General features: G+C 40.5%; 7 protein-coding genes across 12 annotated transcripts; 3 read left to right on the forward strand and 4 right to left on the reverse strand.

Moving 5' to 3' along the window:
* Window positions 1-23,341: 23,341 nt before the first annotated feature.
* faxcb (failed axon connections homolog, metaxin like GST domain containing b) lies at window positions 23,342-35,297 on the reverse strand. Its single transcript, XM_062423034.1, has 6 exons — window positions 35,038-35,297; window positions 32,087-32,222; window positions 30,947-31,143; window positions 26,433-26,650; window positions 24,916-25,032; window positions 23,342-23,667 (listed from the first exon to the last, which is right to left on the reverse strand). The coding sequence occupies exons 1-6, from the start codon at window positions 35,295-35,297 to the stop codon at window positions 23,342-23,344; spliced, it is 1,254 nt and encodes a 417-aa protein (XP_062279018.1).
* Window positions 35,298-37,768: 2,471 nt separating this feature from the next.
* Window positions 37,769-46,474, reverse strand: coq3 (coenzyme Q3 methyltransferase). The gene is made up of 6 exons (XM_062422713.1): window positions 46,244-46,474; window positions 44,990-45,127; window positions 42,592-42,691; window positions 39,817-40,089; window positions 38,926-39,085; window positions 37,769-38,393 (listed from the first exon to the last, which is right to left on the reverse strand). Exons 1-6 carry the CDS (start codon window positions 46,420-46,422, stop codon window positions 38,218-38,220), a joined length of 1,026 nt encoding a protein of 341 aa, XP_062278697.1. The 5' UTR covers window positions 46,423-46,474; the 3' UTR covers window positions 37,769-38,217.
* A 563-nt stretch (window positions 46,475-47,037) lies between these two features.
* pnisr (PNN-interacting serine/arginine-rich protein) lies at window positions 47,038-54,411 on the reverse strand. Of its 2 annotated transcripts, XM_062422300.1 has the most exons (12): window positions 54,321-54,411; window positions 53,709-53,817; window positions 53,053-53,229; window positions 52,501-52,745; window positions 51,956-52,118; window positions 50,946-51,136; window positions 50,611-50,754; window positions 50,396-50,495; window positions 49,736-49,789; window positions 49,164-49,358; window positions 47,961-49,071; window positions 47,038-47,402 (listed from the first exon to the last, which is right to left on the reverse strand). In XM_062422300.1, exons 2-12 carry the CDS (start codon window positions 53,794-53,796, stop codon window positions 47,369-47,371), a joined length of 2,502 nt encoding a protein of 833 aa, XP_062278284.1. In that variant the 5' UTR covers window positions 53,797-53,817; window positions 54,321-54,411; the 3' UTR covers window positions 47,038-47,368. The 2 variants fall into 2 exon arrangements, with proteins under 2 accessions (XP_062278284.1, XP_062278285.1); XM_062422301.1 differs by lacking the exons at window positions 47,038-47,402; window positions 47,961-49,071; window positions 49,164-49,358; ... (1 more) ...; window positions 50,396-50,495; window positions 50,611-50,754 and having other exon boundaries at window positions 50,999-51,136; window positions 52,565-52,745.
* Window positions 54,412-58,619: 4,208 nt separating this feature from the next.
* On the reverse strand, window positions 58,620-96,303 carry usp45 (ubiquitin specific peptidase 45). 5 transcript variants are annotated; one of them, XM_062422401.1, is made up of 19 exons: window positions 96,074-96,303; window positions 95,912-95,970; window positions 94,860-94,970; window positions 92,918-93,087; window positions 91,639-91,739; window positions 91,118-91,218; window positions 80,885-81,036; window positions 77,860-77,955; window positions 77,172-77,302; window positions 69,547-69,634; window positions 66,660-66,741; window positions 66,233-66,324; window positions 65,461-65,517; window positions 65,188-65,319; window positions 63,616-64,273; window positions 63,066-63,163; window positions 62,883-62,969; window positions 62,599-62,746; window positions 58,620-60,648 (listed from the first exon to the last, which is right to left on the reverse strand). In XM_062422401.1, the coding sequence occupies exons 3-19, from the start codon at window positions 94,960-94,962 to the stop codon at window positions 60,518-60,520; spliced, it is 2,427 nt and encodes an 808-aa protein (XP_062278385.1). In that variant the 5' UTR covers window positions 94,963-94,970; window positions 95,912-95,970; window positions 96,074-96,303; the 3' UTR covers window positions 58,620-60,517. The 5 variants fall into 5 exon arrangements, with proteins under 5 accessions (XP_062278385.1, XP_062278388.1, XP_062278383.1 ...); XM_062422404.1 differs by lacking the exon at window positions 95,912-95,970 and having other exon boundaries at window positions 80,885-81,033; XM_062422399.1 differs by lacking the exon at window positions 95,912-95,970.
* A 515-nt stretch (window positions 96,304-96,818) lies between these two features.
* tstd3 (thiosulfate sulfurtransferase like domain containing 3) lies at window positions 96,819-99,083 on the forward strand. The gene is made up of 4 exons (XM_062422624.1): window positions 96,819-97,057; window positions 97,199-97,363; window positions 97,851-98,010; window positions 98,473-99,083. The coding sequence occupies exons 1-4, from the start codon at window positions 96,919-96,921 to the stop codon at window positions 98,528-98,530; spliced, it is 522 nt and encodes a 173-aa protein (XP_062278608.1). The 5' UTR covers window positions 96,819-96,918; the 3' UTR covers window positions 98,531-99,083.
* Window positions 99,084-101,455: 2,372 nt separating this feature from the next.
* On the forward strand, window positions 101,456-105,038 carry zgc:172323 (uncharacterized protein LOC564165 homolog). Its single transcript, XM_062422405.1, has 11 exons — window positions 101,456-101,682; window positions 101,952-102,111; window positions 102,286-102,435; window positions 102,880-102,999; window positions 103,090-103,185; window positions 103,266-103,400; window positions 103,487-103,597; window positions 103,687-103,797; window positions 103,950-104,074; window positions 104,172-104,726; window positions 104,945-105,038. The coding sequence occupies exons 1-11, from the start codon at window positions 101,456-101,458 to the stop codon at window positions 105,036-105,038; spliced, it is 1,884 nt and encodes a 627-aa protein (XP_062278389.1).
* A 6,672-nt stretch (window positions 105,039-111,710) lies between these two features.
* prdm13 (PR domain containing 13) lies at window positions 111,711-117,407 on the forward strand. Its single transcript, XM_062423067.1, has 4 exons — window positions 111,711-111,878; window positions 113,345-113,476; window positions 113,613-113,733; window positions 115,918-117,407. Exons 1-4 carry the CDS (start codon window positions 111,711-111,713, stop codon window positions 117,405-117,407), a joined length of 1,911 nt encoding a protein of 636 aa, XP_062279051.1.
* The last annotated feature ends 21,754 nt before the right edge of the window (window positions 117,408-139,161 follow it).

Genomic DNA, 139,161 nt, shown 5'->3' on the forward strand with positions numbered 1-139,161 from the left:
AGTATTGGCGACACTGAGTGAGTAGGTAACATGAACGAACACACACACACACACACACACACACACACACACACACACACACACACACACACACACACACACACACACACACACACACACACACACACACACACACAGAATTCTCTGGCCTTGTTGACTAACATGTTTTACAATGACATGACATTGAATATTGATCATCACTTTCTTGCTGTATAAGTCTATATGTACTTTTTAAAATGCTTTTTTTAGTATGCAAACTGGGTTATTTTAAACTTGTACTTCCCCTGAAGACTGCAATAGCATGTTTTCTGTTGCAACACATTTAGAATATTGTGCTGCAGTGCTAAATACGACTGATGATCTGCATAGTAACCACTTGTTTTGTGCCATATTAATTAAATGTTGTCTACATCCACAATTTTTAGTTAAGTAAGCTTGTGATTGGTTTTTGTATAATGATGTTAATTCTTGGTAATAATGAAAACAATAAATAAACATTTTATGCTTTTAATTGTTGTTGTATGACAAGTGGAAGCATTACAAAAGTGAAAGAATGAAAGTATTATAATTTTTTTAAAGTTGCAATAAAGCAATGAATTACCTAAAGTAATGTGTAATGATTATTATAGCAATAACACAGTATTAAATGCTATAATTGAATGAATTAATAATTAGGATAATGAAATTAACCAAAAATCTTGACAGACTTGGAGCATAACCATGTTGTACTCCCATATGTTTATATAGGGACAGTAAATACAATTAAAAAAACAAAAATCTCATATAATTTTTTCTTCTTCAATATTTCTTTAACAAAAAGCATTTAGTATAAAGCCCAGTACCATCGTGGGTTAACCAATTGTCCATAGGCAGGTGGAGGATAGTGGTGAGTTCATGTCTGTAGTGACTAGACAAAGAAAACTGAACAATGTAGATGCTTTTGACGGCAGAGATTTCAGTTAAAAAATGTCAAAAAAGTAGAAAACTGAGTGTAACAAAGGATTATTGGATACGGGGATAATGTGTGTTGGGGGATTTGGGTGTACGCAGCAATGGACCAAACCACACACGTCTTTGTTTATGTGCTGTTTCCTACCCACCATGCCACCAGGATAATCCAGAGGGTAATATTTATAATTAATTTAATCTAGTTTAATGTATCTGGGAAAACACATTAAAAAATACATTTTAGAAACCTACATTGTCCCTCAGAAGATGTGAGCAGTAATGTCAAATGTACATGAAATGTAGATGATGGAACATAATATGAAAACAGGGGTATTGTCCTTTTTCATACTGTATGTATAAAGAACTGCTCAACAATTAACATCAAGAAGAAATGACATGTTTTAATCAGGGTGAAACATGGTTGCTCGTCTGAAATCATTTTTTTAAATGACTCATTGCTTTTCATTTTAAAAGTAGCTGAATCACATAATAACCATTCACAGTATTTATTAGTATGAGCTTGATATAGACACTGAGTCCATACACAGTCTGGTTATAATATACAACCACTGAACTTTAACTTTCCATTATTAATAAAAAAAAACTGCCCCAGAAATGAGAGGCTTTTTACCTTGATTTTTCTGATTACTAAATTCAAATTAAAATGAGAACAAGATTTAATTGGGTTTCATTTCAGGCCTCAAGGCAGTAACAAATAGACAAAATCAGACAGACTGTGGAGTCTGGACATCAATTTACTGTCAGATCATTTTCAGACAGTTATTTTACATGTATTTTTTAATCTAACCTAGATTTACTTTGACATGCATTCTGATTTCCTATCACTAAATGAATTTATCATACGCAAAATATACAATCATTCTACATTTAGACTTGCTGAGTTACAGCTTTCATTGCTCAGCACATGCTCTCTCTTTCTTTCTCTCTTAACCTTCAGTGAAAGTATTCCCAACGACACTCACAGACACATGCATGCAATCTCATATTCAGATGCTTTTCCCTCTCACATACACACACACACTCTCCCCTGCATCCCCTGATAATTAAGAGCCTAATGGATCTTGTGTACAGCGGTGGTCACGTTTTGGCTGGCATTTGCATAGATGAATGACTTGTCCAGTCACTCTGTCTCTGCAGTGTACCGAGCCTCTATTGTCAAAACCAAAAAGAGCAGAGCGTCTCGACAGACCCGCGGGCAACAAATCACGAGTCCAGCTCTCATTAGCAGACATCCATTGTGGGTGACAAGAGGAGATAATTACCTTTGACTAAAGAGCTCTTGCTCTTTTTCGCCCAATGGCAACAATGCCTGGCCTATCATAGAGACTGCGGACCACTTTAGAGATAAAAATAGACACAGTGTGACTAAATCGCTTTGATAGGGGACAAGTCTTTGCCTGGCAAGGTGCTTTGATTGTAATACTTAATGGTTCTTGAATGTGTTGAATAATCAGCTAGACGTTGGCATTAATGCATTATATCCACTCACTGGACATGTTTCTATAAAAACAGATTAACCCTTGCTGCATGGCATGTTTCATAGCAATCCCCAGCTTGTAACAATTTTCTAGCACTTTGTCTTGATTGATCTCTGTCCAAAACTACCCCACACAGCTTACTTTAGTAACACATAGGCACATCAGAGAAAAGGATGCACCACCCCACAATCCCACTCACACACACACACACACATACACACACAGACACACAGCAAATATATAAACCGTACCAAGCCAGATTTAGAGTTAACAAGATCGGATGATGTGAATAGGGGGCTAGTGGGCATGCCCGGTGATTGACAGGCCGGGCCGCTGTCAGCTCCTGCAGGCAGGCATCAGCGAGCAGCAGTCCTGCTACTGTCAGAGCTCTGTTCTGGTCCACTGTGCCACACATACATATGCACATGGCCGAGCACACACAAATGCAAATGGGGGATGGACACACGCATAAGCGCATGCATAGTTACATTACATGTGTACGCACACACACACACACATATTCACACACTCTTTTTCTTTCTGTGTCTCACACACATACATACACACAAACACACACACACACACACACACACACACACACACACACACACACACACACACACACACACACACACACACACACACACACACACACAAACACACACACACAAACACACACACACACTTTCTGTCCCTCTGCTATGCCCCAGCTGTCAAAAGCCAGTTAAATAACGAGTCTGCTGCTCTCCTTGCTTTTTGCACAGGGGCTGAGAAGCTGGTTATTGCTTGTATGGGGCAGTATACAGTATGTGTTCTTTTCTCCCAGCTGCAGCACGGTCAACCCACATGGGGAAATGTCTCAGGAAACTCTGAGAATATCCAGGCAAACCTGCCCATCCTTGTTTAGATTGAGGCAGTGATAGGCAGCCTTGCACTGTAGATAACCTCCTATTTCAATGCATCTCCAAGGGGTAAAAAAAACACCAGTTATACAGCTATGCATCATATGGTATTGTCCTAGTTTATGCACTGTGGGACTGAGCCTACACTGAGGAGTTGTAGAATCCTGTGATTTATAAATGGATCGTCATATGTTATAGTGCAGCATAATTTACTGCAGAAAGGGCTGTGGTCATTGCCATTATAAACATGACACCCAGGTGGCAGGGCATTTAATATTCACATGCATTTAAATATATCTGACAGTCTAACATGTTTTATGCATTTTGGCATGTCAGCAGTGTAAACCCTGCACAGGCAGTTAAAGGGTGAAGTACCTGGAGTTAAGAGGGCTGCAGAAGATTGACAATAGAGTTTGGCACAGAGGCTGCAGAGTCGAAGCGTTGTTCTCAGGTAAAGATTTACTTTGTTGTTAATCACTCAGTATGGGTGACAGGGTTGAGTGCAAATATAAAACCATAAGGATGAATAATCAAGCTCTGTAAATGAAGATGTATGTTGCAGTTTTGCTGTTAGGGTGTGTCAAAGTCAAAAAGTCACTAAGGAAAATGACTCTAATTTAACTGACTCTGTATAGCATTTAAAAGCAGCATAAATAACTGATACAAAGTTTAAAACACACTATAATGTACCTTAAGTTCAAGTGTAGTAATGTACACTACTGGTCAAAAGTTTTAGAACACCCCAATTTTTCCATACCCTTGTGAGCATTATTTGAACAGTATTGTACTGCAGAAAGTAGTGTGTTGCTATAAAAATGGCAAGAAAAAGGCAATTAACAATGGAAGAGAGACAGACCATCACAACACTTACAAATGTAAGGGTTTCCTACAGAGAAATTGAAAAAAAAAATTAGGTGTCAGTGAGTACAGTTTCCTTCACCATCAAAAAGCACTCAGAAACTGGGGGAAACTCTGAAAGGATGAGGTCCCAAAGCCACAACAGAGTCAGAAGACAAGTTTCTGAGAGTCAACAGCTTGCGTGATAGGCGGCTCACAGGACAACAGCTTCAAGCACAGCTTCATAGTGGTCGTAGTAAGCAAGTCTCAGTTTCAACTGTGAAGAGAAGACTTCGAGTTGCAGGTTTGACAGGTCGAGTTGCAGCAAGAAAGCCATTGCTAAGACGTCACAATAAGAAGAAGAGGCTTGCCTGGGCCATGAAACACCGCCAATGGACTACTGAAGACTGGAAGAAGGTGTTATGGACTGATGAATCAAAATTTGAAATCTTCGGTTCGTCACGCAGGATTTTTGTCGAGTAGGCGAAAGGATGGTTCCTCAGTGTGTAACATCAACTGTCAAACATGGATTAGGAAGCGTGATGGTCTAGGGCTGTCTTTCTGGATCCAGGGTCGGTGACTTGTACAGAGTGAGAGGCACCCTGAACCAAAACGGCTACCACAGCATTCTGCAGCGCCATGCACTACCCTCTGGTATGCGCCTAGTTGGACAGGGATTCATCCTACAGCAAGATAATGACCCAAAACATACATCCATGCTATACCAGAACTACCTCAGGAAAAAAGAACATTTATGGGTGGGAACTTCTGTAACAGAGTTGGGAAGAACTTTCTGCAGAATATTTGATCTCCATTGTAGAAAGAATGCCACGAGTGTGTTCAGCTGTTATATCTGCCAAAGGTGGCTACTTTGATGAGTCAAAAGTTTACAATACATTTTGGTTTATTAATTGATTCCATGATTTCTTTTTTAACCTAAATTGTTTATTTGTTCTATGCTTTCATTTCAGAGTACAATGAGGCATTAAACTGCATCATTTTCAATAAAAAACTTTTGACCGGTAGTGTACATACTATATATATCTATATCTAAGCAGATATGAAGACATTTAAGTGTTTATTATTGTATCTGTCAACAAAGCAAACAAGCATCCCCAGCTGATCTATAAACAGTTAACTGATCATTGATAACACAGTGTAACATAGCTGGCATTATATTTGATGATACATGATAACACATATGAAGTGTTACAGTGTTATAAAGCTTTTATTGACTGTTCATACAGATTGTACAGATCATTTATATGTGGGTTTACATGTAAAACTCTCTATATACTGTAGAATGTGTTGATAGTCTATTGTTCAAGTTGGAAGTATGAGTTTGAAAAAACAACAACTTGAAACTCAAGGTCCACTTATTAGATTTTTTCAGTGCTCTTACAGTGGTTTCATCTTGTGGCCTTTCATGAGAGTCAAGTTAGTTAGTTAGTCAAATATAGTTAGAATGTATATCATCAAAAATATAATGAATAGGCAATATTACATTTTTCTAGAAATATTAATATGTATTTTTTTATTATTACAATTATTAACATTGTGAATTAATTGTTGTGCAATATATTCATTAGGTAACAAATACATTAATTAACTGAAAATTAATATATATTCAATATGTGGTGACACATTAATTGTATAGTGATCATAGTGTGTTAGAAGCCATTCATTATATGTTGATACAGTGCTTAAAGGTGCTAAAATGAGTTGGTAAAATATAGTGTTACAACATTTACTATGCTTGTTATATTTATTAATGAAGTATTTAAGTACTTCCTCTTCACTGTTCATGACAACTTAGTGTTACAGATACCAGTCATTCAGTCTTCTCCACACCAGTTGTAAATGTGTCACAGCAACTATAATTCTGACAAATAAGTTAATAAGCATTTAAAAGTGTGTTATATGTGTGTACAACTACTGTATATCATAGTGTGTTATAAACCATTTATTCATTTTCCATATACTGTTTATAGATGTTAAATTGAAGGAGAGGGTTGAAGTCAAATGCTGCCAAGCTTTCATGAACGTCCACTTGACTGACTTTACATTTCCAATTACATCTATTCATCATTTGAGTCGTCACACAGGTCTGACCTCCAGTCAGAATCTTTGACATCTGACTGTGTTTCCCCAAATTCTGATAACGCCACTTCACAGAGCATTTTGAGTATTTCCAAGTGATTGCAAAACTTCTCCAGCTTTTCAGTGTTAATGACATGAATCTGCAAATATAATTACTGCTGCAAGAAAAACCTAGCCAGAGATAGCGGAGAGAAGCTGTCATCTGCTATTGTTTTCCAGTGCGTGTCCTCCAACTGAACTTCACCGACCGACAGTTTAATTGGTTTCAGGGAATCGGGTGTGAAGAGGAGTCATGACCTTGATCTTTCTCCCTGATAAATGATTTTTTTTTACCAACTATACATGCAAATATGCGGAGTGTGTGTGTATGTGTGTAAGGGAGTTGAGAGGGAGGTAAACAGATACAGATTGTCTCATTTTATTGTGTGTTTAGTGGCTGATTAGAGGCCTAATTAAATACAGTGTTAGTGAGTTCAGAGGCAAACAGAGGAGACACTGACCCCGCGACTTCTAATGCCCCCTGGGGATCATCTGTACAAAGAGAGTAGATGCACACAGTCTGATAGAGAACATGCATTCAGAGACTTCGAACAAACAAGCATCATCAGACCTTTATCACCACAACCTGTCCTTAATTCACTCTTCACCTTGCATGATAAATATTAATAGGTAGGCAGGGGAAAATTAAGCAAACTAAACATTCGCTCATGATGATGTTGACTTCAGTTCAGACCTGCAGGGTAAAACACAGCAAACAATATATAAGCTTAAAAATGTCACAACCTTCCCATATACTCAAAACTAACTGTGCTCAAGGTGCAAGCCACAATTTAAAAGTCACTGGATGTCCATTCATTCATGTAGGTAGTCATTGAATCATTTCAGTAATGGACATTTCTGCATTTATCAACAGCTAATCACACTCATGTTAATCTACAGCCAAGCTAAGGGATTTTGACATATTACAGTACTTGATTCACTACAGTTATAAGATGAAAGTCATATTCTGGAGTCTCCTCTTCATGTTGAAGATTGTAATTTTTGCCTGGCGGTTGAAAAATGGACAATCCAAAAATCATTTGGAAGATGTGCCTTCATTATACTTTAACTCTGATGAGATTTTATTGCTTTTTTCAATGTGACTGTGTGATTACTTACTTTTACTGTTCGCTCATTTGAAAGCCCAAAACTCACGACTCATTATTAATGACTTATTAACATATACTGTATAACTGTTGACTTCATTTTGTTACTTTTTAGCAATGACTTTCTAATAAGCCAACAAATGACCCTTTATTCATTTCTTTATTATTTATGACTCAAAAAGTCCACACAGCCTGCCAACACAAAAGTTGTTCTTACTAATGGCATTAGTAAATCATTTTTAAAGGGGACCTATTACACTCATTTCCAGCTCTATATTTTTATTCTGGGACTCCTCTAGAGTACCTTTGCATGATGCACACTTCAAAAAACTAAAACTACTTATTTATCATATACTGGCCCTTTATGCAGCCCCTCAGTTCAGCCTCTGTCTCTTAATGGGCAGTCTCTGCAATACTTTTCTAAATGAGTTACTCATCACAAAGTGGTACCATTCCATTTACATGTTCCTGATTTGTTCTGCCAGCTAAGTTTTGTCGGAAAGTTTTTTTCGCTGCCTGTAGTGAACATTTCTTTTAGGGAGTGAAGTGCTACAGTCCTGTGCTGCACAGTCCTGCATTTGGTTAAGGCAACAAAGGCACTTTGGTTAAGGTTAGGGAAGGACTGTGGCTTCAGCTAAATGTTAAGAAAGTAAACATATACATACTTCAAGCCACTGCAAACTTTCTTCACAGTCTCAAAGACCACGATCTTTCCTAAAACTTAACCAAGCTTTTTATCATACATCGCCCACAATGAGAGGTTACAGTACTGCAAGGGTAGATACTAAAGGAAAACAAAAGAAAGATGTTGTCAAAGAATGTTGTGTTTCATTCAGTAAGAACATTTTGTCACTTGTCAGATAGGGTGACGAAAAACCTCTCCTCATTATGCTAAAAAAATGTAATTGGGGCATTATGTTTCTCTAAAAACACATTTACTGTTGCAAATTAGCAGTATATGAACATCATTTCTAGGAGGTAGGGTTGACATGATATGACATCATGTAAAAATTTGACCCTGACAGCCACAAGCCAAAACACGTTCATCAAAACAATAAAACAATAAAAAATAAAGTTCTATATACTACAAGTGATGCTGGAGTTTTGACCTCTTTAGACTTTTTCCTGTTCTCCCGGGATCTTGAAAGTAGATGACATCATGCCAGAAAACCCCTACTCTGCATCTAAGCCCTGACAATAGCTTGGTAGTATGCATTTTGGAGTTGATCTTTACTTTTGAAAAAAGTTACCCATACAAAGAAGAAGCAGGCTATTCTGAATGTCTTATGAAATGCACAGGCTTGCCTCTTTTAATAATCTTTCAATGATTAAATCCTCAGTCACCAGAACAAGAGTCATTACATTTTAACTAGACACCTGTGATTAAATGAGCAAATACCAGACAAACAATTAAGATCTAAATCAAATAAATGGACACATAAGAGCTGCTAAGGATGAGAGTTCTTAACCTGCAGTATGCAGTATCTGTCTCAGTCCAAGCAGTTATGAACACTTCCACTGTTTCACAATCACAGCTGCTTATCAGTCACTGACAGACAAAGAGAAAACCTTTCTGATGCAGCTGTCGAGAAACTGGTGAGACATATCAGGTCTGAGGCACCTTTTTCACCCTGTTAGAGTAGGCACACTGCAGGATTATGACAGTCTCAATGGCCAAGCAGTGCACCGCTGACACAGTCACGCACCCTCATCTGAAACAACAACCTTCACAACAAGCTGCTTCCTGTGAAAAGTGCCTTGAAATAACTTCTGTTGTGATTTGGCGCTATATAAATAAAACTGAATTGAAAAATCTGAATTCCCTACAGAGTTGTAAGGTTAAAAAAGTTTTTCTGCTGCTTAAGAAGACAGTAGAACCCCAGGGCTATATGTAGTCAATTACAACAATGCATATGATGCAGCAATAATGAAACAAAAACTTCATAATTATTGTAGAAGCATTAAAGTTTTATTGAATATTCATCAAGATATGGCACCTCTGCAGATTTAAATACATGCAGAAATAGGATACAGTGTGAGAAAAATGGAATTCTAAGCATCAAATACAAGAGCTCAGCATCCCCTGCTGTATGTGTGACCTTCAAATAAACCAAATATATATTATACATGCAGACTACATACAGACATGTTGGAAGCAGATCACATACAATGCATAGAATGTGATATAGATGCTGATGATAGTACACAGGAGCAGTGATACTGTTGTGTGTTGTCAGTGTCATTATCTATAATCTATGTCAAGGGAGGAAATTGTTTGAAATGAGCCAAAATTTCACTGCAGTGGCCAAACCTTTGATTTCCATTTAGCTCGTGCTCCTCCTGAGGCCTGTGGAGGCTATTTCGCATGCAAGCCCCCTCTTCACTACTGCCCCCCAACCCCCCTTTTTATTCCCCAACCCTCTCATCCCCTCTCCACCCCATTGGCGCCAACAATACCCCTCTCACCGCACCGCCCCACTCTCAACAGGCTTCTGTGGAATTTATTCAAATATTTTGACATTTCGACTCCCCTCACTTCCCGAGCAGAAATGATTTGTGACAGCTGGAGATGGGCTCGGTCGGAGGAGCTTCCTCCAACACCCGGCCTTCTTTTTTTCCCCGTCTTTCTTTGTAGAAAGGCCGATTTTTTCTCTTTCGATTCCTGTCTTTTTTTCCCTCCTCCTTTATTCTCCGCTGCTCCTCCTGTCAGTTGGTTGCAGGCCTTGAAAGCTCCTCTCCTCGTCTTTTTTTCCCGTACGACTCCACAGTGTGATAGACAAACTGGGTGATATTCCTCTATTTGTTGACATTTTGTGTTTGCTGTCTTTTTTTGTGCCTTTTTGCTCAGTGCCCACCTACTGTTTGATCCTGTGCTGACACCATGTATTGGCAGCACAGAGGGTAATCCTCCAATGTAACAGCTTTCATCTGACTCCTTTGATCGCTGTTGGATGATCACCTGCAGGATGCTGCAAATACAGGACGGTGAACAAAATCTAAACTTAAAATCAGTTTGAAGGTGCCTTATTTTTTTCCATATGCATTTCAATAGGCGATATAGTGATAGAGCATCAAAATGAGGAAGTGGCGCATCAGACGATGCTGCCTGTGACAGCAGTGTGTGGACTAGAGCGCAGTGTACTGACAACAAAGACTCCATTTGAATAATGCTGCTCATTAGTTGGGGGACAGGGCCTTTTTCTGTTGGCGCCTGTCCCTGGTCACTTTGCACCGCTGCGATAGACAAACACACACACTCAACACCAAGGTTGTCATCCATCACCGCACTGAGAGAAAGGTACGAGCCGCCCAAGACAAATGCGTCTTTCTGTTTTTTATTTCCTCTGCAATGATTAGACATTTTCTCTTGTGGAGTTTCACAGCATCCACACAAAGAGAATAAAGTGATGCCAGCTCTCTCATACTGTACATGGTGCCAACTGAAGAGAACTACTGAAGACAGATCTGAAAATCCAGACGAGACCTGAGCTGGTGGAAAGTACAATATTAACTCCAGTATCAACATACCAGACAATAATGAACCAACTCACCAGACACAAAAATACTCATCATCAGTGCAATTTGGCGTCCAAACAGGATGTTTCTAGAGAGATACTAGACTCTCAAGTAAAGTTTCTTAATAGTTTATCTGTTAGCCTTTCTTTATTTTAATAAATTAATAATTTTACATTTTGAGAAATACACTTATTTGCTTTCTTGATGAGCATTAGATAAGAAGTCATTGATATGAATATAAAGCTACCACAAGAAGCTGCTTACTCAAAACAGCTAGCCTGGCTCTGTCTAAAAACAACCAAAATCCCCCTACCAGCATCTTTAAAGATCACTAATGAACATGTTATATCTTTTCGTTTGAGTAATCTGTGAAAAAGCAGAAAGGTAAAAATGACAACTTTTAGTTTTCGGAGTATTTTCCCGTATTATTTTTGTCACCCAGAGTTTGCCAGGCAACAAGCGGAGACTCTAGTATGGATTAGACACAGATATTAGACATGTTTATTAGTGAGCTAGCTGTTTCCCCCTGTTTCCATTCTTTATGCTAAGCTAAGCTAACCAGCTGCTAGACTTGCTTTATAGTTACTATACAGACTTTTCGGTATTGATCTTCTCGTTTAACTCTCAGCAAGAAAGCAAACTAGTGTATTTCACAAAATATGAAATGTCTATTCTATTTTAAACATTGAACCATTTGGAATGTAAAGGTTTATGAGTACTATAAGCAACAGCTCATAGTATCAGGTGGATCCATATGCAACACTGTATATGAGGAGATCTCTAAAAAAAAATGTAATTAGTGAAGGGATAATCCTTTATGCAAATAAAATTTGTGAAGAATAATTTGATTTTAAAAAGAATACAGGAATACATTGTGATTGTTTGAACAGACCTGAGGAAAATCCAACTCTAGCTCTATAAAAGGAGAGAATCAGTCATTTGCCAAGGACAGCCGGAGCTAATAAGTGTGTAACATGATAGAAAAGAAAATTAGTTCATAGCTGTCATCTTCTTGATGAAGAGGCAATCAAAATCAAAGTGAATCATTCCGTGTGGAGGATTGTGTTTTGGAATTCAAACGGGCAATGCTTCAATATGACAAATCAGCTGGTGTGGTGCATGTTGATTGATTCCATCCATGAAAACCTAATAGATTTAGCCCTCTGTGAATTTGGCTCTCATTAACCTCGCAGCGTTTTCATATGAGAATGTATTGGAGCCATTTTATCCACCACTCAAAGGCAATTCACTGGGTGATAAATCCTTTGGCTTATCTGGCTGCAGGTGACAGCACAGCAGAGCACCGAGGCTGACTGGGGCACACACACACACACACACACACACACACACACACACACACACACACACACACACACACACACACACACACACACACACACACACACACACACACACACACACACACACACACAAATGCTTGCACACATACATATTCACATTCCACATAAACACCTACACACATATTCTGTGTAGAGAAACACACACACTTTCTTGAAGGGGTCGCCATGGTGACCCATGAGCGGAAAAACCTTGTGATCCAACTGGAACCGAAGACATGCTCCTCGACCCGAGCGATCAGCCGCAACAGAAAAATCTTCCTCTCAGCTCCCCGGAAAGAAGAGGAAGAAGAAGAAGAAGGAAAAAAAAAAAAAACAGAATTCAATTACACAGTCGAAACCCACTCCTTGCCCTCCGAGAGTGATATCAGCACCATTTAAAAGTCTGATTACTCACAAAACCAATAACATTTTGACTCCTTGGTAATGGACCAGTAGATTAGAAAATTTAGATTACATTTAGCTGCCTGTAGATTCTCATTAAAACGCCACCAACTAGTTAGAAACAATAGGTAATTAAGAGTGTAATGAAGCGCAGTTGCGTTAGCGCACGTCGGCTGTATGCTACTCTTGTGGGACCCAGCCTTACTTTGCACTTATCCTGCAGCAAAGCCATACCAGCGTCTCATTTGGGCAATACGACATATTTAATTAGATTAATGAATTTCGGTGGTGTCTCCGTGGGGTTGGTTGTGCTCCTTGCGGTGACAGTATAACAACAGATTATATATTAGGGGAGGCCTGCTAGCTGCAGGCAGGCCAATGCAGGCTGGTCCCTCGACAGAGGCACGACGTGTGACAGTTTGGGTGGAACCTGTGTCAGGTTTACTCCTGCTAAATTGTCAAATGCTAATAATCATAAAAAGGTGCTGCACGACTAAACACAAACTCTTATCCAAAACTCCAGATTTGATTTAGCAAAGTGAGGCCTGCTATTGAATTAAACATGATTGATTGTAACACAGGGAGAACACAAACAGAGGCAAGAGAGCCCCAGTTGATAAATGGGTTAGTGCCCGTGTTTGGCTTTAAGCTGGTCTCTGTGGGACTAGCCGACCACAACAAAATGCTTCCCATAAAGTAAAGACTAAAGGAAATAAAGTGGGCATGGGTCTCTGAGCCTGACACAAACTGGTCTTCAGCTGCCTGCAACTGTCATATGAACACTGTCTCATTAAATATAGTCAAAGGAGGATGATTATTACTAAAACTACATGAATATAGTGAAGATTTCACTTGAACCTAAAATAATTCCAAGTTTAGGGCATGAACATGAAATATTGATATGTTTCATATAGGAACAGCTTTAATCCAGTTCATCAGATAAGAACAATGTTGGGTTGTGACTTGTTAGGTTAGACAACTAAAACAGTTTTCAGTAAGGATGAAGTGAAGAACATTAAGAAAAGTTCATCACAAGCTAACATGCAAAATAAGTGGCTGTTGAGTTGAACTGTATTCACCTCTCCTCCACCTCTCTGATACTTTTTGCTTACCTCAGCATTTCAGTGTCACATGGCTGCCTGTTTGCAGAAAGTAAACTCAGTGCCTACGTGTGGTTGAGACAGACAGTCTTTTTCTTTCAGTTTTCACAGGTGGAGCACAAGACAACTCTTCTTTTTGTTTTTTATTACCTGTGATTTTTTTGACCTGTGGTTTATGCTTTCTGTTAAACATTTTCACTTTGCCTTTATTGTTATCACTTTTAGCTTTAGCTTCAGCATCAGGCTATGGTTTAATCTTTAGCTGTAAGTTATGTTTGAAGTTTAGCTTAGTTATATTGTAGCATGAATCAGCATGAATTTTAGATTTAACTCAAGTTAAAGTTCAGGTTTAGTGTTGGGAGTTTAGATGAAGCTAGATTTTAGCTTTTAGATTTTGTCATAGGTTAAACTGTTTAAGATTTAAGATCAAATTTACACCACACACCTTTGACTTTGACTTTAGCTTTGACTTGACAGTATTTGCTTTGTTTAGCTTTTTGAAATTGGAACATCACTTCATGTTTCAGATTTTGCTCTGGCTATATGCTCAAAAATTAAATAATAATAAAAAACTGTACATAAATACTTTTAAAAAAGAGTTTGCAACCCAAAATGTGACAAATTTCAACTTGAATCTGCTCATTGTAACCTCGTTATACTTTATACTCCTTTAATTTACCACAAGATTACTTTAAAGCTGAAAACAAACAACACTGTAGAAATATTAATATACCTTCAATATTACTACTGAACACTGTTAGTTACACCTGTCTATAGCTCAGGTGCTCAGTGTTAACCATGAAACCATGAAGTCCAGTATCAGTTTTATTTTGTAGTATAACACTGCCCTCTATAGAGCTGGCTCCTAACAGCACCAGATCCATCCTCAGCACAGACTGAGATGTGTATTTCAGTCATACACCCTCTCCAGCTGTTTTCACAGCACTCTACAGATCTACATTTCACAAAGAGAGAATTACATTTGCCTGGAAGCTTTTTAGCAACATTTTCCTCAGCTGAGCTTTATTCAGTGTAAACTGTAAAAGGGTTGCTGTCTATAACCTATGCACTGATTCTGGTGATGGGCACAGATGTTGCTCTCTATGTGTATATATACACAGACTGTATGTGAATCACAAGGGGAATATGTCTAGAAAACACACACACACACACACACACACACACACACACACACACACACACACACACACACACACACACACACACAAACACACACACACACACACACACACACACACACACACACACACACACACACACACACACACACACACACACACACACACACACACCACACACACCTCCAACCTGGCAGAGTGTTTGTGCTTGTAAACACTTGAATAATTGAGCCTGATTCAAACACACCTTCTTTCCAAAAAGGAGTCATGGAGAAGGAGGAGGAGGATGAGGAGGAGGAGGAGGAGGAGGAAGAGGAGGAATAGGAGGAAAGAGGGAGAGCAGATGGCCCAGTGCAGATAGACTCAGAGGCTGCGAGCGAGGAGTGTTCTCTGAAGGACGAGGTCTTGTATTGTTGTGGCTGCGAGGGCCGCTCTGTCACACGGCGTACCAGGGGTCCCCAAAGAGCCAGGGTCTTATGGTGTCAGTGTCCCTCCAGTCCTCATCCCCAACCCTGGCCTATTGTCATTCCTGTTTTTTAATTTCTCAAACGCAATCAAGTGTGACACAAACTGTTTACCTAGCGTGTCTGCCACAACCAGGAAGAGAAAGGGTGGTGGTGGTGGTGAGGGGGGGTTGAACAGACACACAAGCCAGGATCTCGGCACAAAATAATCCTCCATAATACCAGAGAGTTTAAAGAGGCTTTGCCAACACCTCCCTAAACCCCCCCTTCACCTCTCTTTGCTCTTATGAAAAAAGGCGGGGGAGATAAAGAGAAGAAGAAAAAAAACGGTGGAAAAACACATCAGAAGAAAGCTGTTAAATTTGCCCCTCAGTCTCGTTTGGGATTGCTAATTATTGTTTTTAGAGCACAACAATTGGGGTATTAGGGCATAAGCGGCTGGAGATAACATCCAGAGGAAGGCGAGGGGAGGGAACAGGGAGAAAAGGGAAGAGGAGCACTGGGAGAGAGATAATGGGTCGACAGAAGGGGAGCTATGATAGGGTCTGGTCCATGGCGGTGTCTCTGTCGCTCTGCTACAACACACCGCAGTATCAGGAGACTCACTGACTCACTCTGTCTCCAAGGAGCTTGAAAAGTAAAGGACACTAAGGAGAAGTTTTCGAAGTTTTAACAGTTTACGAATGGACAGAAAGCAGAGAAAGTGAAGGAGAGCACACGTTTCTACATCCCCAACAGAATCCTTCCACTTCTGTTTATTAACAGTGCAAATCACCTTAAAAAAGGTTTAAACTGTTCAAAAGTGTAGAAATGACAATTTGTTAGATATGGAAATCTCAACTGAGTCTGCCTCCCATCTTGAGTTTACTCCAAAGGAGAGATTAATGAGTAAAGGCTCTATCCCCATATATACCCGTGATCTATGGTACATAAATGATGTGATGGAGCATATGGAGTAATACGACTATAGACGTAGAAGCAATCCAATTAAAGCTTTGTAAGCCAGATGCATTTGGAAATCAGCTCTGGCTTAAAGTAGTAGCCAATGTAAAGACATCAGGACAGGTGTTCAAATGATCAAACTTCCAAGATCTTGTATGAACATTTGGACCAAATGAAGACATTCTGTTGCTGTCATAGACCAGAACAAACTACATGGCAGTAATCAGTTCGGGTTGTTTTAAAAGCATGTAAAAGGACTTTGGTGACTGAATTAGATCAAATGGGACGTATCTTGGCTAAAGCATGAATGAAACAAGGCAGCTTTTGTGACATCCATGATATACGCAAGGGATCAAACTATTCCTAAATTCTTGACTGTTTAGTCATTTTTCAGCCATCAAGATTAATACAAACATGCATGAACACAGATCTCTTTTCTTGCTGGACCATTTCCACATCAACATTTCATTCCTGTAATGATTCAAATGCAGAAGGTTGTGACACATCCAGTGATGGACTTCTGACAGGCAGTTCTACTTTAATATGCTGGGAAGGGTCATTGGGTGTTATAAGGATATATATTTGTGTGTCATTGGAATAGCAGTGATAATTTATGTTGTAGTTTTTTAAAGATGTGACCAAGTTGTAGCAAAGCAGAACAAAAGTGTTCCAAGTAGTAGTGTAGTGCCCATGAGCTACATGAGCATTGTGTTGGTATTGTGGGCATTGGTAGACAAAGTTATGGATAACATAATATCTCATCTAACACATTTAATTTAGTTTTAATCACTGTCAGAATGTATCAAAAGACAAAAATACTGCAAAGTAAAAGAGTGCTAAAAGGCAGGTGATGGCTTCTGTCCCAAAGGAGAAAAGAAACCACCCTGGAAAACACACTCATTCACACACACACACACACACACACACACACACACACACACACACACACACACACACACACACACACACACACACACACACACACACACACACACTGGCTCCTGTCCTGCCAATGAGCAGGGCAGCCAAAGTCATCTGGAAGCTTCTACATGCCAATGAATAAATAAAGCTGTAATTAGTAAAGAAAACAGCGCCACCTGTTGGTGTCCCACCCCTGTGAACTCAGACCATTATAGAGAACTGTGGGAAACACCTGAGCCTGCAAAGGCTTCCTGTTAAAGGTTTGGCAAACACGCATGATGTGTATGTATGAGAGGAAGTTTTTTCATGCGGGTCACCCATGTAACCATGTGTGTTGCAGGGTTTCCATTTGTAAAGAGGCTTACTGAGCATATGTGTTGGTATTGTGAATGTTCGAGTGTGTGTTTGTGTGCTCCTTCGTGTAACTGCGTGTCCTGGGGCCCACCTGGCAGCGCCGTGCAGATTTGGGGGTCTGAGCAGCTGGCCTGGGGGCTGGTGAGGGTGTTCGGTGGGGAGGTTTGAGAGAGGTGCGGGGGGTCTTCCATGGCCCCTTTCCCACCAGACCCAGACAGTGGGAGGCAGATGGACAGGCCACAGCTACTGCCAGAGGGCCAGAGGGGCCACAGGGCTGAGGGAGAGGGCCAGCCAAGACCAACTGAGCTCACACACACACACACACACAGAAAAACAGAAAATAATAGACAAACACAGTAACATATGAAAGACATGTGAAATACAAAATGTCTATCATGTATGATAACTTTGTATTCACTAAAGAAACTGCTGAGAAGTGAGAAAGCAACACCATTACCAAAAAGTTTGACTTCTTTTTGGCAAGAAACACAATTCAGAGTTTAGACACTTCAGATTCAGGTTAGTCAGACTTAGTTTGAGGAAACAGGCGAACAATAAAACTTTTACCCAAACTGCAGTTTTAAACATCCTCCACAGTTTACAGACCAACTTTCTGGTTAACCTTGGCCCACTCTGCTTACTATTGTAGAAATTATGCAGAAGGTGAGTTCACTTTCCTCCATTTAAAGTAGTTTAGAATCTGGCTAAAGTATTGGCTTGTTTACAACTTGTCTGATCATCATTATGCTCATGTTTCTAGACTTCTTTTAAGAACTGTTGAATACACTGTTAGCATAACTAATGCCACTATCCTTATCCTGTTTATATTTATAACAAGGCTTTTTGAAAGTGTCCAGAGAATTGCTGCATGGGAACATGAGGCATCCATGCTGCAAGATATTTGTGTGGGATGAGATAATAGAAAAGAAGAAGAAGTTAGTTGAACTTTGACAAAACTACCAAAATCTACCAGTAGACAAGAAGGTGCTGGTTAAAAAAAACGTAAATGCAAAAATATCCAAATATCTGAACATTTGTGAAAATATTCAACGGGAAGAAAAATGTACCACTGGACACCAATATGGTTCCTCAAATGCAGAATACCTAACCAACAGCTTTAAAGTGGATTTTCCTTTTAAAAAATGAACAAATGATTTAGCACCAAATAACAACAAAGAGAAGGGTTCTTTATGTATGCATGAAACACACTGATGCACATAAATGAAACACATGTAAACCATGCAAATTAAAAAATGTGTAGGACTGTTTTAAATAAAAGACAGTCACAGTGATTTGAAGGGAATATGTTTTAACATGTGGGATTGACACAGAGTTTATTGTGCACATGTACTATAGGTGGTGGTGGTGGTGGTGGTGTGGGAGGTAGCCACCGGCTCCAGTAGTCCAGAGAGCCACAGATGCTCCACTGTTTGTGTGTTGACTCTCTGTAATTTGTTTGCTCTAATTTGTTTTGCCGTGCCAGGGGAGTTCCGATTTTAATTTTGCTCTGTGTGTGTTTACCCCTCTTTGTGGATCGCTGATCTGTTAAGCATAGAGAGAGAGAGAGAGAGAGAGAGAAAGAGAGAGAGAGAGAGAGAGAGAGAGACAGAGAGAGAGGGAGAGAGAGATGCAGTCAGTGTGGAGGGTGGGCTGTTCAAAGAGCCAAATTAAAAAAGGAGCAGTGCAGATTGTTTTAAGCTCTGGCAGCCCCTTCAGGCCCAAAGGCCTCGCTCGCAGCCTGCACCTGCTCCTTCCCCCGGGAACCTGGTTCCTGATCCGTGGCCCTCGCTTCTCCTCCCAGGGCCCCCAGCTCAGCCGCCTCCTCTCCTCTCATTCCTCCTCCTGCTTGTCTCCTCTGATTTTTCTCCTCCCCACCGACTTCCTTCCTTTTACTTTTGCTTCCACAGCCTCCTTCCTCTCCCTGTACACTTCACCTCCTCTTACAGTGAACACTTCCATATCTCCCCTCCAAAAACTCCTGATGCTCCTTTTATCTCTCCTCCTCCCCAGTGCCTTCCCTCTATCCCTTCACTCCTCAGTCCTGGCCCCTTCACCTTTCCTCTCCTCGCCACCACCTGCTCCTCTCCTCCTCATCCCTCTTTCTCCTCTTCCTCTAGGTTACCTCCACCTTTTGTTCTCCCCCTTCACCTCTGGCTCAACTTTCCTCTCAACCCCCCCTTTTCCAACTTTACTTCTTCCAGCTCCTGCTCCTCTTTTCTCTCCTCCGGTCTCGCCTCAGGCGGCTGGCAGAGTCTTAATCAGCCCCCCTCCACACCTGATTGATTCTGACTGGTATCCTGATTGAAAACACACACCCTCACACATACAATAGTCAGACATATCTGCTGGCCATTATGATTAGTAAAATACAGTGTGCAGCCCAATAAAGCAGCATCATGACATCAACACTCTTTTATTAACCCAGAGACACATGATAAGGGTGTAAATTAAACTCATAACGACAGCGTGTTTAAAATTGTCACAGCTATTCTTTATTGAAATCACCCAGTCGCTCCAGTTTATGACTGCACATCCATAGGTAGTTTGATCAGTCAGTCTGCTCTACATACATTATGGTACAATTTGTCACACATACAATATTTACATTACCCCAGCAGTAATGCTATGACATGGTTCCATTAACAAGACATCTAGTTTTAATATGGCTTGATTAAAATCAGTCCAACTGTATATGATGATGTCCAGACTGGATGAGGTGACTGAAAAGCACACAACCCAGGCCAAGCAGGGGGGTTCAAAGTGCAAACCACTGGACGACATGATGGAAGAAGGTTGTTTCTAGAGTCCCAGAGACCGGATCAAAGTCTGGCCTTCTGTCACCAAGCCACCCATCCAGGTTTCAGTCATTAAAGGGTCCATTCACCCATATTACAAACAGATCAAATCTTCTCATTTACCTCATGTGGTATGTGGTCATGAAGATCATTTTGGTTGTATGTGTCCAGTTTTGAAGTATCTGTCTCTGAGATTTCTATCTCCACCTTCATGTAATGAGGGTGAACACAATGTTGTTTGTGGTGCTCACAGCATTAAAAATTACATTTAAAATGACTTTAAATCATTTTTTTCTGGAAAGCAATGGAAACAAGCTGTAAACACAACACTGACACTTTTAAAGTTGATATGACGAATGTTAGCAAATAGTTGTTTATTTACACATCCAGCAGTTACACAGCAGCATTAGCATACATTTTGGTGATGTTTCTGACCACCTGGTGAAGGTTACTCCATAATTCACTCTCATTTTAATTCTGTTTTGGTCTCCATTGAGATTTGTAGCTGCTAAATGCTGCACTATCTTCACCAGTGAGTTACCTAAGTAGCTAGTTAACTTTGTTGGTGCTGAGCAAGGACAGTTTTTAAAAAAAGTTTTTTGTCCTCTATGAAGTTGCCTGCTGCATGTGGAGATTATGTTATGGCAGTGGTGATACTGAACCAAATCATTTGTTAAACAAGAAATTAGAAGATGCTAAAACACTCCGTTGAGCTGGGAAACTGAGTTGGGTGCTAATTCTCTGTGGGTTCATGACTACAAACATGTAAAATAACATGTAGCCATCTCATCCATTGCTAATATAAAAATACTGATTATGACAGCTTTAAATAATTCAACAGATTCATCTCTTTCCACAACCTGTGTCCTTGTTAGTCTGAATAAATCCACAGAGCTGGCTGGGAAATAGGGATGTCACTTTTTATTTGAAATTCAAACCACTGTTCAAACGAGTGAAAAAATTTAATATTTAATCTGGAACAATCTGTTCAAATTCAAAAACTTGCTAGTTTTCTGGAACTTTTTTACCACGTCATACTCAAAATGTATAATGTATAAGTGCAACAACAGACCTTGCGTTGTGCTTGATCACAGGAAAACTGTTGTTGGAAACTGATGTTGAACTTTTCAGTGCTGTGAGCGCCATGAACTGGATTCCAAATTACAGAGACAGACCTTTCAAGGTCTGGGCAAATAAAACTGAAACTATCCCCAGTGGGTCCACACCACAAGAGATAAAAGAGAAAATATGTGTATGTGTAATTTAGGCAAACTGACCCTTTAACTTACATTACATCTAATCTATATTTACCACAATCTTTTTACAGCCATCATATTATAAGCACTTCCACCAAGCTGAATGTGACGAACAAATGTGAACATTTCCTCTGACATTTTGGTCCACTTTTTTAAAACCGGCGATGTTCAGTCCTGTTTTATTTGGTATTCTGACCATCTCTGCACAGACTTTTTCATCAACTGCTTCATTGATGACATTCACACCCAATAACATTCACATATACGCAGCCAGCATAAGCAGCACAGTACCCTCAGCACAATCATTGTCAAAGCACTCAGCGTCCTGCACTACACATTTCCCATTAGTTTGGCCTGTTCTCCACATAAATACCTCTACAGCAGACTGCTCACACTGAAATAAGGTGAAAATTAATTTCCACTAGTGCAAAATAATGTCTCTCTTTGAGAGCAATAAGAAAAGAAAGACTAACAAAAAATATATATATTTGACACATGAGATCATATAGAAAGAAAAATAAAGTGGCACTGATATTAAATTATGTTAAAAACTAAAACTGTTGCTGGGTAAAAGCAAACTGTGTTCACTTTCACCCTTGTCTTTAGTCTAAGCACTAAGGCTGATCTGTAGATGAGCTCAGTCGCACTATGCAAGTACGCATACACACGTCATACACTAAACACTTTTTTGTTCCTAATTGTGCACAACATGTGTCACCTATGAATGGGAACCAGAATATTGAAGTTTAGGGCTGAAGAAGAAATAATCTGCTGAGTTAAAGCAACTGCGGCTCCTCAGAGTGGAATGACCTTGATGTTAGAAAATGAAGAAAGTTGTCTGCTAACTCCATCTAGTGGTCAAATACCATAATGACCAAAGGCTCCAACTTCCCAGATAACAAAATAAAAGCAAACATCTACTTAATGGAGAAAAATAAGGAAGATACTAATAAATGAAACAGGCACAAATCTGCTCATCCTTCCTCCTGACCTCTTATTCAACAGGCCTACAGGTGATGTTATCATTGAGGTTGTGGTCTGATGGAGACATCATTTATATATTTTTTGGATACAGATTCCCACATACAGTAGCATAAAGGAAATGACATGAGGATCAATCTAGGGCATGGACTGGCACTCAATGTCAGCTGTATTTCCTCTTCAGCACACAGACGGTTAACAGCTGAGACATAGCAGCTGTTCCTTTTAGCCACATGATCGATCTCCTCCTGTTTGAACAGGGTTTGTGCGTTAAGAAACGTAGCAGAGTGGTGATTAGTTGCATCGTTTCATGGCAAGTGAAGTGCCACCTGTCTTGTCTACAACGCTCTTCTGTAATCTCCGCACCTTCATGAGATGTTTCCTCTCTGCTAACCCCTCACACTGTCTTCTGTATCTTAGGACGAGACAAATAAGGCAAAGAGAAACTGCCACAGGGACAGTTCTGAAGTTACGGGAGGGGACAAACCGTACAGTAGCATGTGAACTATGAGATTCAGTTTTTATGCCCTGCATATCAATACCCACTCTGTCCATTAGGAAGTTGTAATGTTTGGAGTATTGGAGGCGGAGGAGCTGGATTAGTTTCTTCAGCTGTGAGAGCTGTTGTCTGGACAGGCTGTTCCACACACAGCAGCTGTTCCAGTCTCTCGTCAGTTTCAATCTGTCAGCCAGTCTCAGGTCAAACTTCCAGGTCCGGCATTATCTCCTCCTTGAGCTGAATGTCATTGTCAGAGCCCGTGCCCACGTCTGAGTCAAAGAGCGAGGGCTCGGAGTCAGGTGTGTTTGAGTGTGTGTGTCCGGCCGAGTGGCTGCTGGCCTCGCTGTCTTCCAGAGTGTCAGTCCTGGAGAAGAGGCCAAAGTCCAGCTGGGCTGTAGGGGAGCCGCCACCGCCGCTGCTGCTCTCACTATCTCCGTCGTAATAAACATCATCCACCTCCACAAACCACTCAGGCCAGAACTTCCTCCGCATCCGCTCGCAGAACATGGCCAGGTTAATCAGTTCACCTGTAAGGACAGGAGCACGATCACATGCATGAGGTTTTACAAATACTGAGTCTGTCACAGAGTCAGACAATACATGTGGGAGATGTAAAAAGACATTTTTTGTGTTATGCTTTCACTACAAGCAGTTTCATCATAAATTATGTATCAAAACGACAACAGCGCTGTCTCCATTTGTAACGTTTACAAGCTCTGATTTTGCTCTCTAAAAACATAAGAGATTCAAGTGTTCTCCACTGCCTCAGTGCTGTGAGAGATGTGAAAGCAACAATCAAAGCTTCTGTCAGCGACTCTGCACTGCAGCAGAGTATCACTGCCATCTAATGGCAGGAGCAGAGACACACATCTATGACAAAGCAGTAAGGGAAACAACAAAAACAGGGTGATGACAAAGCTCAAAATAAAACAGCAGCATAAACATTCAATGATATGGTGTTCACTAATTAAATATTATGCAGCACTTCACTCATATTCTACAGAAGCCAAGAACGGCTGTGCTTGCAATTGTTTTTTTTTAATGCCGTTATCTCAAAATCACGAGTTATGATTTTATTATCTCAAGATAGCAAAGCTCTTTTTCCCATGATAATGGATTAATTTATCTCATTATCTCAAGAAAACAAAAGGTCGATTTCTCAAAATAGAAATCAGCCTTTTGTTTCCTTGAGATAACAGAAGGTAAGAGAAATGCGATGGTTATCAGAACAGTTGCAATAATCAATAATCTCTACAGCAGGACAGACAAGGTTATTTAGTAAAAAAAAACTCATTTTCTTTTCATTATCACCACTTATTCAGCTAAACTGTCCAACATGTATTTGTGCACTTTCAAAGATGTTGACAAACCAAACAAGATGATGTTGTCAGAATAAACCAAATTATTAACAATGTCCACCAATCCATATTTTATTCAGCAAGTGGGTCTAACAGCACAATGATAAGTAAGGCTGTGAGAGATGAGAAATAAAACTGACACTGCACCATCTGGCAGAGCATAGCATATGCAAGGACAAAAAGTTCTAATTGTATCAAAAGCCTTAAATGTAAAACCAACTTTGAATTCTCTTAAATAATCTCTCTTATAATTTTGTGATTCTTAGGAGATTTTGGCTCATATATCTTTGAAGTCAGGATAATGTTAAGACCTTATGATATGGTTAAGAAAACAAGCTTTGTGATCTCAGGATTTTTTTTAAAAATTGCAAGCATGGCTGTTCTTGACTTCCATACATATGTTAGTATTTCACAAACCTTTAATGAGTTGCTCTGGTCGTGTCCCAGGTAGAGTCCACATGGCCTGAGCCAGATGCCCAAACACTGTGGCGTCTAATGTCGACATCTTAGAACCCATAAAGTACTTCTTATCTCCTGCAGGACACAAACAAAACACAATTTAGAAGTTTTACCACAGAGAAATCTTCACTGCTTTTTACAAGGAAATAAGATTGTAATGGTTTATTGATTTATTAGTTACCAGAAAAAGCAACCTGAATACTTTTAAATAAAAACATGCAATAAAAACACAATCCAGACTAATGAATGAAAGGAAAGCAAGGCCCTACAGAAGTCAAATGATTGATATTTAAACTTTTTCTAGCGTCAAAAAAGACTAAAATCAATAAATTTCCTTTACAGCGTGTACTTCATTATATAAACTCATTTCATTTTGAGGCTGGGAGATCTACTCTCCTGGCAACAACGGCTGATTTTAGATTCAAACTTCTTTGGCTTGAGTCTGGAACAGCAAAACATAAGAGAAGCCGTATGTTTGCAGAGTTATCCGATGCTTTCACTCTGGGAATAACTTTCCATTTTTCAGCGAGCGGGTTTTCCGTTGAAATGGCACAAACAGATCGATGCAAATCACTTTGCAGCATATGCCTGTTTGTTTCCATTTGAACACACTGATAATGTATCCCAGTGTCTGACACCCAGCACAAAACTCCCTGTTTCCAATCATTTCTGTCTATATCTCATTTAAACAAACAAGCACACAAGGAGGCGGTGATAGATATGTTTTATATTAGTCTTTGGTATGTTGTCTTAATTCGAGGAAAGAAGTTGTAGTTTATTGATTGATATTTTATATTATGCGTAAGGACATGAATACTTCCTGTGCTCAAATGGACAAACTAAGCTCTCTTAAGGCTGATATTTACATCAGCTTTTCTGGTAAAAAGAAACCCATTTGTTGTTCTAGAAAAGATCAAATTTCTCCATAACTGTCACCAACAAGAGTTTAAATATGATAAATTAAAGAAATCTGAGACCGTATAGTGTTTTTAGAAACAAAAACTCTTTCTGCTAATGGCTGCAATTTTTCAGTGATAAATGGAGGCAGTTAAAAATAAATGCTAATATGGCAACTATGTGATGAGATTATATAATGGAGTTTGGGTAATCCCTAATGGACATACACACACAAACACACACACACAAGTTTGCACAGCTATCCTTGTTAGGACATTGATTGACTTCCATTTATTGTGAACAGCCTGACCCAAACCCTAACCTAACCTCAGCTCACACCTGCCACTAACCTTAACCAAGACATCAGAAATTACATTTTGCCTCTTTGGGTTTAGGTTCCCATGAGGACTTCTGATCCTGAAGAAGTCAGTGTTTATACCGAAAACAGTCCCAATGAGGTAAAAAAACACACACACACACACACACACACACACACACACACACACACACACACACACACACACACACACACACACACACACACACACACACACACACACACACACAGTCCCTCTTACCCAGCAGGGTGGCCAGTGTCCTCATGTCCTTCTCCATCAGGGCGTAGACCTCCTCCTTCGAGAAGCGTCCGATGCCGTGGCCGTACATCTCCCTGCGCACCATGCTGCCGTTAAGGTGGCTCAGCAGCCACTTCAGCGTGTCGCTCAGAGGGCCGCTCATCGCCAGAAGCTTCTGGGTTTCCTCCAGGTTGTCCACCCACTGACAGTAAGCTATTGTCCTGGAAGAACACACAAAGGAGTCATGCATCTCAACTTCTGGCTTTTCAAAAGTCTATGATGGCTGGCTCAAAACAAACAAAATATATATAAGGCTTCTATTGGATTTTTAAAAAATAATTAAGATCTTTTTATTTATGCCTTTATTAGATAGAGAGAGTAGAGAGATGACAGGAAATGAGGGGGAGAGATGGGGATTGACATGCACGTACAGTATATAATACTTTTGCACATTTAGGAACCCAAAATAAATCCACATTTATAGGTAAAAATAAATACTGCTAGAAGTCATTTCTGTGTAAACAAACAAACAGAACGCTACAGCTGTTCTATTACCCCTCTAATCCTCCAGATGTTACAGTATCTATATACAAACAGTGGGTTGTTTGCCTTTTATTAGGATGTGGTCATTTTTGGCAATAACGAATGATGTATAAACACGACAACAGAAAATAAGTCTTCATTTGTAATATCAAAGAGTCTGGTGTTGCTCTCATGTGGAAGCAACAATCACAGCAGCTGGTAATGAGTGGCTAAACACACTGCAGAGTATTGCAAACTAACATTATGTGAACCAAAGTCTCTAGTCTAACCAGATGGTATCAAACTTGTAATGCTATACAGGCTCTAAGTATTATGTTCATCAAGCAGGTTTATTTGAATATCCAACTGTAATTCTAATGGAACTTTAAAGTCTCCCACCACTCAAAAATGTGTTTTTCTTCTTAAATCTGAGTTTAAGGCTTATTCCAATCACTAGAAGTTTAGAAGCCATCATGGTGCAGTATGTAGCTTACATCAGTGTGATGTTGAGACTTGAAGCCTTCAGGGCAACAACACTGTGATCTTTTACAGTGAAGTATACGTCTTGTGTCCTGCAGTCAAACTTTTGAAATGAAAAATATTTGCATATTCATAGATTCCTCTGAGGGAGAAGGAGAAGATGTCATCTAAAGGATTTTAACTTTTTCTTGTGGAAAAAACATATTAGAAATTATTATTCAGAGTACTTTTTAGAGTATTCAGGGTCTATAAATATAAAATATAATAATAATATAATAACTTTTATAATAAATATAAAAGCAGTTCCTCATATCAACAGTTCCAGCTCTGATGGAGGAAGTGAACTAACCACACTTGTCATGAATCCAACATGTAATGATATACAGTTGAGACAAAAATAAGACTATTTAATCAGAGGTTTCGGCCTGTGTCCAATTACCAACAAAGCTTTCTGTCTATAGACAATTGCCCTCATCCTTATCAATAAAAGTGCACCGCCATTTCCAACCCCCCCTGCCCATTCATCAGCTATACTGCTTCCAGCTCGCTGCCAGGAGACAAAGTCATATATTCAGCCCGTCAAACTGTCAGCTTGTAGTTACATACATGAGGAAATGCTCTGAGTCTGTCCCCGCCACTCATGCAGAAATAGGTTAGAGGAGAAAAGGTGACTGTGCACAAGTCAAAGAAATTCTATTACAGCTTTGGATTAAAAAAGCTGGTGAACTAAAACATCCACTTACTGCCAGAAGGTGGGGAGAATAGCAGCATTCAGATTAACTTGCTTGGGTGGAATTAAAAAAAAGAAAAAAAAAGAAAAGCAGGGCACCTGAGCTGCTTAAAATAGAAATCCTGACATGGAGTAGAGAGATAGAGAGTTGTCTCTCAGCAGGAGACCAACAGATCCTGCGTGTCTGTGTGTGTAAACAACTCCAACTCACAGCCTCAAAATCTCTCTCTATCTGCTGCTATTTATTTGTATCTGCCCCTTTGTGACTGGTATAGATTTCATAAAAGAAACCGATTCACCTCAGTAATGCACTTAATGAAACGGGTGCCTGTCTCTAATGCTCGGTTCAGTAAGTGTCGCCTCTGAGCTGTTGTTTTTTTTTATTCCAGCCAATCTGCTTGTGCCTGTACACACTAACAAGATTAAGCCGCTATATCCTTGCACATGTGCAAGTCCTGTGAGGCTTGGCAGTACAGTCTGAGCTCCCTCTCCTTCTATTCTGCTGCTAGTGAACCACGAGCCGCCATATGACTGTGAAGAAGCGTCTGCTTCCTGCCTGCAGTCTTGTGGATCTCGCTATATGACCAGGCGCTCGATGGAAATTGGATAAAAGCATCTGGCCTATATTACATCTGGGAGTGGTGACTGTCCATGGGGGCCACATGCCACTTCCTGTTAGATCATGTGCTGTCAAAGGATCAACTGTCCTTTGTTTCAAATTTGCTGTTTGTGTGCAATTAAGCTGACCAAAATATCAAATAAGATTTAGCCAGAGGGGTCACTTCAAGGTGAATGAGAGCGGGTGCCATTAAGACATTCTCTTTTGTTTTTTTTATTGATTTTTTTTTTTTATCCTTTCCATCTAAGATTTTCCCACTCATGGTTATGACTCATGAGTATGTGGAAGGATTACAATCTGACTGCAGCTGATTTAATATCCTGAAGTAAAGCCGAAAGTAGTTAAAAGCACAAAACAAATTAAAAAATGAAAAATGAATATATTTTTGGGGAAAGGGTACATTTTTTTAAGAGGACTGGAACGAATCAGCATATGACTTATTCTTTTGTGGGGAAGCTAATAAATGACGGTCAACAACTGAAATGCTCCAGTAATGGATGTTGGGGTCTACATCAAAGCTATTAAACTATCAAGTAAAGTGATTAAATAAATACAATCTTTTTTTTGGAAGAACTAATTCAACCTTTATGCAATGATGATGATAATGAGTAATAGCAGTAATGGGTGATATGTAAGACTTACTATAACAACTGTTTTGGGGGCAGTTTAGAGGGTGAGATTATTATAATATAAAACTGTTAACATATTATTGAGGCCTATTAAAAGATTAGATGCAGCAATGGTGTTTTTAGTCAATTTTAAAAGCAGATGTAGTAACCAAAAAAGTGATTTTATTACATTTAAAGCTACATTAATTGATACAGCAGAATCTGACATATTATCACCTTTTAAGAGTTTAATATAAAACAAACTGCTGCCTATTTACACATATTCAGACAGTAAAATATGATCAATTAGTGAAAAATAATATTTTTTTTTTCCTAAGGCTGTTTGTTGGCCATCATCTTTAAAAAGTAAGAATTTAACAAACTCCTGACAAAAGAAACGGTGGATGAAGCTGAAAACACACTTCTTCAGATTCTTGTTATCTGTTTTTTTTTTAATAGCGGCATCAGTCGGGAGGTGTCGGAGGGGGCTCCAGTTAGCCTGCAAGCGGCTACACAAAGAGCAACAATCCAGCCACACTGCCCTTCCTCAACATCAATAATTCAGTCGGCGGGTCTAAACATGGCACATGGTGGATGGAAGAGCAGAGGAAGGAGAGCAAGGAGGTGACACAAGCAAGAAGAGGGGGGGGGGGTTATTACATGTCTGACCTCTATAGCTTTGAAGAAATGTTATGGAATTTCCTGTTTTCTATAGACAAATGGTACAATGTCACTATTACCCCCCTCCGAATTTCAAATTGTGGTTATATCCTCATTTACTACTTCATATTCTCTGTTCTTCAATGGGTGAATACCCTTGAAAATATCTCAATTCAATCTTCTCATTTAATAGCGAAGAATAGACCCCATTAAACTAGATCAAAGAGTGTTAGATCAGTGTGTGTGTGTGTGTGTGTGTGTGTGTGTGTGTGTGTTTGTGTGTGTGTGTGTGTGTGTGTGTGTGTGTGTGTGTGTGTGTGTGTGTGTGTGTGTGTGTGTGTGTGTGTGTGTGTGTGTGTGTGTGTGTGTGTGTGTGTGTGTGTATAGGGGTAGTGAAAGATGATAGAGCTTCTTAGGAAATGGTCTCTCTGGGTGTGGGAGGAGTGGTAAACAATTTCCAAGCAGCAGCAGCAGCAGCAGTGGCGGAAGTGTGTTTCTCACCCAGAGGTACTGAGGAGACTCAGACGATGACATAATACTGATGCTGGTGAGAATGGGAGTCAATCTGAGCTGGAAGGCTGAGTATCTTTGCTTAAATAACACTTACACTAAAAAAATAAGAACTTTTTTTTAGCTGTTAGAATAAATGTGGGATTGTTTTTTCAATGAGATCTGTTATCTGAGATCTGCGGTTATTCAAGATGTTAAAATATCTATTTAAATGAGAATATGTAAATGTAAGCTTAAATATTCAAGTCAATAAAAGCAACATTTTGCCCTCAAACACAACAGTTACATCAAATAACAGATGAATGAGTGAATTTTCCTTTAAAATCACGAGTGGCTTCAGGGTTTGAAGCAGAAACACAGTTGCAGCATGTCAATAAGCGTCTCTTACCAGTACAGGTGTTCTTCGACCATTTTGGTGACAGCTCTGGACACGGCTCTCTCCTGTGGAGTGAGGTTCTTGTTGAGGTTGACGCCCAGCTTCTCCTCCAGGAAGTCCACGATGAACTCTGACCCTGAAGCCTGCTCGTGGTTGTACTCGAGCCAGGGCATCTTCCCCTGCGGCGACAGCTTCCCATCAAAGTAGTTCTGAGGAGAGGACACAGCTTCAGGTGAGTATATGTAGGATTGTGTACATTTGTTTTAAAGTTATATGTCATGTTTATCGCTTGAGATTCCTCAAATATTTTTATATTGAGGACTGATGACTGAAACGGTGTACTTCGGTGAGTCCAAAGCATACACATAATTCTGCTACACAACTTCTTTTTTTTTTTTACTTAACTAAACATCTATTATTTCTTTATTCAAATGAGTGAATTACAAGTGAATTCAATATTTTTTTTAAGAGGGAAATTGTGAAAAATCCAATGTATTTTCCAAAAGCCTGAGGTTACATCACAAGCTTGTTTCTGTCTGACAAACACTCCAAAACCCAAAAATATTCAATGTATGATAATATAAAACAAAGAAAAGTAATAAATCATCACATTTGAGAAGCTGAAACCAATTAATGTGATTTTGTTTTCTTTATAAAGGACATTAACAAGTAATCAATTATCAAAATTCTGTTTTCATTTCATTTTCTGCATCCAAATCATCCAAATCAAACCACCTGAGACAGAAAAATAACTCTTTGATTCAAGTACTAAACACTCAGAAACATGTGCAAACACATCACAAATACACACAGCTTTGATTCAAGGGAACACAAAGCGAAAGGTTTTCAGAGTATTCAAAATAGAAAATCAAAAATGCTGAAGTTGTCATAAATGGAGCATTATAACTTCTGTAGGCGATGCATGTTTTGGTACAATATTATAAAAAATCTCTCTTGCACACAGGAGGTGATGTGTTTCACATTACTGGCAGCATCATTGTTGATCTGCACTAAAACTGGAAGATGTGGGTAGTTAGCTTGAGGAATGATGACTCAGCAAACAGAAACAACAGACTGGAGCACGTTCGCGTCCTCTCCAGTACTGCAACTTTGAGTTCGATAAATACTGAAGCAGAACGGGCCGTGTATCACCTGGTAGGGCAGATCCACCATGCGCAGGTACGTCTCTATTTTGAGGCAGAAGGGTGACAGGCTGGGCACACCGTTCTTTGGCCTGGAGAACTGATGGAGGATGATGGCATCTTTAGAGTCCAACTCCTGCTCCTTCCTGCACAAAGACAGAAAAGAACAGCTTTGAAAGAAGAACAGCTGTGTTATTTAGACTACTGTTTGCATCACATTTAAAGTCTTATGATCATTTTGCACTGAACGCTTAATAAACTAAGTAAACGTTATTTGAGGTTTATACAAAAATCTGTCATTTAACTCTAAAAATGCTTCAGACTCCTGATGCAAACTTCACAGTCAGCAGAAGCATCCTTTAATGAGAATGTTGCCCAGTTCTGGCCGAGAGCGACCAGTGTTACTACCTGTTTTCTAGGTCAGCCAGTCAGCGCTGTAACATAAAAACTAGAACAGAGCCCAACATCCAAACAGAGAGCAGGACTCACTGTTTAGTTTCAGGCACTTACAAACCTTCCTTAGAGGAACGGGTCACAACTGTAGTTTATTATAGCGCGGTGATAGCCCCTGTGTCCCAGAGCGCTGCTTTGTTCATTTTAAACACCCTCCACAACCCATCAACATTTCATTAATTATTTTCAGCCACTCTGGTTTCCTCATTAAGTCTCAAATTTATTTCTTTTAAAAGCCCAAGAAATAGAAGGTTTAATTCCACTAGTGATAGATGTTTTTCAGTATTTTAGAGACAAATTTTCTTTTAAATGAGGAGTTAAGTTTGTAGCTGCCTCAAATTCCAGCTGTGTTTATGTGGAAAGTACTGTATTTACTAATCTTCTGTATCACTGTCCTCACTGAGCTCAGAGGTATTAAGAGCTTCCATTAGAAGTGAAATTATTGACTAAATGAGTCATCACACCGCTCCAGTTTTAAGCCAACACACTATTGGACAATTCCCATCTCTCTCTACAGCTGCAGTCGCACACTGACTATTCTACTGTTGGCTCCATCCTGTCAATGTATTCCTATATTATTGTGACTAGGCCAGACATGTACGTGCTGAATAGTGTTTGATTGGGATCTAATAAGACATTAATGAGTAATGCTCTCCTTTGAAATAAGATGAAATTAAATAACAGGAGATAAGATGAGATGACACAGCAGAAGAATTCAATGTAATATCTTAGAGATGTGAAAGGTGTCTGTTGGACCTGCCTGGACCAATTTATGTTGCCTAAGCATCTTTGGAAAAATTTAGGAGAAATACAGATTTGATCTATAATGTCAAACCTGTTTCTCCTTGCATGTTATTAATGGAGCAAACAAGAAGGAGCAGAAGGAGACTTTAGAAGTAGAATAAGCATCATTTTCCAGACTGGCTGGTCTGCTCAACGTCTCTCTTATCACCAGCCAATGCTCTCCAAGTTTGAATAATTTAATATAACTGTACAGGGCGCTGGCAATGTGCACTATACTCTTTATCTGACTTATTTAATGAATGCTACTCTGGTTTGCCAGCAGCAGAGGAGATTGCTCAAACTAATGGATTGTCATACAAATATCCCTGCTTTCATAAGTTGACAAAATATTAGAAACAGCAGCACAAATCACAGTCTCTAAAGAGACCATATATATCTTCCATGTTAGGTTTTTGGAAAAGGCTTTTTGTTAAACCCATCAAAACACAGTATGCTCTTTTTCAGCTCCTTCTGAATTAAACTGGGTCTTTTTTTCTTGTCTACAGTGGTGGCTGTTTCTCTCATGGTAGTTAACATAAGGATATGATCATAAATCCACATTAAAGTAGGTTAGGAGCTGCGGAGTTGCGGTGCTGTGTTGTTGCTGATGTGTTGCTATCCACTGCTTTGTGGTGCTGAAACTGCCCCAGGTCTCATCAGTCGCTGTCCACAGTTACAAGGTGCTGAATTATCCTGAAACATCTTCCTGCACTAGAACGCCTCATTTGTCTTCTACAAACTATTCAGTCTATTATGTCTCCTTCCACCTCAATATGGCGCTTAAATCTCCCTGAAGAACAGCTCACAGATCTCTCCACACACATTCTCGCACGGTGGTGGTGGTGGTGGTGGTGGTGGGGGGGGGGGGGGGGGGACTCTAGTGTGTCAATGCCAACAAACGCGTCACATGGCCCGCACAGATGATGGCTGCGGGTCCAACCTCAGTATCCCGCACGTGATTCAGCAGCAGCCTTTTCTGCACTAAATGCAAGGTTACACAGATTATCATGAAGGGAGGGGGGAGAGGGTAGTGAAAGTAGTCACTACCAGGCCACTGTTACAGGATGTACTTACTCCCCGGCAAGTGACCTGGCCCCAAATAATCCCGCTATTGACACGCACTCATTCACCGCACTAACAATAGCCTACAGTTAATCTCTTTTATATCGCAGAGGTTGATCAAACCTCATTCATCCGCCGCCATTAGAAGACATATCTGATCATATATAGGCGTGTTTTTTTTCAATTTCTACAAGCAGCAGCTCTCTCTCTCTCTCTCTCTCTCTCTCTCTCTCTCTCTCTCTCTCTCTCTCTCTCTCTCTCTCTCTCCATATAGGCGGAGTGCGTTAAAGGTTGGGGAGCGCTTCGTTTAGTCACGCTCAGGTGCCGCTGGAGCTGGCAAGAGGGCTGGCACACGGGCGGACGCGTGACTTTTTTTTCCTTTTTTTTTTCTCCCCCTTCCATCCAGTGTCATGTCCTTGGAAGGAGGAAAACAGGGAGTGAAATCTCTGAAACAACCGCGAGATCTGCAGAGAAATGACATCCTGTGTCTGGACTCCCCATATCCATTCATGGTTTTATATCAGAACCCAGTAACACCAACCATTAGTCAGCAGGGCTGTCCATCATGATCAATCACACCCAAAGCTTTGGAGAGGAAATTCAAACAAACAAACAAACAAAAGCCTGGTGATGATAAACAGGGCAGGTCATGTGCATCCTTACCTGATGGCGAGCAGTTCATGCAGTAGGTAGGCTGCAGCAGCCAGCAGGGCCCCCCCGGTGATGTAGAGGGTCTTCTTCCACCAGGAGTCCGAGCCCAGAGCCGTCATGATGCCTCCGTAGTCCTGCAAAGGGAAGGCAATGATATAGCCATATAAAGACTGCTGCTGCTCGGAGCCGCACAGCCCCAGAGGCAGGCTGTGATTCCGCCCGAGTTCAACCACACACGGCCGGGAAGAGGCGATGCCAGCAGCCCAGTACATCCTCCCTGCCTCGGTTACAGCCGCCCCGCTTCCTCCCTGCTGTAGTCCCCGGTAGGCTTCATCCAAACGCCCGGCGGGTTGTCTACGGCATGGCGGCAGGGTGGCTAATATCTTTCCTTAAAATCATAAACACCTCCACTCCCCCTCCCAGGGATGATGCTCAACACCCAGTGAGCTCTGCTTTGCGGCTTTTTAGAAAGTGCTGTCAAGCGCATCAGATTAATAGCACATTAATTTCCGGCCACACTTTTCAAAATAAATTCTAATATTGTTTTGATTATTAGTGCACTGTTCTCTTAAGAAGTGGTTCTCAGAGTGACCATAGGTCCTTGAGGTGGTTGTAAAGGTCCCCAGCACAAAAGGGGAATCATTTATTTTCACTATTTATTTCACTACAATTCCATCATCCACATCAATGTTGGCTGTTTTATACTGTTCCATGTACTGTTCTTGTTTTATGGGTGTCTTGTAAGGTGTCTTTGATCGCTTTGAAATGCGCCTTTAAGTAAAATGCATTATTATTGTTATTATTATTATTATTATTATTATTATTATTATTATTATGATCGTTATTATTATTATTATTATTATTATCTATAAGTATCACAATGACTGCATATATTACTATGTTGGTCCTGGGTTTCATATACTTTCAACAATTTTATAAGATGTAGGTCTTTGGTCTAATTTGAGTCAGTTTAGGGGTCATTGATGTGAAAAAGTGTGAGAGCCACTGTTCTAGACAGCACCAACACACTGGGATTTTACAAAGCGTCACTGGCATGTTAAGTAGATTATGAAGACTCACTTAGGCAATGTAAAATCTTTTACCTTACTTAACCGCCACTAGAGCAAGTTCTCAACTGTAACTGTTCCCAATTTCCCTGCATAAACCCTTTATATCAAAGGATAAAAAAAGTATTTTTAACATTTTATTCATATCACATCCTTATTTCACCTTCACCAAACAGGCTCAGTGCTGTAAAATATTGCCTTCTATAAAACAGCTTACACATTTTTGGTTATGTATATATTTACATAAAGTTTATATTTAGTTCTGACATTCTTCTTTTTCTATGCAACTTTAATATAAAAAATGGTTCAAGTTGGAAATAATTTGCTGGAAATGGAGTGACCTGCTGAAAGTTCTGGACAAATATTATTGCTGCATTCATATATAGCCTACCCTTATTAATACCAACCTAATCACGATATAAACCCAGATGGTGGCTTTTCAACTGAAGACATTTCATCCGCTCATTATTTTATTTCAAAAGCAAACTCGTCCAACATCCGGTGTTGATGCGTCAAACTCGGGCGTCTTGACGCAGCGGGCCTATTGTCTGCTCCGGTGGAGGAGCCACCCCGCCCTGACGAGCCCCTGCATCCCAGTGAAACCAGTGGCTCACCATAGCTATCCTATTGGCCAGCGAAACTGAGTGACGACATCCCTCTGACGTTCATATAAGTTAAAGTGTATCCATGGTAACCATAATGTACAGAGTTAGTGACCACTGTTGTTGCCCGCAGAGTTTATTTATTTAAACTGTGTTGGCTTAAAAACTGCAAATAAAATGAGCTCTTTGTTAAGTGTCTATGTAAAATAAAATAAACATCATACTGTAAGTAAAGGCGCCCTATGCAGCAGAGACTGTAGTAATAGTACAAAAAGTACTAAAAGTAGTAATTGTGTCCATTAGCTCAGATCAGCTGTGCTGTAGGTCAGCGTTAATAACTATGTGATGTTTGAACTATGTAAACAAACCATGATCAATGTCTGTCAACAAACCACAGAGAGATTATAATATAATTACAGATCTACTCACTTTGGAGCAACTTCGCAAGTGGACGAGGAAATTCATCTTGACGAATGAATCCATCGGGTGTGTTTTCAATCTGTTTCATGCCTATAGATGGAGGAGGACAACTTGGACAAAAGAAGACTTGGTAAAGATCCTTCCTCGTAGTGTTACATCATGCTGATCCCGACGAAAATCCTGCTCCTGTCGTTCATCTGTTTACAATGTATCCACATTAATGACATCAGGAGTAATTAGGCAGAAAAGGATGAACTGTGAGCATTTAATCTGCGGCACGTTGCTGTGCATCACATCCTCACTGCAGCCATGGTTCCTGCAAGTTCGACGCGCGCTCCCGCGGCTTTAGGGAGCGCGCTTTAGAGCAGGAGAGTTTGTTGTTAAAGACAGCTGAATTAGTGAGGGAATAATACAGGAGTGACCAAACTGGATGTGTATATGTCCCCACACATTTCTTTCCTCATTAGATCATCATCATTGTTAAATATCGCATAATTTTTGATTAATTATATCCAGTAATATTACCTGCGATCTTTCTTTCTGTTACCTGCTGCACTACAGGAAAACACACATGTCTTTGCACATCTCTTGAAGCTTAAGTATTGGTCTCTTTAAGAACATCATACAAGCATGACTTATTCTCCACCACAGGCTTTATTTCCATTATGTAATACTTCCACATTATAATCCCAGAGGATGTGACTGTGCGCTCCCATGTGAGGACATTTCCGAACGCTATCGAAGCTAAAACTGATATAAAGGGTGCAGCCAAAACCACATGAATAATATTTATTTTTAATGTCCAGAACAAAATAAATTCCATTTTCACCGTTATAACATACAGCTGCTGAAAGCATTGTTTTAATAGAAGATAAAGCAAATCACATAACAGTCTGCTGAAATGACCAAAGTGATTCAGTTAAATAGATTGAAAAAGAGTCATGTGAACATCAAGCCTAACTCTGCAAACTAGCAACTGCAGTACATGTCTCTGTCTCTTTGCTTGAATAACCTCAGTCTCATATGCTGCATCACAGCTGGACTCAGGAAAGTTTGGGGCTCCACACATCTGATTTTTTTCCCATATATTCTGACTTTGTGGCTCAGCTGTGTGTGTCGGCAGTGTGGGATGGCTCCTCTGGGTGTGGGTCTGGCTGGGGATCCTCTGTCACTTTGACAGCGTGGAGGGCGTAGTTGATGTCTGTGCTGTCACACCAGCTCCAGGCTCCGGATACCGGGTTGTACAGCATTCCTCGGACAGATTGTACTGAGAAACCATCTGATGAAAGGGAGGTGGGGTCAGGGGCCGGAGAGAGCACAAATTAGATCAACTGCTAACAACACTAAGCATTATTTTCTAAAATAAAGCATATTATGCAACATTTCAATGTGCACAAACTAGCTGTCTATAAGTAATTACGCTCACCAGTAACACTTTTTGCTGTTTATGTAACATTAGAATTTATAAGCAGCATATAAAAAGTTAAAATAAATAGATAACACACTATAATGTAGTTGTAAGCAAATAGTTAATGTATTCAACAAATATAACTCCTCCTATGGACACTCATAAGTGGAGGCTGGTGTATAAACAGATAATGAATGACAATATAATAAAACACACTTGTAATAATATAAAATAGGTCTTCACGTGATCAATTATAATTGTTGATAAATGCTGTACATAAATAAACACTTATAAACATCTTTCTACCTGCTTACAGCTACATTATAGTGTGATTAATTCAATGTTTGTATAATGCTAAACAGGGTGATTAATGCCTGTGATTCTCTGAATGAGAGGGACTCACTGGACTCCAGGAGGCGCTCCAGCTCCACAGGGCTGATGAACTTTTCCCAGTCGTGCGTCCCACTGGGAACGATGCGCAGAAGCTCCTCGGCTACAACAATACCCAGCGCGTATGACAGGTTGGTTTTATTAATAGTAGTGATGAAGAGGGAGCCGCCTGGCTGCACAAAGAACACAAAAATGTCAGTTTTAGTTGATAAAGTGTGAAATATTTGCAGTCTTTGTGCTTCATGTTTTATACCAAGACATTACTGGAACACACAAGAGAGGTATAATTCTACCTGAGGCGGGAGGGTATAAATAGGATAGATTTAAGAGCTTTCAGCGGACAGTCTCAAGATAAAGTGCCAAATCTCAAGGTTCAACCTCGGTCGGTCGTGATTAACAAAACAGGAGGGGAGGGAGTGAGAGAGGAAGGGATTGAAAACAAAAGCATGAGTGCACTTCTTCTAGAAAAAGAATCCACACAATACATGATTTTCTTTTATACATTTTCTACAATAGAGCAGATGTGAGTGACAGAATTGGCCACAGAGAGAGAGAGAGGGGAAAGAAAAGTCTACTTGTGCCTTCCCCAAATTTAGAGGCATTAAATTTAAATTTTCTCCTCTCAACTCCTCTGGCCCACTGACCCAGGAGATTATGATCATCTGGCTTCAGTATTAATGTACAGTTTTCACAAAAGCTTGTTGAGCTTCAGTGCAAAGTACACACACATAAAAACACATGCTAACCTATTCCCACTGACGCACAGCAGATGTAAACACAGCAAAAATCACCATATGCACGTTAAGGCACGCTCACATGAGCACACAGACACACGCTGTATGATGCAGGAATATCTGACATGAGATAACAGCTGGAAGAAAGCACACACTGTTATGGGACGCACCTTCAGCACGAGGCCGCAGCAGAAGGCGAATGTTTCCAGGTCGGCCAGATGTTCCACCACCTCGGATGCTACGATGGCGTTGAACTGGCCCGATCTCTGCTGCTGCCCCTCCTCTCCTTCCTCCCCCCCTGCAGAGAGCTCCTCCAGGGTGCAGGCCTGGTAGGAGACTCGCTCGCGGAGATCCGGGTCGTAGGATGCGTGCAGCTGTGCCGTGCCGATGCTGTTCTCTACTGGATCTATACCCAGGATGTCAGCTCCCAGGCGACCAAGGGGCTGGGGGGGAGGAAGAGGAGGGAGGGAGGAGGATGGGGTGGAGTTCTAATCAAATTTGTTTGGAAGATGCCATACCAGAGCAACAAGCACCAAATGAGCACAATGAATTAAAAAATAATAAAGTATAAAAACCCTTCTATAACACCAATTTATTAGTATGACATTAATTATCATACATAGGTTTAATTGCATTTAACCAATGAGACCATGTTGCTGAGATGTTTTATGGTCTTTAATATAGAATATATAAACAAAATAATTCATTTTTTCCCTCTATCCATTAAACAAACTAATAATTTTAATCAAAAATCAATATGTCAATATCAATTGTCAGAATTTGCTGTTATCCTTTGTCTTTGAAAGTAAAAAAATAATGTTTTTAGGTTGTGGAGTGCTGATTTTTAATGATTTTTTCTTAAGCTTTCGAAACTTGTGATGGGTTTTTTTTCATTATTATTTTTTCACTAGAAAATAAGCAGCAGATTAATCGATGGGGAAAATGAGCTTTAGTTGGCGCCCTAAAAATGATGTTGCTTTTTGGATTGTAGCTCCCAAAGTCTCTTTATTACCAACTGAAAAAGGCAACGTTTCGACCTCACTGGGTCTTCCAACATGACAAAGAGCAAAGCATACTTTTATGTGATTAGTTGAATCATGCTGATGTCATCACAAACAAACAATTCATACATTTTACTTCTTTCTTTACTCTTATTTCCTTCTAAATTTTGTCCCTTTTAACCATGGTACATTTGGTCTGTTAAATATTTTAAAGTTATACAAATCTGTACAATCTAGTTTTGCTGCTCTTTTTGTCTTTGTGTATATTTTGCAACAAGTAGATGCTGTTATGTGAGCTGTAGCTGTTTTTATGACTCTCTTCAGGCATTGATAATGAGCTGATTGTGATCAGGTTTCAACTATTGTCTGAACTTGTGTTTGTGATGATCGGTCATCGGTGTGTACATGCCTTGCTCTTTATCATGTTGGCAGTTTGATGAGGTCCAGTGAAGTGGAAATGTTGCCTTTTTCTGTGACTGATAAAAAGACTTTGGGAGCTACGATCCATTGTGTGGACACTGCTCTTTTCCCTTCATTTCTTCTGTTGTCCTGCACCTGACCTAAAAACATATGGTGTGGGATATATGCACACTCGCTGTCTCAGTATCGGTTTGGTTTTATCTTTTAAACAATTTCTTATGACTTTTATGCAAAGGCCAGAATGTACTTTTCATCCAAAAAAAAATGTTTTATTTTATTTTATCTCTAGTTCATGGTTTTGAGTATTGTTGGTTTTAGTGTTTTACCGTTTTATGATGTTACTGCTTAATCTTGATTTCCTGTGTTTTTTATCATTTGCTGCTTTTTCTCCATGTCAGAACAATACATTTTGCTCTTTCTAGGTTTTATTTTATGAAAAGCACTTCATAACGCTGTTTTGAAAAGTGCCATATGAATAAAATTATTATTATTATTATTATTATTATTATTATTATTATTATTATTATTATTATTAGTAGTGGTAGTAGTAGTATCTCTTTACTCTTTGTCAGTCTACCACATCTGAACACTCTACATATACATCACCCTCTTCTGGTCACTGACAGCAGCTGAATCATATCTTTGCTTCTCATCCACAATATGCCTCATATTAAGATTTACTAGTGTTACATTGTAACAAAAGGCACCTATAATTGATATAGAATACTCCAAACATGCTAAATATTTATGTTCTCATCACACAAAGAATCACAGTTTTATGCACCAGTATTCATTTAACAGCAAGTATAAGCTGCTAATAAGGATCAACAGTGGTAGTATGTGAACTTCAGCACCCTCTTGTGGACAAAAGCCACACAGACACACAGACACACACAGAGCTCTGTGTGCCCTGGGGGGCTGATCTCCATCCTGCCACATCTGGTCTTGTGATCTGAAGGCTTTACACTGACAAGACCTCCAGAGATGCTTTCATATTTGCAATCTCAACAGACACTTTTTGGTTCTTTCCTCGTGTGTCTGTATCTGAGTATGACAGCCTGTGTGACAGAGCCGCATAAATACAGGACCTGATTTTGTCGTTCCGGATCACACAGGACAGCTGGTATGCCCTCACTTTAAATGAAGGCTGAGACAGGAGCTTTGTCCTGGCTGCCCACCTATCAACACTAACAAACACATAAACAACTGTAAACGACCGACTGTCCACTCCACCAAACTGAAACCAGTCAAATCAATGGAGAACAAGAATCGGGCTGACGTTTAAATGTTTTCTTGAGCGCTGGTATGTATGTGAGAGGACTGGCACTAGAACGCACTGAAAGCAGATTCTCACACTGAAACAGGCTTTTATGTGGCAAGACAAGACAATCTGACATGAAAAGAAGCAATTGAAACAATTGGAGAGATTGTGTAAGGGGACGGTTGCATATTTCTGTCTGCATTTCCTCGTAACACTGACTCCGTCTTTCTCACGAAAGTCAATACACGCACACACATTATTACCTCTGTGAGAAGGCCGCCTCCACAGCCGACATCCAGTATTCTGAGTCCAGAGAGTGGGTTCCCTGGATGACGGCTTCTGTGCACATTCAGCAGATTGTCCCTGAATAGGAAAATAAGCAATTCACATTTTCAAATAAAAAGACTACACCCAATCCCACCGCCACACACGTCCTCCTCCTTTAAAACAGAAGAGTCAAATTTGAAATGATAAGGAGCCATGTGTGCATCTGAATCCTCTGCAGCCTACAGTACATTATGCTGCTTACATTATGCCCCCTAAATCGCCCTGAGCTACAGAATCAGCCAGCCTAAGAACCTCAAGGTATCCTCTGGCTAAATCGCAGCTCCAGATTCATTACAACCTCGCCCCTGTGTTCCTTCTGTCCTCCCTACCTTCCCTCACACGCTGTCTGACGACGGTCTGCCTCAGGCGTGAAGCATGCAGAACGGGCCGAGGTCTGAGCATGCATCATCCTCATTAAACCTCTGCTGGGGTGCAACAGCATTCGTGCAAAGAGGGAAGGAGGGGAAAAAAAAGATGAGGTGTTGACAGACATGCGCCTAACTAGCTCCAAACTGTACCATTACACACAAGAAAAATGCTGATGAAAGCTAAGAAGCCACAGGACTGTCAGGCTCTGTTGGATGTAAGAGCCAAGTTTAAGGTATTTACCTTTAAATTTGAATTTGCATGAAATATTTTTTTATTACATGCTATCCTCTTTCATTTAAAATCATCTTCAGCAAAAACAAACACAAATGTCTGATGTCAAATTAAATGTATTACAGTCATTTTGATTGACTTGGCTCAGTTTTCACATCTGCAAAGAAACCAAACTGACACTATACTCCAATACAAAGTAGAACAACATCACAAGTTCCAATGCTTATTACTGAGCATACAGGTCATTCAATGCAACATGTGTCTGCATCGATTGAGTCTCTCTTTATCATCATGACCCTGATGAACAGCAGGATAACATAACTTTTAATACTTCAACAACACTGTCTGATATTTCAAATATATGAAAGTAGTGTAGTGGAAAGAAATATGAATGAAGATACAGCTTTAGTTCTTATGATTACAGTCAGAATGTTCATATGCTTTAATGTTACATGCTCTCTAGCATCACAGTGTTACTGTAGCTTATTGTATTATATAATTAGATGACTGAACTTAAAAGTGATTAAAGTATTTTAAGTTTGGTTTGTTGAATAAAATCACAAACATTGTAGTCGATAAAAAACAGAAAGTGTTAACTGATGCAGTGACATACAGCCACAATCATCATTTTCCCTTTTATGAATACAGGATGTAGAGTAGAGTAAAGTCAGGCTTCATCATCTATTCAATTTCTTAACATTTTCCATTCTTATACTACATCATTTTAAATACTGATTTATGCACTTTTTTCTTCTTACTGTTTTTATCATTTTAAAGGAAATGATCATTGCACATTCTAATCTGATAAGCAGCTAGCAATAACTGATGATTAATGAGTATTACTTAATTTGATACAAATCATTTCATTTTGTGTGCTTTGTGAGATTTTAAAGTAATGGGCATTAGGTGTGGAGCATTTTATATTATGATTTGTTCAACTAAAACATGAGAGATTTGAAAACTGAGCCAAAACAACCATTAAAACACTGTTACTTATTCCATGAACATATATGCATCCCCCAGATGAAGAATCAATGGAAAAACCAGTGTAATACATTTAAATTTCGAACTGGAGTTCCACATTTAGAGAGGATTATTGAAACAAATAAAGAAACAAAACAGTGTTTACCATATCACAGTATGAACGCCAGAGTCAAAAAAGAAACAGCAGCAACAGTAGCAGCAATACTGCGTCTCCTTTAGACACACACCCTGAGGGCAGAGCCGGATCAGGCAAATCAGCCACACTCAAGACATGCACAATGGCATTGAATGTGTCACACTGTCACCACAAACACACATCATCATCACCACCACCAAACAGGACCACAGAGGGGGAAGGGGAGAGCAGGACTGGGGCTCTCAGTCGGATGAGTAATATAATGTTTATCATGAGGCGCCTCAACAGCAGATCTTATCAATCAAAACAGCCCCAGCCAGCCCCCAAAACATGCACATATGTAGAGCCGGGGCGACTGGAACGCTATTGGCTGAGAATGTGCTGATGTGCGGAGGAATCCTGTCACTTTCTATTTATGTTACTTCAGTATCTGCCTGATGTGTTCCCTGGTTCCCAAATGCCACAAGGCTGGATCTCCCCCAGGTTGTGTTTTGACACGACTGTTTGACGTGTCGGCCAATCAATCACCTCCGTAGAGAGCGACTCGGGCGTGACATCATGGCATTACAAACATGTGATGAATATCGAAAAGCATATCCTGGAAAAGCACACACCGTATGAAAGGCACCCTCAGGTCATTCATGGCATGAAGAGCAGCAAATTCTCCCTGTTCGTCCCACCACTTGCTGGCCAGTGAGCGGAACTTCCTCAACTCGTCGGGGTCCACTGTAGTCTGTGAGATTGACCGAGTACTGCACGTGGAAAAATGAACAGGAACACGTCAACACTGTGTATGCTTAAAGAATACATTTTAAAAGAGAGCCAATAAAAACTAGAAAAATGTCTTGGGATGACTGGTACTTAAAACTTCCCGCCTCTATAATGATGCAGAGTAATCATCCAATTAGTGCTGAAATTATCCGCTGATTATTCAATAAACCATCTCTGAAAATTAATGAACAACTAGATGATTCCTTAACTGTTTTATTCTTTTTAAAAAGCAAAAAGCTGAACATTAGCTGCTTCAACATGTGACGATAGGCTGACTTTTTGTTTCATATCATTTTAAATGAAATATCAGACAAAGCAAGAAAACTGAGGTCACTTCTGGGTATTTGAAATTGACTCTTCAGGAACTATATCATTTATCAAACAATGAACGATAATCATTGTCAGATTTATCAATAGTAAAAACAAACTTTTGTAAACACCTTTACATGTAGTTTAAAGTTTCGCTCCACTCAAAAATGTTTTTCCTTCTTATTCTCACAGTTGAATGTTTGAGCTTCAGTATGCAGATGTATGATGTATGTGCAGACACTAGAAGGCTGTTTTCACATTCATCTCTCCAATATTAAGGGGCGGGCCAACAAGCATAAATTGTGGCAACACAAGTTTGGAGCCAATCCTGGTTCAATATTCAACTGACACAAGTGTGATGTGGAAACTTGAAGTCTCCAGTGCACAAACACTGAGAATGGACTTTACAGTGAAGTAGGAGACAATCTTGTGTATATTTGCATATCCATAGACTATATTGTCTAATGAGGGAGAAGGAGTAGATGCCATTTTAAGGATTTCAACATGATAATTATACTTTATTGTGGGGAAAACTAAATCAGACACACAGCAATGTTCCAAGTAAAGTATTTTTTTATGTCTTAATACATGTATGGAAGGATTCTTTAAGGAATTGCTGACCCCCATGTGCTAATAGTTACATGCCGTGTTACCAAATAAACGCTAAATTGTGCTGCTAGATAAAAAAAAAAAAAGGTGCTAAAAGCTCCATTACAACCATATTTTCCTCAGATATTACAGCAACATTGTGACAGGGACAGGTTGCCCTCCACAGTTGAGTCCAGTACCTGGTTAATCGGTGCTCCAGACAGGCGCTCCTCTGCAGCCACAGTGTCCGCTGTTTACACACCGCAGCCCAGCTGAACATGCTCCGACCCGCCGGCCTGTGAACTACCACACCGCTCACAGCCGCCGCTTTACGGCTGTAAAGCCCCAACACGAGGCGGCTCAACTTATTCGAGTACATGTTCGCCGTTTTTAACAGTTAAGTCCAAACACTGACACTGTTATGTCAATGAGACGGAGAGTGCTACAGTCTTTAATGCTCGGGTAGGAACAACACGTTTTGGTTCCTAGTGGTGGGAACACGTTGACAGTGCTGGTACCGACTGGAAACAAGCGGCTCAATGCCAAACACTGGAGGAGATAATACTGCGATTTAATTATTATTGAATGTTCTGACAGATAATTATTTAAATGTCCTTTCCACGTATCTGCTGCTTTTTTTGTTACGCAGTTTTATGTGACATTTTGCTCCCCTTTTCACTCCCATCACCTACGCCACTTTTATCAGGTATGTGCTTGTTTTCTTTCCTGATATGTACCTGTACTGTTATCTTATAACGGGATATTAACTACACGACTACTATTTCAAGTAATTTAAACCCTTCAGCTACACTAATGTGACCTGACCGTCAGCTGTTTTATCAGTCATGCATTCCACAACTAAGTATGAGCTATTATGATCCCACAGAGAGCAGTGCCAGCTCTTTGACCTTTGTGATTCTGTTTACTAACATGTTATATTATGTAACTCAAGTATCAATATAGTTAAAATAAAAAGAACCAGTGACACCAGGAACAAGGAACAAACATTTTTATTTGACATCTTACAATAACGTTTGGAAAAAAAGTGAATCCTGTTACGGTTAAAATGATACTGGATTTTTTTTGTTTTAGTGTCCACCAAGTCTTATTAAGCTTTGCATAATGATACAAGTGAAAATTCCTACCATTCAAAATGTCTTGTTCTTCAGTCACACTTGAAAAAAACGTAACATATTTACAAAGATGAAAGAAATGTAATGAGGGGGGTTCACCTACACAACTGCCTCTATAATGAGACAAGCCTGTTTCAACTCATGGAATTTAAAAATGGTAAAGTGCACAGATCGGGGAGGCCACTGTGCTCCTCAGCGTCTGCTACGACGGGAGGGTGACGCTGACCTGAAAAAGAGGCGTGGACACACAATTAATACTGCACCAATCGCATTCACCCATGTTGACTACAAAATAGAGACAAGCACAAATACCCCCCTCCCACCAACCATACTCCTAGATCACACAATGTCAGCAAAACTCTAGAGAATACATAGTGCAGGGTCATTCACTTTGATATTACAAAAAGCACCTTATTTATGTTTTCCCCCCTCTACTTTTCTTAGTTAGATGGCCAGATTAATATTTTAATAAGGCAATAAACAAAACAACACAGGCCTAAACTCTTCTTTCAAAAGGGGAGGGCATGTGACTTGTTAAAAATCCAGAAATGGCACATTTGTATTTGATGGATAAGACCGTCATCAAGCATTAAAACCCTTTATTGCATCAGACTTTACACAGTTAAGCAGCTGTGACTGCATGACAGTAAACATTCAGTAAAACAATTTTCATCATTTGTTGTTTAGTTATTGAAATATATTAAGAGGACTCCAGAGAAAATCACAATGAGACATACAATAAGAACATGAAATAGGAATAAAAAAGAATAAAAACGAATACTACCTTGATCGCGACTTAGACTTGTGTTTGCGGCTTGCCTTCTTACCAGACTTGTGAGATTTTTCCGTCGACCTTGAGCGACTACGTTTTGATTTCTTAGATTTTTTATCCTTGCTAACTTCAGGTGTGGGGGACCTACTTGAGTCAGAGTCTGAGCGTCTCTTGCTAGCTTTGGCGGAGCCCTTTTTGCTGCCTTTGCTGTCCTGCCGGGAGTGCCTGTCGCCCTGTGAGTCGCTGTAAGAGTCGCGCTCTTTCCTTTTCTTAAGTTTGCCGTTCTCCTCTGTGACTACGGAGGTGCCCTTTTCTTTTTCCCTGTCCTTTTCCTTCTCTTTGCTCTTAGGTTTGTCTTTCTTTTTATCGGACTCCTTCTCCCTATCTTTATCCTTCTTTTTCTTGTCTTTTTCGTGGCTGCGGCTCCTTTCCCTCCTCCTCTCTCTGTCTTTGCTGGAGGCCTTCTGCTTGTGTTTGCTGCTGCGGCTATGGCTGCTGTCTCTGCGCTCCCTGCTCCTTTTCCTCTCCTTATCCCGCTCTTTCTCCTTGTCTCTGTCCCTGCTGCGACTGCGGCTATCTCTGGCCCTGGCTCTGCCTCTGTCTCTATCTCTGGACCTGGATCTACTCCTGCGGTTCCTACGCTCTCTGGAATCGCTGCGGTCTTTTTTGTGGTGGCCTGAACGCTCTGCGCTGCTCCTCCTCCTGTCCCTGCCCTTCTCACTACGGTGTCTGTGGGAGCTGTGGCTGCGACTGCGTCGCCGAGCTTTGTGGGACGAAGAGCGGCTGCGCCTCCTTTTCCTTCGTGGTGAGGAGGATCGAGAGGAGCTGCGGGAGGACGCGGTGGACGAAGAGGAGGAGGACGAACGACTGCTGCTGTTGCTGGAGGTGGAGCGGGAGCTGCTGCTGTGACCGTTGGCTGGGGAGTCACTGCCGCCTCGCCCTGATCGCTCCTTCCCTCTGCCCGAGTGCCTGCCCTCACTAACCTCCATCTCGCTACGAGACCTACGCCTTTCTACCAAGGGCTCCGCCTCCCTCTCTTTTACTTCCTGTTTGTGTGGATTTTCTGATTGGCCCTCATCATATTCCCCCCTTTCTCTGCTCAATCTTTCCTTCACCAGCTCTTCTGTGGAAACAAACAACAAAGTCTCATTTTATAACAGGGCAACATCAGGTGCTGGTTAGACTAAGAACACTCAAACTTTTCACAGGTCTCACCACGTGCAAGCAGAGCCTCTTGTGCTTGTTTATCTTGTAGCTGCTGTATCTCCCGCTCTTTGCGGCGGAAGGCGTCCTGCTTCTCCCTGATGCGGTGGCGGAGCTCCTCCTCGTCAGTGTCGGAGGATTCGGACCCGTGGACGCTGCGCTCGTCCTCGTCCCCGCTCTCGTCTGAACCGTAGTCACCGAGCCCGCCTGCCACAACAAAGCCCCGAGAATGTTGAGTGTTGGACAAGGGCCGACGTTCTTTCTCACAGTCAGGTTCCACTTGTTGAAACACTCAAACTCAACCCAAGGTGAAAGGCACTTGATCCTCTATAGGTTTATACTGCAATCCAATAAGGCCCCCTTAATGACAACGCAATATATAGCCCTTAAAAAACTAATATAAATACTTTGTCATAAAGAGCATGCTTCTGTTATTAAAAAACCTTTATAAATCACTGAGATGTCACTTGTCTTAAATATTTGTGGCTTTTCCCACATTCTCAAACACCCTGCCATGAATAGAAAATAAAATAAAAAATAAATACCCCCGCCCTCCCCCCCGTAACAGAAGAAGGGATACTCACTGAGACCAGTCAGAGAAGCCAATGCACTTGACTGTGCCAGCTGTTTTGCAGGAGCTTTGATTCACATCAACAACAGGAACAACATGTTAAAACACATACTGCCATTTTCTCAAAGGCAAGCGAGTCGCTAGAGAAGAGGGTGGGTCACAGATAAAGCACTATTCACAAGAGCTGCCATTGGTAACAAGAGAAAAATAAAATAACAAAAACAAAAAGAAAAAAAGAAAATGGAGAAAAGAGAGAGGGTTAACAAACAATCTTCTGTCACACAATCCAAGTCAAACAGTCGGACAGGAGGGAAAGAACCAATCTGTACTAATGCACAGTCACTTCAATGGAGGACCTCACTCGAATCTTAGATGTGGGGTGCTGGTCAGACTCAATGCTGAGACTTTTATTCAGTTACGCAGTCATTCAGCAGACCTTCAATACCATGAACCACGGGGAGCAGCTTTTCAAATGCTGCTCTCTTCCTCTGATGCATTAGCAGAGAATGGTTGAATATGCACATCATGTTTGCTGCTCAACCACCCTTGTTTACAGGGCATAATGTGAGTCTAATTTAATTGTACACACATAATGGATTCTCTTCAGAATTTTTAACATAATGTGTTGGTGATGAGCATAGATGATGTGTGAACTGGAATAAAAAGAGCAGACCTCGAGTGGCTTTCCTGTGAGTCTCTTTGGCCACGTGCAAAATCTCTTCATTAGTGACCTCGAGAAGGATCTCTGTCAGGAGAGTTTTTGTGATGATCATCTAAAAAAAAATGAAAAAAAAATGAAAAAAAAGGGAACTTCATTATATCCAACAATAGTCACATCAGCTGAAACAGTCTACATGCAGAAAAGATCATCTGATGAGTCAAACACACCAGCTGGAATTCCTTTTCCTCTTCAGTCATTTCAGGTTCACTGTCATCCGCGGGAGGCGATGGGCTCCGGAGGGTAAATTCCTTCTTTATGGGAATCTTTTCATCGTCGTCGTCGTGGTCGTCATTCCCCTCGTCGTCACTGTCCTGATGCAGACAAAAGGCAGACACTGAGCTTCATTCAAAACAGCACAGTGTGATCAATGACGGCTGAAGTCCTGATACGTGTGGCAGTTATAACAGTTCATGTCCTCAGATGTCCTTTCATCAACAGCACAGTACACAAAATGTAATTAGTTCATCAGATCAGTGGCAAAGGACAGAAATTGGTTGCTTACAAATTTACTCTTGCGGGGCACTCGAGGCCCATCACCTTCCTCTTCGGCCTCGTGCTCTTTGACGTCATCTTTTGCCATTTCTGCACGCTCCTTCTCCATTCGCTCTCTCTCCAGCTTCTTCTGCTTCTCTCTGTCCATCTTTTCAAGACCCTCTCTGATCCATGCAGGCAACGTGCGCCTTTTTACAGCATCTGAAGGTGAAATGCAAGGTCACAATTAGTTTTCCACATAGTTATTGCCACCAGAGTTGAGCTTTTATGTTAGTTTACATTAACCCTGCTGAGAGTTTGCTGAGCTGCACTGTGCTTTGTGTTATATTGACTCTCTTTTTCTATATCGACTCTTAATTCAACTCTAAACATCAATTACAGCCAGAGCTGAAATGATTAGTTAACTAATCAATCAGTTGTCAGGGAGATAATTAATTATACTCTATATTGACAATTGCTTACATAATTTCTTAAACAAAAGATGCCAGACATTCACTGGTTCTGACTCTAAAATGTTTGACATTTGCTTTTATTAATCATCCACTATATAAGTATTTTAAATATCCTTGGGTTTGGACAGTTTGTTGGACAAAAAGAAAAAGATTTGAAGAAATCTGGACAACCAAACAATTCACTGAGAAAAATTAACAAATAATTTATTTCCCGCCCTAGTTTTAACCAACTGCTTTGATGGAAGAATTCCAGTTAACCAGTTTAGGATCTGAAGAAATTAAAAATAACATTAAGTTACTCCCACAATGTTTCCATACTGTGATTTGAGACATATAGGGTGCTTTCACAATACAGTACTGTCTGAAGTCATATCTTTAACAAAAAAAAAGAAAAAGGAAAGGCTTAATAACTCATACATCATTCAATTTTCCAACAATAACTAAATTATTCAATGATGTACAAAAATAAAAAGGCATCACCTTCTTTGAGGTACCTGTACAGCACATAATCTGTCGAGTATATTTGCGCACTTCAAGCAATTAGCTTATCATCTTAACATCCACTTACCTAGTGTTGCTGGGGTCTCCTGTTTAACAGGGAGCTGGATAGGGGAGCGAGGCCGGTCCCTGAAACCAGGCGGTCTGGTATCTCGTCTGCTCTGAGGAGGACCCTGCCAGTACGGGGAGTGGAAGCCAGCGGGTGTGGGGGCGAAGGATGAAGCAGCTCCATGCTGTGGAGAGAGAGCACAACATCAAATTTAAAAGGTGGTTCAAAGTACAGAAGGTCCTCTGTTACTGCCACTAAGGGGCATTCACTGAGCAGGGGGCTGTTGTTGTCTTTGACATTCATCCATGACTCCTGACTGGGCTAGAAAGTTGGCTTAATTAAAAAATAATAATAATAAATTTAAAAAAGGAAACAAAATTAGCTAATAAAATTATACCAAACCATGCTGGATCCTCAACAAGCCAATACTTTCCTCTGGACCGCATCAAGAAAGCAATGACTGATACACCTAGATGCTGGGACCCGGCACAGTTTCTATGGATTGCTCCTTCTTGTCACACTAAAACCCAAACGCTTCAACAGTTTCTACTGTAGCATCTGCATACCTGATAATCAAACTGGTTCATGGCCATGGGGGCCAAGGCGTAGCTGTCGGGCTGTGCCCCATACCCATGGCTGTTCTGGGGGTAAACCCCGTGGTGGGCTTCCGAGTTGAACTCCACGCTGTCCTGGCTGTTGCTGTCCTCGCTGGGGTTCACCACATCCATCGGTCCTGACCCTGGAGGGATCCAGGCCTGGTCAGGGGGTGGAGGAGGAGGAGGAGGAGGGGGCTGGCCATGCATTCCCCATTCTGTCAGATGCAAAATAATTAGTAAACAAAAGGAATTCCTACCAAATTCACCATGTTATTCATTCTCCTCAATATCTGCCCAATTAAGCCTTTGTGGCAGGTCACTGATGTTTAATTAAGCTTGTACACATTAGAGATCCCATTACACCAATTTTCTTCAGTCAATACTTAACGTATTAACATTATATACACACAAACATAGTTGGAAGGAGTTTCTAATCATTTCTAGTACCAAAAGAAAAACTGGTGTAAAAAGATCAAGAGTACAGAATGTGAGACAGGCACATATTCGGGGTTAACTCTGTACCTGGCTGCCACATTCTGCCAAACGCTGGGTCACCCTGGAAGGTCCCATGATTGCTCTGGGCGACAGGTTCAAGGCCTGGGATGTCCTGCCCATTGGGCTGAATTGGTTGCTGCTCTGCTCCTGTCGACTCCTTTTGTGCGATCCAGGCCTGTGCCAGGGCAGCCCAGTCCACTTGACCTGCAAAAAGCCAGAAAACACATCCTCATGTAAGTAACTGCAGATGTATTGAGGGGGTTGTTAAAAGTACCAGTGAGAAGGATTTAGTTGCATCTAACTGCAAGATCGCAGACTGCAACCAACTGAATACCCCTCCCCTCCAACTCCAAGCACACATAAGAAACTACAGTTGCTGCAGAACTGGCAAAAATATGAAAGGCCTTCTCTATAGGCGATGTTTGGTTTGGCCATTCTGGGCTACTCTAGAAATATGTTAATTGTCAGCCTCTGTAGAAGAGGAAATAGATATGAAAGGCTCATTCAAAAGTAATGAAAACACATTTCTTATTTTCACGGGATTATACACTCATTACATTTAACATTGTATTCAATTTCTGCCGATATATCCCCCTAAATCTGACACACTGGTCCTTTAAAGCAGAAGGTGGGTGAGCACAGAAAGACCTGCAGGTGTTCTCCTTGGTGCAATGCTCACTGACCTGGATCTTGTTGGTGCTGGAAAGACTGCATCCACTGTTGCTGGCTCAGAGGCCACTGCGGCCAGGGCTGTCCTCCCTGGTCCCACATCCCTCTCGTCTGGATTCACACCTAAAAAATATGCATTTACATTTTACTCAGTACCTCAAGCATCGAGCTTCAGCCGACATGGCCACAGCTGCTTTGCCTGAAGTGCTATAATATCACACTCGGGTCTTTTCTAATGACCACAATAAATAGCGTTAGCGCAAACTGACCGGCTAGCTGTGTTAACGGCTCCAGCTAACAGCTACGGACCAGCTCTTTTCAGCCCATAGAGCAAAATAAGAGCTTTGTAGTGGACCGTTTTGCGTCATTACTGCCGCATAATGGAATAAATAAATGCTGGGCTGGTGAAATAACCAACATGTCAACCCGCTGTTGGTCATGCGTTAGCTAGCTAAGGTAGCTGAACCAAGCTAACAGGAGCTAACGGTAGCTAAGCTAGCGTTAACAGATAGTAGCACCAATATCGTTAACCGGTTACCAAATAAGACTCTACATTTAAATTTGCCTCCACGCTAACGTATGAATGAAATGTATTTCAGCAATGTGTTTGAGCAACATAATCCCACCTTTTCCAGACAGTTTTTTCTCCAGCGCTGCGGCTCCAAAATGGCTGCAGTGCACTAGTGAACTAGTGAGCAGCGGCTGGAGGAAGTGTGCATCATCTACGCTGCTGCCTTCACTTCCTGTAGTAATTCAGGCTTTAAATTTAGGCTCTAATTATTAGCTATAGTCATCGTAATTATGCTCAACATTACACTGTAACTATTAACAAATAAAACCAACAGGGATATGGATGCAAAGATCGTAAAAAGACTAACTGAAATGGTGATCAAAGTTATTATAAATGCAAAAAACAATAACATTAAATTTAAAAAAAAAATTAAAAGACGTTTTTGTAATTGTATTCATTTTTTCCATTTAGGTCATAAATTCCACAGGACTATAATTAAAGAAATCTATAGAATTAAAGAATCTATATCTTTTACAGGTAGGCTAAATATAGTCAATTTGATGTGGCCTATTTAGCAAACTTAGACCTTCACCATTTTCCCCCCAAAGTAACAACACTTCTACATTTAGATTTTGTGCATATCATCCATTATTGCTGCTAAGTTTTGGTTAATACTTTTGGTAAATGATTTAATTAGTTAGGCCTAGAGCAGTGGCGATTTTAGACCCTTTTTAGGGCTGCTCATGCACCCCTAAATTTGATCTGAGCACCCCTTAAAATAAGTAAATTATTATTGTATTTCTTCCCCCTAAAAATTATTTTATACAACTTTAATTATGCTACAGGTTCAAATGGTTTTATTTTACCAGCTTTAATGTATTTTTGGATAGTTCTGTCATTAATATTGTCTTTCCCTCAGGGTTCATTAACTATCTTAGGGTCCTCTCTGTAGAAATATGTCATTGTTTATTCTGAACCATTATTATACATTATAATATACCACTCTACTACGTAATAATATTTACTGTTGTAATTTACATTATCCACTGAAATGAGTAATTTAGCAGAAGGTTTGAACACTTGCAGGGCATTGTATGTCAAATTCTCATTAGGAGCTGAGCCACCCTAAAGGTCTAATCCTAGAATCGCCCCTGGTCTAGAGTTAGTTTCTCCACTCACAGCCTAACTATTAACTGGGACTTCTTCATTCAGATGTTGGGAGCTTCAGAGCAGCACTTAAAGGTAGCATTGAGTACTCAAAGGTGCTTAAAGGTAGCATTTTTACTGTGCAAATCGTCACAATTAGACAATCTGGAATGAATGTACTTCATATGAGCCCTTTTAACAGAAGAAAGTGTGATGGTGCTGTGTAAAAGTACCCCCAAAACGAGAAAACATGATGTGCCCGTTAAAAAAAAGAGGATGTAATGCAGTGCCCCATTGGTTACTGTTGTAATGGGGTGAGCTGGAGGTTCAATTCTATTGAAAAAAAGTTTTTTAAAAGCACCATTTAGGGCGCCACAATTAAGTACCCTCTAGAGTGCCCCCACATGTGAGAAAACATGATGAAAAAAGGTTTTATATAGGGTGCACTGTATGGGAGAAATACCTGGTAGAAATTGATGTATCCTTTATGTTGGCCGACCATTAGAAACATGAAGCATCCTTGAAAACATGTTGTTGTTGTTGTTGTTGTTGTTGTTGTTGTTGTTGTTGTTGCTGACATAATTCCATTTAATTGACTGAATAACATAACAGAAGAAAAGTTCAAAAATCTTTCCAAACCTTGCAGAGACAGAAGCCCATACATTACACAGAACTACAGAATAGGCAAAAAGAAAGAAAAGAAAAAAAACACACACACACACACACACACACACACAAGTATATTTGATAAAGCTAAGACATATATTGCCATGCGATCTAGTGGGTTTTGAGGGCAACTACACTTTCAAGAGTGAAGTTATTGAATATTTAAATTCCCCTAAATCATGAAAAATAACATCGTTCCAGACTCAAAGTTATACAACCAACAGGACACCACTGATGTGTGAAAAGATTCTGGGGACACAATGCTGAATGAGAGTGAAGTTATTGAATATTTTTGTGGTATCTTTTTTTGGTATTGCACTCACACCTGACTGCACACAGGGAACAATGTTATTTGTCCAGTTTGAAGGAAGGTTCGATTTGGTGAAAATTAGATTGTAGCTCGTTGTCTAGAGGCGTCATTTGTGTTTTATAAATGTTTCGCTCATGAGTTTTTGATCAAGAAAGTTCAAATCTGTGAATATATTTCCAACTTTACTAATTTGCTGTTTTAGCAGCAGCACTGACTAATATATCAAGTGCCCTTAATATTTTTTCACCCCTGCCCCTCAGACAGCCTGGGTCTGCCTCTGACATCCAGCCAGTAGAAGTGGTTTCTGCTGAAGCTGCTGTTGTTTCTCCTCTACTAGCCCCCACAACCTCTTACCAATACTGCTGTCTGCAAAGATTTGAACGGTATCCTGAATGAAGAGGAGAAAGAGCTCACAATCAGTGCAGAACCAGACTGTGATGAGGTGCCAGCTCAACAAGCTCCCAAGTCCAGAAGCAGACTCTGCTGTTTTCATTCCACCACTTCACTAACTACCACACTAAACTAAAATTAAACCTTACTGCAGTGGATGAGCTGATCATCATAGGGCACCCAGTCAAGGTTAAGGTCAAAAAGATAAGTTGACTGCAAAAAAGCATCTGTTGCTGCTTCCTGCCTGAAGACGACTCTGAGACAGAATGAAACTTCCTGTGAGAAGTATTTCAGTGCTGGTGGAGGTTCATTGTCATTTAGTGCAAACTAATACAATTGTAGCTTTAAGACATGACATGAATTCTGTATTGCATACTGTAAATTGTAGGCTACTTATATAATACTGCATACACAGGACAGGGATAGTTACTGTGGATTTTGTCCCCCCATCACTTACATTGTAAGTGCATTATGAAGGGATTTTCTAATGGTCAGTATGAACAGGAGGAATGATTACAGCAAGAAAAAAAATATTTCAAAATTCATTTTGGGCTCCTGACTGTTGTTTTAAACAGAGTTGAAAAATTGTGAACCAGTCCTTTAAGAGATAGGTGTTTATAGTATGGTGAACTCACCCAGGCACTTCAGTTTATACTCTTCTTTTATGTATTTTAAGAGTAGTTGCAATTCATCAAATTACCACAAAGTAACCCACTACCATAATCCAGCCAGTTAACCTCATCTTTATTTCTCAAAGCATATGCATGTCTGTTGGTAGAGGGCAGCATAAGCATGTGTTGTTGTCTTTCCTCAATCATTTTCATTGTCAAAGTTAAACAAAGCAACATTTCAAAAAAAGCCAAACACAAAACATAAACTGCAGTCATTAATAGTCCAGTATTACAGGCTGATGAGTGTGATTTCAGCCAGAAGACAGTTTAAAATCAAGAGCTTGAGACTACAGTGTTAGGTATAGCTCTTACAGCATGTCACCAATTATTCAAGAACATGTCTGAAATGTATTTAACACATACTTTGTTTTACTTAAGGGTTACATGCAGGTGTTGTTCAGTACACTGCAAAGTGTGACGTTGGTGTTAAGATTGTGGCGTTGACGTGTAAGGACTGTGAAGAGCGAAGCCTCAGGCATGTGCAGTGTGTGTAGAGGTTCGCATGAACAAATGTGTTTACCGTGTTGTGCATTAAAGCAGGGGACGTGTGGTGGGCTGTCAAACCAGGCCAGACTGACAGTGACAATGGCTGCGCATGGAGAGAGCAGTCAAATTTACCCTCCACTGCTGGTAGAAAGGTAGACAGTGAGGAGCATCCCAGCACCACCTTATCAGTTTCTTACAACTGTCTCAGGGGGGAGGGGGGGGCTTTCATTAACTGAGATTAAATCACATCTAATGCTTCAGCAGCATGTCCCCGAGCCAAAAGCCACCCCCCTGCCATTTTAAAAATAGACAAATACATTTCAGAAAAGATCTGCTCTTTCGTTGGTGGCGGCTTGACAACCTGTTTTAATGTTCCAAGCAGCTCGACTTGGATGTCACAGCATGTGGGAACGGGAGGAAGAGAGAGGCGATGTTTTTGGACGTTGCCCTTTTCCTGATTCCACACCCACCTCCTCTTCACCAGCTCGCGACATGTTCTGAAGCAGTGCTGCTTTGAACCCGTCAGGGTGGATCACAGGCGAAGATGAGCTGAATATGGCACCACGGGATACACAGCGACAGCCGAGAGCGATGCTCGACAACGTCTCGCTTAGAGTAAAAGCAGGATGACATCAACTCTGAAGGCAGAACAACAAAACCTTTTCCCTCGTGATCACTTTATCTTCTACTAGCTGTTGAACAAAAGGGACTAAAACACAAAGAGAGAGAGACGAGCCTTGTGGAAGGTTCACTTCATAAATTAGATTTATTTTGCTTTTGATACAGTATGTTGTTATACTCATTCCAAATGTTCATCATTTTGTAATTAAATGTTTTTTTTTCTGGAAACAAAAATCTGTCTGGAGGAAAAACCCTGCACGCCTGAAGCACCATGATTTTGTATTGTTTTTAGTATATATACAGTTACATATACTCGTTATTATTTTCGCTTACAGTAAATTATGCTGTACATAAATATGCCACGCGTTTCCCTCTTTGCATTTCCGACTCTGCATGTTTTTTCTTCTCACCATGCGCAGGTTTCTTAACCTGAAGCTTAAGAAAACATTAAACCTCTTTATTCTAAACCTTTTTCCCTTCTACTGTTTTGGCAAATGTCCAACAAGCAAGAAAAAAAATGAATGTTGTCATCTAAAATGTTTTCATAGAAAAAGATGAACAGCTCATTTGACATAGACATTTCAAGAATAGGCAATACATTCATTATAACATTTAACCCCATGCACATGACAGCAAAGATGTTTTTCTAGTAGGACTCAGAGCCTTTTGAGTTTTTTATATCTCTATTTTCTTCTCCTCAACCTTACTGATAGTACTAGTGTATAAGAAGTCAGTCCGACTCTTTGTTGAGCATCTTAATGTGTTTGTGTGTGCCTACACAGTTAGAGTCGAGCTGAAATACAATGAAGGCAGACAAGGTGCTTTATTGATCTGATAAATGTAGGTTGAGTAGGTTGTTTGTACAACAACGCTCAAGAACCGTACTGATGACCTGAACGAATGTTAAAGAAACTCCTTGTGTGTTCGGTTTTGATTTTCTGCTATGACTCGCAGTGGCAAAACCCGTCTTTGGCAAATGTAATTTAGTGATAGTCTTACATTTATACATTCTGATGTAAAATAAAAACAAAAACGAACAATCCTTTTTTTCACCAAAGTAGTCTGTAAAATAACTGTGTTGAGCTACTATTTAAAGGTGCCATATGTAGCAATTCAAACCAGTTTGGCAATGTGAACTACTTTATATGATAGAATGTGGATTATTATTATTATCATGAATAAATATGGCAAAAGTTTAAACGATTACTATTATTACTGATCAAGGTTCTCAAATATGTGACCACATTTCCCATAAATCCCGTCATAAAGGATACCTGACTTGTCCTCATCCTCAGCGTCTTTTTCTTTAGTGAAGAAGACAAACGTGTCCAAATTCATTTTTCCATTGATGTTTCTTCACATGTATCATCAGCCATTGCCAGAAACAATCAAGCAGAGGCAGCGCCACAAAATGTAAAATCTTTAGTGTAGAGTGCTGACAGGGGAGCAAATATTCTTCATGTTTGTGCGTGTTTAAGATCATTATAGTAACTCAAACTACATGTGGCAATCATTTACTGATGTGAAAATGATACACGTAGCACCTTGAAATTACATTCTCCTGTCTGTCTCTCACTCACTCACTCATTCACTCATACATCTGTGTGTGAGTGAGCAGTGAACACACACGCATTTGACATCGGCTTTTCAGTTTCAGAATGATACAGATAGACGACAAAGTTAGAACAGCTCAGGTTCAATAACACTCTTCTCTCCTGACCTCTTCTTAAAGGTTAGGATTTTTTAAAATAGGATACGTGAATGAAAATTGGGACTATATCAAAGCAGAAAGTACCTTCTCATGGGTTTCTTTTTACATCTAAAATTTAGAAGTGCCAATTTTTTTATTGAGAATTTCTGCTTTAGTAACACGACGCTCATTCCTCACATGTAAGAAAAGTGTGTGTGTAGTCGGTCCCTTTTCTTTTCTCCTTCTCAGATACAGTAAGAGGAGTTATACAGGCTGTAACAAAAACAATACAAAGCAAAACAGATATCTAGTATAAAATACTTCCGGTCACATTACAGCATTTCCTCATAGAAGAGCAGGTATGCCTGAGAGTTGAGTACTCTTGACTCTGGTACTGTCTGAACGGTGGTATCACTAATGTAGACCCACTGGCCCTGGGAGCTGCTGCTGGCCTCCCTCGCACCTAAAAAACACACAAACACACATACACATGCACAGTGTTAATATCCAGCTTTTTGTGTTGTAATTGTTGCTGGAATGCCATAAAAAAAAATACATCAAAAAAGGAAAAAAAAACAAGAAGCCATCCTCTGTTTTAGTATTATTTATCTGCCCAGATGTGTTGTCATATGTCTAATAGAACGTTTCCAGTTTGGGAAATGGACTTGGAGACAAACTAGGATGATACATTTGATATAACCACCAATCTTCAAGCAGCAAAGCTACATGATGAAATTAGAGCAGAAGCAACTTAAGCTGCAGTTCCTCTACTAGATGTTACCTTTTGATAAACATTAACTATGTTTCTTTTGGGCCAATACAAAAGTATGTTTTACACACATCTGCTTGATCACAGGTGTGTCTGTATATCACATTCAGCTTTGTTGGTTGCAGTTTGGTTGCGTCACTCACACCACCCAATTTTCCCCAAATGTGGCTTTTCTGACCCACATTTTTTGATGAGGAATAAACTAAAGGATATCCTAACTTCAAAATGCACATTCATACACCTACTGTATGGTCAAGATCAAGGGCTGAGCGATATTGTTAAAACCAATATCATAAAACAAAACAGATTGTTTTTCTAGTAATAATATATTTGCAAATATTATCAGAGTTTATTCCCTGATGGCCTTTTTGTGATATTAGGTTGCTCTGATTTTTCTTAAACTCTTCCCTCTACATTACAACAAGCCCTCATGTTTGGTATGGTCAATGCAAAAAGGGTTATCCTGACAGAGTGTGCGTCTGTCTCCCCTCTCTGCTTTAAAAAATGGCTGAATGACATGGTCTCCTGTCTGTACCTTGAAGAAATCAGGTACACCGTGTCTAATTCCCACCCCAAGTTTCTCAAGGTCTGGGGAGCTTTTATTGATCATATTAGGAAGGAGAAGTGTCTCACTGGGAACTAATTACATTGGACCACACTGTATTGTGTTGTATTTCACTGCAGTGTGCTTTGATCTGCCAGGTTAATCTTCTTTCCTGGTCTTCCTTGACCTCTCTGCCTTACTTACAACGACTCGAATCCTGACACTCAGTCCACTGACATTTTAGTCATTGCACGGATTGACATGCATGTGCATCTTTACTGTGAGCTGGCAGTTTGTTTGTTTTAGTTTCATTTTGTTCTGTTTTGTTGTATCGATTTGTCTTTTTTGTTGTTAAATAATTAAATAAATAAAAAATCAATAACAAATTCTGTTTTTAAATTACAATTAGCTTGGAATCATTCATTTGGACAGCAGGATCTCAGAAAATAATAATGAGAACGTTTGCTTCAAAACACACAATTGATGAGTAACATGAGACAAAACATGATAACATCTGTTACAGCCTCTGATACATTTTTGAAGCCTGAATTTCTGAATGATCCTTTATACTGCTCAATAAGATGACCATGCGACAACATGTCAAAGTGAAAAATTGTTTGAATAGAAAGAAGAAAAAATATAGAAAGGAGTCGTGATTGTTTTGATGTTACAGCAGGTAGACCCTGTACATCACATGACTGAACCAAAGCTTATCAGCAGTCATTACGGCCACGGGTTTGACCTTTCTGTCATCACCAACCAATGGCTCAAATTACAATATGTCAAGTCATACTTTATCCTGTTAGCAGCGAGGGCAACTGCTTGCTTGGGTTTTTTCATCAACCTTTCAGCCCTATTTTGTCAATCTGGCCATTCTTCTTGAGAAGAAGAGAGGAATAAAATAAAAAAAAGGAGAAAACAACATCGATCTATAGAACACAAAGACCTCCATTCATGCTGCCTTTTGTAGAGGACATCTTCAAGGTAACATGGAGCGAGGCCTTTGCTGCTCGAATATTGACCACTTTCATGAGCCGCGCACTAACACACTAACGCACAATAAAGGGTCTTAAAAGAGCTTAAGAGAGCTAAACCCTGACCTGACAGGTTTCTGTGATGCTGTTCTGTTTTCCTCTGGGGAGGGCGAACTTTTACATAAGCGGTGTAGTGGCCCCCACGCATGGAGCCACTGTGCTCCACAATCCCATACAGGCTGTAGAGGACCCGCTCACCAGCTGAATTCTGATTCTGAAAAAAATTAGAGAGAAATAGGAAAACCAAGGACATTCATTACAAACTCAACTACTAAGGAAAAACAGAAGACATGTTAAGTAAGTAATATGAAATAAACTGATTATTTTCCCAGTTTGGATCGGTGTGGTACCTTGCAGGTCATCGAGCAGAACGGAGCCAGATCCAGGATCAGCGGGAAGTCAACATGGCGGTTCACCTTTCGTAGATTCATCCCTGCCTAAAAATACAAAAACAGAACGGCAGTGCATGAACATTTAGGCTTGTAGAAAATGATTTATGGAGGACAATCAATAGTCTGCATGTGGCTGCTCACCTGGTGGAAACGTTTGAGATGCAATGTGATGACAGGAGGCAGCGAGGAAATTAACATTTGCTTCCTGGCGCTGGTGTAAATCTTCTCCACCTTCTTATCTGTGTCAACAAACACAGAAACACAAACAAAAACACAGATTGTTTGATTTAAAGTAACGTATAAAGTAAGATTGTAGTCCTTTATTAAATTAGTAACGACTAGTAACAACGGAGTCTAATGTGTGTCAAAGATTGAGGCGTATTGAGTCATATTGTAGCAGAAAAAATTGTATGTAGAAGTGTTTTGTGAGAAAACAGACAGTAAAGAAGTGAGCAATGCTTTACGAGTGGACTGTTCCTATGGGTTGAAGTTCCTATGGATGTTTTAACAGTTGTGTATAATGGTAATTGTTGGAATCATGCATGGATGCAGTATCATATCATCAGAGGTTTCCCATAGACAACATGAAGTAATCATCAAATATATAATAATCTGGTAATTATTTATAATCATTTTGACTTTATTGACTGCTTGCTCTTCCTCAAAGTTCTTTCCAGATGTTTGGTCTTACCAGCTGAGCTGCTCTTGCGCAGCTGCTTCTGTCTGCGTTCAGTGCAGCTCTCACACAGCAGCTTGTTGTTGCCCATCAGCAATTCCACAGAGGTAAACTGGTGTAGGCAGGACTGGATGGAGCACTCCTTGGAGCTGGGGGTGTAACTGTGGGACAGAGCCTGGAACGCGCCCTGGTGGTGTGGATGGTGGAGATTATCTCGCGACTGTGTTTCTCCCGACTCCTCTGGAGTACAGTGTGTGGAAGGTGAACAGTCCGCAGAGGCGAAGCCCAGGTTGACTTTAGACACCGCAGTAACCAGCTGCTCTACAGCACCACCCTGCCTAGCGGAGGAGGATGACGAGGGTGAGGAGGTGGAGATGGGTGTAGGGGATGGAGTGAGAGTGGACGACACTTGGGCGTGGGTGTGGGCGTGGCTGGAGGAGGAGGTGTGTGGGGCCCACTCGCTTTCTGAAGCCTCGCTGTCTGCGTCGTTGCTGCTGTCCTGAGGACCTGAGTCTCTTTCGCTGCCGTCTGAAAGGCTGCCGGCAGCGGCCATCTTGCAAACTGAGACGCCACGGGCCGAAACGCCTGCCACGCCCTCCTCCTCTGGCCGCTCCGCACCACAGCTTGCCCCCTTCTCCTCCACGGAGCTCGAAGACCTCCTGGCCTGCTGTTTCTGGAGGAGAAATGGAGATGTCAGCCCTTCAGACATGACATTTAAGGCACTGCAAATTTTACATGATGGTGTCATGTTTGAGAAGGGTAGTTAATAATAGTTTCTGTAGGTTCAGTAAAGGTGGTAAAATTGACAGGAAAGGCATGTAAGAGGCATTTAAACATTGTTTGGTGCCAGTTTTTTCACAGACTAGAAAGTGATGCTTTAAATGCTGTGGCTTGGTCAAAGAGCTCATTTTGAATCAGCAGGAGATACTTTTCCAAGTTAAATAACTAAGGCTACTTTTGTAGAACTAAAGCTAGAAAGTAAAATGAGAATTTAGGATGATAACATAGTGGTAACAGTAAACAATCTCTTGGCTTGTACATCATGTTAACATTTCTGAGATGCCTTGCCTAGTGTGTTAGATGCCAAATACTGTGCAAGTGTTGTTGCTCTATCCATTAAAAAGTTATGAAGAAATATTACAATTACAATTAAAGGAATTTGATATGAAAGGGTAAGTAAAGATAAGTGCAGTGTTTACACATCTGAAGCCGTTATGAACTTAACCACCATTACACCATTTTTTCCAGTATCATATAATTCCTTTTTATTTTAATTGGTTGAAGAGCTACAATGAGAATTTAGCTTTGTAGAATCTAAAGAGCCGTTCTTTGTCTTGAATATCACAATAGACAAAAAAGAAACTGACATAAAATAAAAGAAAATGTCTGTATTTAGCCACAGCATCTCACATTTCAAAAATATGAGTATCTGTTTTGAAGATGATGGAGAAAAAAAAAATAGAACCAGCATCACACAGAAAAAAGAAAAGAACAAAGAACAGAAGATAATGAACTTTATGAGATGCATGGATACAAACAAGATGATAATCACTTTTCACATAACAGTGCATACTCTACCATACACACCTGTCCACTGAGCTTCCTGGTGTTTCTGTTGACGGAGTGTGCTGAAGACAGAACCTGATCGCTGTGACTCAGGTGGGCGTCCTGCTCCCGGCTGCCCTTCCCCAGCCTGCCGGGGTTGGACGGTTTCGATATCTGAACGCAACAAATAATCATCATGAGTGGAGCCTTGAAGGATTTGGGTTAAAAAAAAACCCCATCTTGCAATTTCTAAAATATGTGTAGTATTCACAGTATGAAAGTGTTAATCATCATCCGCAATTATAAGCAGCTCACCCTCTCCTCTATGATGGGTAAAGAGATGTCTATGAAAGCCTCCTTCACTGTGGAGATCTGAAAAAGAAATCAGCATGCAGGTCAGTGCCAGCAGAGTCGACATCTCAGCCAGTTGCTTACTTCTCCTGCAGGTTTCAAACAGGTCTGGGAGGAAAATTTGAAGAAAAGGGCTGTTTCTCTCTTGCTTTTCCTCTGCAGCTCCACACCTGGTGTTCTCTACATTCAATGATATTCTTTCGTTAGCACAATAGCGTTTGCTTTGCTAACAACCCTGAGCTCCCACATCTTAGTAGAAGTAAATGCCTGCTGCTCTAACAGCTGGTGTTGAGCTGGTCCTTGAAGTGCTTTATTTGTTTTTTTCTAAACATCTGGTCTTTATGGAGTTGATTTATAATTGAGGATTTTCCTATGATTTAGAAATGTGCTCTGCATGGTAAACAGCTGGTTGTTATTCACTTCAAATGTGACGCCAGTGTTGCTGGAAGCTGTGTGGCAATGTATTTTACTTCTGACAGCAATCATTTAAAGCAGCAGCAAAATTTAAAATAAATATTAAAATAAAAAAAGGCGGGTTCAGAACAGTAAATGAGGTACACATGTTTTCAGAAGCAAACTGTGTCTGAACATAAGGTTATAAGGTTGGCAGGAGAAAGTGTTGACCTTGTTGTCCATTGAGAACGCTGCACTGTGCTGTACTATGAGGACAAGCTTGATTGGTTCACACTGACCAATTGGATTTTCTTCTATAGTTCACCCACACACACACACTTACATGCTCACACTCTTCACACATAATGGTGTTGGTCAGCTCGCCTACAAAGATGGAGTCAACAAAGTTCATCTTCACACCTTCCTTCCCGTACGCTGGTGGGAAAGAAAAACACAGCGTTCAATTAATTACACGTGTCAGTAATGTTTAATTAAATATTAGGTGTTAACAATGAATATGTTTACAGGCTTCATAATAACTATATACCTCCTGTCAACAGTTGGGCAATAGTAGTCACTAGTATCTAAAAAAATGGTATATGGGCTAAATGCTATATTAATGTTTTCCTTCATAATATCTCTTTAACTCTATAATTCCCTTCCCTCAATCAAAATTGCTCTGTGGCTGATGAGTAATTGTATTTCCATTAACTGCCACAAGATGGGACTATTGATCTTAGCTGTCTGTCTAGCGCAGCATGTGTATGAACCTTTGACTTGGCGTTTGGTCTCTTCATCTGCTGTCTTCTCTGTGGGATTGTTGAAAGCCTTCAGGATGCCTGCTTTTACCCTCTGGAAACATCAAACACAAAATAATTAAACAACTCAGACTGAAAGTCATCTTCCTAGATGCAAAATAAATACATGCATTCACTCTGTGGGATTTTTTTGTGTGTGTGTGCGTGTGTGTTTTTCTTGAACTTTCTTGATTACATCCATTAGTCAAATATCACAATCTAGGCTAGAGCTCAGTTTGACAGTTACATCTATTATACGCATGTGTATGTGTATATGCAAGCAGTGTAAAATAATTATTGTGCTTGTCTAAAACTGTTAACATGTAAAACTCTTCATTAACTGTGCATTTTGTGTGTGTGTGTACGTGTGTGTGTGCAAGTTTTTCACGGGGGCCCCTCTGATTGAGGGTGACATGGTCAGTGAGTGTGTTGGTGAGAGAGCTGTGAAGAGGCACAGCCACAGTAAAGCACCAATCAATAGATAATTGGCCATGGTCTATGTCTGCGGTCGAGACCAGTCATCCCCCCATTGTCCCGGGACCCACGCACTGGACTGGCTATTTAGGTCAAAAAAGCCCTGTTAATCCCAGCCTCAGCCAGCCCCACAACCCCACTCAGTCAGCGCAGTCAAACCAGGCTGAGCCTCTCCTACTAATTAATTACCAGTAACCCCCCTCCCCATCACTCCCCTCTCCCCAAATAACAGCGTGCACTGTCCCACACAGGATGGGGCAGTGGGAGGAGGCAGGGGGGTTTGGGGGTAGGGGGAGTAGAGAGGGTTGCTGGTACACGGGTGCAGGGGTGGAAGCAAAAATGAAGACGAGGCAAAGAAGGACAGTCCATGCCCTCAGAGAGTAATACCTACCGTCTCAGCTAATTGGTGATAATTGACTGCGGCCACAATTAGCATATTTAGATCTCTGATACTAATGGCCAATCAACACAAACACTTAGGGCCTCTAAAAGGTTGTTGACACCCACTGCACATACAAACCAAACAGTCTCCCTCTGATGCATACACTCTTGTACACGACAGTGTGTGTATATTAACTGTAATGTATTTGTGTGGTACAAATTCAATTCAAGATCATTGCGTTTACACAAGCTCTCTGGGTATGATTTAATTGCTGTTGGTTTAAGAAAAAATGTAATGCTTCTGAACAAGCTCTATTAATTATACTTAAATATACAGAACATCATTTTTTTTTAGAAAAGTTAGTAACTGTTATAATATGTGTTTAAAATGCCACTGTACCTCTGAATGTGCCTGGCTGAATAAATGAGTTTCTGAGTGAATGAATAGAGGAGGCCGTACCCCTCCCTCTCCTCCTCCTTGATTGGATTGGGAGATGGCTGATGAATGTGTGTGTTTGTGTGTAGGAGGGGGGCGGTGGGTGACCCTCAAGCACAATGGGACGGCCCTGGAGCCCATTCAGCAGCTGTGGGTTTCCCAAGATCACACAATGATGCCGGTCGTGCCACTTGCAAGTCCCCTAAGTGGCACAACTGTCAGTGTTCACAAGTTTGAATGGAAGCAGGGGAGCCCAGACCGCGGCCCCTCCTGGGCCCGGGGCTGACCACTAAACACACCCGCTAACTTCTCCTCCAAGGTTCACGTAGCCACTGGTGGGGCCACGGGGGCTGGCAAGGCCCTGCAAAGGGCTGCTGTGGGGTCTCCTAATTGCCCTGTGAAGGGGGTGGGGGCTGGAGTGCTCTGTACTTGCCAAAAACACGGCACCATAAGGTTAAAACACAAAAACTGTCTTGCCAAGCAAAACGAAGACATTTGGCTACAGCCACCCACACAGCTGAATGTCCCACATGCAGGGTGCACTGGGTAAGATCTTTACTGTAACACTAAATGTAATGCAACTGTGGAGGCCTTAGAGGGCTGTAACAGCAATGACAGAGTTTGACCTGGTGATCAGATTTATGACATTCAAACCTAATACATACAAAATGTAGCATTCCAGATTTGTGTGTCCCACTGACCATACTTATCTTTTCACAGTCCCTTCTGTCTATTTATTTGTTTTAGCAACAGTGTGTTTTCTAGCAGTAAAAATATCAATACATAAATCAAATATTTAATAAAATTAGCAAGAAGACGGACATCCAGCTATAAAATTCTGGATTTCCTCAGCTGTTCAAGTTCATTTGTGCATTTGTAAAGAACATTTCCTCAAATATATGAGTACAGGGAGTACTGATCTGAAGGACATTTCTGTCACAAAAAGTGAAACTTCAGCAACCTTCAACAGAACCTGACAAAAAGTCCCCCAAAAATGGATTCTGGACTTGGAAAAAGCATGTGGGTTGAGTACTTCCTTAAAACCATTAAAGCTAGGCTCCTATAATAAAAATTAGACATGTCACCGCCACTAAGCCCTGCTTACAATTTTTGCCCAGTGGCCACTTGTGGTATTGCAGCAAAACATTTCCTTGTAGCCCAAAAAGCATTTTTTCTCATAGACTACCATTATAAATGAGATGTCTGTATGTCAGTACACAAGATAGCTTGAACCGCAAACAAAGTCAATTATGACTCTAATATGATGTTTTGATAAATAGAATTTTATATTTTTAAAACTTTCCTCAAGCCAAGAAAATAAGTAAAATCTGTGATGTAAAGATGTAAAGTCTATATGCTGAGTGGGAACTTGTGGGTGGGGTCAGCGGGTGAAACACTACTGCGCTCAATCAGGTATTAAATGGGCTTTGTCAGGGTCAAGTCGGTTTAATGTCCGGTCCAACTATTTCTGACATTTGTCTTCTTACATATAACTCCTCTGGGTAATATCTGGATAAGTTAAGGTTTGCAGTGCATGTGTGAAAGAGCTTTATATGTGTGCAAGCTCACCTTAGTTTCCTCTACTCGTATGGAGTCCAGTAAGTAGTGCAAAAGCTCCTGGCTGTCCTGTTGTTGGTAGCCCTTGAAACGCGGTGCCCTAGAAAAAAAATACATAAGTACAAATGAAATTCCAGAGTTGGCAGTTCGTTTCCACACTGACGGGTAAAAATCCAGATATATTTGGTGACTAGTCAGGAACAACAAATCAGTTCAAGAACATTATATGACATCCTGCTACACTTAAGACAATGCCTTTCTCTTTTTTAATAACTATATTTTAAAATGATTCCATGATGGATATTCAATAACAGGTTGTGGTGCAAGGAACTCTAACACGAGAGACAACCCAATCAAACAAAGATTCAATTTAAACAAAGAATTAACACCATCTCTGTTCCAGTAAAAGTATCCAGGGGTCTCATTACGAGGTAAAATGCTTCATACAGAACAAAGATAAGAATAATTTGTCAGTCAGGTCATTTATTTCCCTTGACTTTTCACTGATCGTGTTTTTGGCAAAGCAGGCTAGACCTCCAGCCTGGACATTAATGTCAGACAGCTTAGAGGGAAGGCTCTCCTTGAGTCCGTCCCCTGGCCGTCCACAGTGAAGCAGATGTGAGGACAGATGCCAAGCGCAGATGGGCAGCCAAGGCTAGAGCCACTGCAACCTGTTGGGCCGAGTCCGCCACATAACCACAGGACAGGTTGGTCCGACAGGCATAGCACACTCTGAGAGACCATGTTTCTGATCTCAGAAACCATCAGTCAAATGTTGAGGATGTTCGGAGGGTGGGGGGGTTTGGGCGGTGGGTAAACTCATTTAATGGTACTGTGGAGGTCCTTTACTGGTACTTCATGGTCTACACTAGAGGTCTTCAGGCCCTTCATGTCTTCAAATCACTTTAAAAGAGTCAAATGTGGTCTTTTTTGGGTTGACGAGATATTTTTAAGGATGCTGGTTACCAGTTCTTCTACACAGCAATATATATCTCCTTTACACTGCTATTTAAGATTTCTCTGTTTTCTGGCCAATTTACAGTGAGGTTTGTTCTGCTAGATTGATTTATAATCAATTTAAACTCAGATTTTGAAAATAAAACCCTCACAATAAAAGTTGTATATAAATTGTCAAAAGCACTTGCAATTTAGAGAAGTAAATTCAGCAGTATTCTTTCTATATAGAGACTGTGTTCTGTAGCCAAGCATCAATGCCATTCATAACCCTATGTATTTGATGAATCTGCTCACACCGAGTCATCTCTTTAAGATAGGCTGACATGCGATCCAAGAACGGACGCCCATGGCCGGGGGAGAGATGGCCAACCACCTGCCCTCAACACAGGTCATAACCAGGAGGTCTGGAGGAGCCCAAAGTCACCCCCACACCCTTACAAACTAACACAAGCTCTGTCTCCTATGCCCTTTTCATGCAGACACATGGGGAAGGGTGGGAGGAGGGGGGTGAAGATGGTGGAAAGCACATATGTCATTTATTCGCCAAACCTAAAAATGACCAACATGTGAAGGAATGTCTCCCTCTTGTTCCCCGCTAACAAGTCTGTCATTTTCCCGGAGAGCAAGAGAGAGAAAGAAAGAAATATAAAGCAAAAAGGAGAAGAAGAGGGTGGAAATGAATGAGACAGAAAAAGAGGGAGAGACAGAGTGAGGCAGAGAAGAAAAAAAATATGAAAAGGTTGGTTGGGATCAGTGGGAATGAGGAGGTCTGGAAGCTCATCCCAGTGGAGAGAAGCAGAAGGGCCCTGTAGCGCTGCTCTCAATCTGGCCAATGCAAACAGCTGCGGTGCTAACACAATTAACAGCCGGATGAGTTAGTACCAGAAACAAGGCCACACAAGCTCACCCCCACAAACACACACATATGAGCAACACAATGCATCCGTACACAGTTCATATAAGACATTCATGCAGCGTTTACACACACACAGGCTTTTTTTTTTTTTTTTTTTACGAAAAGTGACTCAATGATTTACAATATGGTCATAAAAAATGTGCAAAATATAAACATAGAGGCTGTTACAAAACAGAAGCTGTGCTCAAACTGGACAGAATGCCTGCGCATCAAACACATCACACTTTTGCTTAGTGTCTTTCTACATTTGTTCTATTTATTTGGCTGATTGCACTATTCATCTATACCAACATTAAAAACTCCTACCTCTGGCCTACAATACCAACCTTAAAGTGTTACAGAGTTATAGGAGTTATGATTTATTTTTTTAAATTAAAATGTCAAGTAATATGTCAGCTCTGTACTGACTTCTGGTCGCTCTGTACTGACTTCTGGTCCCTCAGAAAGGTCTTTAACAACGTACAGAAAAAAACTTCCCATTTCCCTTCCTTTAATTAACACACACATACCTTGCAAGACCTTGATTGCTGTTGATGCTTGAGTTGTCTTTTATTTGTTGCATTTAGCCTCCCTATGTAACTAAGCCAAACAAAATGCTACAGTATGTAAACCGCACAATATCTAACTATATGACCATGTCTTAACATATCATATTTATAATACTGCAGACCACTGACATTTAGTCATATGGTGCAAACATTACAATTATTTTATGTTAATTTATTCAAATGTATGCTGCTGGCATGTGGACATTTGTGAAGTGAGAATATGCATCTGTGTCTCCCTCAAATTAAAACATTATATGGTACGCTTATTTGAAAGATTGAGAGACGCTAAGAGCATGAATTTCAACTTTGAAGATTGTTTTTGACTTAAGCAAGTTATCTTTTGGGCAACACAAGCAGTACCACTGGCAATGAACCACACAATACCAGCCCTAGGAGATGATTCATCTTCAGCTTTGCACAGGTTTTATTTTCCTATTTTGAACATAATCAACAAGCTTATTTTCATGTTTTCACAGTGAATGGACTCTAATCAGAAGACTGTAAAGTTTGAAGCCCTGAACTGTGGCTCTCAGCTCAGCATCGGTGCACAAGCCAATATTTGTACGATTGTTTGGTTTTTTTAGGTTTTTTTTTTTTTTACCAACAGTGAATCTCTGCTTCTTTTCTTAAAACTGACAGAGGTCTTCCTTCTGTGCTGACAAAAATGCCAGCCCTGCCTCTTTGTGTTTGTACTTGGTGCGTGTTTACGTGGGTGTCCGTGTGTCCTGGATTGCAGAGAACTAGATGGAATCCATTGTTGTCCTCTGCTATTTCTATCAGCACACAGATGGAGAAGAGAGCGAGAGTACTTTTCATCTTTTTTTTGCAATAAAAGAAAAGTGTCCTGTGGCTGTCATGAAAATTGAATCAGTCCTTGAAAGAAGCAGGTGTAGATGAATGCCTCTGTGTGGCCTATTTTATCAAGCTTACAGTTCTGCAAAAGTCTAGGCACCCTATGACGAAAAACATATTTTGGTGATTTTTGGTTAAATTGAAAAGATGTAAACACAGCCTCTCTAGGACATGGGAATGAACACAATATTTACTGCAGACTTTAATGCATAGTTACTTTTGATGTCATTGAGCATGAGCAAAAGTTTGTGCACCCTAAGTCTCAGATTATTTTTACAAGATCTCAGATCTTAAGTTGTTAGGTCTTATGCATGTCAACAATTTTCATTAGGAAATGTCATGCTGGTGCCAATTTCAAAGATTTGCAACTACTCTGACAATACCTTCCTTGTGCGAACACTGAATTCCTCTAAGCAGCTGTGCAAGAAAATGAAAGTTATTGATGCCAGCAATGCAGGCGAATCTACAAGAAGATAGCAAAGTATCGCTAGCTTGCAGTTTCCACAAAGCCAAATGAAATAGGTAGCACATTAGGGCAATTGTAAAGGTCAAGATGGAAAATCTGGGAAATCAATAAAACTCTCAGAGAGAATTGCCTGTATGCTGGTGAGAAAGGAAAATCAAAACTCCCATTTAAGTGCAAAAACTTGAAGGAAGACTTAACAGACCGTACCCACATTCTGATCCAAAATCAGAAGAAAGCAACAGAACATCAACAGACATTTCATGAAAAGAACACCTTTTCAGCTGATAAGCAGAGATGTAGCTCTATCATGTTTTGGGGTTGTGTTGCAGCCAGTAGCACAGGAAATATTACATGGGAGGGAAGGATGGACTCCACTAAATACATGCAAATTCTGGAAAAGGGGCCGCTATTAAGTATTGACTATGTATACACGTATGTATGTATGTTTGTACTTTCGCACATGCCAACATTTTTATTTATTTATTTATTTTAGATTCACGACATAAAAAGTAGCTGTGCATTAATTTTCACAGAACACAGTATTTTTCCATATCCTGTAAGACTGTGGTTTAATTTTTTCAATTAAAATAAAATTAATCTAAATATTTTATTTGTCAAGGGATGCCCAAACCTGTGCATACAACTGCATGCATTACACATGCACAGACAGTGCATCCCAATACACTGATAGTGTATAGTAATCACTACAAATCAAATTCTCAACAAATATTATTTGTATTGCTTTAGATTAACAAAAGCGGTATACATGCTACATAATAAACACTGAAAGTTGAAAATGAGTTGAGTCTTTAATACAATGTTATCTTCCCATATTACAACCACTGAAGAGTTGTATAAAACAACATGGTCTGGGTACAAGCTGGGACCCTCTCTGGCACCAGATAGAGAGTGTGGTGCTGACAATCCAACCACATAGCTTGGCTCTGGTCCTAGTCCAGGCCAGAACCCTTCCACTGGCAGGAGGAGGAGAGGCAGGCAGTGGGGTACTCAGCTGGTTGAGGTCAAATGCACACACACACACACACACACACACACACACACACACACACACACACACACACACACACACACACACACACACACACACACACACACACACACACACACACACACACACACACACACACAAATAATAAGCCTCCAGTGGTGGAAAAAAAGAGAAGCCAATAAGCCTCAACCTTACTGTCAACACAGTGACAACACTTGGAAGGACAGTGAAAGAGAAATAGAAAAGCACTCTCAGTCCCTACAGGTCAAGGGCAGACCCGCCCTCTTGGGAGTGACAAGAGCTTGCAGTGACAAGTTAGGATGACAGGCTACATTCACACAGTACAGCCATCATAAAGGTCACTACAATGGAGAAAATGCCCTGGTAAACAGGAGCAGTTCTTGACCCTGCCCCTTCAGCTCGATGCTTTAGATCCCGGCTGAATGCAAACGAGCACCTGTGTGGAGGAGTCTGACAGAGGAACATGTGCGAGCTTCGCCAACTGCAATTACGTATTCTTTGTGAATACATGATTGCCACAACAGCATATACTGTAAATGTGAAAGGCCTTGAAGTGTCCATTAAAGCCCTGAATAAAGTGTGCCCTCGTGAACAGCCTCCTGAACCCATAGTGATCATCTGTGGATAAATCCTGACTTCTTCCACTTTATTAAAACAAGAAAGATAATAAACATTTCACCACTATTTGAGAGGTTTGTCTATTCATCTCAGACAATATTCTCCAACACATCTACTGTTTAACTTTCAACATTTCATATTCCCTTTGTTTGTTTTTTTTAGCCTTGAAAAAAAATGTATGGCTGCATGTCACAGTTCAATATTTGTATTTATTGTTTGGGATGTACATAATAAATACATACTGGCCTGAGTTGAAGTAGATTTGTGGTAGAAGTGTAGCATATGGGTGATGGGTGCTGATGCTTAAAGTCATATCACTCTATTCAAATGCACGTCAGTGGAAAAGATTAGCCCTGCTTAACATGGGATCTGTGTGAGTGCATTAAGGTGTGTGTGCAATGCCTGCTGTCTGAATGCACAATTGACTACGTGTGTGTTTTGCAGGCTGAGGTGGTACCAGGTGAGGTGGCAGTCCACACACACACACACAAACACACACAAACACACACACACACACACACACACACACACACACACACACACACACACACACACACACACACACACACACACACACACACACACACACACACACACACACACACACACACACAGAGAGACACAGGCCTGTCTGATGAAAGCTAGGTACCAGAATAACTGTCAAAGCCACACCAGAGACATACCTAGTCATCCGACATCAAATGCCCTGGTCACCCACCTGCACTGCTAAACAGTGCGAGACCCCCCCCCCCTCTCTCCCACCTCCCACTTGCGTACACACACAGAGCGGACCCAACCAGCAGTATACCATGCTCAAACAAGAACCCAGCCAACCAAACATTCACATTATTCATAAAAGAGAACAAAACAATTTGACAAACGTAGGGCTGCGATTGGGCCCCCCCGCCTGTTAGACTCTACTCCGGATCAAACATGACACAGGTGGCGCAGCAGTGTGGCAAGTAGCAGAAGACCTACAAATAGGTTGCTGCACTGAGGCAAGCTTTGGTAAGGTACAGTGGCTTTAATGTGTTTTGTATATGCTGAGCTCAGGGTGTCTGAAAGAGATTCAGCTGGGACCAGGTGTTAACTGGGTCTGGCTGGTTAAAGCGGTCATCATCACAGTGAGGGGATGAAAGCAGGTAAAAGCTGCGGCTTTTGTGTGTGTTGTAAACCGCTGCTGTATGGATGGAGAACTGCGATGCTGACACTTGTGGTGCCGTTTTGATGACTTCACTGACCTTGGGATAAATTATTTGTACACAGGAACTGGACTTATTGTATCAACATGGGGGGGGGGGGGGGGGGACTCAACTGACAGCTAAGACCTGCAGGGAGAGGATCACACGACTGTTCTACAATGAGTTTTTCAATTAAACAGACACATTATAGCAGGAATTACAGTTATCTTCATTGAAATTGAACTGTTGTATCTGTTATTTCAGTCATTAAACTTTTATCGGGTGAGGAATTTGACAGAAATTTCTGCTAATATAACTATGATACATAAATTGGAAAATAATACTAAATGGATCCTTAAATGTAGTTTTCAAAATCTGATCAATTTGATATTTTGTTTGCAAGAATAATTAATAATAATCATAATTAAAGGTGAAAGAATAAAGTAATATGGCCGGCTGACTACTAAAACGTGAGTGTGTGTTTCTCTTTACTGTAGAGTTTTAATCATTTTCTAGCCACAGCTGTGTTTTCTTCTTCTTCACCGTTTACCTTAAGTTAGAGTACGACTAGATAAGAAAAACAAGCCTACAAATGCTTTTTACTGTCTCCTTCGGTCATGTGATCTTCTCTTTGGAGGTCGTAGTTGTCTGTCCAGTCTCCCATGTCCACGGGTCATTATAATGATAATCATAATAAGGGGTTAAATGAAAATGGCTGAGAGTAACTTTGACTTTAGGCTTATGGAGGGGTTGTAACAGCACTTGCAGTTCTTGATATTCCCAACTGAAAACACTAAAAGTGAGTGCTGAACCCAATCAACCTCCAAATGATAAACCATGCACAATATGAATATTAGTAAACCATAATTAACCATGCATAACATTTGGGCTTCAGTTTTGGTCTCACTACAGCAGAAATGTAGCCACAGCTTTTTAACTGTCTTCTGTAGCTTCTGTAGTGTTAGGGCCATCTAAGCTTTATATCGTGACACTCATTAACACTCATAAACAGATGGATTGAGGTTGAAAGGGAAGTAGTATGAGACAGACATAAAGAATGACGCCTTACTTCTGGCAGAGCTGATTAAAGAGGATCTTGGGATTGACCGGGCCTTTTCCTGGTTCTTTCATGCTCTGGAGGAACAGAAACATGGCCGCAGTCAGAGGCTCTGGACTGGGCAGCGTTACTGTCATTGGACTCTGGAACAGGAAGAGACAACATGAATTCATTTAAAACATTTGGATGTGATGGCAGGAATTTTGGAGGACAAAGACAACCAAACAGGATCCCTCTCAAGTGTGTAAGGATATACAAGTGTGCCAACAACCAGTTTTATGTTACTGAGTTTATTTACTTATTCATATATGAGTAAGCTTTTTTAAAAATAAGGTCAGACATACTATTATAAAAAATGTGTTATTTCATTTTTCTGGCACATCCATCATGAAGTTTTAATTGTAACTCATAAAAGATGTAGCTTTCAAATTAGAATAAAAGTTGCCATTAATACCAAAGAATGCATTAACATGACTACCTTCCAGTTAATTTATTCACTTTTGTTTTTCAAATTATTGTCTGTGTCAGCTGTCACTGATCTCACAGATGCAACAGATATGACCGAGAAAGGATCAGACAGATACTGAGAATTAGAACAATGAATTCAAAAGCAAAGTCATTTGCATTTGTCCAATCTGTCGGTTGGTTACGAGAAATCGGAGCTTTTCGAGGAGTAAGAGAGAGGGAAAGCAAACTGTACCAGATGGGTCTCGACAGTGGGGCAGATCTTCAGCTTGTATCCCTTCTCCTTCAATTCCTGGATGAGGTCGATGAGCATGTGTGTCTGTGACAGGTTCTGTGGGAACAGAATAAAATGACTTAACCGGTGTTGTAGTTAACACTAGTGTAACTAGTTCGAAAGGTGCCTGTTCAGAACGGGCCGACTGCTTCACCACTGGTATTACTGCTTCAAAGCATAGAAATATTAACACTGTTGATGTGAGGTGTAAATCTGTACCAACAACATAAAAGAAAATAACATTATATTATACACAGATGTTAAATACTGTAATAGTTAATCTTTTCTTATTCAAAGTATCATGAGGGCTGCTGCATATAAAAATGAAATATATAAAAATATATAAAAAATGTGTATCCTAAAATAAAGTGGATCGATCATATTGGTGTCAAAAAATGGATATTGGAAGGTGACATGAAAACAATGCAGACCACTGATTGGTCAGTCATTTATCGCACTCAGGGGCTTTCTGTTTCAGATAAAGCTTTCCACCGCACCCCTCCTCGCTCCGTCGCTTTCAAGAATACTTATACTAACTATATAAATAGGGGTGCGACGCGATGTTGATACATATTGAGCAGCTAGATATGCTCTGTCTCCTTCTCAGTATTTTTGATTCTGAGAAATCATGAAGCTGATTGAAATATGAAATTACAGACTTGAACTTGTTCAAGTAAATGTTCCTTAGTTCATTGAATGTTTTATATTTTAGGAGGAAGTAGTAGTTTAGTAGTCTCTTAAAGCATTCACACATGTGGAACAAAGCATACACACCTGAGGAAAAAAAGCCTATTGTCCTGTTGTTTTTTGTATTTACTGCCTCACTTGTTGGATGTAATTAATCAATGAAAAGGAGGAAAATGAAACAAAAACTAAGAGCATCTGATGGTTGTTTATTTGTGCTTTAAAACATAACTGCCATGAATCAATCAGACAATAATGTATTGTATTTTTGACATTCACCAGCTTTCCTTCTTTCAGAGAAAGCTTTCAACCACTGTTACTCCTCACCAGCCCTTTCTCTCTGTTGTTCGCTCGTTCTCTCATCTCACTTTACCTCCTACACTCTCCTTCTTTTGTCTTAAAAAGAAAAGTGTCAGGAAGCTGACAACAAAGCTTAACTTTTAATGTTATCAGATGAAGAGATTACAGTCTCTCATGGCAGGGGTTGTACAGCTCTGATGATCATGACATAAAAACGCAGAGCCCAGACGCTCCGCCCCCCTTCTTACAGGGCATAGTGGCTCATTGATCATATGTCCAAATTGGACATATTCGACACTGCACTTCCTTGAGTCCCCAGTAATGCACTCGCCAAGTTTAAAGACGGTCTGATGATCGGTTATGGAGATATGAAAGACATGCATACATGTAGATGGACTTTTTGTATACGGGTACAGATGTGGAAAAAAATAAGCAATCAGTTAAGCTGCTGAATACCTTACATATAAGTCAGCGGAGAATCAAATTGGGAACATGCTGACATTTTAACAAGTCTCAAATTAAAAAGATAATAGAAAAAACCCATTTGTGAACAAGAAAAACGTCGACCACAAAAAAATGATGATCCTTTAAAGATAAGAGACTGTTTGAAACCACACTCAGCTTGTGGCAATTCAGTGTGGCCAATAAAAATAGCCTCGTGAACTGTTATCTACATTTTAGGAAGATTTGGGGAAACTTGTGGTGAGTTCATTATTCTGAAAGACCCTTTCAAATCTATCTATGTTCTGAGTTTGAAATGTAGAGAAGATCCTTGGTGAAGCAGTCATTGTCCTTTCATGTTAGAGAGGCATCTTTTTCCTTCGCTTTCAAGAGATATTTGTTTTGTCACATCCTGGCAGTGAAGACAGTTGCTATGGAAAACACACAATGGAGCTGGCATTGTGAACGCAGACACAGCTCATCCTCTGACAATTATGTATTTTCACCAGAAAGATTGCAACATCGAGGAGACAATACAAACAGACAGGGAGAGGGAGGGAAAAGCATGCAAAGCGTGCTCACTCGAATTTCAATCAACGAGAAAGGCCCTAAGGGTGATTAACAAAATGGCGGAAAAAAACCAGGTTCATTGTTAAAGAGGCATGTCAGTTTGCAGTGACCATGACACGACCAGAGAAAGACCGGGGAGCTTTTAGCTGTGTTGTACAATAATAATAATAATAATAAATGATAACACCTTTAATTTGTACCACACTTTTCATTCATGGAGAAGCTGCAGTATTAATGACACAGAACACACTACATACAGGAAACAGAAGCTTTTCTGAATGAAAAGGTTTTCAGGCCTTTTGTTTTATAAGAGTCTGGGGTCTGTGCTGCCCTCAGATGGTTAGGATGGCTGTCCCACGAGCGTGGTACAGCAGAGCAAAAGGCTTGATTCCCCCCACTAGAGTACTGGAGACCCGGAGGAGCAAGCTACTGGCAGATTTGAGGGTGCGGGTGGAGGTTTGTGGAGTGATCAGTTCCTGTAGGTGAGGAGGCGCGTGTGTGTCCTTTATCGGATTTGAATGTATTTGTACGTATGATTCATATGGTAAACATTCTCTGCACCAACTGAGTGCCACTTGTGTGGGCAGGTGAACATGTTTACTACAGCGCTGCATTCACTCCTGCATTGAATAATACTTCAAACTGACCTCAAGGCCTTGCACATTTACACTCAGAGTTATTGTCAGAGTGTAAGCTGGTTCACTATAGGCCACTACACCAAGGAAGTAACACTTGAGGAGTGCATATATTGTCATGTTCATGCTTTTAAAATAGAAGCTAACTGTAGCTGCAGATACCTCGCGGTTATTTCGACTATTTATTCTGAAAAATGTGTAAAAAATACTACATAATATTGTATTATCCCCAATAAATTATGAATCAATACGTTGGCCTTTTGTTCTAGTCATTTTCTAAACTCTTGGTTTCAAACATCACACACACACACACACACACACGCACAGAGGATGCGAGCAGACTCTGTGGTACCAACCTGCATAACAGCGTTGAAGAAGCAGGTGTTGCCGAGGTTATTGATGCCTTTGACAGGAACCAGGGTGCTGTTGATGGCTGGACTCTTGCCTCTGTGGGAGTCACTATAATCTGATGGTTCCTCTCGCAGCTTGATGATCTTGGGTGACGCTGCTGGAACAAAAAAACAAAAACAAAAAAAACAGATTGGTGATGTAGAGTAGTAGAATATCAAAAATGCATATTGGAAAAAAATAATACAACAATTCTTTACTTTGAGGTTATTTTTGGTGAAGCCCAGCTTACAGTTACAGCTGAGATGGTTGGTTGGTTTGGCAACTCGGTTTGGTCTGAGATTGAGAGGAGACTTTGGCCTTTTGGCTGCTAAAAAGAATTGTGACTTCCCTCCCTTTCATTACGATTGTGTGTCAGGATACTGAAGAAAACAGGGCTCAGGCTTGATGATAGACTGGGGCTGGGAGCAGGGTGCTGGGATGGCAGCTGGAAGGAAAGCTGGGTCATTTGGGAAAGCAGATGACAGCTGTAGAAGTTTCCGCTGGTTAGTGAGAGGGGGAAGGGGGGGGTGGGGTGGTTGGAGGAGAGATGGCTCTCCACAGCCAGCTGTTACTCCTAATCACCGATGAAAACTAACCTTAAACAGTAACTCAGATACAGATGGTCACAGTATGACAGTGACATGTAGATAGTCTGCTGGGGACAGAATAGGGAAGGTGCTACAGCTATGAAAGCTGATGGCGTGCCAGCAGCTAACGCCATGATGGCTTAATACCAATAACATGTTACTGATACATGTTACTAGCTAGTAATACTGCAAATACTGAGGAATCTGATATGAAATTTAGGGTCAAAGAAGGTCAAACCTTCATGAATACAGTTTAACATCTGTACACAGAAACCCTGTGTACCACTGGCTCCTCCATCTAATAGATAATGGATACTTCACCTTTTCCTAAATGACAAACACTTAGCTCTGAGCAAAAGGGTATAGATGTCATCATTATGTGCCACTGACCCAAATAGAGTCAAGTATAAATATATGTTTGATGTTTGTAATTGGTGGCACCGGAGCAAAGAATCACCCGACGAGAAGCAGAGGTTCTTGTCGGTTCGATCTCTTATAAATCTGATGATTCTGACTCCTGGAATTGTTACAATATTCATTTTAACATCCATACTGTAATAGCATGCAACCCCACAGACCAAAACTCATGTACGATTAAATAAGTTAAAAAAGCAAAGAACTATTAAATATGCACAAAGATAAATTCCATAAAAGTGAACATCTCTGCGTCATCCATCAAATACAGACACTTCTCATTGCTTTCTATGTAAAATTGGTAGATACAATAGGGAAAAAAGAAACAGTGTGAGGTCTATATAACACTGTGTTCAGACAGAATATGAAAGAATCTGAGGTGGTGCTAATGGATTTAAAGCAAAGAAGGAAGGAGATGAATTGTTCCAGCAGTGGAAGACGTGTTGCTTACAAGGTGCTACCTGAGGCAAAGAGGTGTTCACTCAAGGTGATACTGGAGAAGAGAAGAAGACCAAAAAAAGAATGGGCCAATCAGCTTCAAGCTGGATTTCAAATGCTCTACAGTGGATGAAAGATTCAGTATAGTGTAGAAATGCATGGTTCCTCTAACATGACACAACATGCTGTCATGGGAATTTCAACTGCTAAATTTTCATGTTAACTGATCAAACGTTGATCGTATCACAATGTATAACTTACCAACTGCAAGTACTGCAGCGCTATCTAGCATACATGACGTAGATTGGTATGCAAACAAGACTTGTGCGAGATATAAACAACTAACATTTACTGGAGATCATCTGACTACTGGCATTATTCTGTTTGGTGAGTGGAAAAAAAAAACCAAAGTGTGTTTTATCAGATGAGGCATTAATGAGAACACAAGTGAGAAGTCCCAAGGCTGAACAGAGACAACAGGAGATGGCCTTCTCACCCTTCCTTCCGCATAAATTACTCATTTTACACTATTTGTGCTGACTTTCATGCTCCAAGAAGCTGGAAGATCCTGAAGCTCCTACCACATACACACACACACGCGCACAGTTTTTCTAACAGTTTCTGCACCACTAGATACCAAAGAAGGACATATGGATGTCTTAAAAAGGTACTATGATGACAAGTGATTCCTGATTGGTGGAAAAAAACTATTTTTTCAAGAACTGTGTCATAATTGCTTTTATTTACGAGTAACGCAGAGGGGAAATTGTGGGCGCGATCAAGGTTGTGCAGGTATTTTTCAGATTTCAGGCTGTGTTCCTAAACCGCAAACTATATTATGCGAGACATAACATCCATATTCACATTGCATATGACATACCTCCCAGCAGCCTTGTGTAAAATCTTCTGTGTTGGAGCATTCAATACAGCTGTGTTCTGCTATGGAATAAAAAGGTTGAATGCTTCTTTAACATAGAACATTATAAGACAAACAATAATTTTCATGTTAATTATAATATTATTGTTGTGCAATTTAAAGAAGTGATAATACGCTCTCATTGTCCCTATGAATTCAATGAGTTATGAATAGTAAATAGCAATACAAGCTCCTTTGTTGTAAGTTAATAGGAAATTTTAGTGGAAAATGACAAATTCCTGCAGAGAATGATGGCAGTATATTAAGGCCTGCAGGCTGTGGAGAAATCAAATGAATGCTGGTAAACACAAAGAGAGTTTAGACCATGAGCACTTCACCTATATAAACCAATCAAGAGCGCAGGCTGGCAGCGGGGTCACTGGCATGAATTCGCTTTTGCCCAAACTCGAGACATTCTATTGAACTGTAAACCATTATAACAATGTGTAGCCTCCACTCTTAATAAAAGGTCAACCTCTCTGTTAAACTGATTTACTCTAAAGCACACACACATGCACACAATACATACTCTCTTTCACGTCTGCCGCATTCATATATTTTCTAGCCTTGCACAAACAGTTTAGCTTTATATTTACATTGCTTTAACTAACAAGTGCCTCACGCTGAACACAGTCCCCTCTTCGGGCGTCTCCTGTAGTTTTGGGATTAAGGAGGTTCAGCTTGTCGGGATGACAGGCTGTTGTGGCGCTCCACCCAGTGGTGCTAACTGCATCTGGCCCCCCATGCTGGCAACATCTGGGGTTTGCATCTCCTCTATGAAGCCATAAGGGAGCTCCCATATGTCAACACGCACAATGCATGGAAAACAAGTGGAGATGGGGAAAGATTGCAGCCCCGATGAGGAAAAAACAAACTGTATTTTTTGGGTTTGGTGCGAGACTATGAAGGTGTGAAAATATCTGTCTGCGCAAGTGTGAATGACTTAGCGAAAGAGAAAATAATTAAGAGAGAGACGCAGTGTTTACATGAGTGTGTCTACTTGTGGTGTGTGTGTGTGTGTGTGTTTGTGTTTATGTGTTTATGTGTGTGTGTGTGTGTGTGTGTGTGTGTGTGTGTGTATGTGTGTGTGTGTGTGTGTGTGTGTGTGTGAGAGAGAGAGAGCTGAGACACAAAATCAACAGACTTAAAGCAACTTGAGTGTAAGAGCTGCGACTGGCACTTCAGCTAAGAGGGAGCAGAGGAATGAGGAAACTAACTGGGCGGAATGGGGATGCCTATGGACACACTCTGCATCTGGGACCGTCACCCAAGGTAAACAATGTTCAGGGAGCCATCTGGTTGAGACTGGAGAGAGAGAGAGAGGGGTGGGGGGCAGAAGAGGGCAGTTGGGAGGGGGGGGGGGGGTGCAGTGGGTGGAGGGAAGGGTTGCAACGAGCACAAGCATATGGAAAAGCAGATTTTTCCTCTCCCTGCAGCAGTCAACGAAGGCAAATGTCAGCATGCGCTGTGTCCACGCTTGACTGTGCTGCACTCGGCACCACCACCTGGCCCTCCTTGCTCAGCCACCGAGTATGGGCAGCAGTGACACTGTGGAGCTTTTCCCGAGGGTTGGAGGAAAGCATTGCGGTGCTCGGGCATGTCCACACGCACGCATGTACACTAACACCTCCTACACTCCCTGCTCTTTTTCACACAAGAGACACACAAAGAAACATGGGGACTTTTGCATATAACAGCTCTAGAGTACTCGCAAAAGACAGAAAAAAAACACACACAAGGCTAAATGCAATCTTTAAAAAAAAAAAAGAAGCAGAACGTTCAGTCATGCACGTGTTTTGTTTTGACATTTTGTCAAGACGAAGAATTAACCAAGGCCAACACCAGGCTTTAAGTAAGAAAATTCAAGCATGTGAAACAATGCCGTAACAAAATGTTTTCTTTTCAAACACAATGACTTTTTTTTTGTCTCGCAGCCACTTGTAAAATAATGTTTGTGGATGTAATCAATACAAAAACAAGAGCCTGTAAAAAAAAAAAAAATTTCCTGCAAAAAGGCTTTTTCTGAGTTGCTTTTTTTATTTTATAGCATTCCTAACGTGGTTTGCAGTTGTGCTGAGAGACGGTTGAATCGTATGGCCAGTGGGCTTCATGCCTCCGTGTTCACTTGCAGCGCTGCAGTGTGCGTGGAGGGCCAAGGCCAGCTCCCTTCATGCAGAGCAGCCAGTCAAGAGGAAGGCCAGGCAACACCAAATGTCTTATTAATTTGCTAATTTGTTGTGACTGCAGGGCATGAAAAGCCTGTTTCCTTGCCATCTGAGGCCAAGAGAACCCAGTGCCATGTTACTTACAGACACACAAACACACACACATACATATATATATATATACACACACACATCTTTTCCAACCCACTATCTGGCCTACTTTCGTGTGCGGTGGTGGGAATAAAGACAGAATCACCCTTGATTACCTCCATGAAGGCACCACCAGGGGACAAGCATCTTACTGGCTACTGACTCGGCTAAGCTAAACTGACAGTGAACTATTAACTGTGGCTTCTGCGATTGACGACCAGAGGCGGGAAACCAGGTGAATAAAGGTGAAGCTATCACGCGGTGCTATATCCTCCACTTCAGCCATGGTCTCTCAGAGTGTCAATGTAGATATTGATCCATGGAAAGTTGAGCCAAGGAGTTAACTGGAGACACAGCTGTTTGTTCATGTTGCTTTCTAGTAACGCAGGTGTTAATATTTAGATAAGGTGTGTATCCTCATGGGATTGAAACAGGACGTATATATAAATATCTCATATATAACAGGTACATGCCAGCACACTGGACAATTTAAAATATCATGTTTGGTTTATAATCTGACCTTCACTTCATTTCAGACAAAAAAATTCATTTGTTCACTTTGATGCTTAGGTGTACTGCGGACCTCTGAGATATTTAATTCAAATTGTGTTTGAGTAAGAAATGTTCAAATGTGAAATATGTTTTCAGCAACACAGAAAAATCAGCCAGTTGATGCGACTTTTAAGTGATGTCGTTGACTCTTTGCCTTGTGCATCTATGAGAGACAAATAGTAAACAGACCGAGAGGATAATATGCTTTTTGACTTGACTGTACACTAAATTGTTATCTACAGTGGTATGTCACTGTCTATGACAATATGTCCTAGTGTAAACTTTGTAAAGAACAATTCTGCTAACGCTCCATGCTGTGATCTACAACGTACTTTGATGGTTTCAAGTGCTGCTTATTTGTAACAGTGTGTTCCATCAGTATAAAACCATTTAGCCTAAAAACAGCTTCATAATCAGTGGATAGTAGACATAAAACAGTGTTTAATGAAAGAATGTATGAGTCTCATCTAAATATTTTGTACAAAAAAAATCCTCATTTCTTTTATAAAGGTATTTTTAAAGAAATGCATAAATATTTAGGTGTAGATATTTAGACCTTGCGCATTGTCAAAGGGCTCGAGGATATCATTTTTTAACACTTACTTAATGTTCAGGTCAAATTTGACCTGTTTTGACACTTGACAGCTGAAAAAACTTTACCCTGAAATTGCACAAAATGCACAAAATGAAAACATTGTAAAATGTTATACTTTCATATAGTTGCTAAAAAAAAAGTGTCCATTGAGGCTGTTCTGGGTCAAATTTGACCGGTATCTATTGACATGTCTTTTTGTTAAATGAATAGTTTTAATAAGATAGTAGTTATGAGGATTGATGGATCTAATGGTTATACAATAAACCCCACAGTTCCATAAAGTTGTTGTATTTTTCAGTATAAATAAAATACATTTAAACAGTTATTGCGATGTTATATTTCCATGTCTTAGGTAAAACAGTACATGATATTGTGTGATAGTAGCTGTTTTTTCCTCCAAAAATGAGTGGTGTAAAACCTAAAAAATACACTTTCTCTGCTCTCTGAAACATTAACCAAGGTTTAATCACACCTTTATTGATCAGTCAGATCCTCTATTGAGGTATTCTGAATAGATCTGTGGTTCAAAGTTTGGTATAGACACTTTTTATGAGGGGAACATACTGTGAGGGTGTAGAATATGAACAGTATGTAAGAGTTAACATTTTGCTTTATTCTTTCATTTCCTTTATGATTTCTATACCTTAGATTTATATTACATACAAAGCAAACCCAATGTTTAATAGATATAGCCTTTGTTTTAAGTTTTTAGATTTTAATGGTTCTACACAACATTTTAAAAATAGCAGATATAGCATTAAACTATAGGTGCTATTCTGTACCCAATTCTTTATATTGCAAAATTTTAAAAAGAAACTATGTACTATACAAGGTATAGAAAAACAATATTGCACAAATATAATTGATAACAATAAGAATTGACAGATTCCACTGAGAAACAAGCTTTGATGTCTATTCAGAAACAACATTTTAATTTGCTCCACAAAGACTCCCCAGCTGTGTGACAAGCTGGAGTCTAGCTCCCTGAGGTCAATTCGCTTTTTACTGGGACTCTGGTACTTGAGCTGAAGGCCTTGATGGTGAGAGAGCACAGTTAATAGACTTTCTTTCTTCCCTGAGCTGTTGTACAAAATTATTATAGATTCTGGGTAAAAAAAATCCTTGCTGGGGCTCCTTTGTGCTTGGGGTCTATAGGAAAAACCGTACAACAGCATTTCCTTCTGAAAACCTGGCCTTCACACTGAAATGCAATTTCACAAGCTCCTCAAAAGACAACAACCGCCTATTTTCCTTTGACAATGGCTGCTTGCCTCTATACCTATTTGGCCAACCGGTTAGGAACAATCGGGCGGCAGGAAAGACGACAGGTAATTTAAAGAGGCAAAAGGGGAAAGCTGTAGGTAACCACTGTCCACCTCAGCAGATTGTTCCCCATTTACGGCAGGTCCATGGGTGGAAACATGTCCACTCGAGGGCTGCTCCACAAACATCCACACATATAAAACACAAACTAATTGCTCAACCACAGTCATCTTTGTTATGAACAAAACACAAATGGAATCTAAAGGAATTGTGGAATTAGAGTAATCTGATGGAGATGGAAACTTTACATCTAATTTCTAAACACTTTCAGCACTATGTATTTCTTGCTCTCTCTGAGGTCGTGTTTGTCCCTCGTTTATCGCTTGAATACCTGGCTGAGTCACACAAACTACTGCATATAAGCCCTCAAAAAACATCCTTTACTCAATCTGCAGATCCCTCAGGTATGTGATGTACTTGGCAAAAAGTTACTCAGATTTTGTTTTGTATTTCCAGAAGGTGCCTGTTCTCTCTGTCGCAAATAATACATTGCACTGTGAGAATTCAGCAAAGTTCACTACTGAATTTTAAAAATCAGTTTGTAAAGGCCAGTAAACTTGTAACACAGATCTAATTAAAATAGGGTATCTGCTTGAGTTGAACACTCTCTTCACTGTTCTGTGTGTGTGTGTATCTGTGTGCGTCCACTGAGAGTTAGTGCGCTCCAGCTGTTAGGATCCAGTCGTTCTGACTTGTTGAGGACCCTGGCTCCCACTAGTGCAGCACACAGGCCCAGAGGTGGTGAGACATACAGCGGCTCGATGAAGGAAGCGAGGGACGGAAACAGATAGCGATGGAAAGACAAAGAACGAGAGAGAGAGCAGACACTGAACCCTGCGCAGCTGCTCTTGTTCTTTAGGGAACCCAGCCGGGAAGCATCGCTCAAGCGCCTAATTCCACTAATGTGTGCAGTCATGCGATGTGCAGGGTGAGGGTGAGGGTGGGGGGGGACTGTTACAGCATCAACTCTGCAACTCTGTAGTCGTGGTTGAGAGACTGATAAGGGGGACCAGCCTGCCTGGGCGGCTGGCCTATGGCCACTGGCAACTGGGCACCGGGCAGCGGGCTGAGCAGAGTCAGCCAGTGAGACCCTAAGTGCTGATGCCCACCACCCTGATCAGCTACAGCCGCTTGAGACGCCTCTCAGCATGCCAGCACAAAGTAGAGGAGGTACAGGCAGGCAGCACAGAGGCAGGAACAGACGGTGTGTGTGTGTGTGTGTGTGTGTGTGTGTGTGTGTGTGTGTGTGTGTGTGTGTGTGTGTGTGTGTGTGTGTGTGTGTGTGTGTGTGTGTGTGTGTGTGTGTGTAAGTACAGAGAAGGGGGGTGAGGGTTATATCTATATGGTTGACAGACTGGGGGACAGAGGGCTCAGGTGGTCAGAGTAAGGTTAAAAGGGTTAAAGACTGAAAGTAGGCAGCATTGTCATTAATGAATATGAAGACAACCAGCCGCTATGCAACTCTAATTCTCCTCCATGGTGATTTTACTGCTTTTTATAAATCTCTTTAATAAAGAGTGTTTTCACTCAGAGAGAAGGAGACAGGTTAAGTCAACATTGAGGATGAAAGGTAAAATGGAGGGAATCTGATGACCACCATCCACCAGGGGGAGCAGGTGTACTTCAACCCACTCCTGGTTTGTGGGGGGGATCACTGACCAACCAGGGATGCTGGATTATGGCAAAAATCATAATCACGATTATTCTGGTTAATACTGAGATCACTATTATTTAACATGATGACTTACTGACTTTGGATGTATTGAATGCATTTCCTTGAATTGTATAAATTAAATTATACAATTAAATTGATAATATGTGTAAAGAATTTAAAGCATAAAAAGAAATAGATCAAAATAAATAACATCATTACACTTCCACAATCTACTGAAGACTTCTGAATATATAGAAGTAACAAAAATAAATGAGACCAAAACATTTTTATATCATATTATTTGCTGAGAAGCATGTGGGAGGTGATCAATAATAAAAATGATCATTCATCATGGTGCAAACAAGAGGTGTGACAGAATACTGACTTGTATTGTCCTGCAGTGTGTTTACATGCACTTGAGTAACTAAGTTGGTCAGTTTTCTCTAGAAAGTTGATTTCTTTACCGTCATGTGAACAAGAAAAACTGCATTCTATAATCAGAGTACTGGATTATCTACTGGATAATCTACTGCTTTCCACTAGTAGATTTTACTTCCTTGAGAACACTGATCTTTCTGCCATGAATACATGTAACCAGGATTTTAATAACTTTTTAAATTTTTTTTTTCCACCTGTGCACAGTAACAGACTGCAGGTGGAGAAAGGACAGATCATTACAAAGAGAGCCTGTAGATATCTAAATAAGTCAGGTTCCACCACTGAATACTTGACTGGTTGTTAAATTCAGACACATTCACTCTGTGAGGAAGACCTCCACCAGTCTGTCTGTCTCTCACCGACTCGCTCTTTGTGAAACAGAATGCGGCACAATAATCTATTTATCTTCTTTATCTTGTTTTCGTAATCCTTGGAAGCCAAAAAAACGAATTGTCAAGACACATTTTGAAGCTTTGTCACCAGATAAAAAAAGGAAGTCACATTCATCTGTGTTAGAAGTCACTGCATAAAGTCTTTGTCAGTCACAGATTTGGCCACAAGACACTCAGTCATTCTCTGGTACCCAATGATGGTTATATTGGTTTTAGAACTCAACTATCCACTTCACTTTGTGCTACTATTACATTATATTCTGAGTATATTTATTTAATTTAGATACAAAAGCCCATATAAACTTGTGTGGGGTTCACCAGTGCAGATTATTACACTGAATTATGTACCACCAATATCTTGATAAACACTACAAATCTACTGTGTTCAAGGCTAGTCCCTTTTCTACTTTGAATGACGACAGGACTGCAAAATTAAAGGAACGTGTGGATATAAAACTCCTTCTTAAGTGACTTCAGCCTTGCTCAAAATTGCAGCGAGGGTGTGCGTGTCAAATAAAAGCTTGATTCAACAACAGTAGGTGGCCAGACCTCCAAGATTCTGCCAAACACCTTACCTGATGTTGCCTTGACAGAGTGCTTTTGTAGAAAATCCAGGGTCTGAGCCAAGGCCTTTTTGTTACAGTGAGTGGAGAGCTCCTCGTTACATTCAAAACACCTGTTACAATGAGAGACGGTCACAGACACACACAGAGGTATTAAGTTGCTGTGGGATTTAACTGCTCTCAAGAAAACTAATGTTGAAATGAACTATTATTTGGAAACAGAATAACTCGGCTAGAATGGAAAACTATTCATAAACACAAAAAAATGTCATAATGGAAGGGGGGGGATATAATACCAGGTTATTTGTAAAGGCCTTTTATTTATGAAATGAGGTCAAATAAATTGTGGGAGCCATGATCAGGAAGACTTAAGGACAACACATAGTGTCAGTATATGTCATGCGTCAAAACACACACGCCTATTGTTTTCTATGTAAGCCTTCACACAGGAGGCGGCATCACGCTGCCTGTCTTTATGAGCTGACAGAGATTTGAGTGCAGACTTCCAGATCACAGTGAATGTAGTTTCTCACCAGGCCTTCCATGTGCTCAAGCTGATGGTGATGCAGTGAGACTCAGGATGGAAGATTTGGTGGTGCTTGACAGCGTGCTGGATCTCTGACTGGTTACAGCACTGTAAAATAATACATTTAAAAAGCATAGTTAGTTAAAAATCCTATTTAATAGGCACAAAAAACCCACAGACCACATGTGGTAGCATTTGCGAGCTTCAGCCATACAATCAAAAGATACAATAATGATGTTTTTTAAGTCTTTTAAGAATACACAAAACATACGTAGACATTCATGTATTTATCTCTGAAATTGCTTTATGAAGGTTTTTTTATTATTATAACTAATACTAATAACTAACAATTTAGACTAATCAGCTTGAATAAATGTCACATTTTAGCAGATCAGTTCAAACATGTGTTTATTACATTATCAAGCATATGTAATAGTGCATAATAAATAGTTGATTAGACTAAATAGGATTAACCCTTACATACTGTTCATATCCTAACTCATAATCAGTCTTTATACCAATTCAAATTCATAAATTCCCCATCAGTCATTAATTAATGTTTAATTAATCCTCCTATTTGATTAATTTTATGGAGAAAAGACATACACAATCACTATTTTATTGTCCGGGGGAACATTTTATAGAATATGATGAATACAGCAACATGTTTGAATGCTGATTTTTGAGGGTTTAAAAAAAAAAAAAAATCACACAAACATAAACTGCATGTATAAAAATGTGTATTTGTTTCCCATTTTTGTATACTGTAGGTTACATTAAGAACAGTTTGGCTAAAAGAAATGTGTATATGGTGTTTTTACAGCTCTTAAATCTTAAAAAAGGGTTAAATTTGACCCTGAACAGAGTTAAAATACATATTTTCATTCAAAATAATTTTTCATATAATTTTTTACTGATTCCATTTCCATTTTCCTTTCTCTCATATTTTGGGTCTGTCGTTCTCATAAACAAACACAATAAGCAGAGTGACAACACATAAAAGTTGCATCACATTCCTGATTTTCTGTATTGTTGAAGAAGGAAAAAATTAACAATTCACTGGAAAACATTATATTGTAATGTAAGTGCTGGTCAGATCTGCACTATGTCTTACTGGACCACACAGTACTGAACTTTACCTGCTTCCTTACACCTATAAGCAGGAGTGAATGAATGACCAAATAAATAAAAACAAAAGAATTAAAAGGCTGTGATACGAACAAGATTGTGCTGATGTTAATGCCCAAGGCCCAAGGTCCGGTGTGTGGGCCTATAACAGATCTTACCTGGGAACCACACTTGAGGCAGACCAAGATGTCATGTGATGTTGCTGGCTCTCCATCAATCATGGTCCTTTCCTTTAGGCACTCAGAGCACATCAACCACACGCTGGACAGCACTGACTTCTTCACTGAGCTCAGGTCCACGGCCTTGTTCACATGCTGGCAAGTCAGCCCTGATCAAAAAAATGAAATTGTTTGTACTGTAATGATACATTTACCCTTCAATCACTTCTATAGACCAGTTTGAGATTGGGTTTGTGTATTCTATTAATTCACTGTAATGGATATTTAACTTGTGTCTTTGGAGTGGGTGACAGTGTACCAGTGTATAGCCCTGCTCTAGTAGGACAACTTTATAACCCCATACATCCACAAAATACACAGAAAACACATATGATCATTTTTCAGTTGATGCCAAGTTGTATTTCAAATGCTACAAACATCAAAGGGCAGCACATGAGAAGACTGACAGATACAGATGAATAATTAGAGGACACTTTAAAGATGTAGTAACATACAATATAATAAATAAATATTTGACTTTATTATGCCTAGTGAGCCTCAAGACTTAATTCCATTCACTATCCATTATGCCAGTGATTCTCAAAGGGTCTGTGCCACTCTGCCAGAGGGTTGGTGAAAAGTCATTTTATCTATTTCTTTTACAAATAGCTTCATAGTTCAACACATAAGTTTATCTGTTCCTGCTACAGCACCGCAGACCTCCTACTTGGTAGCGCTGAGGATCGCTAAAGCTTGGAAGCCCCTAACAACAGGGGAGGAGCTGCTGCTAACTGCTGATAGCTGCTGCAGTGGAGATGTGTGTGGTGATAGCAGGGAAACATGCAGCTGCCAAATGGAGTGGCTGATTGAAAAGAGTAGCTCTGTCAAATGATACCAGTAAACGATATGTCTTCTGATAATGAGTCACAACTTCTGGAAAGGCTGAGTGTCTAAATTTGGAGTTCAATTGGAAGAGTCCACTGATAGCTCCAGCTAATCGTGCTGGTTCGCAACCACAGGGAAGGAAGGATTCAGGAAGATTTTTTATTTTGTTAGATTTGACGGGGCAAGCAACTGCTGAGGGGATTTTCAGTGTAATAGATATGTTCCTATTCTATGAGAATTGTCCACAAACTCTCTCCCACCGTTCATCGGGTGCTGGAGACGAAAGACTGTTACGTCCTCACGCAGACAGCTGCTCCGATGACTTCCTCGTGTCCTGTGCACGAGCATGAACGCCCCCACTTGCTGATTGGTCAGTGTTGTGTGGCTCGCTACAAGCTACTGTGTTTACTGCTTGCTTACACTGTCACCTGTACACTTTTGAGGTAGTTTGTGTTTCTTGACTTGCAGAGAGAAGCCATCAGGTTCATGGACTGCCTCTCATCAGTGTCAAAACAAAGCAGTGGTTTTGCGACTGTAGCAATGTTTCAGATCAATGTTTTGCAATCTACTTGATAGATATGTCGCAATGCAGGCATATGTTCAGTTTGTTATCACCTCCCGTTATTTCATTATTATATTTTTATCAATCATTACTTATTTACATAAACTGTTTCCTTTCCACAAACAGTTTTATAGGCCATCATATTAAATTGCTCTCTTCAATGTTTGTATGATTTACATTATTCATCATTTATGTGTTTTGTTTTTTAGTGTATATTATTTACAATAATCAGAATCTGTGTTTTATTTAGCCTATTTATACACTAAGGTAGAAACACTTTACCTTGATACCCTTATTCTAAGCCTTAGAGCTGGACTTCAAGTCCAGCTCAAAATCAAATTCAGTATTTGCCTCAGGGTTAGGGTTAGGGTTAAGCTTCCATGAGAAGGTCCCTGGTATAGTCTCTGTCTTTTAAGGGGTCCTTGGCTGAAAAATGCTATACAAGACTACACAATATCAGTGCTGCTCTCAAACTCAGCTGCGTCAGTCACTTACCACTGACTTCATCTGATGACTCTTCATCACGAGGTTTCCTCGGTTTATTTGTCCGCTTAGTCATGTCGGCGGCTTTCAAAGAGAAGGGGTCCTTAAGCCGCATCTGGAGCTCTAAAGGGGAAGGTGGAGGAAAGAAGTAGAAGTCACAGCACGCGATTAAACCACCTCAAAATACATGCATTTAAAAAAAAGATATACCACTGCAGCAACTAGTCTCTTACTCACATTATGGTTTTGGACAAAAAATCCAACCTCATCACTCCAGTCCTTTGACATAGAGAGATTTGTATATGTTTAACTGTCCATATAGATAATGCATTTGTTTGCATTGATGTCTTATATATGTATGCATGCATGTATATTCACATATTTGACTCTTTGTATTATAATCATGTTATTATGAAAAGCACTCTGAACAGCTTTTGTAAGAAACTGTGTTATACAAATGAAATCTGAAGTGAATAATTAAGTGTGTATGCATGACTTTGATAAGCTGTGTATATATATTTAGACAGTGGCACAGTTGTTGTTGTTGTGTTTGCTTTGGACTGATATTTACTTCATACAGACTTCAGCAAACATTTTTATCTCCACTGATGTTGCTCTGCCAAAACTGTACTGCAGTAATCTCCACTTCTGTTGTTTTATCGGTCTGTTCCCCTTCACTCAGGTGAAATACCTGCTCAGGTCAACTGAGGTCAATTGACTGATTTAACCTGTAAAGACCACTGTACTGTGTGTCCCACAACACTCGTTGATTTATTGTAAGTTTACTTATTGTTTCTTGTTGTGCTGTGTTGTCCTAAAATGTTGTGAACTGTGTTTTTTTAAAGGCAATGTTTTCTGTACTGTTCACCCAATAGAAATGTGACCACCCTAGTCAGCACTTTAACCTCAGTCAGTGCACCATTTCAAATGCATTGTGCTGGGGATCAGAGCCAAAACAACACTAAATGTGCCACTGTCCGGTTCTAATGGTCTGTACACTGTATGTCAATGAGAATGAATATGGTCAGTCAGGTAATAGGCAATAATATATTAGAGAGAAATACCTAATTATGGGCAATAACACCGTTAAGAGGCCTCAATTAGCCCGCACCATCCTGTTAAGCTAAACAAGAAAGGCATTCAAGTCGCTTGTTAAATATGTTTTATAGTGCTTTCTTACAATATTTAGAAGTGTTTACATGAAACGAAAAGCCGTATAAACTCACCTCTTTATTTTAGCTCCTATGTTGACTGTGTCAGCTAACCAGCAGCCAACAGTGAGATGTCAACTCTTCCTGGCTAGCAGACAAGCTGGAGTGTGTTTATTCCCACAACACACGGACATACAAACGCATCTCAAACCAAGGTAAACAGCGACGTTGACAATTAAACATGAGTCTAAAAAACGGTCTGTTTTTGCCCTTGACTTTCTAAATGTTGACAGGCTTTCGGTATCATCAGCTAGCAACACTCGTCAACATGTGACGCATTCGAAGCCTCTACGGCAGCTCTGGTTGGCCAAATGCTGCGTTCCAGTTCAATCGGAAATCCCTTAAAACAGGCTTAACGGCGGAGGTGCTAGACTTTCAAGGGGATTTCTTACTGTTTTAAATATAAAGACTTACAGTAATTGGTCAATTAATTGATCAGCAACTGTTTGAGCAATAATAACAAACCACTTACTTAACATTGTAAATACATATTTGCGTTACAAAGTGTTGATTTAGAATTTCATGTTCAAGAGGTTATCATTTATCCTCGTTTCCCACGACTATGAACGCCTCATATTTTATATCTTTTATAATACCTTAGTGTATTATTTTAGACACACGGTGCTAGCACAGCTTTTATTTGTTGATGATAGTCTTATATTTGAAATACCAAATTCATTCATTTTCCTTTATGTTATAGAAAAAGTCATTGGTGAGCATTTTTGTCCTCTGCGTGATCCGTACTTCTGGTCAAGCACAGGTCATTACTAACAGGGCGAGCGTAGGCAGTGTGTCTTATAACAGGTTTATGTCGCAGACGTGGTTATATAGAGAATATAACAGGTTGTAATTAATCACATATGGCTCTAAGAAGGTGTTGGAGGTTTACAGGAGTCGTCCCGCGGCTGTTATTGAACAGTACCGGTCGTGCTGCGGCTTCTGTCCCCGGAGGACGCAGCTCAGTGTCCAGCCTTGACAACACCTCCCCCAGCTGTACAGGTGAGTTTAACACCTTTATTGAAGTGTTAGCTGCGGATTTACGTGCTCAGCATATCTGTATGAGTTTCAGCTCGAGCCTTTAAAATGCTTCATATATCTACAACAACGCTATATTACATGTTTGTTTTGTTCTCCTTTCAGTTCCAGAGTTGCTCCGCAGGTTCAGCTCAGCGCCACCCAGCACAGATGTGAGTTACGAGCAGCTGAAGAAGCTCCTGGCCAGTCAGGAGGCTGTGGTGATAGATGTCAGAGAGCCCTGGGAGCTGAGAGAGTATGGCTTCATCCCAGGGTCAATTAATGTGCCCCGTGAGTGTTGTCCTCTCCACCAAAACACACACAAACTTGGGAGTTGGATAGCAGGAATGTGTGGTGTCAAATAGTGTGTGTTGTCTGAAAAACAGTGCTGTAGTGGTTACAGGTGATGAGGTGGGTCCACTATTAGGGTAGATGGGCAGATAAATGAGGAGAAAGTGGATGTACTCTTTTTATTTCAATGGATTTTTACACTGCAAATAATCAGAAAAAGAGGTGAATATATTCCTTATACCTGTGTTTACCTTTCATTACATCACTGCTGCAGACCACTGTAAATTATACAAGGAGTGTGCTTCCTTTTCCTCCTTGCTGATTAACATTCCTCAGATGATCCTGATAAAGGTGCAACGCTTTGACACTACTTACAACAATTCCCAGAAACTCAAAAACCCCTCCCTCTCCATGTTTTATATCATCTAACGGCACATATTTACTGCTAGTGATACTCAAACCTGTCTGTGCATCCTTGACTTCGCAGTTGGACAGGTGAACACGGCCCTCCAGCTGGGTGCAGAAGAGTTCAAAGAAAAGTATGGAGGTGAAAAGCCCCGGCAGAAGGATAACATCGTGTTCAGCTGCCTGGCAGGAATCAGGAGCAAGAATGCGCTCGACATGGCCACCGCACTGGGATACAAAGAGTGAGACATGTTTCTTTGACGTTTTAATGTCAAAATAATTGATTCTCACCTCAAGTCTACAATTTATGAGATCACCGCAGTAAATGTTGCAGGAGGTTTCTTGTTGAAGTTGAGCCTTATTTTAGTGTGTACAAAGGTTGGAGTAGCAGGATTTTTTTATGGCTGCATTTGGTCAACTGAATCTTACATCTGACTTTTCTATTTTATCACAAGACATTATTATATTACATTATTGACCTTTAGTTACACACATATCACGCATGCAGTGCTCTTTGGAGAGCTGCCACGCACCACATATCCAGAATCTGATGAGAAATACAGAAAAGGCCACTTAATGATATATGTGTTACTATGTGTTTTACCATGTGTCACCAGTAAAGTCAAACAAAGTAACGGTTTCACTTCTAACGCAACCCTGTTTACGCAATAGTTCACTTACCATCTTCTCTTTTCTCCATTCAGTGTTCAGAATTACGCGGGAGGATGGAAGGACTGGGTGAAACATGAACAACATAACTGATCCAGGGATAACAGAACACAAGAAGAAAAAGAGAATGTGTAATAAGGGGTCTTGTAAAGGATTTGTAAAAAGTTAATACACTTCTGTTGTATTATGATCCAGTGATTTAAGTTGTTTTCCTCATCTGCCAATCCCAAAGAATTTTCAAACCAGAGGGCTTAACGCACATCAACAATGATTTATCTGCTGCTTAAAAAAATAATCGAATTTGTTGGGATATTACTTGAAGTTATTTGTATTTTTTTTCAGTATAGCGCTATTTACAAACCCTTTACAGCCTCTCAACTTTTCAACAGGTGACTGCTCTAAACCTTACTACACCTGAATACATAATGTGCAGAAAATGCTAATGTTCTATTGTTTTTTTTCCAGATTTATCTATGCAAATGAGTATTACGACTGCGTGATTCTGAGTTAAAATGATGGCTTCCGTTGGAGAGTTCAGTATTTCAAAATGATGTAAATATCACACACGGTGTTGCTCATAGATTCAGCAGTTAGTGTAATCATTGCCAACGTCATTCAATGAATAAATTATAGTTTTGATTTAAAATGTTTACTTTGTGATTTTTTTTATACAACTGTGGGACAGTGTCCAGCTTGTTTATTAAAAACAAAAGAAGACAGCATTCATTTGGATAGTTTGTGATATAAATAGGCACACTGGAGGTTGCTGAGGTGACACACACTGGGTCTGAGATGATCTACTGTATTGTAGAGTCATGTCTAATATCCACCTTGTCTCAGCATGAATTTGCCACCGACCCTCCAGAGAACATTAATAGACTCCTTCATCATTCATGATAATGAATGTGTTTGTTTTCCACTGCACTGTCCTCCATTTGTGTGGAGGAATGCCTCTACTACAGCATGTGGACTATGGCTGTGGACCTTGCTCCTTAATAACCTCCACTTCTACGGATTAAGATGAAAGTCCAAACATAATTCATAAACAGTTATCACACTCTTATTTACTTTAATCATAAACATTTTATATGAATAACTTGAGTTCTCCGCAAGCAGCTTGTTATCACTGACTCACAGTTGATAATAGGAAACTGAACTCTGAGTGACTTTGCACATGCATGAGTAAATAATGTGGCTCAGAAGTGTCAACAATACTGGCTTATATTAAAAATGATTCTACAAGGAGGCAAAGTGAAGCATCTGATCCTTTGAAATAATTATACATGTTCATTTTTGACTATAAGCAGATCTGTGCATGGCTTCTGTAATGTATGCTCCTTTTTTTGCCAGCTTTAGTGTAAGACCCTAAACCATCTTTAACAGCTCAAAAACATTGTTTAATCACCATTATACCTTGTGATGACTTTCTACACTCCCAAATCCTGAATAAGTCTGAATCTGAATTTTAGATCAATTTTTGTTCATATGTTGTAACCCCCAAGCCCAACCCTGTTACTTGAGAATAACAATAGGAACATATATGTGTTCATGGATAGGCTTTATGACATAAAATATGAACCACTTCAATACTTTTCTATAAATTTGCTTTTTATGAGGTTCAGAGGAAAGGAAAAACAAATATTCGAGGGAAAATAATGAAAAAGTATGAATTCAATGCCAACAAAACACTGGTGTTAATAGTAAAATTAAACATACATTGGGTGGGGTTGTGATGGTATTTGTAGTGAGGACTAATAAATACGTCCCACGCTGCTGCAAGGTCTGAGGTCAATGATAAGAAATAGATGCTCACCTCATCACTTCAAATTAAACAGAACAGATTCATTACAAGCATTTTAAAAGTTGGGTTTTTTGTGTTAAATGCGTTAAAATAAAACAATCATTTAAGCTTTTGGGCAGATTTAAATCTATGTTTTGGTTATTCTTTGGTTTTCTGTGTGTGTGTGTGTGTGTGTGTGTGTGTGTGTGTGTGTGTGTGTGTGTGTGTGTGTGTGTGTGTGTGTGTGTGTGTGTGTGTGTGTGTGTGTGTGTGTGTGTGTGTGACACAGAAAATGGTTGGGTTAATGTTGCTGAGATTTACTGTTTACAATAATTGGTATTATATTAGGCATTATTAACTGACCCTTGACCAAGTAGCCCTTTAGGTGCCAATGAAGACTCGCCCTGACCACTGTTTTCTCCCCTCATATCACTGTGCCATGTCAAGCGTAAACTCCAGACTACAACTCCCCCCTTCACCCTCCCCTTCCTCCTGCTTTAACCTCAGAAGCAGTTAATTCCATTTTCTTTTTTTCCTGCATACTCCAGTTTTAATATGCTGAAAACAGACCAGACTAATAAGTAGCCTACTAATTTATGTCAAATCTTGCCAGGGCTCTTTGTTCATCCACAGCCCCTCATCAGGTCACCCTCCAGCTTCTGCTCGGCATTCAATTAAAAGTCCCTCGTCCCATCAGAGCAGATCACATCAGAGCTGCACCTACTGGCTGCTGTGACTGACCAGACCCTGCCTGCCTGCCTGAGTGCTCGTCTGTCTGCTGCCCAGCGCTGCAGTAGACACTGAGGTGGTGGGTGTGCTGTAACCCTCTGTAACCCTAACAAAGCCTATTATGGTCTAGATAAAGGCAGGCTGATAAAGCATCGCTCTGTATTTTGCAGAGAGGCTAATGGGTGAACGTTGCATTAAATAGTACATGATGCCGTCAGCCACTGTCGCAGCCCAGCTCGGCTCCTCACAAGCTCCTGACAGATATCTGAGCAGCGGGTCAAGCCTGCGTTGGTGCAGAGGTTCAAGATTCCACAGGTGTTGACTCATGAACCGGGTAGTGTTGGACAGAGAAGGGGCCTGGCTTGAAATGGGCAGTATAAAACCTGAGTGTGAGCTGACAATCAGGGAGTGCAAACCAAGTGGAGCAGCAGTGAAGGGCACGGAAAGGCCCTGCTTGAGTATTTCTTCCTTTTTCTTCCTCAGAGAACCACACAGTCGCCGTTGCCACCATGAGCCGCAGCCCGGAGAGGATCTCGTCCTACCGCCGTCACTTTGAGGACAGCAGCATCTCGTCCTACCAGGTCAGGGTGTCCAGCCCTTCCCCAACCAGGAGACAGTCCAGTCGCTCATCCGCCGGCTACTCCTGCCGAGCCGGGGCCGGCGGAGGCATGCGTGTGGAGTCAGTGGGACGTAGGAGTGTGTCAGCTGCACGCAAGTCTCGCATGATTGGAGCAGGGTAAGCTGTGTCAGCTATATAGAGCAGCATATATAGATATGATTATTATATATGATTTGGAGGGCTTGTTTTCTAATACAGTGCAGAATTTTGTACCTAATGATAATAAATGCAAGAGGAGACAATGTTTAAACTTACAATCAAGATTCCTTAGATGTCAAGTTAAGAGTTTTATTGAATTGTTTGCAGCAACATCTTTTCATGAGATGCCATCCACAAATGTGATGTCCGTGGCTTTTGGGTGAATCTGTATTGGTATGTGTCTTTAGTGTGGGAGCAGGAGCCATGGTGTGTGTTGGGCCCAGTGGAGAACAAGCTATGGATCTGGATGTGGCTGCAGCTGAAAACCAGGAATTCCGCAGCACCCGCACCAATGATAGGCAGGAGATGGTCGTCCTCAATGACAGACTGGCTGTATACATTGACAAGGTACCACAGCCTTCAGACTAACCACGTTTTATTTCTCCCATGTGCATATGAATGTATTTTGTCAGGATCAGCTAAAACTGGGGGCATATTATTCTCACCTCTGTGAACCCATGTTGTGGTGTCTGCTTCAGGCACGTTTGAAGTATCTCAGCAGAGGTTTTCTCGTCTTTACAGGTTCGATCACTTGAGCAGCAGAACAAGCTACTGGAGGCAGAGATCTCGGCCTACCAGAACAAGTTTGAGAAGCCATCAGGTCTGCGCCTCATGTATGAGGAACAGCTGAGGGAGCTGAGAAAGATCGCCGAACACATGAGAGTTCAGCGGGTGAGACAGAATCATCCAAGTCGCACATCTCTTCTGCTTCTATTTTTTTACATTTCAAATGCTCAACAGAGCATGAAGACTAAAATTCTTTGTTTCCGGCGAGGTTTACACCTCACTGAACTATAAAAGATCTATCCAAGCAACGATACAAGACGTCAACTTGGTGTTTTCAAGGTTCCTCACCTGGTAACAGGCTTATTTCTGGCAGGCAAATGGAGAGGTGCCTCAGCGTGTTAAGCTGTCATAGAGTACAGCTGTCCTCTGCGATGTTTTATGCACACATGAGATGGCTTCATTATGCATTCATACACACACACACACACACACACACACAGGAATGATGTTAATAGAGAACATGCAAAAGAGGCTGATTTTGCCCACACACTTGCACACACCTCTAAATGTATTAGATGACCATATTACTTCTGGCTTCTTGTTTTTCAGGACATTTCCATGGCAGCTAAGGAGTCTTCAGCTGTTCAACTAGAGGCCATCAAAATCAGATACGAGGAGGCAGTTGAGCTGAGGAGGAAAGCTGAGGCTGAAATTGAAACCTTCCGTCCAGTACGTTACCTTTAATTACCCGATATCACCTTCTACTTATCAAATGAATTTGTGATACTAAATGATATGAATGGTGTGTGTGTTCTTCAGGATGTGGACAAAGCCACCTCCGAACGCATTGTCCTGGAGAAGAAGCTGGAGCAGCTGGAAGTTGAAATTGAATTCCTTAAACGCGTCCATCAACAGGTGGATAGCATCTTTGTGGAATTATAAAAAAAACGTGCCTCTCATTCTGATGATGACTAAAATCACTTTTTTCCTTCCAGGAAATTGATGAGCTTCTGAAACAGATTTATGCAGCTCATGCCTCAGCAGCAAGCGCCTTCGCCCTTCCTGATCTATCCGCTGCTATGAAACAAATCCAAGCCCAATATGATGACATCGCAGCTAAGAATCTCCAGGTAAGAACTATTAATAATAATAATCTCGAGCAATTAAGCTTTTGGCATTTCACACTAAATTCATATCAGTGTTTCATATTTTTTAGGAGATGGATTCGTGGTACAAAAATAAATTTGAAGATCTAACCAGCAAGACGACGAGGCACGTGGACAAGGTTCGAAGCGTGAGAGAAGAAATCGCAGGCGCCAGAAAGGATGTGAGTATCAAACGTGAAAATGAAAGAATGGTGATTTATTAACTTTGAATCACTATATTTAACTATAATGACGCAAAATATATCTCCAGATCCAAAACAAAGAACGAGAGTTGGAATCCATGAGGACCAAGAATGAAGCTCTCGAGGCCCGGATCCTAGAGATGAAAGAAAAATATAAGAAGGAACTGGAAGACCTGCAGGTAAAGATACACTTTTGCTGTCCCAGGGGTGCACACCTGAAGCACAACCGAGTCAGTCATGAATATATACAATCCCTTTCATGCATGCAGACACACAGCAACCACGACAGTTCATTCGTATAGTAATTTTATGGCTCTGTTAACCTGAAAAGGCTCGGATTGAGGCCCTGCAGCTCGAGCTGAAATCCACCAAGGAGAAGATCGCGCTGCACCTGCGTGACTACCAGGACCTCCTGAATATCAAGATGTCTCTGGAGATTGAAATCACAACATACAGGTGAAAAGAAAATCACTGAAAAATAGACATAGTGTTATGAAATGTATTCAGACAAATGTAGGCAACTGATTTGTCATTTTTGGGTTTTTTCTTGCAGAAAACTGATCGAAGGAGAGGACCTGCGACTCTCTGATATGATGCACACCCTGTCTTTTACCAGCTGTAGCGCCATTGGTTCTGGCATGAGCTTCAGTGGAGGAGGCATGGGTGGTGCAGGTGGAATAGGTGGCGTTGGAGCAATTGGCGGTGGAGCAGGAATGGGTGGGGGCATGGGTGCAGGAGGCCTGGGTGCTGGAGGCCTGGGTTCTGGAGGCATGAGCGCAGGTTCAGGCAGTGCTGGAGGCAAGGGTGAAGGCGCGGGTGATGTTGGAAAGGGTGCTGGCACTGCAGGAACAAGCGCAGGGCTCAGTGGTGGCAATGGTGGCACAGGTGGAGGAATGGGCAATGGGGGTAAAGATCGTGGAATGGGTGGTGGAATCCGGGGCAGTGATGTCGTGGGTAGAGATGATGTAGGTGTTAATGGAGTAGGGAAGACTGGTGGAGGAATGGGTGACGCCAGTGGTGTCGGAACAGGGTCAGATGAACATGGCGGCAACCCTGATTACCCAGAGCAGGCGGTGGAGCTAACGGAGAGGAGGACGGTGCTCATTAGGTAAAGGCACCATCGGGTAATGCTTTCCATTTCTTCTCATTTCAGTATTCATACTCAGAAAATAAAATCAGGCAAACCGTTGATTAAGAAGCAATGACATATTGTCTTAAAATGCTTCATGTTAGGGTTAGGATCATCATGCAATTGCCTAGAAGTCCAGCCTGTTTAAGAAGTGTAACGACCTTCTTTTCCTCTCCATTTTCCTTCCTCCCCTACAGGACGGTCAAAAACGAGGATGACGTGATAGAGACGGACCACCAGGAACAAACCTACACCATCACCGGTGCAGCCGAAGATTTTGACAACGAATGAAGCAGCACGAATAGCCAAGTGACCTCCTCTCGCCCCTAAACCTTCACACCCCTCTGAGCTTTGCGCTGACCAAACCCCATGTCTGGGCACTGACCTTTGCCCTTTGCCCTGGACAAGAAGACCATGAATGACCCTTCGCTACAGAGTCAAACTTTCACCCATGGGGTTTAAATACGACTCACTAGAAACACCCAACATGGTCTCTTAACTCTTGTGTGCCTTACACCCCCCACCCACCCTTCCTTTTTTTCTACTTGCCAATAAAGCTATCAGCATTCAATTACCTTGTCTTGCTTTTGTGTGATGTCTTTTATGGGTTGCTGTTTAAGGTTCCTGATGAATAATATCAAGTAGTCCAGTAAAAGGTGTATTTTCCTTTGACTGAGAGAGATGTTGTGTTCATAGCACTGGCTGGGTAAGAATAAAGGGATAAGCAAAGAGAAGTAGTGAGGGATGAGCACAACAGAAAGAGAGATACAGTCACCTGAGGGTCGAGGCGGACGCCCTGACACTTTCTGGAGGGCTACGGAATCCGTCAGTCAAATTTTGTCCTGCAGCAAAGTGAAGGCACACAGCCGTTTCCTGTCCTCATTCCATCCACATCCACACCTTTTCCTACTGCTGCTGATTGGGAGCGATTGGATCTGGCCAGCAGATGCCAAACACGCTCAGTGTCCCGCTCAGAGGCCGAGAGCAGAAATGTGCACTGCAGCAATCCTCTGACAGAAACTGCAACAAAGATCAGAAAAGGACAAGTGTTATTATGACAGCAATGAGGTTACTGTGCCATTATTATTAATATTATTATTATTATCATTATTAATAATATTATGGGACACATCTGACTAAACTCAAGACTGAAATCTAATATTATTTCTTTATGAAACACTTTTGCATTATATATAGTGTAACCTTTAAGTGTTCTGCTTTTGATGCAGATGGAAAAAGTAATGATAAAAATTGCTGACATTTTAATGTTTATTGCTTCCAATGGACAATTTTAGCGCTGTGATTAAACCATCTTTTGGAATGCAAGCTATGTAATTTCTTGAGAAAAGAATTTTCAATACAAACTGTGCAACAAAACAAGAATAGGTCTCTCAAATTAAAAAAGAAAAGAAATGAAGAGAGGATGTGTTCACACTCTCAATGCAAGCACAGCAGCAGCCTTGTGACACAGGTCCTAAAATAATGAAAAACAAGCACACTCAATTCAAAAATAAAATACTCACCATGTTGTTGAAGCCACTGAACCGTCTCCAACAGCAGCTTATTCAAAAACCTGTCACAGCTACACCTATTAGTCAGATTTGTATGCTGATTATAAGGCGGATTCGTGTTAAAAATAATCAATATTTCTGTCGGACATCATTTCCACCATCATTCAATTGCACCGAACATGCAGGAGACAATTAGTTTGAACTGTCAATCGGAGCTATATAATGAGGAGCCGGGAGACGCTCATATCATTAGATTACATTTTGTTACAGCGAATTATTAATGTGCATCCAACCTGAAGAGTGTATATGAGCTTATTTATTTAGGCTTCAGTTCAAAGAGATTTAAAAAATTAAAAAATAGTCTCAGCAATATGATGGGATGGAATTTATCATCAATATAATTAATAGGGAAGAGAGAGAGAGAGAGATAGTCTAATCGTGTGTGTGTGTGTGTGTGTGTGTGTGTGTGTGTGTGTGTGTGTGTGTGTGTGTGTGTGTGTGTGTGTGTGTGTGTGTGTGTGTGTGTGTGCGTAACGCGGAGCTACCCATTGGCTCCGTCTTGCATCTTCTTATATATACATTTCCGTAAAACTAAATTGCCTGGAGAAAAAAAAATGTCAATAAAAATATAATTAAGTGTTGTTCCAAATTATTAAATTATTATTATTATTATTATTATTATTATTATTATTATTACTACTACTCCTATTACTAAGTATTTATTTACGGTGGGAACGCATGCCAAATGTGTTTCAAAAATATATAAGCAACATTTCTACAGTTTGAAAAGAAAAGAAGAAAAGCTATACAATGAGTCAGATATTTGTTCACGCAAGCCAAACAACCGTGACTTGTGCTGAAACATCTCGTCTTATTCAAGCACATATAGGCCCGAGTCAAGGTTACATGTCCTCAAACATGCACTTTGCCTTTAGTTGTGTTTCATTTTGTTTGCTCACACTTTTTAGTTTGCTTGAAACGCGCCGCAGCAGCCAACTAGGTCACTAACCTTCATCCTAGAAGAAAAATGCTGTTTTTACTGGGAGCTGAAGGGAAAAAGCTCCTTGTATTCACTGAGAAGGGCAAAAGTTGTGACTTTCTTTGAAACCTGTGATTTTCTGTCACTTTGTGCATATGCTTTGGGTGGCTAAATCCCAATTAGGGTCGGCTGACACGCTGCTCTATTCATGCTCGGCCCTGCCTGCATACATTTGCCTAGGAATGAACTTCTCAAATAGATCTCCTGCTAAATGCGTTGGACAGCAGAGAGAATCGGCCTGAGTGACACTTTCTTTCTGAGGCGGTCGGGTGAGAAAAGGTATGAATTTATAAGGTACACCGAAACATATCAATTCCCGCAACTTCACACGCCTTTATCCGCGTCTCCTCATGCGACACAAAGTGAGTTTAAGTCAGGGAAATGTGGCTGACAAAAAAAAAAAAAGCCCGGCGCAAAAACTTTGTAGAGACTTTGAATACAGAAACGGTACAGCCCACTTGTGAAGGGAAAGAGAAGGCATGCTGAAAGAAATCACGCATGAGCTGCGTTCAATCAGGTGCCGTTTATTCGGCTCCTCTCTAATGCGATTTTGAATATTAGTCTGGGTTAAAATCCCAATCATGTCATCTGGTGGGAGTCCCATACAAGCATAATTACTATTCAAACGCGTCGCTAATGTCCCACCCGCATCAAGGCAGCTGGTCTATCCTTAGTGCAGCTTGCATCTTTCCCCAGGTTTCTCAGAGAGAGAAAAAACACCTTCAATGTGACCGGCTTGGTATAAACAGAGGAAAGAAAAGCGAAGAACAAGATAAACATGCCTGTCTGAAGCTTTTCTCTTTGTTTAAGAGCGGGCTTGGATCTGAAAGGAATAATAATACGTTCTGGTTCTTTTGCTGGACTGAGTTCAGGCTGTCCAGAAACCCATAATCATGAGAATTGAAGGTTTCTTTTTTTTTTTTTAATGAAAGAAGTGTGACCAAATGTATGTGAGAGGTGGACTTACATGTGGAGAAATAAATGATTTCGACAAACAACAAGCGCAAAGTCACTTCTAAAACGTGGGAATCTTTGAGAAATAGGCCACATTACTAAGTGGGACAATGATTGGGTTCTCTTGAATAGACCCAAACAAAGTTTTATGGGTCGACATAAAAAATGTGTTTTCTTCTGAGCTCAGAGGGGTCTTAAATGGTAGGCCATTGAAACCAGTCCAGGAGAGGTGGTGGTGAACCCTTGGCACCCCTGAAGTATAGTCAAGGCGCATGAATGGAGATCCCTGGTGGGGCATTGCTCTCTGTATTTACCGCGTTGCTTTGCAGACAGGTTGTTCCTCTATATTCATGGCTCATTAATGGCCAACCAGTTAAATCAGAGCCCCACCGTTTAGACAGTTAAAATCTAAAAAAGGCTGGCAAGAGTCAGGCAGAGCCTCCCATAAAAACGTCTCCCTCCTCTCAAACCTCCGATTCTTCTCAGGTCGTTATTTAAGTTCATTAAAGAGATGCGGAGTGCATTTAAGAGAATCGCACTTGCGGAATGCTGTTGATTGACTCCGCAATATTGTCCCAGAATAAAGCTCCGACCATGTAATTAATGTGTCTTTTCCTTTCAAAAAGGGAGGGACAATACCGCCGGTCAAACCATTTAATTTCATTTAATTTTCCATCCCATTTGCTCCCAACACTGCTTTCACTCTGTCACCGAGCCTTTTCACTGCTCTGAGGCTCCAGTGCGCACAGTGCAGCGGGGATTCACCCCACAGACTTTTACTAGAAGCTGCTCCGCAAAACAGAAAGGAAACGTCTTCCCCTCCCTCCCTTTCTCCCTCCTCCCCCTCAGAGTATAATTAATTTCACTGTGGAGCAGTGCGGGACGTTAAAGCAGCGCACGGGGTGGATGGGAACCAGCCGCAAATGGCGAGGCGTTAATAAATAACCCCTCCGCACAGCCAGGCGCAAACATTGCGTCTATTGATGAGATTGTTCGCGTGTCGTTCAAGCTCTTTGAGAGTGTGCAGAGGAGAGAGAGAGAGAGAGAGAGAGAGAGAGAGAGAGAGAGAGAGAGAGAGAGAGAGAGAGAGAGAGAGAGAGTGAATGCCTGACAGACAGAGATACTGTGCTGTTTATTTTATTACCTGAACAGTTTCAAAAAAAGCAAACTCAGCTCTAATTAAATAAACTGAAAATTCATTTTTAGTTTAATTGCCTTTTTTGCTAGATTAAACCTATTTTTAGTTATCTCACCATCATTTTTAAATATTGCATCCATATCACTTGGATATTTGATGCTATTTATTGTAGATAAATCTTTATCACACCGCAGCTCCTGCACTACTTCTGAGTGTGATTTAGACAGCGAGACAGAGTCCGCAGTGGACAGGTCAAAGGTCAACATGTTCACGGTCTGAATTGATGGCTCACAGGTTCTTGTTCTTCTTCTCTGTTCGGACTCATCACCACTTCGTCAAAGAGATCAAGCTCAGTGTGTTTTGTTGGGTTTTAAAAAAACAAAAAACCTGCTGCCACAGAACCACGTGTTGGAGCCTCCCTCTCCTCCTCTTACCTCCACTCACATTATTATCACATTATCTCCTGACACTCATGTCATTAATAGCTCTGTGCCTTCGGACCGCAAGACACTTATTGTCAGCACAGTCTGAAGTGATGAAGTGATGAACTCTGTGAAATGTTTCTGATAATGTGATTGTGGTAACAGTTGACCTGATGGCTCTATAAATCTACTCATTCAATTATTATTTTTCTTTATTTTTGCTGTCCAGTGAAAAACTACATTATTATGTGTTTATAAATAAAAACTGGAGCACTCTGATTTTTTTACGTTCTGATAAAATCTTCCTATTTCTTACGTTGCAGGAGGTGCAATGGACGATCTGTAAAATGTCACAAAGCTGGAAAAAAAAAAATCAATTTTTCTTCATAAAAAGTTGTAGAGATACATGCTTTTCACAGGAAATCAATGTTGTGTATTTTGTATTATTAATATTATTACAAATCAATAATCTATTCCCAATTACTCCAATGATATCTCTGTAATAATGGATTCACAGCAGCCACACTCAACTAAATATTGAACATTTTTAATTCTCCTAATAATTTCGACTATTTTCATCCTCTATATTTTATTAATCTCTGTTAAAAAATATTCTTATAGGACGCTGCATGTGAAATTATGAACTGGCCTATTTTCTATTTTTTTGTTCTGTTTTTAAAAAGGGAACTTTAAAAATAAATATTGCATTACTAAAATACATTGCCATAGATGGTAAAATTATGAATTGCCGAAATTTGATAAATTATTTATGTATTTATGATTTTTTTTCTACGTTTTGTACAATAATAAATAAGTATCAACCTGTGCTGAATGATGAAGACAAGACAAGAAAACCACAAGTGTGTGTGTGTGTGCGCTGGGAAGATGCTGATGGTTATTTTTAGGGTGTTTTTTTTCTTCCCCCTCTCTCTCTCTCTATTCCTGCTGGTGGTTCTCCCTTTTCAGTACCTGCCTGATCTCAACCCGGCACACGCCGAGAGTCAATAGAAGTTAACAAGTCCTCTAAACTTCCCTGCTCCCTTTGTCAAACTAAGGGCACAAAGGAGGAGGAGAAGAAAGCGCTTTGAAGTATATAAAAACCTAAAGAATGCCAGCCAAGTAGATTTAAAGTAGCCACTGATTTCCAAAACCTGGCTTGAAAGGGAAGAATGGAAAAGGGTGAGGATTTATGGAGAAATTATACAGTGGATTTGTCAGTTAAAATATCGGAACTGTCTGGAGGATAAAGCCACATGCTGAGGATTAATGGTCGCTCTGGACCTTTGATTCTGCACCCTCTTTTCTCTGCCCTTGACAAATTGGATTTTGGGGATGGGAAGGTCGCCTGGCCCTTTGTGTCTCTTGACCGTTTTGGAGCAATTCATTATGCGGAGGGGTGAGGGAAAGTCTCCATGTGACCAGGCCGGCCCGTTTTCCCTCTCCTCACAGCTGCTGGGAGAGCCCAACTCTCTCACACTCTCACACACACAAACAGGAGAGCTGCTGCTGCAAACCCAGGACCGCTCCCCCCCTTCCCTCCCTCCCTCCCTCCCTCCCTATGCTACCTTATAGCAAAGCATCACCTCTCTGCACCCCCCCTCCCCTTCCCGTTCACACACACAAACACACACACACACTTGCATCCTGAGCTGGAGAGGTCGGAGTGGGGGTGGCTGGAGGGGGAGTGGAGGCTGTGGATGGGGAGGGGAGGGGAGGGAAGGGGTGGAGGGGGGCTACCTTGCCTGCACCATCACTAGAAAAGCCAGAGAGCATAACGGCACCGCGTCACTTTGAGGGCGGATATCGGCCGGTCCTCATCCTCTCCTCCACCTCCTCCTCTTCTTCTTCTTCTTCTTCCTCCTTCCCTTGCACTCTCCCACTCGGTCTCCATCAGCCTTCATGGTTCTGATCTCACCCCACGCCATGCAAGCCACCCGGGCGCCCACTACCGTCAGTGTGTTTGCGGACTGCAGCATCCCGGCCGGGCTCCAGATAGGACCGGTAACGGGCATCTTTAAACTGGGGAAGTACGTGTCTGATCGCAAAGAAGTTGGACCCAAGAAAAAGGTGAGTTAAAAAAAGATTGCTGAAACTTAAAAAAATATATATGTTTGAATAAGTTATTGCTTTAGTTTGAAGTTGTATATTTTACTGGAGTCGGCTCATTCTGACACATTTGAAGTGATGCAGGTCAATCAGGTGCATTAGACAGCTTTAAATAAGTGATGCAGCTACAGTAGTCAACTTGTATATCTCTATTTAATACTAATTTCATTATTTCAAACCTAAATTAATAGTTAAAAAAGTCTAAAGAGTGCATTTTTATATTTTTTTATGCATGAAAAATTTACACCACTTTTTTTTTTAAAGTCTGTTTTTATAGTCTAATCTCTTACATTTAAGCAGCTCGAACTGGCTTTCGGATTTTAAAGCTGCACTGTCAAACTCCATCGGGCCTTCTCTTATTAATTGGTTTGGCCCTGTCAAGTTAGAAATAATTGAGCTCTATTAGTGGCCGACTTGTCAGTCTGTGCTGCTACTTAACCGGCCTAATGGGCGACCGGGGTGCGCTGTGTGGGACTTCAGCCTCACATTTCCCTGCCTGGCGGGCCTGTTATCCCGATGAGCCGTTTAATTTCAATGTAATCCGGCCACACAGAAAAAGATGCCACCGAGGGTCGGGGAAGCAGCCTGGGGCCAAAAAAAAAATCATAATAATAACTGAGAAAAGATAAAGATTACTGCATTTACTGCATTTATGTTATTGGATTTGGTTGCTCAGATTAACAGCAGCGTGGTGTTTGATATGATTTTGAAGGTGCAGGGGAGAACATTTACTTATTAAAAGCTGTTAAAACATTAGAAATTGTCAAATAAAAACTTGCAAAACAATAAACAAACAAATAAATTATTCAACCTGCAAAGTCTGATTTTTTATGCTCAAACAATCGTAAACAATTTGCTGCTATAAATGCATTTCCAGCCGCACCCTGTTATTGTTGCAGCTGTCAACGGTTGTGATTGATGCGTCTAAATGCGTGGCCCCGGGGCCGCCGGCGATCATCAGGTGCAATCTCTGTGTCAAATGTCACGCTTCCATCTTTAATGTCCTTGAACAGTTTAGAAACGCTCTGACACTCCTCAAATTCGTTTCCCATATCAACTCAATTAGGCCCGTGTGTCATTCTCTTTAGTAAATTATCAGCAGAGCGGATAAAGAGGTATTAACGGCGTTTTTGTAGATCATGCGTAGAGCCGCGACACCTCCAGGTACAGCAGCCAGTCGATATTGGTGGGACATAATCGTTAAATAAATATATCGATTAATAAATAGATCCATGGAAATAATAAATTGGAAATATGTTTAGGAAATAAAACATGCAGCGGTTGCATTCTTTGAAGTATAGGCCAGATGTGTTATTCGTTTAGTAATGCAGTTTATTTACCTGCATGTTGAAGGGTGTTTAGTGCTCATATTTCCCATCTTTTCATTCATGCTCATGCTTCTCCTGACCGTCTTCTTTCGTTCTTAGATCCGCTTGGTACGGGGGGAGTTTGTGGATGAATCGGGCTGTCCTGTGCCAGACTGGATTGGATTCATACGCGCCGCCAGGAACAGTCAAGAGCAAAACCTGGAGGCCGTGTCGGATTTACCTGGAGGACAGGTAAATATTCAACCGCTCACACTTTCAGGGCCTGTACTGGAGTTTCTGAAAGTCACTCTTCCTCCATCTATGTGGATACTGTATTTTAACTTTAGACTCTCTTCTCCTTTTCTCCTTTTTTTTGGTAAATTTAAAGATTTTCTACCGCGTGCTGAGAGAAATCCCTGCAGGAGAGGAGCTCAGTGTTTGGTACTCCAACGCTTTGGCCCAGTGGTACGACATGCCAACCACTGCCACTCCCACACACGACGAGAAAGGTAATTCAGACTGTTTGATCCAGGGGGGACTCTCAGTGGGAATGGTTGCCTTTTTTTCTATTTTCTTAATAATTATGATAACAATAAAATCATTCCAAACATCACATTATCTTCGAGTAAAAATACATTGCGGCTTTTATCCATTAAATAACACAATTTTCAGACTTGAAATGAGTTTTTAAGCAACTTATTTAGTAAAGATTGGTGTCAGAGGGGAAACTGTGGGCCTGCACTCAGCTTCAGTCGTGTTTATTAAACCAGATAGGCCTGACAGTGTCATCGACATGTTGAGTGCACGCTTAAATGGCTGCCAATACCCGTGGCGTCCCTCCTTTATAGCTGAGAGATGGAAATCAATTGCATGTTGTTTTTCTCCTCAGGCGGCCTATTTTATTTATTTATTTGTTTACCTTTACACATTTGGTATTTTATCTAATCTAGGATACCTGCAAAATAGTAGACGGTAGTAAAATTAAAAGAAAAAAAATCTATATTAACCATCACTGTGTTTTCTAAAATAAAGAAAAGGAGAAAAAAAAAGGAACTTTAAGACAACAACAATGATATTTGAGAGTGTTTTTTCTTATAGTTTCTAATTATTTGGTTGATCATTTGTTACTGGAAACACTTCAGATAAATCACATACCAGTCTTCTATTGAAAAAAAATAGACACAACATTTTTGGATGTAAATATCACATGCAAAACAAATCCCATTACAAATGAATTAGATTGGCAGCCCATAACCTAAAATATGCGCAATTAAGACACTAATCTCCATAATTATTTACAGTGGACATACGTGCTTCATTTTCTCCAATTCCTCCGTTTCACAGTGTTTTTGGTGAGTTTTGTCATCTCATCAGTCTGTGTTTGTTTGGGCTGTGATGAGGATTTAGCGTTTGCGCTTGAGGATTAATCTAAATCCTTCTAATCTTGTCACAACACCAGCTCACCGGAAACTAATCCGTTTAACAACAATTACACACACACAAAAAAAAAGATTATTATCAACAGATACTTTTAAGGAAAATTCATTTAATAGACGCTGTGTGTTTTGGAGGATTAATTATTATAACAGGATACTTATTTCCTGCTTGGAGGGCCTTTTATTGAATATATATCAAAGCAAAACGATGAAGCTTGAAACGATCTTTAACTTGAGTCCTTAAAAAATAGAATTACATTGTGCTTGAAACATAAGATTTAAAAAAAAACCTAATTAAAAGCAGGAATTGACGCGTCTCGGCGGCCATGGAAGAAGAAGAGGCTGGTGATTCAGTGAGGAGACGGAGGTGAACAAATGTCACGGCGTCATTAATATTCATGTATTCAAAAGCAAATAAATTCAAAAACAAGTGCTTCACGGTAAATTAGGTGGGTGCGTTAAGGTATTGTGGCTTAATGAATGCTAACTTTTATGTGGGGTGTATATTGCCCTGATTCTCCGGCCCAACACACCGTGTGCGCTCCTGGACATACGCTCTCTCCCATTATTAGGCGTCAACAGATGGGCCTGCGCCATTGTTTCTGGAGACTTGCGATTTCAAGCAACAGCTGCTGTCACTTCCACGGGAAAGAGCGCAGAGAGGGAAAGTCTAGTATTCAATGCATCGCTTCCATGAGCGCCAGATTGGGAAGGGCGTTTTGCTCTTTTGATGGCGATCATAAACAATGGAGGATTACAAAATCATTACATCTATATTAACCTCTGAGTGCTCGTCTGGGGGGTCATTAAGATGGATTCGCTGGGTCTATTACCATTTGGCACCGGATCTTACAAACCGGATTACACACATTAGGCCTAAATTCTAATTTCAGGTAAAATGTGGCATTGAGTGGCAGAAATGCTGCGCTTTAAAGAGACATCTCAAATAGAATATCGAGTTTGTGCAGTGATAATTTAGTGGGACAATCGACTTTTACGCATCTGATGTATTTTACTACACACTCCACTCCGTCTCTGTGCGTTTTTTATGTGTGTTGATGGTGGCGTGGAGGGGAGAGGGGTTCATTGGTCTGTGCAGGCGCCCTCAGGTATTTTCTCTACAGGTTGTCAAACCTGTTATCTGCATTTTACGCATGGGAATAAATGAATGTTATCTGACTTCATGCTGTGTTGTTTCATTTAATGATCCGCATCCTGCTCATCATTCATGTTTTTTTATGTTTGTTGTGTCTGCAGGTGAGGAGCGTTACATCTGCTGGTACTGCTGGAGAATATTCAAATACCCGAACACACTCAAGGCCCACATCCACTTCCACTGCGCCCTCAGCAACGGGCGGGGGGTCGTGAGCAGCGAGCAGGCCAGAGGCACCGAGACCTTCAGCAGGTCACCAAAGTCTGGAGACATCCCAAACACAGCCACCTCTCCGAGGAGCGGTCACAATAACTCCTCCATCTCAGACTCTGGCAGGCGGACGGTGTCTTCCTCGCCATTTTTAAACAAAACCGGACTGGTAAAGAAAAGCAGCTCTGAGGGGCAGGACAGGGCGCTCGACATGAGCGTCACGTCAGCCAGAAACCAAGGACACCTCCTCGGCCTCGGCGCCACATCCTCGGTGCTGAGCAGCATGGGCTTCCACCCTGGCGTGCGCTCTGCTTTCAAACCGACCGGCATCTCCAAAGTCCCGGGCGCAGAGGCTTCCAGAGAGGACGCCAACGGGAAGCTGAGCGGCTTAGGATTCAGCAAACTCATAGGGAACATGAAACCAATCCGCAACGTGGGTGAGACCCTGAACGGAGGAGGGAACCACCCACCCAAGTGCGCACCTGCGATTATGGACTCCTCATCTCCAATGGTGCCGTGCACAAACGCTATCCGAGGTTTCCCGCTGCTGCCTCACATGGAGGAGACCTCGGCTTTTAAGCACGTGGACAGCCGGATGCATTCAGGCCTGTCCCCGTCCCGTTATCCCCAGATGCCCCCCGGACTCCATTTTGAACGGTTCTCTCTCCCTCATTTCGATGGTGTCAAAACTTACGGTGGAGACTGTAACATCCCACTGATGCCCTTCACTGTTTATAACGGGGAGCTCCTGTACAGCTCACCTTACTATCCGCTCAAATTCCACTTCAGCAACTTACTCAAGTACCCAGAGTCCATGTCCTACTTTGGTGCGCCCTCGCTGAGCCAAGACTTGGGCTCGATCACCAACATCGACCGGGAGATCGCCATGCACACGCAACAGCTGTCTGAAATAGCAGCGGAGAAGAACCGGACACGGCTGGATTCCATACCTGCCGGAAGCACCAGCAACGCCGGCTCTGGCAAACCTAAAAAAGGACATTTGTGTCTTTACTGTGGCAAGCTGTACTCCAGGAAATACGGCCTGAAAATCCACATGAGGACTCACACTGGCTACAAGCCGCTCAAGTGCAAGGTGTGCTTCAGGCCCTTTGGGGACCCCAGCAATCTGAACAAACACATCCGGCTCCACGCAGAGGGGAACACCCCGTACAGGTGCGAATTCTGCGGCAAGGTGCTGGTGAGAAGGAGGGATCTGGAGAGGCACGTCAAGTCCAGACATCCCGGGCAGACCGTCAAGAAAGTAGAGGACAAACCGGGAGGCCTGTTCGAGGACGCGGAGCAAAAGAGCGACAATGACAGCGACGTGGACGTGTGCTTCACCGACGACCAGAGCGACCAAGAGTCGAGCAAAAATAATGACTGAGATGACTTCACGCCCATTGAGAGACTGCTCACTGTGTTAAAATGGTGCAGTGGCACAATGAAACATGTCCTTTAGTCTTGTACTGAGTCTTGCGTTTTAATATTTTTTTGACATTGGGCGTCTGAGCTTTGGATTACAAACTTAACGAAACTGAAACATTTCTTCTTTTTTTTTTTAACTTAAAGGCAGCATTGGGCAACATTAAGATCAGATTTGGACACACACACATAGGTTATAATAAGGGGCCTGTAACAGTGATGAAATGTTCAGTGTCTTGCTCAAGGACACACGTTTCTACATTAAGTTTCAATCAGCAGCAGTGTTGCAGACAGTTCCTTAAAAAAAAAAAAAAAAACACCAAATCTTCATTGTTCACATTTTTGATACTAGTGGAGAAATATGTCTTTCTCTGCCATGTCTCAAAAACACTGACATCTCTATAAAACTCTTCCATGAAAGCGATGAGACTACAATGATCCAGCCTCACTCACAGACGTCTCCAGTCGCTTTAAGAAGAAAAACAGTCAAGGCTGAATGTGAGACTAAATGACCTCTTGAGTATATATTTTTTTGCAATGTAAAAAAAAAAAAAAGATAACAGGACTGTCTGTTGCCTATATGTCTCCCTCTACTTTACTAAAGGTCCATTTTTTAAATATAAAGAGCACTACATTCTATCAGACTGGGAAATTGTGAGCTGAAAAAAGAATATGATTCTTTTCGTTTTGTTTTTATTTTTATTGTGAATAAAAATGGGCAACGCATTCACATTGTTCACACGCTCCCCTCTTAACTGTCAGTTGCACTTTAAAAACAGCAATGGGCATTTCATTTCGACAGGGCGGCTGCATAATGATTATTATAATAATTATAATCGAACTTTTTTCCATGATCTTATTAAAGAGCTTACTTCCGGCGCCTCATTGAACAACACACTGGACTTTAATTTGCACTTTCTTGCCGAGGCACGCTGTTCTTAAAGACGCAGCCAGCAGTTTATTTAAGGAATGATTTCTACACAAAGAAAATGTATTGATTGCAGTTATAAGCCTATGTAAAGAAGTGTAAAGTATGATATTTCACATTTCAGTGGAGAAGTGTTGTATACGTTTGTTTATAAGTGATATTGTCCACGAAGACAATATTTTACTCCTGTCCATAAGTGGTTGGTTTTTGAATAAATTAAATTTAAAATATCAAAACGTGGTTTGGAGGTGTTCTCTCTTTTCTTTTCTTTTTTTTATCAATGAGATGACTATTAACAATAAGGATTTAACCCTACGAGGTTTCCATGCAAAGTGTTAAATTCCCAAATCTTAGTGTAATTAATGTCATTTATAAATCTCCCATACACGTATGGCTAAGTTCAGTCATTATTTGTAAAGTTCTGTCATTATTTGCTTTTATATTGTATATTCATTACTGCATTTATTCAACGTATTGTTTGACAAAATTAGCCTCAACTGTCAGGCCTGTTGCTATCAACAACATGTTTAATCACGAAGGAATAGAACATCCCATCTTCTCCTTGTTTTAATAATAATAACAATAATAATAAAAATAATAATAATAATCATCATCATCATTTTGTTGGATAAGTGCAGATGCTGATTAATTTCGTCGTTCGTTAAATTGAATACACCACAACCCTTTTCCAATGTCCAAGTGGAATTGTTTTTCTGCCAATGTAGAGGAAGAACTATTTAAATTCTTTACTGGAGTAAATATGGCAGTGTAAAAATACTCCGTTACAAGTACGAATAAATAAATACATTTATAAATAAAAAAAAATAAAAAAAACCTGCTTTGTTTTTAGACTAGGCTTACTTAAATAAAAGCATGCATGTTTTATTAGCAAATCATATTAAAAAGTAGCTAAGAATGCATACAGACCCTTGCAGTGTTATACTATTATTTTTAAGATCTTTAATACTGATCCTTACAGTGTTATTATTATATTATCAGATCATTCATGACATTGAAGTAATTTGGAATTAGTATTTTATTATTGTCAAGTTGGAGCTTACTTGAACTATTTCATAAACTGCGTGGTAGTTTAATTTAAAACAATGCATACTATTTAATAATACCATCATATGTTTTGTATGTTAAATATTGATTTGTGAAATAAAAAGTATTGCTGTCAAATACCTAAATGGTGGACTAAAAAGAAATCTCTCCTAATGTGTATAGACATGAGAAAACACTTTGAGAGATGTTTGAAGTCTTTAACCAAAACTAAATGTAACACTTGCATGGTCTATTAAACCTGTAAAGCCTCAAGGTGATCTGACAAAAGAGAAACACTAAATCTTCCACCAAGAAATAAGTACAGATTTACTGCAGCTTGTCCAAATATGTCCTTTGAAAAAGGCAAGTTGGAAAAGACTGTCCGCTCTCACAATCTGCGTAAAAACAACACGACTTTACGCTTTTAAATTGCGCAATGCGTACGCCAAAATCCAATTTTGCGTACAGGTGATACGTCAATTTAAACACCGCAATTGTAACCTTTTCGGGGTGTCATACTACACGGTTGGTTAGATTTAAACACAAAAACTAGTAGGATAGTGTAAGTGAAATGTAGTTTGGGTTAAAACAGTAAAATATGGTTAAAAAATAAATCAATCCTGATATGGCGCTAAAAAAATCTATATTTAAAATGCCCCACCTGAAGTTGAGGATGTCCGGTTGGTCTGCTCGAACAATGCTCTCCTACTGCTTTTGCTACTGTCTGCCAACTAATTACCAACTAACCAACAAATTACATACGTTTTTTTTTTTTAAACAGCCATCCAGCCCGCCTTATTGTTACCTTAAAAAGTCCCATTAAATTGACCTCACTTCCCCGGGAAGGAATTACCTGCGCACGCACCTTAAAAATGTCATAATGTGTTATTTGTATGCAGATTAAAGAGACCTGACTGGAAAAGAAGATGTAGAAGAAATCATATAAGAACATGTCTGCAGCTATTCAAACACAATTTAAACAAATTAATACTGAAATTCCAATTGGCTTCAAGGAATTTGTATCCTTTTGAATGCCTGCATGTTTTTAAAAAATCTGGATTATTCAAGCTTTTGCAGTTCCTTTAATTATTCATACAATGAGTTTTGGAATGAGAAAAATGGCTGTCTTTTAAGCCTACTTGGATATGGTGGACTCCAATAAATCTGTAATTTCACAGACTTCTACTACTTTGCTGACCAGTCAAATTCCCAGAATATGGGGGAGAAAACCATTGCAGTGTCCATGCATGATGTTGAAGACACTCGTGACAAATCTAAAACTAAATCTGTTGACTTTATTTCAGCTGCTCCACCCCACATTTGTGCTTTGTTTTGTTCACAATCCCCTCGGTATTGTTGAGACCGTACAGAAACAACAGGAGCATAAAGTCTACAGTGACAGCTGCTGGCAAATTATTACTAAAATTGGTCGCTAATTTTTCTCTTCTTTTAAGATGTAAAGGTGGCAAAATAGGTGTGACCTTGATGAAGCAAACTGAATCCATTTATTGAATTTTTAAAAAACACATCTGCCTATAATGGACCACTATGCCCAGTGTCTTCTTTCACTGCTACTTACTGTATGTTTCAATTATTCTCATGGTGAAATGTAGAACATTTAACTAAACAAATAGGTATAAAAGGATACACACACATACAGTTTATATTGTTACTTTTCCTTTTTGTGGTGTTCAGTCTCTCCAAATCGTATAAAACTGAGCCTAATCACATTGTAATACATTTGATACATTGTTTATCATCTTCGTGACAACTAACACCATTGATAAATACTCACAAATCATGGATTTGCGTGAAATATATTCCCTTCAAAAAATGTTATACTGAAATATAAAGAGACTTGTCTAAATAGCTGTGTTCTCGCCACCATTGAACATACAGAAAGTTGATTATGAAAGGATAAAAAGATGTTGGAGTTGAATTTTTAGAATTTAGTTATCAGACAAAGCCAAAAATGTTTTTTTTATTAAGTAAAAATACCAAATAGTGTGAAAAGTAATCAAAGCAGGTGTTACACTAATCGAGACTTCCAGTTCTCTGTCATGAAAAATCATTGAAATGTGAGGGTTTGTACGGAAGGTCACAGAATGTGAAATTAAATTCTCCCTAAGACCCCATAAACACTGCCATGTTTGGGTGTTATTATTAAGACTAACAATTGGTCTGCATCCATTGTGTCTGACTCAAATAAAGTGCAGGTCCTCTGTTATTGTATGTTACTCCCATGTGAAGCATGGTGCTAAGATTGTCCGTGTAGCATCAGGCATGTGTGAGGTAAACATTGGATTCTGACAAGGATGCACTCTGACACCCCCCCCCCCCCCCCCCCCCCCCTTTCAGTTTGTAAGAGTCATAGGGGAAGGATGTACAAGTCCAGTAAAGCTCTGTTTATACTCATGCAAGACATTTTGGCACGGGCCTCCACAGTTCCCTACTTTCTTTGGTCACTTTGTACAATACGTAAAAGAGAACATGTGCAATAAAGACTCATGAAATGATCTACAATAGTGAGAACTGAAGTAAAGGAAAGTCGGCTGCGTGTCAACAGCAGGAAACACTGACATACTTCCAAACATTGCAATTGTGTACTGTAATTGTGGCCAAATCTCTACTGAATGTTGTCTAACAACGCCACCTAGGTTTATGAGAGCCAAGGAACTCTCAAGGTTTTTCTAACAGCTAAGCTTCTGGTTTAAACAAGAGAGAGCAGTGTGTAGCAGCGCGGGGAATTTTTTCACAGTTTAGAATTCCCAAAAGACAAAATATATGAAAAGCTGAAAGGAATAAAACATCTGAAAAGTTTACCACAAAACCAAGATAACATATTTACACAGAGGGAGCTAAACTATAATAAACACAGCACATCGCCGAGCACCCTAGATACCAACAATTGGCCCATAGATACCAACGTTGGCTCTGCTCCTTTTCACCCAGTGTATTGTCTGCCTAGCTTCCCTCCTCTGTGTGGTGTCCTCCTGGCTTACAACCCTCCTCCCAACATGGTTCAGCTCTTGATAGGCTCCAAGGTGTCCTGTGTGCAACTGCAAATAGGCTGTTTCAACAGCCAGTCCTACTGTTCAAGCTCGTTAATTATCTTTCCCACAACGGCAGAAGAAAACTAACACACAACACAACTATACAATATACAGAACATCTCAAAACAATCCCAAAACTGATTAAGCAAAATAATACAAAATATTGTAGAAATAAACATGCAAGCATGCAAAAATGAACATGCAGTAATAAATGAACATGCAAAAGAAACACAAATACAAAACAATATCCTGCAGTGTGACAGACATAATTACTGCTGCTTAACTCCAAATCCAAATTGCTGTCCATTTCTCAGTGTCTGATGGACTGGAACAGCCATCTGAGCTAGTTGTTAAAATGCATAAGTCTCAACCAAGCACAGTGACAACTTTGACGCAACAACTTAGCGCATGGCATCAATGTTTGGCATGTGGACCTTGCATCAAGCATAAAGCTAGCATCACACTGGGATGACATTAGCTTCACACATCTTCTATTTTGTTATCTGTTAGCAGTGCTTGAACTGGAATTTAAAATCGTGCCAGTGCACGAAATCATCCAGCCTGCATAATAATATAGTTATTCATTTAAAGGGTGCACATCTCTCGTTTGTATTATGAAATACTGATGGAAATCACTGTTGGAAAAATAAAAATGACTTAAACTCCAAAGCCTCTCATAACCTACAGAACACATGTAGAAATAGCAAACATGTTGGGTTAACAGGCAGCTAGTCTTTTAAGAGTAGCTAGTGACCATCAACAGCTAGCTTAACATCATCCTCAGAGAAGCTTCATCCAACACTGAACAAGTCAGATGATTCCTGCATATATTCTCACCAGTTGCGAACATTGGCAAGCTAGCTAAGAGCACACAATACAACAACTTTCCGAGTTTCCAGGAGTCACATTACTCCACTTTTGGTAGCTAACCTCCCCATACCTCCAGTCACTAAGCCAAGCTAATTTGTACCACTGCAATCCGTCAGCCAAACACCTATCAACCCTTCATCAAACTATAAGTCGACTCCTGAACTGTTTACGTATTGTACTGTAAAACTTTTCTAAGATGAGTAACTGTATTTTATACTGAATTTCAAATTGTAATATTCTTTCTGAAAAAACAACATTTCCACCGGGCCCTGCCAGGCTCTGTACCAACAATTTATGGAGAATTTAAGTTAGACTACTTCTGGGACCTTACACAGCTGCATAATTTTCCTCTTCTTGTAGCTTGTTCGAGCAAGAAACTGACACATTTTGCCCGGCACTTACAAGTACTACACTCTGCGGACCTACATTTATTATAAAGTGGCAGAGCGAATGTGTGACAAGTTGAACAAACATCTGTGCTGGTACTCCGGTTGGTCTGTCAGGCTTCAATAGATTTAAGTGGAGGCTTTGACTCAGTTGCTGAAAAATGTGGCCTTTTCCTTCCAGAAAGCAACCGCCTGAAGTGGAGCACTGCAGATATCTTGAGGGTTTCCCATTACTGAAGGCAAAAAGGGTGTTGAGACTGAGTGTGAGTCAGGCACATGTGGTGGCAAAGATAGAACTAAACAACACCTATTTGATTTGCTGGCTGTCTTATGTTCACTTCTGGTCACATGCTTAAGATTGCGTTAAAATAAGATTTTTCAACAAGGTTGGTGACCCCAATTCTCCTATTTGAGGGGTTTCAAACTGGCTTGAGTGCAAGGAATTATCTGGAGAAAAATACATAGTGCTTTGCAGTTGAATGTGATGTGATGTGATGTGATGCATTTATTTTCTTGGTGGGTCAGGTTTCTATTACCTTACATATCGTGTTAGACAAAAAGAAGTTCAGTGTGGTCCACATAAGTGTTTACCAAAAATACACCCCAAACATGCATTCTCATTATAATTGGCCACAAATGCACACCATGATTCAACCCACAGGAATTATTCTAATTAACTACAAAGTGCTTTCACTCTTGGCAGGGGAGCGGCTTCAGAGGATGGAGCTGACTGTCCCTTTATGTGTCTGCTCCCTTCACTCTACCCTGTATTATACTCGCTCCTCTATGTACAATGCTCAGCTGTGGGCCCCTGCATCAGTCTGGACCAGATCCAGATGCTGTTGTGTCTAAACCCCCTTGGCTCCCCCACACTAACATCCTGCTTGCTCATCCCCTCCCACCAGCGTTTTCAATCAATTAGCGATGTTCATTAGTGAGGACATTGGAAAAAAGGAGTTTGATTGAGAGAGCTTGACTCCCAGCTTAGAATTTGTTTTTAAACATATTTCTATTGCCTTTTTTAAGCATTAAGAAAAGCCAGACAACAATGTGGAAACAAAACAATGAAGAAAAAAAACATATGCAGATACATTAACAAACAGGCACAAAGTAAAGGTCCATGGCTTATCTCACTATGATGAGCTACAAAGACAGAAATAGATACAACATAATAAATAAATGTAACTTACTCCACTTGGAGTTACATTCAGGGAGGTGGGTGGTTAACGCTTAGCTCTAATGTAATCCATAAATGGTTTCCAAATTCTCTAAATGTCACCAGAGGAGCAACATATTGTGACTCTCAATTTGTCAAGTTTGAGGTGCTGCATCACCTCAAGCCACTGAGTCCAGCTTGATGGATGAAGAGGATCAATCACCGTTCTAACAAAGTGACACCTTTTGAGTTTAGTTCCAGAGAGATTATTATTGTTCTCTCCTACTATGCCAAAAATAGATGGCCGAATTGTCAATTTGAAATGTTCAATGTAGTTTTGAAGATTGAACTCCAATAAATAGATGTATTAGGATATTACCAGAATGAGTGTGCTAGAGAGGCAGGTGAGAGTCTGCATTTACTTCAGGGAACATTTTAGAGAGTTTGACTTTAGAGAAATGAAAGTGATGCAGCACCTTGAATTCAATAAGGCCATGTTTGGCACAGATTAAGGCTACATGCAACCCTTCCAGGGCCTAAATCCACTGCTCTGCTGTCCAAGCCACCCTCAAAACCCCCTCCCATGCAAACAATAGAATCTCCAGTGATGGGTTTTGTAAATTAGACAAAACATTGTAGATACAATGTATTGCACCCCGTTTTAAAGGCTCAAAGGAAAACAAAGATTCCCTGGGTGATTCATCAGCCAAGCCTAGAGTTTAGTCCAAAACCAGACATCGACAGGCCAACCACCACACCAAGGCAGACTTGTTTCTAGGCTATGATTTAGTCTCCTGTAAAGCCTGGTGCTGGTATCCTTGATCACAGGAATCCTTTTCAGTCCGTTGCCTCAACTCAACAAGCAACGGATGAGAAAGGATGTCGATAGAAGATGTTTCAGACTCATGTTGGAATTTTAAACTCCTACATGTGCTATTCACTGCATTGAGGTGCATAAGGTCTCTGGTTATCTGTATGGTTTTTAAGAAATCAATTTGAAATGGTCTTATGGTCTTTAATCACTTCAAAAGAAAAAAATATTTTGTGGTTTTCTATGCAAAAGGTTGAACACAAAGCTATTCTAAACTGAGTGCCATAACAATAGATAACCCAATCAATCGTTCTTGGCATGTGCACAGAAAAGTATGATTACAGCAAGGACATAAAAACTAATCATAAGAGGAAAAACTGCGATGTTGGACTGGATACATTGTATTAAGGAGGGTTAGGGATGAATAGCTGTAGGTCAGCAGTGTGGTTCCATTTATTCACTACTTTATTCTTTTGAAATTAACAGTAAAATATTGCATGCATTGTAACCTCATATGTGAACCTCAAAGGCTCTGGGCCCTGTGTAGCTGAAAAGGTGATGTGAATGTTTGATCAAAGAATGTCTTCAACTGAAAATATGGAGATGATATTTAACAAATACATGTCAAAACATGGAAGCTATACGGGACAAAAAGATTTGATGTGGAAGAATCAGTGTGACTGCATATATTAAATTCTTAATTAGTCTTTCAGGGAGCGATCAATTAATAGATGAACTGATGATGAATGACAACTGGAAAAAAGGAAATTCTCATTTGTGTATGAAAGCAACTTTTCTTTTCCCAACCTAAAGACTGTAGTGACATGAAATCATTTAGCCTTTCAGCAGCTTCTGATGTGGTGAAAAGGATGTAAATGCCAAAGAACATTAAAAATAAAGTTGGTATGTCAGCTATAAACATCAGGGCTCAAGGCTTTTTCAGTGTGTCTGTGCGCAGATGAAAGTGTATTAAAAATGTTAGTCCAGACAATAAAGTCTGCAGTGATTCTCTGCAATGCCAGTTAACAGAATTGCCTGTAGTATATGTTAAGATAGCCCATTTGTAGGGCAACTGGAGAGTCATTGTCTGTCACAGTAACAGATATTTGTGTATTTCTGTGCTTGAAGGAGAATTAAACTGTGTCCTTTATCAATAAAAACCCAGACCTGGCCTGAGAATAGCTCATGATGTTGAAGGCTCTCATGCAATACATGTCAACTGACACAAGGATGTTCAATACGGGAGCACTGGTAGCAGACATATTCTACAAAAAACAACTTAGAGAAAAAGTTTTTGTTGCAATAAGTAGCCAGCAGATACTAATCCGTGTGTCCACTATCAGGGTAAAGGGAAAATGTAGTTACAACATTTACTGTAATAAAAAATGCCATGTTTTAACCTTGCAGTGTTGCTATTATGTGTTTTTAACCATGTTGGTAATGTAGCTCTGTGGACTGCAATGTCAGTCAGTTAATCGGTTGGTCCTCCTCTTTTGTCCAGACTGATTTACATGTACATTCACTGTTCAAAAGGTCATCCACTCTTCACCATTTTCAGCCCACTCACAGATTACATGCACAATCTGTGGCCTTGTGAACAGACAATGTCAGGATGCCTTGCTCTAATCAAAGGCCATCGTTCAGCTGCCTATCAGCTCAGTGCCTTAGTAGGATAAAGCATCTAGGCTGAACGAGTCAGAGATGTTTCTTGTACTTCATACACTGCTGCGGTTTCTGGACTTTAACTTCACTCTCCCCCACAGTTTCTGGACTCTTGTTTTGCTGGTTTACTCTGTGCTGTGCGTCCATGAGAATGAACCACATCTACACATACACATCATCAGCAATAAATGAGTGGAACGTCAGCCATTCCTGTTCTTACTGGACAACCTGTTCAGAGTGCACTAATATCCATAGAACCAGCACTTAAGGGTTCATTCAGTCATCATTCCTGAGGTTACAGGTTTGGTATTCAGTAAACCAACACCTATTTTATATTCACAATGCCCAGAAGATGAATACAAATGACTTAAGTGATGCCCTGCTTTTGTGTCACAAGCTACAGGCTGACACTTTGGACTTTTGATAAAATGTCTTAACATTGGGTCAGACTTCATGGTCCCCTGAGGATGAATCCTAATGAATTTGGTGATCCTCTGACTTTTCATCACCAGTCACCAATAGGTTAAAAAAAAAAATCTATACACTACATACAGAAATTCCATAGTTCCCAGACAATGAATCCCCAATGGCTTTGGTTATTCTTGATTTTCCTCTCCAGTCACCATGAGGTTGACATTTGCACTTTTTAGTGAAATGTCACAACTGTCTGTGGATGGATTGCAATTTTATACACATTCATGTCCTTCTGAGGATGAATTATAATCACTTTGTAAATCTGAGAGACAGACATCTCAAATAAAACCACCAGAAATGAACCAAACAGTACAATATCTTTTTTGTGTTGCAGTACAACATTTGCTACACAGCTGACCTTGTCAGTTGATTTGGATTTCTGAAGAAGCATGGTTGGTAAAACAAAAACATGTCTTTGACAGATAGGCAGTGAGTGCTTGTCTCCATTTCTCAGCCTGGTTTAGGTCTGACAGAGCCAATGTCGAGCGACAGCTCTGCTGCAGGTAGACCAGGAGATGAACGCAGGTAGAATCAATACGCACAGCTGGTCAGACAGAGTTTGAAAGAGATGGAACAAATTACATCACACGCACACAACATGCACGTAAACACATACACACAGCCATATCATGAGGTAGACATGTGGTCCTCCTGGCAATGAAGAGAGTCTGACAGAGAGCATTCGAAGTGACAGTGCGGCTGCTGGCAGCTTGCTCTCTTGGAGCAGGTAAACCAGGTAGAGTAAACACACAGCTGGTTTCACAGAGCTGCAGAGAGGGGATGAAACACGCATGCAAGAAGAAAGCGTAAAGGAACATGGTCATGGAAACTATGATGCATGTTGGCATGCACGTATAACAATGCAGGGAGTTACACAGGGAGGTAAGGAAGAGGACACAAGTTCAAATCAGATGCAAAGATGAACAGCTGTGCATTTGTATTTACCTTCACTTCCTATATAATTTTTTTTGCTACATCAAATCCTAAAGATCAGAGAGAATGGTTTAGTTTTGTAAGCGTCACATCATAATTGTGCACATTATACTGGAATGTATAGAGGTCCTTCCTGCTAAGAGCGGCAGACAGGTGAATGGGTATGCTGACAGGAAAGACAGTAGCAACAAACAAAACCAAAGTCAGTGAGTTTGCCTCATATGGACAAACAAGGAGACAAGGTTACTGCCTAGGTAGAGGCCAAAGCCTCGACTTCAGTCAGAGAGAGACTATTCGTCGGGCCCCAGCCTGTCAGTTGTGATAGCAGCAGGTAGAAGGTCGAGACTGTGGCACACCAGCTGTGGCCCACTGGTACCCTCTCTTCCTCCATCCCTCCACCACCTCTGCAACACAAACACATGCTAAACAGGCCAGTGTCTTCACAGCCTCCCACATTCAGCTGCAAATGAGCCTGCTTCGGGCCCCAGCCCTGTTTGATGTCATGAATAATGAGGATGAATTTTCATTTGTGCAGGTTTCTGAAAACTACAATGCCTATTGTTCAGACCCCTCACATCAAGCAGTCAGGTCTATGAGCTCAGGAGTCTATTCATGTCCAAGTTACAAATGCATACAATTCAAACCCGCGCATTAACAGAACGATTTTTGCAAAGGTAATAGTCAGTCTGAACGTAGATACTGTGGCTACATTAGACTGCACACTGCTGAGGCCAAAAAACAGTGACCTCCTGAGAATTTGTTGATTTCAGTATCTCAGTATGTGACGCATCCATCTCAGGTAGACATGTGCCCCTCCTGGCAGTGACAGACAACTGACAAAGTGGATATGAAGTAGGGGCTCCTCTCCTGGCAGCCCGCTCTCCTGGAGCTGGTAAACCAGGTAGAGAACACACGTACAGCTGGTCACACAAACACAAGCATGCACACATACCAGAATAACTGAGGATACCCAAACAGCACAAAGTGCATGTTTCAGGTGAAAGGAGAACCAACTGCTTCTGTCAGCATTCAGTTACCTAGTTACTGTCTGCAGGGACCCAATTTCTTCAAGGCCATGAAAACAGGAAACCATGTTTTCATAAATAAAGAGTATTAGAGAAACCTGGTATCCCCAGCTAGTTTTCAAGTAGGGATTTTAAAGAAGATTTCCATCACTGACCTCACAGATTTCAGTTTAATTTTATGAAGGTCAGAGAGCGGCTGAGTGGGTCAATGTGCCACAAATGATGCTCATTTTATTACAAACAAAACTAAGTGAGATTTGTTTACCTTCCCCCTCCCTCCGATGTATACAAGAGATATATTAGTGAACTTTAGATGTGCGATATGCAGATTTTTTGTAACATGTGGACAGAGCTGTTACCCTCTGCTTCCAGTCTTAATACTAAGATAATATAACCTTCTCTTGGCTGCTTCATATTTGATGCATAGGCATCTCAAACTATGGGAAGTATTTTTGCATTCAGAATGTTTTAATTCAAAGTGGCGAAAACTGAAAGATGAAGTATGCACATAGAACTTGCCGGTCATTCTGGTACATATAAAAGACTATGTCATTTTAACAGGCTAGGCTGTAACATTAGACTTAATTAAATTCTTCAGTATACAGATATGTGGGACAGAGTGAGAGAAACTTGTGTGAGGCAGTAAAAGTAGCAGGTCTAGCTCTCATCGACTAACCAGCGGGTTAAAAGTTGGATTTAATTGAAGCCCACAGGCAGCTACAAGCTACTATCGAACGTCAGTCTGTGAGGGACAAACAGTTAACTGGTCAATTTATCCCCCTTGTTGACATTGTTGAGGTTTGACTCATCCGAGGCATTCAGACTTCAGTTATTCTGTCATTTGTTTGGTAGGTGACTTCTAGGAAGATGTTATCAGTCCTCAGGATGAATGAGGTCTACTGCTGGAAAAGCTCTTTATCCTTCAGTTGTGTGTGTCTGTGTGGCTAAAGATGTGTTGAATGTGGCCCATTGATTTCCTCATTAGCCTCAGCCTACTAAACAACCAGGCGACTGCTAATGCACTAGTCATTATCATTCAACTTGCAGCACAAGGTCTCTGAAGGCAAACCTCGCCATCATCTCCAAGGACACACAAAGCCATGTTATTGTTTACCTTTATGTAATTAAAGTTTACATAAAAAAAAAAAATCACAGAGGAGGCTAAACTTTTATTCAGAGCAATAAACTTTAATAAATGATCTTCCTTTAATTAATTCACCTGAAATACACACAATAAATACATTGTACAAAGAGTTGTTATTTCAGTTGGAAAATGTGATTTGAGTTATAATAATCCCAACGAGTCTTTGCTAGTCATTACTTTAGTATATCAGCTGCTCCTGTATTGAAAATAACCAGCTGTAAAGACACTTTGTTACTCAGCTATGAAAACATCATTTTTAACCTGGTAAACACTCGTGGTTGGTGTCAGGACATTAGACCAGCATGCAACTTTGATAGGTTATAATAATGTTCTTTAACTCTTCCTTCACTTTATTTCTGCACCTGTATTAAGCACCAGAGGAATTTAAGGTAAACTTTTAAGGACTTTTATGAAGCCATGCTTGGTGTTGGCCTGCCAACCATTTTGGTACAGGCTGATGATCTCGACAACTATTAGTTACAGACATTAATGCTCCCCACAGGAAGAACTGCAATGTGATCTCCTGACTTTTTCTCTATCGCCATTATTAGGCAGAATTTCAATTTGTCCAATTCTTTGGTTAATGACTAAATTAATGACATTCTCATCAGCTTCAGATGTACTTTGCCGTGTTCAGATCATCCCAAACAAAGCGAACTAAGGTGGAAAACTAAATTGAGTGTGATTCAAAAGGACTAAACCAGATAGGTTTGCTCTTACAGGTCAGGTGTACTCTAAGATGAAGGTGTAAATGAAAGCGTTAACATGTCTGTCCTTGCTGTATGTGACACAAATACATTCTGGGTTTCATCTGTGGACATGAGGTCTGTTAAAACTTCTTTTTTTTCTCTGAAAAAAACACTGAATTGAATGTATTTTTTAATTTCATTATACATGTGTTATCACTGCTTTGTGTCTCTCCCTCACAGTGTCATTACCAGGTCAATCTAGATTGTGCTGTGCTTGGCTGCTAAACTGGAAGAAGTCCTGGCTTTCACATATGCAGCAGCTGGGGGCCAAAAGTCAAAAATGAAGACACACTAGTAAGTATATTTTTTTATGTGAGCCAAAAAAGGATCCACAAGGCCATAATGAGCTGTATTCTTGTATTTCTGCTCTATATTCAAATGCAATTGATTTAAAGTATAGGCACACAGTACATCTATTTAATACAAAATATGTGAACTCTATTACACACCTATTCGTCTTCCTTAAAAACCTCTTGATGTGGGCAAGGGTGTCTGTGCTTAAAGGAGCACTTTTTTTTCTCCCTCCAGCCTGTTTTTCACATCCTCAGGGGACAATCATTACCAAACATTACAAAGGCAAACTATTTAAACCCTTGCTCCTATTGAAAGCCAATTCATACTGAGTGAAGAAGAGAAGTTAAAAAAGAAAGAAAGGGAGGAAAAAAGGAAACAAAAGCTGAGATAGACTCTGAGAGAACGTGGAGTAGAGAAAGAGGACGTTAAAGACAGAGAGAGGGAGAGAGGGAGAGACGGAAAGAGCGAGATACGTAGAGAGAGAGATGGAGAAGAGGAGGCTCTTTTGGGGTGCAGTGGGCTGTGAGACAGGTCCATTCACTCTGATCTAAACACTGTGTCCCACTGCGCATCAGCGCTCTCACCCAGGCAGCCAACACTGGCCACAGACTCAAAGTTAACCAGTCAACTCCATTACAGTGCAGGGGGCGTGTACAGACCTGCCACACCAAAGGGATCACGCCGGCCAGCCAAGAATATTAATTGCTTTTAAATGAAGTGGAAGTCTCTTTATTGGGTGTCTGGTGTTGGTTTGTTATCTGTGGGGCTGAAAAGGCCCCACTGCTCTTTGGTCTCACCGCCTTTGAAAGAGAAACTGACTCTGGATGAGGTCATTGATCAGCGGGGGCTGTATACTCCCAGTGGGTTTTTGTGTGTCCTGCCCCTTTAACTACCCCTATTGTCCTTTGCTCATTCAATCCTCAATGCACTGTGGTCAATAAACATATTTGTTAATGATGGTTCCTCACATTTGTAGATTCAGTCCAAAGCATGTTTACTGACAGTGGAGTATGATGTACATTAAAAGGGACCTATTATGCTTTTTGTTGCTTTTTTCAGTCATAATATTACAATGTTGCATTTTCATATTAGACATGGCCAAAGTGTCAAATAATGAGGCAAACATACGTAGAAGTAATCCTTGTGAGTAAAAAGTACTGGCTTCAGACTGCTCTGAACACTCAGTTTCAAACAGTTTGTTCTTCTCTCAGCCTGAGCTGATGCCAGCTTGTGACTAATTTCTTTATATGGTCATCTGCTCCACACACAGTGCGCAAGTTCACTGCTCCACTCCACTAATATTATGGTATTTTTACATTGTTTTTGGGATTATTCACACCGAGTTGAGCTGGCACGCTGTGACTGTTTTTCCATCACACATCTGCAAGCTCTTCATCAAACATAATCATCACTGCAGTTGTTTCTGCTTGTACTATTCCTACCTGCAATATGTCTTAATGTCTACTGAACAAAGAGCTCCAAATATTTCCATGTCTGTGTTGTGTCAAGCACTTTTTAGCACCTATCATGAGGCTCCACTAATTCGATGCGAAACATGTTTCATGTCCAGTTAATTCTTCACAATAAGAATCTCCCCTTATGTTGCCTTTTAAAAGCTTGTGGGCTCACTGAAAGGGGAAGCCTGAAAGAGACAGGAGCTAAAACTGCCTTTTAGGAGACAGAGGCTGAACTGAGGGGCTTCATAAAGAACCAATATAAGATAAAGAAGGAGTTTTTTGAACTGTGAATCATGCAAAGCTACTCAGGTGGAGTTATAGATTAAAATATAGAGCTGGAAATGAGGATAATAGATTCCCTTTAAACATACAACTTTTAACAAAAAGAACTATACAGACTGCAATTTTGTAAGATACCGGCTTGATTTAGCTAACTGCAAAGCCCTTATATTAGCTTCAAATGAGCTTTTGCACAGAACGAGGGATGTGGATTTTGTCCCTGATTTCTTACAGTGTAATTGCGCTGTGAGGAAGGGCCAGCGTGAATAGGAACTGTTACAGCAACTCAAGACCCATTCCCACATGTATATGGGTAGTTCAGTATTGTAATAGACAGACTCAAACCTCTCCTTTAGTTATCGATTCATGGTAAGTAACTACCTCCAAAACTAGGATGTCTGCTAGTAATATAATAATAATGTCTAGCTTATTTTTTTAACAGGTTTTACAGGAGATAATGTTACATGTGGGTGACAAGAATTTTGTAAAAGCACTTTTAATAGAGCTGTGCTGAGAAACAAAAGAAAAATAGCAAGCAGTTCATTAAAAAGTAAGAAATTCATTTTGCTGTTGAGCAGTTTTCAATGACTAATATGAGTGATTCAGTTTTATACACTGAATGAGTTATTATCTAAAACTTTCATGTCAACATCGTCCCATCACATCAGATATCGTAATGAAACAAATGTGAGTGCCGTGTACCACACGCAAGGGTTTATTATTTTGCCTCATAGGTAATTCCTCATAGTCTGGCTGTGACTGAATGTGCTTCCACCTGTGAGCCCTGTCGTGACTACAATGGCTGCTGTAGCTGAAATCATGTACAGTGTGTCCACCTCTCTGGGCCCCACTGAGCTCTGTGTCTGAGGCCTAGCAGGCTAGCAGGGGGAGAGGATAGAGGACATTATCTATAATTCCCTACGCTGTCTCTCTCAAAAGGGGCCCCGGTACCAAACAAAGCCGTGCTGCTAGACAGCTCTGGAGATGAAGACGAAACTGAGGTTCCACATCGCCATGAATAAGGTTAGATATTAATCCAGCTAAGAGAAGAAAAAACATGCTACAGGTTGCTTTCTAAGCTTCCTTTGTGGGAGTATTTCTTTGTGTTGCTGTCTGTCTGGCTTGTGAATAGGACCCCCCTCCTTTCTCACTATGTCCATTGAAAAATTGGCTTCTAAATACAAGCTATTAGAATATTTGTGTAGATAAGTAATAAGTTATTAGTTGCAATTACTGGTCATCTATTAGTCTGGTATAATAGACTGATTAGGCAGTGGGCCTTTTAACTTCTGAAGAAGTAATTTGGAAGACAGCCTACCTTTGACAAAGCAAAGAAAGGCTGCCTTTATTCAGGCCATATCTGGCTATTGTACTAACAGACATGTTATAATGGGATTACTAGCAACTACACTGGACTGATAAAATCAATGGGGAACGCATCATTTTGTATAATTCACAGGTACTGGAGATGAGAAGAGATCTTGGCTAGTGAGAGGGCACTTCAAACAGGATGAATAGGAGTGGAATATGCATAACACAACCTATATTTAATGTAATTTACAGCATATGAGAAATGATGATGGTGGGATTTTTTTTCTTTTCCACTCAGTGATTCAAGATATTTAAAGTGACACATTTTGACTTTTGGAGTTTTCGGATCCATGCATGCCTCAAAATGTTACATCTAAGCCTGTTTGAGGGTGACCTGTGTTTGACCTCAGAGAAATTGGAAGCATAGCCTCCTCTGTACAGGTAGTACTGGCCCTTTGTCAAAGATGATGACAAAACCTCCATTCACATTCTGTCTGAGTTTTCCCAAGGACAGCTTATTGTCATTAAACACATCCTTATCCTGAAATCTTTCATTATGAAGAGGAATGGCAGCTCTTGTGGTCGTTGGACTTCTGTCTTCATCTCTGTTTCGCTTCAATATGAGGAGACACTGGTAAATCTTTGGCGCCGTATTATCCAAATGTTTGTGCACATTTATGTGGGTGAAAAAAGTGCATCCAAATGTGAAGGTTGCTCTGTGAGGAACAGCTGAAGTAACATGAATCATAAGCTTGAGCTTCCTCAATGTAATGATAAATACAGAATGAGGGTTATCCCTGAATGTGGCAGACCGGTTTCTGCAGTTGAAGGTTTAGTATAAATGCTGTGCACCTCACACATGAACACAGCAGGTTCTTGATGCTTTACCACCTTTCAGTTACTGGCTCAAGTTATGCTTCATGCCTCCTCATTCACCAGCGGCCACAGATGGAGCACAGTGTTGACACGGGGCCAAATAAGCAAGAACAATCATCTTTCCATTGGTGGCAGACAAGACAAATGTATTGCTGTTTTTTCCTACCCACTCGTCTCCTCTCTTTATACCTCTGCTTCTTCCTTGCCTGTTGTTTATTCTAATGTGGTCTGGGTGGAGCAGCTGGTGGTGACATGGGGTTGATTATGCTGTTCCCACAGTGACATATTCAAAGGCGGCGGAGGAAGACGCCATTGTTGCCTCTGATCTGTGGATGACAGCCCTGCCTGTTGCACCAGCTCCACACTGGCGGTCTCATGGTGAGAGGAGCAGGGCTAGCGTGCAGTGACATGTACAGTACATGCCGACCGACATTTAGAGTTTAAAAAAAAAAAAAATCACCAAAATCAAACATCTCATCTCCAGTACACCATGTTTTATTCCGTATATATCTTGTCTTCATCCAAGTGGTATCTGAGGTTGTTTCCTTTTTTTTAATAATAGATAAAAATATTTAGAATAAAAATATATATGCCCATAAATGCAAGATATACAACATAACAACCAACTTATATGCAAAAAAACAATATTTTATCTGGACACTTCAATAATTACAGGTTGAGTCATTTTTGAATAGGTGTTCTTGAGCATTGGATTATATCACATGATCTTAATTATTCATTTTTTAAAGTAACTGGGCGAGTAGCCCTTCAAGGACTCAAAAACCCCACACATTTTGATCTCGTGATAAGAATAATCTAATATAATTGATAACACAAGTGCAGTCAGTGGTTGTTAAATCTCAATTTTTGATGATAAACTTTCAAAAAAAATTCAGAACACAACTACGACTTGAGAATTACCCAATCTAATTTGGCAAAGATAGTCGAGCCTGTCCAGTATCTTAGGAATTACATCTGTACTGGAGGATACCACCCCTTGCAATATACCTCCAATGCCAATGTTCAGTGTCAATGCAGAAAATTGTTAAACCTGATGCAAAGGGTTAACACAGGTCTCACCATAGTGTAGCCCACTCAAGGCGAATGTATTGTACATTATATTCATGGGGATGAATGAACAGTATTGTACATTGCATCATGCTTTGAATACATACCTCAACAGTTACTGTTTCACTTAACTTTGTTACATAGAAACTCACTCATATAGCTGGACATTCAACTTCTAGTCCACCATTTCTCAGCACTGAATAGGATATTACTGTGGAGAAATCGATGTGTCTACAGTTTGTCCATTCATTGTGACAGAGGGCAGAGGTCATGGCAGTGGTAGGAAATTTGTAGGTAAATTTGTAGGAAAAAACACAAGCTGAACAATAACAGTTGTCATTGCCTCCACATTGGTATCATCACTGTAGCCAAGCCCGAGGCTGACTGAGTTTGTGGCCTTTCATAGACCTGCAGTCGACATTCACCTCCATAACCTCAAATCTTTTTCTAACCTGGTTGCTATGTGCAGATAGAAAGTGAAAGGTACAAAGTGGTGTTGGCCTTAAACATATTTTTGGGTTTTGCAGAATTGTCCAACATTGACGTTTTTGTCTGGTTAACAGGTTTGTATCTAATTCAATTTCCCCTCCTCCAGCTAAAATAAATGTTACCATCTATTTCTGAAATCAAATCTGGTTCCTTTTTATAACCTTCAGGGTAAAAATCCTCAATTTACTGTAAAAACTCAAAATGGCATCTTGTTTAAGAGCAGCTTCTTTAAATCTCTCTTTCTAATTAATAAAGACAACTTCTCAGTTCCTATCTATGAAGGAGGAGTGGGTGGATGAAGAGTTAATTTCCATAAAGTGCTTTTTTACACTGTGTAGTACTTTTACAAGTGCTCTTGTTGCTTTTCCTTCATCTCCTTTCATTTTTCACTTGTGCATATTAACAAATACATCCCACACCTTGAAACATACAAACAATTAACATGTAGCGTAGATTTGACAGTGTTGGTTTCTGTCACAGAGGACCCTCAGTTGCTTATTAAACTAGTCACTATAGCATCACTAGTCCATGCAAAATATGCACACATATACACACACTCACCCAGCAGCCCTACGCTGTTTAAAAGCATATAGGACAACACTGTGCGCACAAGCAAAGAAGAATAGTGGCGCTAGTCACTCACTAGTCAGTCCAGCTACTTCATCACAAGGCCCAGTTTGGATCATTTGGTCGGTAATTGCTGCCCACAAGTGAGCCACTCCACATGAATGGAAGTGCAGTAAAGCATCAGTGGCCATGATCAGTGTCTGCTCCCAGGTAATAGCACCCCATCCCCCCCCTTCCATCCCTGCTTTACTCTCCCAGGCTGCTTCTCCTGTTGAATGAGGGGATAAAAGTAGTGAGGGTGAGGTAGGGGGCTTTGCAGAGAGGGGAGGGCGGAGGGGGCAATATAGGCAATCCATAATTACCTGTAATGAGACTTTTGTCTTGGAGCATTATAGGGATGTTCTTGAAGTCACCCCGGAGGTGGTTTTCAGATGGAGCAAGAGCCACGCACGCCTCAAGGCCTCTCATCGCCCATCTCATCCATATGTGCAGTAATAAGTAATTACTGAAGTCTCATTGAAGTCCATGTAGAGTATTCTCCCTCTCTCCCTCTCTCCCTCTCTATCTCTCTTGAGGCAGATGAATACCCGCCACTCACCTATTACACAAAGTGACACTCCTGGAGATCCGACGTGTCATCTCAATCTTCCTCTTCAGCCCTACTCGTTCCTCTCCTCCAACCCCCCCTCAGTTTGAGAAAACAGCTGGCACCCTTTGATGTCTGACTGGCCTCGCACTGGGTCATCTCCACTGCTGCATTTGACAGAGTATCTATTCATGCTGTTCTCAGGGCGTTGACATCATTTTCTATATAGCACCATGTTACAAATAAGTATCATGGATTTCCTGCATTGCTTCCTGACACCTAGATTTGAAAGGCTCTCACCCTGGGATCAAAAATGACAGAACTGCTTTAACTGTTTGGTCCATTGGACACCTTATTCTGTATCTGCTAGAAGAATCCACTTTTGGGGAAGTAGAAAAATGATCTGCCAAAATCAACCAAATATCTCTCTGTTGTTTTCCATTAAGAATTCTGATTGTCTGATTATTGTAGCTTTGTGTATCCTTTGTACTGGCTAAGATAATATGCAAATTATAACTGAACAATCATGTCTGATTGAGCAAGAAACAAGTACT

Source organism: Scomber scombrus, chromosome 7, assembly GCF_963691925.1.
Source record: "Scomber scombrus chromosome 7, fScoSco1.1, whole genome shotgun sequence".
In the NCBI taxonomy this organism is placed as follows: domain Eukaryota; kingdom Metazoa; phylum Chordata; class Actinopteri; order Scombriformes; family Scombridae; genus Scomber; species Scomber scombrus.

Coding starts and splice junctions, on each gene's coding strand:
- faxcb (XM_062423034.1), bottom strand. CDS start 35,297: ATGTACTGGGCTGCTGGCATCGCCTCTTCCCGGCCGTGTGTGGTTGAA. Junction 31,144..32,086: donor TGGTGGATCTGCCCTACCAG/GTGATACACGGC, acceptor TCCTCTCCTCAG/AACTACTTTGATGGGAAGCT. Junction 23,668..24,915: donor ACCAGAGCAACTCATTAAAG/GTTTGTGAAATA, acceptor CTGTCCTTACAG/GTGAACTGATTAACCTGGCC.
- coq3 (XM_062422713.1), bottom strand. CDS start 46,422: ATGTACTCGAATAAGTTGAGCCGCCTCGTGTTGGGGCTTTACAGCCGT. Junction 40,090..42,591: donor GAGGCGGCCTTCTCACAGAG/GTAATAATGTGT, acceptor CCTCCCCCCCAG/CCCCTTGGTCGCCTGGGAGC. Junction 39,086..39,816: donor GCTGCGGCCTCGTGCTGAAG/GTGCGTCCCATA, acceptor TTCTTTGTGCAG/CCAGGCGGCTCCCTCTTCAT.
- pnisr (XM_062422300.1), bottom strand. CDS start 53,796: ATGTGGGACCAGGGAGGACAGCCCTGGCCGCAGTGGCCTCTGAGCCAG. Junction 49,359..49,735: donor GGCTTCTCTGACTGGTCTCA/GTGAGTATCCCT, acceptor TTGTTGTGGCAG/GCGGGCTCGGTGACTACGGT. Junction 49,072..49,163: donor AGAGGCTCTGCTTGCACGTG/GTGAGACCTGTG, acceptor TTGTTTCCACAG/AAGAGCTGGTGAAGGAAAGA.
- prdm13 (XM_062423067.1), top strand. CDS start 111,711: ATGGTTCTGATCTCACCCCACGCCATGCAAGCCACCCGGGCGCCCACT. Junction 111,879..113,344: donor AAGTTGGACCCAAGAAAAAG/GTGAGTTAAAAA, acceptor TTTCGTTCTTAG/ATCCGCTTGGTACGGGGGGA. Junction 113,734..115,917: donor TCCCACACACGACGAGAAAG/GTAATTCAGACT, acceptor TTGTGTCTGCAG/GTGAGGAGCGTTACATCTGC.
- usp45 (XM_062422399.1), bottom strand. CDS start 94,962: ATGCGGCTTAAGGACCCCTTCTCTTTGAAAGCCGCCGACATGACTAAG. Junction 91,219..91,638: donor TTGAGCACATGGAAGGCCTG/GTGAGAAACTAC, acceptor TCATTGTAACAG/GTGTTTTGAATGTAACGAGG. Junction 66,742..69,546: donor TACGAGTAGAGGAAACTAAG/GTGAGCTTGCAC, acceptor TGATGTTTCCAG/AGGGTAAAAGCAGGCATCCT.
- zgc:172323 (XM_062422405.1), top strand. CDS start 101,456: ATGAGCCGCAGCCCGGAGAGGATCTCGTCCTACCGCCGTCACTTTGAG. Junction 101,683..101,951: donor TCTCGCATGATTGGAGCAGG/GTAAGCTGTGTC, acceptor ATGTGTCTTTAG/TGTGGGAGCAGGAGCCATGG. Junction 103,186..103,265: donor TTAAACGCGTCCATCAACAG/GTGGATAGCATC, acceptor TTTTCCTTCCAG/GAAATTGATGAGCTTCTGAA.
- tstd3 (XM_062422624.1), top strand. CDS start 96,919: ATGGCTCTAAGAAGGTGTTGGAGGTTTACAGGAGTCGTCCCGCGGCTG. Junction 97,364..97,850: donor AGGGTCAATTAATGTGCCCC/GTGAGTGTTGTC, acceptor TTGACTTCGCAG/TTGGACAGGTGAACACGGCC. Junction 98,011..98,472: donor ACCGCACTGGGATACAAAGA/GTGAGACATGTT, acceptor TTCTCCATTCAG/TGTTCAGAATTACGCGGGAG.